Genomic DNA, 143,738 nt, shown 5'->3' on the forward strand with positions numbered 1-143,738 from the left:
ATTGGTCTGATGTCACCAGACAGGCCAAAACTCCATCCCACCAAAACAGACTGAAATTTCAGACAGTCTTTTCAAACAGCTGTTATACTAAAAGGGCATTATCATCATTTTCACAATATCATTCCAATCTCAGTGTGGAAATATATAATGTTGAAGTCGGAAGTTTACATACACCTTAGCCAAATACATTTAAACTCAGTTTTTCACAATTCCTGACATTTAATCCTAGTAAAAAATTCCCTGTCTTAGGTCAGTAAGGATCACCACTTTAGTTTAAGAATGTGAAATGTCAGGATAATAATAGAGGGAATAATTTATTTCAGCTTTTATTTCTTCCATCACATTCCCAGTGGGTCAGAAGTTAACATACACTCAATTAGTATTTGGTAGCACTGCCTTTAAATTGTTTAACTTGGGTCAAACGTTTTGGCTAGCCTTCCACAATCTTCCCACAATAAGTTGGGTGAATTTTGGCCCATTCCTCCTGACAGAGCTGGTGTAATGGAGTCAGGTTTGTAGGCCTCCTTGCTCCCACACGCTTTTTCAGTTCTGCCCACAAATTTGCTATGGGATTGAGGTCAGGGCTTTGTGATGGCCACTCCAATACCTGGACTTTGTTGTCCTTAAGCCATTTTGCCACAACTTTGGAAGTATGTTTAGGGTCATTGGTCATTTGGAAGACCCATTTGCGACCAAGCTTTAACTTCCTGACTGATGTCTTGAGATGTTGCTTGCAAGCCTCCCCCTTTTTCCTCCAAACATAACGATGGTCATTATGGCCAAACAGTTCTATTTTTGTTTCATCAGACCAGAGGACATTTCTCAAAAAAGTACAATCTTTGTCCCCATGTGCAGTGGCAAACCGTAGTCTGGCTTTTTTTATGACGGTTTTGGAGCAGTGGCTTCTTCCTTGCTGAGCGGCCTTTCAGGTTATGTTGATGATGGACTCGTTTTACTGTGGATATAGATACTTTTGTACCTGTTTCCTCCAGCATCTTCACAAGGTTCTTTGCTGTTGTTCTGGTATTGATTAGCACTTTTTGCACCAAAGTTCGTTCATCTCTAGGAGACAGAATGAGTCTCCTCCCTGAGCGGTATGACGGCTGCGTGGTCCCATGGTGTTTATACTTGCGTACTATTGTTTGTATAGATGAACGTGGTACCTTCAGGCATCTGGAAATTGCTCCCAAGGATGAACCAGACTTGTGGAGGTGTAAAAAAAAAGTCTGAGGTCTTGGCTGATTTCTTTAGATTTTCCCATGATGTCAAGCAAAGAGGCACTGAGTTTGAAGGTAGGCCTTCAAATACATCCACAGGTACACCTCCAATTGACTGAAATGATGTCAATTAGCCTACCAGAAGCTTCTAAAGCCATAACATCATTTTCTGGAATTTTCCAAGCTGTTTAAAGGCACAGTTAACTTAGTGTATGTGAACTTCTGACCCACTGGAATTGTGCTACATTGAATTATAAGTGAAATAATCTGTCTGTTAACAATTGTTGGAAAAATTACTTGTGTCATGCACAAAGTAGATGTCCTAACCGACTTGCCAAAACTATAGTTTGTTAACAAGAAATTTGTGGAGTGGTTGAAAAACGAGTTTTAATGACTCCAACCCAAGTGTATGTAAACTTCCAACTTCAACGGTATAAAACACAGGAATATCACGTTTTGACTGCACTGGGCCTTTAACATTCCAAGTGGCAAAAACTGCAGGACTCGAGACCATAGAGCTAAATAGACAGCAGGATGAATGTATAGATAGAGCACCCTCTAGTGGTGAGATACAAGAGTCGGCTCTACAACCAGCCTGTACTGGTAAGTGTACTCGGACAAGAGTGTTACATCTCCAGTTCCTTTTGCGTATCCCAATCTCCTTTACTAGAGTGAAGTTAGACACAGAGTTGATGGAAAGGCCAGTGATTATGGCTGATGCTCAGCAGCAAGCCACAAACCATAGGACTGTAGAATAGCCCACCGCTAGTAAGACACAGACTAGAGCAGCCGCCATAGTAAGCAGACTCTTTATATATAATCACTTTACAATATGTGTCCAAGTCTTAGCAAATGACTGACCCCTGTTCTCTAAAAACCAGTGATTTCATGTTTCTGCTACCATCATCTTGGTCTCTCTTTCACTGGCTACATTTCTAAGAAACAGCCCTGTTGTCTGTATTCCATGGACAGACACACCACTAACTGGTTCCACCAACAATCTCTCTCATAATGTTGCACACTAGTCTGTACCCTGGGACAACTGACACAAATAAGGCAATGTCTGTGATTGTGACACATTGGCAATGTCCCCATCACTAGGGGTGAGGAAATCATAATGTAACGCATGTAACATGAGGTTCGACTTATACGCTCTGCATATAAATACCCAGTTTCTCTGAGCGCACTGATATTACATTGTTAGGATATAGTATTTTAGTCGTCATGGAATATAACTGTGCCTCCATGTGCGAGCACAGATCTCTGAAAGAGAGCGAGAGGCAGCAGCAGAAGCGAGAACTGTGCCTCCGTGTTCCGCAGCTCTATGATGCCAATCCAGATAGCAGCGCCCTGATTAGTTTGAAGTTCCGGCCGTCTGACCGCCTCAGCCAAAACCACCCCACCTCCCTGGATGAGGGTGGGTCAAGGGTTGGGACTGGGGCTGGAAGGGGCAGAATTAGGAGGGTCAGGACTAGGAGGGTCACACTTGAGCCGCGGCTCGTTCTCCGAGCCCGTGCCCACGTCTGAGTCGAACAGCGAGTGGTCCGTATCGGGGGAGTGAGTGTGTGAGTGTGTGTGTTTGTCAGAGGCTTCACTCTCCTCCATGGTGTCTGTCCGGGAGAACAGGCCAAAGTCCATCAGGCATGTAGGAGAGCCCTCGCTGCTGTCAGTGTCTGCGCCGTCATAGTACAGGTCCTCTATGTCCACAAACCACTCAGGCCAGAACTTTCTCCGCATGCGCTCACAGAACATGGCCAAGTTGACGAGCTCGCCTAAAACACAGTGGACAGGGAATAGAGGAGGTACAGGTTCCAACATCAGTACTCAAAGAAAATGTACAACAGTGTCAGAGTATCCTTTGATTTCCTACTCAAACTTTGATTGTCAGATTTTGTACAGTTCGAAAATGAAAAGAGACTGGTCTTTGATCTCTGATCAAACATTCTCTAAAGACTGAAACCATGACCAGCAAATGTGCAACAACACTGCACATTACAGTCTTTCACTGTCATCTAGTGGAAGAAGTAGGCAAGTACACTTGGATAAAAAAGGAGGACATTGCATCCTATTCTACACCTGCCTTTAAATCTATAGAATAATACATTAGGTACAGAATTTGTAATACAATCCCGATAACAACATAACAGTAACACAATCACAATGCACACTTTCAAAATCAATCAATTATGATGCTTTGGTATTGTGAGTACGAGTAAAACATTTCACAGAGGCTGAGAGATTGAACTGACCTTTGATGAGCTGTTCAGGACGTGTGCCGGGTAGTGTCCACATGGCCTGGGCCAGGTGACCAAACACAGCAGCGTCTACTGTCGACATTTTAGGTCCCATGAAGTACTTCTTATCTCCTGCAGGACAGATGAACAGCTGGGGTCAGTAACATATATCAAACCAACCATCAGCAAACTATAAGAGAACACAATAAGAAAAGCCTGCTGAGTGCCTCAGACTCTACACGGAGCAGCCTGTAAATTACAAACAAAACAGCGAAAGCAACTTTGTATGGAAGTGGGATTGCGCATTTTGCAACTCATGGTTACATCTTCTGTCGTCGTGGGAAAGACGCAACGTTTAAAACATTTGTAAACAACTGGTTGCAGATCAGAGCCAACCTGGATACTAAGGAGATCCGGAGGGAAATCGACTAGTGTCAACAGCTTTTTGCTATGGAGGAACAACCTACTCCAGCGTGGAAAGATCCGGCTAACTCACAAAATATTCTAACCCGACAAAAAAAAGAAAGACAGATTCATCTATAGACACGGACGATTTACTTACCGTTTATGTAGAGGACAATGCTCTTGCAGGTAACCATGCAACACTTGAAAAGTTGTGTGAGGCGATAGCAGGGCTGCGTGGGAGTTCGGAGTTTAGCCAGAGTGAAATTCTCCCGCTTCAGGGAGAGAACAAGGCAATCTCAGCCAAAGTAACTATCGATTCCAACATGGATTGTCTACTCAGGGAAAACAGGGTGGTGAGGGAGTCGCTACTAGACATACAAAGCCGCAGCATGAGTGAAAATCTACTATTTTCTGGGATTCCTGAGGACGCATCCAATAATCCAGAGGGGGTGATCAGAGAGTTCATGCAATCCGCCTTGAAACTTCCTCTCTAGAGACTGTAAACAAGGTGGCTTTCCATCGAGTGCACAGACTTGGAGCGACAAGACCAAGAGTCCCCTGACCTATCATCGCAAAAGTTGAACACCACAAACAAAAGGAGCTGATCAAAAGCAGGGAAAGGGAGCTTAAATGGACCAAATTCGGTCTCAATGACCAATTTCCCCGGGAGATAAACGAACGTCCGAAGAGGCTGTATCCTGTACAGAGCAGAGGCGGGAGAAGGGTAAGCGTGCCTTTCTCATTGGGGACACACACTTTATAGATGGACAGCTCTTCCGAGACAGCTCCATGACACAGTGGCTGTACTAAATTGTACGAGGACGTCAGGTTACGAAAAGAAAAGTATGGGAACTGTAAAAATATCTGAAAACTATGAAGTTGATATGAATACACACACACTTGATCTCTCTCTCTACCTCTCACTATTGTCGAGAACTTTTCTATAATTGAATATGTTTTTTTGTTTATCTATCTTTTCTATGTCTTTGTCTACATGTTTATCTATGTTTACAACAAGCAAGGGGAAGGTATCAGAACAGCGACATTGGGGAATAATAACAACATATTGTATGGGATACATTTGTACTGTAGTGAAGCCGTCTCTATAGCAATGCAAGGTCTCTTTCGTGATCATGTGAAATGTCAAGTGCTATGGAAATGCTGGGATGTTTTCTATGAAAATTCTGTTAAAGGTAATTATGATGCAACTAGGATGGTGATGCGATATGGATTACAGTTATCATCTTGAATACTAAGGCTATACTCACTTCATGTTACACACAAACACTCAACCATGCAAATTGGCTGGGTTATTATTTATTTAGACATCACACTTGATAGTTGTACTCTTATCCAGACATCGTACACACTCTCACTAAATCACATCCAATATCATACACATCAACCTACTCAGATTTACTACACACAATATTTTTACAAAATGTTCTAACATCTGTGGCATTGGATCACAGGCAAACAGGCAAGGGAATAAAACGCATATTGCTAGAACCTGTTTCTTGAATTCTAAATATCAGACATTTGAAATCTCAAATTTTGACCGTCATAATACCTCTTACGGCAGTAACCTTACAAGCACTAATTATGGTAAATTTAGACTGAGAATAGTATCTAGGTATGGTAAGGGGTAAAATAAGTATAGCCAGTTAAAATTCTAATGGTTTAGCAAATTATTTAAAAAAGATCAGTCTTTACGTGGCTAAAAGAAAATAAATATAACATATACGGTTTACAGGAAACTCACTCGACATCCAAGTTTTATATTAACCTCTAAAGGATTGGTTTTGCCCCCACGGGACGGTTGAGCTAACGTAGGCTAATGTGATTAGCATGAGGTTGTAAGTAACAAGAACATTTCCCAGGACATAAACATATCTGATATGGGCAGAAAGCTTAAATTCTTGTTAATCTAACTGCACTGTCCAATTTACAGTAGCTATTAGAGTGAAATAATACCATGCTATTGTTTGAGGAGAGTGCACAGTTATGAACTTAAATGTATTAATAAACCAATTAGGCACTTTTGGGCAGTCTTGATACAACATTTTGAACAGAAATGCAATGGTTCATTGTGTCAGTCTAACTTTGCACATACACTGGTGCCATCTAGTGGCCATAATCTAAATTGCGCCTAGATTCCTAAGTCATATATTGGCCTTTCTCTTGCATTTCAAAGGTGATAAAACAAAAAACTAAAATACGTTTTTTTTCTCTTTGTATTATCTTTTACCAGATCTAATGTGTCATATTCTCCTATATGAATTTCACATTTCCACAAACTTAACTGTTCCTTTCAAATGGTATCAAGAATATGCATATCCTTGCTTCAGGTCCTGAGCTACAGGCAGTTCGATTTGGGTATGTCATTTTAGGCAAAATTGAAAAAAAGAGTCCGATCTTTGCAATATCTCATTGAAGCTCTAGATAACTGTTCTGGACTCAAACCTAATTATGAGTGTACTATATTACATATTGGATCTTTAAAAAAAATTAAATGTTTACATTACCCTGCAGTTTACCTATAAAATGGGCTGACGGTGAAGTAGACATACTTGGTATTCATTTCACAAAATATATAAAATGAGCTCTCTATAATGAATTTCAATAGAAAACTTGTAAAAATTGACAAGATCCTGCAACTATTTATGTGAAAATTGCCCCGATTAACTCCTTAGTCAAATCTCAGTTTACTCACTTACTTATGGCGCTGCCTACTCCTGATGATTCGTTTTTCAAATCATATGAGCAAAAAACATTTCACTTCATCTGAGACGTTAAACCAGACAAGATAAAGTGTGCCTCTCTCTATAATTAATATGAACTGGGTGGGTTGAGATTATGAAATATAAAAGCACTAAACCTCTCTCTAAAAGCTTCACTTATTCAAAAGTTCTACTTGAACCCTAAATGGTTCTCCAGTAGATTACGAAGAAAAGCTCATCAATTGTTTAAAAATGTTTTTTGCATTGTTTTCCTTTGTCTGTCTTTTGTTCATTTTGTTGGTTGTTGGTGCATGGGGGGGGCTTATATTCAAAGCATTATAAAGTAAATTCAGATTGCACATATTACACTATAGTTTACCACCTTGCAAAGAGATTCTGCTAAAATCAATAGACATCTGCTCTTTCCCCGACTAAAATACATTTCAAACACATATTGTAGTTGGAAGCACAGTGCATATACAGTGTCTCACCACTAGAGTGGAAGAGGGTAAAATGGAGCTCTGCATAAAGGACATACCCCACAACAAAGTCAATCTTACAGTGAACTTCAACTGACCCCATGTTATAATTGATACCGGATGATTAGGAAGCCTTCCTTTCCCATTGTTCCTCATATCTCCACCAGTAGCCAATTCCTCAACACTGACAATACTGTGAGAGCGTTGAGAAATTGGCTACATCATCAGTTGTTCTTCAATTGCCCCTAGTCTCTCCCTGAATCCCAAATCAACCCCTAGTCCCTACCACCTGGGTTTTTGTGTAGATCTGAGTGGATTGGACCGCTGTAAGCAATATGGTTGTTGCTCCATTTTGCACTCTGATGGGCCAGGTAGACTTTTCGCTAGATTGCTTACACCTGTCCGATCCTCTCATATCTACACAAGTGCCTAGGCCTAAGGGTAGTGCCTATAGGTTGATTTGGGATCCCATCCACCTGTACCGCTCCATACATACCGAGCAGTTCGGCCAGTGTGCGCATGTCCTTCTCCATCAGCTTGTAAACCTCCTCCTTGGAGAAGCGTCCGATGCCATGGCCGTACATCTCCCTGTGCACCATGCTGCTGTTCAGGTGGCCGAGGATCCACTTTAGCATGTCACTGAGAGGACCAGTGACTGACAGCATCTTCTGGGTCTCCTCCAGGTTGTCTACCCACTGGCAATAGGCTATTGTCCTGTTTAGAAACACAAATATACAGGTTATGGTACAGTCTTATATAGAAAACACACAGACAGGTTGTCGACTGGCAGTAAGCTATCGTCTTGTATAGTTACACAAGCATAACACAGGTTATTAACCCAGTGGTAGTATAGTCATATGGAAACACATACACTGTGTGCACTGTGTCACCTGCTCTTTCCATGACAGACTGACCAGGTGAATCCAGGCTGCCTAAAATACACTGTGTTGTAGGCCTCTAGCAGCCCAGTAGGCAGTAAAACAGGGTGGCAGGGAGACAGGCAGCTGAGAGAAAGGACAGAATAACGGTCTCAATAACTGCTTTAATATGCAGATAGATTGTAGCTTCCATCAACGTAATTGTCTGCATTTCCAATCCATATATATATACATATACACACACACACACACACACACACACACACACAGTCGTGGCCAAAAGTTTTGAGAATGACACAAATATTAATTTTCAGTCTGCTGCCTCAGTGTCTTTAGATATTTTTGTCAGATGTTACTATGGAATCCTGAGGTATAATTACAAGCATTTCATAAGTATCAAAGGCTTTTATTGACAATTACATGGTTGATGCAAAGAGTCAATATTTGCAGTGTTGACCATTCTTTTTCAAGACCTCTGCAATCCGCCCTGGCATGCTGTCAATTAACTTCTCGGCCACATCCTGACTGATGGCATAATCAATGCTTGGAGTTTGTCAGAATTTGTGGGTTTTTGTTTGTCCACCCGCCTCTTGAGGATTGACCACAAGTTCTCAACGGGATTAAGGTCTGGGGAATTTCCTGGCCATGGACCCAAAATATCGATGTTTTGTTCCCAGAGCCACTTAGTTACCACTTTTGCCTTATGGCAAGGTGCTCCATCATGCTGAAAAAGGCATTGTTAGACACAAAACTGTTCCTAGATGGTTGGGAGAAGATGCTCTCGGAGGATGTGTTGGTACCATTCTTCATTCATGACTGTGTTCTTAGGCAAAATTGTGAGTGAGCCCACTCCCTTGGCTGAGAAGCAACACCACACATGAATGGTCTCAGGATTCTTTACTGTTGGCATGACACAGGACTGATGGTAGTGCTCACCTTGTCTTCTTCGGACAAGCTTTTTTCCGGATGCCCCAAACAATCGGAAAGGGGATTCATCAGAGAAAATGACTTTACCCCAGTCCGCAGCAGTCCAATCCCTGTACCTTTTGCAGAATATAAGTCTGTCCCTGATGTTTTTCCTGGAGAGAAGTGGCTTCTTTGCTGCCCTTCTTGACACCAGGCCATCCTCCAAAAGTCTTCGCCTCACTGTGCGTGCAGATGCACTCACACCTGCCTGCTGCCATTCCTGAGCAAGCTCTGTACTGGTGGTGCCCCGAACCCACAGCTGAATCAACTTTAGGAGACGGTCATGGCGCTTGCTGGACTTTCTTGGCCCCCTGAAGCCTTCTTCACAACAATTGAACCGCTCTCCTTGAAGTTCTTGATGATCCGATAAATGGTTGATTTAGGTGCAATCTTACTGGCAGCAATATCCTTGCCTGTGAAGCCCTTTTTGTGCAAAGCAATGATGACGGCACGTGTTTCCTTGCAGGTAACCATGGATGACAGAGGAAGAACAATGATTCCAAGCACCACCCTCCTTTTGAAGCTTCCAGTCTGTTATTCGAACTCAAAAAGCATGACAGAGTGATCTCCAGCCTTGTCCTCGTCAACACTCACACCTGTGTTAACGAGAGAATCACTGACATGATGTCAGCTGGTCCTTTTGTGGCAGGGCTGAAATGCAGTGGAAATGTTTTTGAGGGATTCAGTTCATTTGCATGGCAAAGAGGGACTTTCCAATTAATTGCAATTAATCTGATCACTCTTCATAACATTCTGGAGTATATGCAAATTGCCATTATACAAACTGAGGCAGCAAACTTTGTGAAAATTAATATTTATGTCATTCTCAAAACTTTTGGCCATGACTGTATATATACACATACTGTCATGTTTTGTCTTTGATCTTCATGTCTTGTCCCTGTGCTTCCCTCTGCTGGTCTTATTAGGTTCTTTCCCTCTTTCTCTCTCTATCGTTCCGTTCCTGCTCCCAGCTGTTTCTCATTCTCCTAACGACCTCATTTACTCTTTCACACCTGTCCCCTATTTTGCCCTCTGATTAGAGTCCCTATTTCTCCCTCTGTTTTCCGCTTCTGCCTGGTCGGATTCTTGTTTGATGTTTGCTGTTCCTGTGTCCTTGTTCCGCCCTGTCGTGTTCTTTGCCTTCTTCAGATGCTGCGTGTGAGCAGGTGTCTATGTCAGCTACGGCCAGTGCCTTCCTGAAGCGACCTGCAGTCTGTGGTCGCGTCTCCAGTCGTTCCTCTCTATTGACGAGAGGATTTGACCATTGATAATATCCAGGAGAATCATTATTTGTTTATTACTGGAATAAAGACTCTGTTACTATTACGTCGCTTTTGGGTCCTCATTCATCAGCATAACACATACATACATACACACACACTACCGTTCAAAAGTTTGCGGTCACTTAGAAATGTCCTTGTTTTTGAAAGAAAAGCACATCTTTTGTCCATTAAAATAACATCAAATTGATCAGAAATAGAGTGTAGACATTGTTAATGTTGTAAATGACTATTGTAGCTGGAAACGGCTGACTTTTTTAAATGGAATATCTAAATAGGCGTACAGAGGCCCATTATCAGCAACCATCACTCCAATGTTCCAATGGCACGTTGTGTTAGCTAATCCAAGTTTATCATTTTAAAAGGCTAATTGATCATTAGAAAACCCTTTGGCAATTATGTTAGCACAGCAGAAAACTTTTATTCTGATTAAAGAAGCAATAAAACTGACCTTCACAGCTTACAGACCGTAGGGAATTGAGGTCACAGTTATGAAAACTTAGAGGACACTAAAGAGGCCTTTCTACTGACTCTGAAAAACACCAAAAGAAAGATGCCCAGGGTCTCTGCTCATCTGCATGAACGTGCCTTAGGCATGCTGCAAGGAGGCATGAGGACTGCAGATGTGGCCAGGGAAATAAATTGCAATGTCCGTACTGTGAGACGTCCAAGACAGCGCTACAGGGAGACAGGACGGACAGCTGATCGTCCTCGCAGTGGCAGACCACGTGTAACAACACCTGCACAGGATCGGTACATCTGAACATCACACCTGCGGGACAGGTACAGGATGGCAACAACAACTGCCTGAGTTACACCAGGAACGCACAATCCCTCCATCAGTGCTCAGACTGTCCGCAATAGGCTGAGAGAGGCTGGACTGGGGGCTTGTAGGCCTGTTGTAAGGCAGGTCCTCACCAGACATCACTGGCAACAACGTCGCCTATGGGCACAAACCCACCGTCACTGGACCAGACAGGACTGGCAAAAAGTGCTCTTTACTTACGAGTCGCGGTTTTGTCTCACCAGGGGTGATGGTCGGATTCGCGTTTATTGTTGAACGAATGAGCGTTACACAGAGGCCTGTACTCTGGAGCGGGATCGATTTGGAGGTGGAGGGTCCGTTATGGTCATTTGCTGTTGTTCTGAGATTGATTTGCACTTTTCGCACCAAAGTAAGTTCATCTCTAGGAGACAGAACGCGTCTCCTTCCTGAGGGGTATGACGGCTGCGTTTTTTTTACTTGCTTACTATTGTTTGTACAGATGAACGTGGTACCTTCAGGCGTTTGGAAATTGCTCCCAAGGATGAACCAAACTTGTGGAAGTCTACAAAAAAGTTTCTGAGGTCTTGGCTGATTTCTTTAGATTTTTCCCATGATGTCAAGCAAAGAGGCAATGAGTTTGAAGTTAGGCCTTGAAATAGATCCACAGGTACAATTAACTAAAGCCATGACATCATTTTCTGGAATTTTCCAAGCTGTTTAAAGGCACAGTCAACTTAGTGTATGTAAACTTCTGACCCACTGGAATTGTGATACAGTGAATTATAAGTGAAATAATCTGTCTGTAAACAATTGTTGGAAAAATGTCCTAACCGACTTGCCAAAACTATAGTTTGTTAACAAGAAATTTGTGGAGTGGTTGAAATTGAGTTAAGGACTCCAACCTAAGTGTATGTAAACTTCCGACTTCAACTGCGTTCAACACCATAGTGCCCTCAAAGCTCATCACCAAGCTAAGGATCCTGGGACTAAACACCTCCCTCTGCAACTGGATCCTGGACTTCCTGACGGGCCGCCCCCAGGTGTTGAGGGTAGGTAGCAAGACATCTGCCACCCTGATCCTCAACACTGGAGCTCCCCAGGGATGCGTGCTCAGTCCCCTCCTGTACTCCCTGTTCACCCGTCACGACTGCATGGCCAGGCACGACTCCAACACCATCATTAAGTTTTCTGACGACACAACAGTGGTAGGCCTGATCACCGACAACGACGAGACAGCCTATAGGAAGGAGGTCAAAGACCTGGCCGGGTGGTGCCAGAATAACAACCTATCCCTCAACGTAACCAAGACTAAGGAGATGATTGTGGACTACAGGAAAAGGAGCACCGAGCACGTACCCATTCTCATCGCCGCAGCTGTAGTGGAGCAGGTTAAGAGCTTCAAATTCCTTGGTGTCCACATCAACAACAAACTAGATTGGTCCAAACACACCAAGACAGTCGTGAAGAGGGCAGGACAAAGCCTATTCCCCCTCAGGAAACTACAAAGATTTGGCATGGGTCCTGAGATCCTCAAAAGGTTCTACAGCTGCAACATCGAGAGCATCCTGACCGGTTGCATCACTGCCTGGTACGGCAATTGCTCGGCCTCCGACCGCAAGGCACTTCAGAGGGTAGTGTGTACGGCCCAGTACATCACTGGGGCAAAGCTGCCTGAATACACCTGTTGTATTCGGCGCACGTGACAAATAAACTTTGATTTCATTTGAATGAATGTATTGTGATAATTAACAGTCAGCTCTCTAGACAAAAAAGATTGAGCTGTCTTGAAAAGAATCCGAGGGAAAATTTGCTTCAGGGGCTAAACCAGACAAACCCGAGATCAGCCTGAGATCAAATCATAACTATTTAAATGATTTCAATATCATTAAACAGTGCTCTTACTTATAACAACTCAAGCTCGACACAATAGGAATGGAAGACAAAATGACAATCTTTACTAAACCAGGCACTGAACTTAATATACAGTACACGTACATTGTGAACAAACAGCACAATCTCACAGACCAGGGCCCAGATTCACAAAACACTTCTTACGCAAAAGCTTCCTAAGAAAAAAAATAAAGAAGTTCATAAGATAATTCGTAAGTGAAATTCCTAAACAATATCTTTAGATTTCAAGATTTTCTTACAAACTTCTCCAATATCTTCTGAGGAATCTTCGTAAGATGTTTGTTGCTAGGCAACCGATTTAGCTAGCTATTAATGCCAATCGTGTTAACATATTTCCTACAGAGATTAGACTGTTCTAAGATGTTCTTGGGTTTAAAATAAGTGAGTGAATTAAACATGTTCAATTGCTTTCGTGAGCTTAGTCTCTCACTGCCCTGCATTTAAGGGTTTAGCTTTCTTGGAATTAAGAACAAAACCCCAAATTGTATTTGCAATAATCTAATTTCTTCTTAACTTTTTGCTTAAGGAGAAACATAAGAAATATAGCAATACATTTCCAATAAACTTTGAGGAATATCAACTTTGCTTAACTTTCTTCATAAGTCTATAGTTAGAATGTAGGGGCGGCAGGTAGCCTAGTGGTTAGAGTGTAGGGCCGGCAGGTAGCCTAGTGGTTAGAGTGTAGGGGCGGCAGGTAGCCTAGTGGTTAGAGTGTAGGGACGGCAGGTAGCCTAGTGGTTAGAGTGTAGGGGCGGCAGGTAGCCTAGTGGTTAGAGTGTAGGGCCGGCAGGTAGCCTAGTGGTTAGAGTGTAGGGGCGGCAGGTAGCCTAGTGGTTAGAGTGTAGGGACGGCAGGTAGCCTAGTGGTTAGAGTGTAGGGGCGGCAGGTAGCCTAGTGGTTAGAGTGTAGGGACGGCAGGTAGCCTAGTGGTTAAGAAGGTTTTGTGAATCTGGGCCCTGAGGCATATCTCTGTCACAGAGCAGCCTTCCTCTTCGCGTTGTCATAGCAACATCAATCATGCTAATTTACGGGCCTGAAGAGCTGTATATGATCTCAGCACGCTGTGACCCATGCTGCTAACCTCAGCTGGCCAAACAGAGCAACAAGCAGCCCCATAGTCCTGCACATCCATTAATAATGTAATCGATAGTAAACGCAGCCTGCGAGAGGGAGGGGGAAAGAGGAGAGGGAGTAGAGAAGGAGGTGATCAGGGAAAAAGAAGACAGGAGAAAAACAGAGAAAAGAGAGAGCAAGAGAAAGGGAGTGGACATGAGAGTGATATGAATAACCCTTACTCTACAGCTGCAGAGCAATATTATGGAACCCCCGCCCCCCTCCAATTCATGGCTCTGGTTCTGAATGAGATTCACAAGTTCTGATGCACAGAAACATGTTACTGACTGATTTCTCACCCTGTAAATATTGTAGAAAAGACCTTGATGAGCATGTATGCATCTCCCTCTTTTCTTTGACATTCATGCTCAGAAACAAATGCTTTTAGATCCCTGGGCCCCAACCAGGAAAGGCTCAGCCTGCATCCAAAAAAGCACCCTATTCCTTACAAAGTAGTGCACTATATCAGGAATAGGGTGCCATTTGGAATGCAGGATCGATGACTTCCCAGCAGAAGCCTCACCAGTACAGATGCCCAGCAGTGACTCAACGATAATGTAGAGTCCCACCCTTCTATTTACTGTAAGTAAATCGGTAATGTAGCTGTGTGGATGACCACTTGGGAACACTATAGTCAGTGAGCTTAGCCAGTCCCAATTCATTCCCAACCCTCCCCTTGGCCCTAACCCTTCAATCTCTGCAGATCTGTAAGGTGGAAGCAATATGGTGGAAACTTTACCACTACACTGCTTATACACTACATGACCAAAAGTATGTGGACACCTGCTCGTCAAACATCTCATTCCAAAATCATTGGCATTAATGTGGAGTTGTTCCCCCATTTGCTGCTATAAAAGCCTTCACTCTTCTAGAAAGGTTTTCCACTAATGTTGGAACATTGCTGTGGGGAATTGCTTCCATTCAGTCACAAGAGCATTAGTGAGGTCGGGCACTGATGTTGAGCAATTATGCCTGGGTCGCAGTCGGCGTTCCAATTCATCCCAAAGGTGTTCGATGGGGTTGAGGTCAGGGCTTTGTGCAGGCTAGTCAAGCTCTTTCACACCGATCTCAGCAAACCATTTTTGTATGGACCTCGCTTTGTGCACAGGGGCATTGTCATGCTAAAACAGAAAAGGCCCTTCCCCAAACTGTTGACACAAAGTTGGAAGCATAGAATCGTAGAATGTCATCGTCTGCTGTAGCGTTAAGATTTCGCTTCACTGGAACTAAGGGGCCTAGCCCGACCTATGAAAAACATCCCCAGACCATTATTCCTCCTCCACCAAACTTTATAGTTAGCACTATGCATTGGAGCAGGTAGCGTTCTCCTGGCATCTGCCAAACCCAGATTCGTCTGTCGGACTGTCAGAGGATGAATGGTGATTCATCACTCCAGAGAACACTTTTCCACTGCTCCAGAGTCCAATGGCGGGGAGCTTTACACCACTCCAACCGACGCTTGGCATTGCGCATGGTGTTCTTAGGCTTGTGTGCGGCTGCTCGGCCATGGGATACCTTTTCATGAAGCGTCTGACGAACAGTTCTTGTGCTGAAGTTGCTTTCAGAGGCAGTTTGGAACTCGGTAAGTGAGTGTTGCAACCGAGGAAAGACGATTTTTACGAGCTACGCGCTTCAGGACTTGGCGGCCCTGTTCTGTGAGCTTGTGTGGCCTACCGCATCATGGCTGAGCTGTTGTTGTTTCTAGTCGTTTCCACTTCACAATAAGAGCCCTTACAGTTGACCGGGGCAGTTCTAGCAGGGCAGAAATTTGACGAACTGACTTGTTGGAAAGGTGGCATCCTATGACGGTGCCATGTTGAAATTCACTGAGCTCTTCAGTGAGGCCATTCTGTTGCCAATATTTGTCTATGGAGATTGCATGGCAGTGTGCTCGATTTTATACACCTGTCAGCAACGGGTGTGGCTGAAATAGCTGAATCCACTAATTTGAAGGGGTGTCCACATACATTTGTATATTTAGTGTACATATCTAAACTCTTCAGACATGCTAACATCAAGGGTTACGGGCCAAGGGGGAGGGTAGGGAGCAATTTGGGAATGGCTGTGACATACGGAGTTACACCAATGTAGCTTTGGAGGACCCGTGGGTATATTAATTGACTGAGTCACCAGTAGAGGTGCTCCTCCACCATCTTGGTGACAGCCCGGGACACGGCTCTTTCCTGGGGACTGAGGTTCTTGTTGAGGTTGACGCCCAGCTTCTCTTCCAGGAAGTCAATGATGAACTCTGACCCCGACACCTGCTGCCGGTTATACTCAATCCATGGCATCTTGCCCTGCGGAGAGAGCTTCCCATCAAAGTAGTTCTGCAAGGGGGAGAACAGAATGGGGTTCAGCACTGGGAAATTGACACACTCTAGTTGTATCCGAATATGTAGGACTGGTTTACCAGACTCAGATGAATCCCTGAACATAAAAAAAATGCCTAAGGAGAATTTCAATTTAAAGTGCTTTTAAGTCCAGGAATGTAGGCATAATCTGTGTGCAGGAAACCAGTACTTTTCAAGTTCTACTTTATCATACACAGACTATTGTACCTGGTAGGGCAGGTCAACCATGCGTAGGTAGGTCTCCATCTTGAGGCAGAATGGTGAGAGGCTGGGGACCCCCGTGTGTGGCCTGGAGAACTGGTGGAGGATGATGGCATCTTTAGAGTCCAACTCCTGCTCCTTCCTGGAAAACACCCGGGGAGAAAAAAAGGCCAGCTGAAAAGGTGTGCTGTACTGAGGCAACAGCAAACTACACGGGTGGGAGGCCCCCATGAGATAAAATACTTGAAAACAAGTGTTATCTCTGTGGCAGCCACTTTAAAAGTGATCAACGTTTCTGTGACAACAGTACAGCTATTCCCAGGTCAGCTTGTGCTTGTGAGAACAATATCATAACATCAACCCTAATTGGAGATCAGAGAGGAGAGAGTAAGATTGGTTGCGGCGCTGTTTCTGGCTCTTAGTAATCTGACTGGGAGGATGGGATCTCACCTGGTGCATATTATAGCATGGTGACATAGCAGCGAGAGGAACTATTCTTCAATTCCCTGAGCTCTGTGTTACAGAGGGCATTTCCATACAAGGGCCGATGAGCACCAACATGTGAAGTTCATTGAAGCATGTCAAATTGTGTGTCAAATGAAAGCGAAGAGTCTATATAAAAAATAAAAAATTAAGGCATCTATACATTTCGTTACCAAAAACCCACATATCTTTAAGATGTTTCCTAATTTCTCTTCATCACGAGGGAGGATAATGACATTTCACAGAAGTAACAAGTAAAGGTAGACCTACCAAGTAGTTAGTGTTTTTCAAGTTGGTCTATGAATTAAGTAATTAAAACTCGGAATTCTGTTACCAAATCAGTAACGGAATTACTGCAAAATCAGCAACAGAATTACTGCAATTGAATTGGCTAAAATGGGAAATCATACTAGTCACATCACACTTGGGTCACCTGCTACTGTCCTCCCTTCCACTGGCATACTGTTATGTTCAGCTCATAACAGTGTTTTTCCCTTTCCGTCCCCTGTTGGTCAAATCAGAGAGGAAGAGGCAAAGCGAGAGGGTTTACTCCTGTCAAAATCTGTCCACGACAAGCAGACTGCCTGCCTTCCCGCCTTTGGGACAACAACTCCCATTGTTAGGTCGGAGACAAGACCATCTTGTCATTATTCACAGTATCTCAGGTCAAAGCAAGACTGTGAAAACAGTCTGGACAACCCCTCCCTTTCTCTCTGCTGCTCTCTCTCTCTCCAGTTAATGTCACGTCTCTTACTGAAACCTACCCTCTTTCCATTTACTGTAACAAGCATCCTCACCCACTGGGCACCGACCGACACCGGACATCCATGGACATTGAAAAGTAGTTGGAATTTGGTCAGTCCGTCCTGGCCAGACCAAATCTGAACCAATCAAAGATGTTTATGTTTCACAAGTTTGGACAGCACAGTACAGTAGAGCACAGTACAGGTGGTGTACTGTACCGTACTGAACTCTACTGTAATGTGCTCTACTGTGATGTCCAAACTTGTGAAACATTGACGTCTATGATCGTTTCAGATTCGGTCTGGTCCGGACCAACCAAATGTGGTCTTGTTTGGGGGGGGTGGAGCTCAATACAATAATATCCACTGTGTAGAATAATACCCAAATATGCAAAATAAGGATATTGCATATTTCTACATTTGTTTACCTATTCAGGATACACCACCATGAAAAGAATGATATTCATATCCATAATGATACATGTTTGTGTAGTACAGATCATGGACCCATTATGTAACTTAGTTACTGTAATTATATTACCAGTTGTAAATCCACTTCACCTACTGTAGCTCAATAACAAACAAAACTATTCTAACTCAAGGAGCCATGTCATAGCTGACACCCCATTCTTTCTGCAGATCTGCTCAGAATTAAGATAAATTAACCGTTTTTTGGAAAACATGGTCGCATTAAAAAACCGAAGGAGATTTTTCTGTTACAAAACTTTGCATCTGCACAGTTCTTCCAGTAAATGTGAGTTTGTGAAATCTTCAAAGTAGTCATTGTGCATAGAGTTGTATGGTTTGTTAAACTTTCAAATCAAATGTTTTTGGTTGGCATAGATTTTTGAAAATGTTTCACAATTTAAGTCAAAGTGTAATTCTGATGCTGTCGAATTGCCCTAGAACAACCTGTCCCCTCACTATATTTAAGTCACCCGTCTAAACACTCATGCACACAAGAATACACAGATACAATACACAATTTGAAGATAATGAGATAGATATTGAGAGGGTAAACTCGTCACCATATTACTGACTCCATGGTATTCAATGGGCCTACCGCAGAAGAAACTCTAGGATTTGTCTGAACTTCTATTTCAATCCTCTACTACCCTTGAAATCAAGACCTGGGAGGTTAATCATGCTTGTGAAAATCTGATAAGAGTCCTCACATTTCTACCCCACAGTTTTTAAACGGTGGGTGTGGGTGACTGACATAGACAGCTCTTTTGGCTTTAATAATTAAACAGCCTCCAGTGCAGGGGTGTGCTGCCTTGCAATTACTCTAGTTCTTACCTAAATTCATTTGATGAATTATAGCCACACATGTCCAAGAAAGCAGGAATGGACTCCATCCAAAGTCAATTACATCATCAGGCATTTTGTAACGCCTTGAAATGTCAAATTAATTTCTGGAAATAAATATGACATGTATATAAATGATAGCCTACTTTGGCTAATAAAATGTATATGCTAGGTTTTCGGTACAATAGTCTTGCGCAGGACAGCGCAGGACAAGAATAAACAACTCACATTCCCACAAAATGTCCCTGTCCATACAACCGTGGTGCGAAACCCTCGAAACGACGTAGGCTACGTCTCAGTCCATTTTTCCAATGGTGCGGAAATTCTGGACCGTGTAAAAGAAACACTATTGTACTTAGGCCTAGAATCAGGGAGTTCCTTTGAGAAGAGGCACTCAAAGGGGTGGCATAGAGTAACACACATGCTGCAGATTTACTGTCAAAATGTAGTTTTCTATGGTAGAAGCATGACAGTGGTAGGCGTATGCGACGTGATTCAACAATGTTTCCAAATTAGGAAATGCAAAAACTAGTCCTCTTAGAGTGTGTGACAGATTATATGGAGCCACCGTTACAGAATGTACCATAGGCCTAAATGCTTGACTGAGGACTGCGTGGGGACAGTAGCGCCATTCATTACGTTAACAATAGGCCTGGATTAATCTTCCCTCTCAAAGATTAAACCAGACGCATTTCATTCAACAGTAGGCTACAAAACGTCCGCTTTCACTAAACATTCTGACACCACTGCTGCAGCGCTAGAGAAATTCATATTGACGCTCAATACATGGCACAAGACCTGACGCGTGATTTTCCACTTTCCAATATTTTTTTCCCCATCACCTGTCCTTGCCTCCTTGGGAACGATATCATCAAACAGCTGTACAATCGAGCCCACAGTGCAAGAACAGATGATTCCGCGAATATATGAACAAATGTAAACAAACGACAGCAATATCCTGTTATTCAGAGATCTGTCAAGAGCAGCTGTTCAGAGGTGACAGCAAGTGTGCACGCCCAGCCCATTCCCCGAGGGTATGAATGGCTATATCATTTTAGATCATTATTGCGAATATTGTATATTAGGCCTACGCAAAACACAGCCTAAACATCACACAAATGCACACATTTGATCATGTGAACCAATACCGTTGCAGAGTATGTCATTTGTAGCATATTTTTTGCCATTGTATTGCCTACCTGATGGCGAGCAGCTCGTGCAATAGGTAGGCAGCAGCGGCGAGGAGGGCACCACCGGTGATATAGATGGTCTTCTTCCACCAGGAATCCGACCCCAATCCTGACATGATCCCACCGTAGTCCCGTAAAGGGATTGCGATGATATAACCATAAAGAGAGTGAGGCTCATCGGAACCACATATCCCCAAGGACACGCTTTGATTCCGCCCGAGTTCAACCACACACGGTCGGGACGAGGCGAAACCAGAACCCCACATACTCTTATCAATCGCCGCGTGGCGCCTGCGTCCTCCCGCAAACCGCTATCGGCTTCATCAATATGTCACAACAGTCCTATGCTGCATGGCGATATGCTATTTAATCTTCCAAACATTAGAAATAGACATCTTCCTGCCTGAGCTCGGCATCCTCCGCCAGTCCTCGGAGCCTTTGTCTGTTCCAATGGAAACGAGTGGCAGACGGTGAGCGCTCCCCTCACATCTGAGCCTCAGCGACAACAAAACCACCACACAATATATGGCAATAGGCCAGGCCTTATATCATGACGATAAAACATTTGCAAATTACACATTTTATTTTGGTATATTGATTTCTAAATGCCAATGAAATGGATTAAGCAATTGTGTTTGTTTTCTTGGAGCAATGTTATATGGGGAATTTCACTATTCATTTCCACTAAGTCCTGCATTATCTCCATAGCAACATTTACTTGGCCAACTGTATTTGCATGGACCAACCTATATACAGTAGGCTTAGTATTTAGCCACTATTGACTGCACAACACACTCTTCGAGTGCTATAACGACTGGTGCATGTTCAACAACAATATGCTTGCATAGCAGGTGCATGCTTTCGACTACTTTAGCTATAGTCGGTTAAACTCACTCTGCAGTAACTTCGGGAAGTGTAAAAAGGCATTCATCTTGGAGAATACATCCGATCAATGTGATTTCTGTTGTGATTGTTTGGGCCATACCTAATATTGCGAAACAATTTAGCTTGAAAAACGGTTCGCGCTTTCGTAAGGATTATATCATGTAAAGTCAGTTACATTACTGGTATCCCTCAGTCTTGAGCTCGTGCCGACCAACGATGTACATAAACCCTGGATTGTTGAATGCTATGTATTGGCCATTGATAGGCTTTGAAGCCAACGGTCGGCCATATTGGCACTCCCCAGCAGGAGCAGTCCTCCATAGGAATGAATGGAATTCTACAGTATTTCAATTAAATGTTAAGAACAAAATGACATGTATTTAAGTATTTTGTTGTTGTAGTGGGGACAGTAACATTAGTCATCTCAAAAAATGATACTTGGAAGATATATATATATATTTTAATATATTTTTTAATGTTCAGCCCACATAATACAATTTAAATGTATGCATTAAGGTGTCTGTAATAGAATACATGTGGCAAAAACGAATGTAGACATTAATAAATGCATTTCTATGGATTCCTAAATATTTTTTACAATGATAAGGGCCTATCAGTCAGCATATATATAAATAATTGGTGCCAACCCAGTGCCGCCTGCATCCGTGCGCTCTGCTTTTCCCAAAAGGTTCGGTTTGAAATAAACATCGCACCTCATAAACGCTTTCCAACTGATTCATAGTAGTTCTGAAATCGTATTCAATGATCCGTTTATTATAGCTTCCTGCAGATTAACCTTTTCTTGAAATATTGAAATATAGATATTCAATAAGAAGGCTTATACATCCAAAATCCTTACTGCGCAAGAAGTGTTGCGCACTCCAGCGGCTTCGTGGGCGAGCGCTTGTGTCACTGGAGGTAGACTAGAGTGCACTGGACACATTGTAGACATGTACTTCCTGTTCAAACCGGGTGTGCCTCATTATGCTTGAACTCACAGAACAATCATGGCCTGGCTGAAAGAAAACACCATGCACTTGTATCAAGCACTGAACTATAACCTTCAATAGCTTTGTTTTTTAGGTCCGTTGCCTTTCCTTTCAGAGATCAGAAGATCTGTGCTGCAGCTGACCGCGTATGACCACTCGCTCTTCCACGGTCAGTTGTACCAGCGTCTGGCCTTAGCTTGGGCAACTACCACGGTGGGGTCTTCGGGGTCGTCCTCGTCGGAGTTCGGTTCCTTCTCGAGTTTGACCGCGTGCAGGGCGTAGTTGATGCTGGTGCTCTCTGTCCAGCTCCAGGCCCGTGACAAAGGGTTATACAGCATCCCTCGGATAGACTCCACATGGAAACCATCTGGGACAGAGTGGAGATAGAGAGGAATAGGTCAGACAGAAAAAGAGAGGGATCGGGAAAGAATGGGTGAGAAAGAGAGGATGAGAAATAAGAGAACGGGACAATTGAAAAGACAGAAAGCGAGAGAATGGATTAGAGAAAGAGAGCGAGAGACAGAGGGTCACACACAACCTCCTATTGGAAAGTGAGAACGAAAGAATGAGCCAAACAAAGACACCAGTATGCCTTCAAAAAAAGAGGCACCAGCACAATAGTAAAAGACCAAAGGAACAGTAGAAAGAGCTAAGAGGAGAGTGAGGAAGAGGAGTAGCAGCATGTGAAGGAAGAGCAGGCAGACTCACTGGACTCCAGCAGGCGCTCCAGCTCCACGGGGCTGACAAACTTATCCCAGTCATGGGTTCCGCTGGGCACGATGCGTAGCACCTCCTCTGCTGCCACGATGGCCAGGGCGTACGACAGCTGGGTCTTGTTGATGGTGGTGATGAAGAGGGAGCCTCCTGGCTGCACACAGGAGGGAGACCGTTACAACCCATGGTTGTGTTCATTAGGCACCAAACCAGAAGAGACTACCTGGACCAGTACCTGGTCCAATAAGAAATGCTCGTTTTCCTTTTCCCGTTGCAAAAATGTTTTTTTGTTGTTGTTGTTGTTGTGTACACTAATGAATGTGACCCAACAGATGTGAGTCGCTTCGGGTGGCGCTATTGTTGTCAATTGAGTGGCAGTGACACAAGTTTGACAGATAAGAATTCAATAGAAAAAAAACTACTGAAAGATCAGGTAAAGGGGACAGGCTTTGAATGCTTCATCTAACACATCAGAGACTGTACACACAACTGTTACAAGGAGAGATAAGAGCTGGTTTACATCTCAACCAACGAAGCTATTTTAAACATGACATTGTACAGAGCAAATTATATTTTTGATGGTCGGTATTAAAAGAGTGGGTGAAAGATTTGGGCCGGACAGAGTGAGAATCTGGATGCAATGGTATTAGAGGAGAATAGGAAGATTTGGGCTCGCTCAACTCATTTGTCCTGCAACACACTGACCCATGAGATTGGAGGCATCTGGCCCTCGGACCGATACAGAGGTCAACCTAAAAGATACAGTCGATAGTACAAATCACTCACACACACACCACGGATACCTCAATGAAGTGACTGTTCTCTCAGAGAGTAGTCACACGGCCACATCACACATCAAATGTGGAACGAGTCACATGACCCACCTTGAGCACCTGGTTGCAGCAGAGTGTGAAGGTTTCCAGGTCAGCCAGATGTTCCACCACCTCAGAGGCCACCACCGCATCAAACTGCCCCGCTCCCTGCCCCCCCTTTTCAGAGAGCTCCTCCAGAGTGTTGGCACGGTAACGCACATTGCCACGCAGGTCTGGATCATGCCACGCATGTACCTCCTCTGTCCCAATACTGTCTGCCACCGGGTCAATGCCTAGCACATCTGCCCCCAGTCTACCCAAGGGCTGGGAGGTTGGGAGAGAGGGAGGGAGGGTAGAGGAAGTGAGTTTATACATACAGTGCCTTCAGAAAGTTCACACACCTTGACTTTTTACACATTTTGTTATGTTACAAAGTGGGATTAAAATGTATTTAATTGTCAAATTGTGTCAATGATCCCTACACACAATACCCTGTTATGTCAAAGTGGAATAAAAATGATACAATTTTTAAAGATGTTTATGAAAAGTAACACACTAATATATCTTGATTAAATAAGTATTAAACCCCCTGAGTCAATACATGTTAGAAAATAACTTTGGCAGCAATTACAGCTGTGAGTGTTTTTGTGCATACCGGGATTGGGAAAATATTTGCCCATTCTTTTAAAATGATTCAAGCTCTGTCAAGCTGGTTGTTGATTATTGCTAGACAGCGATTTTCATGTCTTGCCTTTGATTTTCAAGCTGATTTAAGTCAAAACTGTAACTATGCCACTCAGGAAAATTCAATGTCATCTTGGTAAGCAACTCCAGTGTATATTTTGCCTTGTGTTTTAGGTTATTGTCCTGCTGAAAAGGTACATGTGTCTCCCAGTGTCTGGTGGAAAGCAGACTGAACCAGGATTTTCCTCTACAATTTTGCCTGTGCTTAGCTCTATTCCATTTCTTTTCATCCTAAATAACTCCCTAGTCTTTGCCGATGACAAGCATACCCATAACATGATGCAGCCACCACCATGCTTGAACATATGAAGAGTGGTACTCAGTGATGTGTTTGCCCCAAACATAACACTTTGTATTCTGGACAAAAAGTACATTTCTTTGCCACTTCTGCTACTCTTCTTCCTCACCCTCTTTTTTTGCAGTATTTTAGTGCCTTATTGCAAACAGGATGCAATATTTTTATTCCGTACAGGCTTCCTTCTTTTCACTCCGTCATTGAGGTTAGTAGTGTGGAGTAACTACAATGTTGTTGATCCATCCTCAGTTTTCACCTATCACAGCCATTAAAATCATTGGCCTCATGGTGAAATCCCTGAGCAGTTTTATTCCTCTTCGGCAACTGAGTCAGGAAGGACACCTGTATCTTTGTAGTGACTGGGTGTATTGATACACCATCCAAAGTGTAATTAATCACTTCACCATGCTCAAAGGGATATTCAGTGTCTGCTTTTTAAATTTATTTACACCCTATCTACCAATGGGTGCCCTTCTTTGCGAGTCATTGGTTATCCTCCCTGGTCTCTGTGGTTGAATCTGTGCTTGAAATTCACGTCTCGACTGAGGGACCTTACAGATAATTGTGTGTGTGTGTGTGTGGGGTACAGAGGACGGGGTAGTCATTCAAAAATCATGTTAAACACTATTATTGCACACAGAGTCTGAGAATTATCATGTGACTTGTTATGCACATTTTTACTCCTGTACTTATTTAGTTGCCATAAAAGACATTACATCTTTGAATTTAATACATTTGTAAAAAATGAAAACTAAATTCATGATGGGGTATTGTGTGTATATCAGTGACACAGTCTCAATTGAATCCATTTTTATACACAACATTTTTGAAAAAGTCAAGGGGTGTGAATACTTTCTGAAGGCACTAATTGGATTCTAATGGTTCCAGAATAAAATGATGAATACTTGGCCCTTAAAAGAACACTGTCCGTCTATAGAGCGACGTGATAGAATGACGCCACGGCAGAGAGAGAGCGAAAGTGAGTTTATACATATGGATTCTACAATAGAATTATGAATGCCTGACCCTTGAAAGAACACTAACAGTCTGTTTGGTGAGTGAAGTGCTGGAAGGAAGGTAGAGGGGGAGGGAGAGGTGGCCGGTGGGAATTGGGAGCAATTTCGATATAGAGAATTTGAGGAGTTGATGAAAGTCCCTGAGACGCAGCGCCCCCTTCTGGCTAAATGTGTGTATGGCGTTGGCACGTGTGTTTACAGCGTAGCGCTGCCTGCTCACCCGCAGCCAATCTTCATCCTTCCACAGCTGATCTCTTCTGAAGGGAATTTCCCTAACGACACGATTCTCTGAGACAGACTCGTACAGTCTAAAGTCTAACAGACTGTGTGTGTGTCTCTGTCTGTATGTGTGTGTGATAGAGAGCTATATCAGACCTGAAGTTGTCTCCTCAAATCAAACCAAACTGCTGGTATGTGTTCACTTCAAATAAGAGCAAGGAAACAAAGTTATCAAAAAACTAACAAGCACAAACAACCAACTGTCCTTTCCACCAAACCCTGACCAGTCAAATTGAAAGGAAATATGAATGTAGTTGACATTTAAACATATTATTAGCAACTGGTAGAGCAAGTAGAGCAAGGAAAAGGCTTGCATCACAAGCAGAATTGTACTGCACAGGCTACATTCAAAGTGAAGCTACATCTGATTTGATAGCCTGCAATTCAAACAATTGGAATTTCCAAGCAGGCGTATAGGGATAGGAGTCTGTCCACAGCAGCATCAGACTGCATATCTATCTCATTCATACACACACAAAAAAAGACACACATTTTACCTCAGTGAGCAGCCCCCCGCCACAGCCTACGTCCAGTATTCTGAGCCCAGCCAGGGGTTTCCCCGGCTGCCGCCCGCCATGTGCGTTCAACAGATTATCCCTGAAATAGAGGTCAGAGGTCACACTATGAAAACACACAACCACTCTTTCCACCCCATCCCCAGAGCCACACAGTGCATTCAGAAAGTATTCAGACCCCTTGACTTTTGCACATTTTGTTACGTTACAGCTTTATTCTGAACTTGATTAAATTGTTACTCATCAATCTACACAAAATACCCCATAATGGCAAAGCAAAAACAGGTTTTCAGAAATTAAAAACAGATCACATTTACATAAGTATTCAGACCATTTACTCAGTTTGTTGAAGCACCTTTGGCAGCGATTACAGCATCAAGTCTTGTTGGGTATGACGCTACAAGCTTGGCACACCTGTATTTGGGGAGTTTCTCCCATTCTTCTCTGCAGATCCTCTCAAGCTCTGTCAGGTTAGATGGGGAGCGTCGCTGCACAGTTATTTTCAGGTCTCTCCAGAGATGTTAGATCGGGTTCAAGTCCAAGCTCTTGTGGGCCACTCAAAGACATTCAGAGTCTTGTCCCGAAGCCACTCCTGCGTCGTCTTGGCTGTGTGCTTAGGGTCGTTGTCCTGTTGGAAGGTGAACCTTCGCCCCAGTCTGAGGTCCTGAGCCCTCTGGAGCAGGTTTTCATCAAGGATCTCTCTGTACTTTGCTCTGTTCATATTTCCCTGGATCCTGACTAGTCTCCTAGTCCCTGTCGCTGAAAAACTTCCCCACAGCATGATGCTGCCACCACCACGCTTCACCGTAGGGACAGTGCCAGGTTTCCTCCAGACCTGACCCTTGGCATTCAGACCAAAGAGCTCAAATCTTGGTTTTACTGAGGAGTGGCTTACGTCTGGCCACTCTACCATAAAAGGCCTGATTGGTGGAGTGCTGCAGAGATGGTTGTCCTTCTGGAAGGTTGTCCTTCTGGAAGGTTCTCCCATCTCCATAGAGGAACTCTGGAGCTCTGTCAGAGTGACCAGTGGTCACAGAAGGCCAGCATCCCGGAGTCGCCTCTTCGCTGTTGACGTTGAGACTCGTGTTTTGCGGGTACTATTTAATGAAGCTGCCAGCTGAGGACTTGTGAGGCGTCTGTTTCTCAAACTAGACATTAATGTACTTGTCCTCTGGCTCAGTTGTGCACCGGGGCCTCCCACTCCTCTTTCTATTCTGGTTAGAGCCAGTTTGCGCTGTTCTGTGAAGGGAGCAGTACACAGCGTTGTACGAGATCTTAAATAAAATAAAAAGTTACGAGGCTAACTGTGGCTGCAGTGCATGCACAGTGCATGGGCTTTCTAATCCTACAGTTACAAATAACATCTTCCATTGATTAGATATCTCCTAACTTTTGCCACACACAGATCGAGGCTCTATGACTGTAGCTAATTGCAGCTTTGAATGATTTAGAATTGGCCAACAACAAGCTACACGCGCCACTCTCCACTCTCGTGAAAAGCTAGAGCATTAGCATAATTTAACAAATTGCGCTCTCTCTCTCTCGCTCTCTACTACAGCAGTTGTGTTTGGATCTGTATGGGCTCTTCCGGACAAGTCAGTTCAAATTACACATACCATAGACCCGTGACAATAATATCAGAGCCGACCCATGACATTATTTCGAATTATGAATCCAGACCCCGAGTATTCGGGTACAGGTGGATCCGTGAAGATTTGTAACTGGCTCCGACATAGATTCTACGTCTAAAGTAGCCCCAAGACACTGGATGATTGTGGCATCTTTAATATGCAATGGCGTGAATAATGGGGGTGAATAAACCACTAGGCATACACACGCGCACCGTATGAAAGGCACCCTGAGGTCGTTCATTGAGTGGAGGGCTGCAAAGTCTCCCTGCTCGTTCCACCACTTGTTGGCGAGAAGCTGGAACCTCTTCACCTCATTTGGGTCCACAGTGGTCTTGGAGGCGGCGCGAAACCTGCAGATGCAAAACAGTTGTCATCAGCTACTCAAATACTGACATGTATTAGACATCGGGGACGTCCCAGGTCGTCTCTGTTGCAGCCACACAGCGTAGAGCTCACATTGGCTGAGTCATATATTCATTAGTGCACACACCGGGCGCAACGGCAGGATAAATTGACTAAGGGAGCAGTGAGGGCGAACTATTTTGGGGGGGGGGGGCTCATGCATTGAAATTATATTGAATTCTGCTTATATTACGCTATACTAAATTAAACATGAAGTTAAAATGCTGAGACAGAGACCTTTGAGTGCTTTTGAAGTGACAGGTTGGTGCGAAATCTGTAGCCCATCTCCTCTGCAATGTAGCAGCACAATAGACAGTGCCCTACACACTTAAACAAGGCTATTTTGGTCATGAATATAGGCTACAAGATAGAGTAATTCATCCATTACAAACAGCCCATGTGAATGTCTTACCAAAATAATGCAAATTAAATGCTGAAAGAAGTGACAGGTAGGCGAGAAATCTCCGCCGCGCTCTATCAGCACCATGGACAGCGCCCTACACACTACAGAAAGACAGCCGAAAACCTATTTTCTGAAATGATGCCACTGGCTATACAACCAAGATTTTGATTGAAACCAACCAGCCAGATCGTTTGTTACCTTTTCAGAAGTTGCAGCCTCTGTGACGCTCTGTGGAACTCCTTGAGTAATCGATCATTCCATTCTCCCCGAAATCTTCCCCCTCTAATGCCAGTTGGATTAGCTGAGCTTTCCTAGTGAGTAGCATGCTTCTTCTGTGCTGACTGAACACATTTGTCAAAGTGGAACCAGCTGTGGACACTCCACTCATGAGCCCTATGATTTAAATGTTGAATATTGTGTGACATGTATGTAGCGTTGTGGGTTATGGTGCTAAACTCCTTGTCTTTTCGTAGAATATATTCCATCATAGACAGAAAAAGTCCACTGCCACCACCCCTCCCCCCTCTCGACTCGATCATGTCCAATGTCCCCCTCAGTGGTTACTGGTTTAAATTAAGTCAATGATGTCCACAATGCCAAAATTGGGTGATTTCTTGCCAGCTGCCTGTCATTAACAAGTGTGGACGCTAATGTTCCCATAGCACTTCAAACTTGTTTCTTTTCACAGTGCATTTCAAATGCTCTTTGATTGATGCGTGCCTAGCAAATCAAATCAAATCTTATTTTGTCACATGTTTAGCCGATGTTATTGCGGGTGTAGCGAAATTCTTGTGTTTCTAGCTCCGACAGTGCATGAATATCTAACAAGTAATATCTAACAATTTCACAACAATATACACATCTAAGGTAAAGGAACGGAATTAAGAATATATAAATATTTGGGCGAGCAGTGTCTGATCATTTGGTACTATCAATAGCATGCTACCGGTCAGAATACCCAGCTTGGGTGAAGGCTTTGTCTGCGTTAGCATTGGACACAACATAGAACTTTCGACATAGGAAACAAAATGCCGCATGTGCAGTAACCGAGTATACCAGACACTCTCTTCCTATGAACCAGTTGCTATTAAATGAATGTTTTTGGATATAAACCCTGGAGCAAGGGTGGGATTCTAAGTTAACCTGGGCTGGCTACTCTGTTCCAAGATCGTCAGGAACAGTCGGCGGTGGCGGGGCTGTGGAGCCGTTATCCTGGTGGAGCTTGTGGAAGGTTGTTTAAGCTCTGCATGCGCAGCTAGCTGGAGCTCGACAGCATCATCGCCGCTAGGCTTGGCGGCGTCCTCGGTGGTTGACGCTGCTGCTCATCGCTCTCCTTCTCCTTTTGGCTTTGTTTGGGTACTTTGGCAAACGCCAATTTCTGATACCCATCGTGGCAGATCAGTTGGTTTGAGCTGGCCAAATAGGCTAAGGCTAATAACACAACCTTTTAACAGCTAGCTAAGAAGCTAACTAAACTCTGTAGTGGTGGAGCGTGAGGCAGAGTTGAGTGAAGCAGCTTCAATGGTAAACTTGACAAAAACCCTTACAAATCAAAAATTACAGGCGGAGGCGTATCACGTTATTCACTTAGCCTACCACAGATGAGAAGCGCTTTTTATGGAAACCTATGGGGGGTGATAAGAGACATATATAAGCCTAGGCTACCGTGTGGCCTAGCATTGAACGTCTGACTGACATGACACCAACGCCTTACTAAAGTCTGCGTGACGCCTGAGTTGCGTGTTAATGAAAGTCATAATGTGCATAGTTTATATTTATATTAATTAAATCTCAACCATAAATGTTAGAAACTTACACTTTTTCTGTACAAGCAGACATTCCGACGTAGCCACCTTGAACTATAGTGTAGCCTACGGCTTGTGTATTTCCTATTATTGCTAATGGCCTAGAAATTATTATGTCCAATCTATAGGTAATTTGTCTTTCCTTCAACACCTCATGGCATGGTATGTTATCTTATCTCGCTGTATACAGATCTAAATGTTGTTAGCCAATCAGACTGTTGTTAACAGTTCCCAGTAGCCTACATCAGACAACCAATAAGAGTTGTGTCCATGGCTTTCAGTCAAATAGAGGAGTTCATAGCTGCTATTCGGGATCCTTGGGATGTCCCTACCTCGATAAAGTATAAATGTATAAAATAGTTAAATTTAGTGTTAGTTTAGGGTTCAGGGTAAGGACGTCCCAAGGAATCCGGATAGCAGTGACCGTTCATAGAGTGAGAACCTGGCACGGTATTTGAGAGCTAGGTGGCAACACAGACTAGTGGCAGAAGAGATTTGAGTGTGTTTCCTTAGAGACGATGAGTCCTTAATCCAACTGAGGAGTAAGTAGGCTATATTTAAATAGTGATATCGTTAGGAAATATTTAGGTCTACTGTGTTAAGGCAAATTTGGTTTATTTGAAAATTATTTTACTTCCCAGGTATTTAAATTTAATGTATGTATATAATTACTGCCGCTAAGGGAGCTGTGACGTCAATGAAGTGCGTTAGTGAGAACTTAGACATTTCTTCTTCATTCTTGGAGAATGACTAGTTCTGAAAACTAACGTTTCTCCGTCTCATCATTTTACCCTATTAATTCAGGTATGTAATGTGCAAAAGTGCAACATGGTTAATTACATAGTCCATGAGTTTGAAGGCAATTGAAGGCAGTTTTAACTGAGTGAAAAACTGGTTGGTATTTTCCCCATTGTAAGTAAGTTAATGGAGTTAGGCTAGGTTGTTAATGGTTTACATGAACGAGAAGGGATTAACATGGCGTCCAAACTTTCTGTACATTTCCCCCCCAAAGTTTTAGATCAAATTGGTTTTATTTTCTATGAACAAAGGCTCAGTTTACTTTAGGTAATATATGTAAATATAGGATGTCACGAAAAAAAATTGATCGTTTTAATATTTGTACGAAAGTAGCGTTTAACAGTTCGCTAGCTTGATGCAAACCAAATTTAGCTTGGCTAAGTGCTAGTTAGCTCTAGCCTAGTTAGTTTTAGTCAATGTCAGCTTACATGTTACTGGTTAATAATGTAATGGTTGTTTGCATTGTTTCCCATAGGCATCCAGTAATTTAGAGTTTTTCAAAATTGACACTGATAGTAGAGCGAGTTATATATAATGTTAATGTGTAGTTGTATGGTGACTCCACGTTTGGATGGACGGACCAACGGGACTGCCATGGGCAAGTCCCTTGACGGGTACCAGGAATGGTGGAAGGACAATCTGAAGGTAATTATCTTTGCACACAACACAGCAGTGTCCAGGCCTCCAGAGTATTCACCCTATCGCCTGCTGTATGGAGGGGAGCCGCAGCAGTTTACTGACGTAAACAATGCAATTGTAATATAACATTATTGCATATACTGTAGTATAAAAATGTGTGATTGACTTAGTGTTTTTCTATTGCCGTTTTTGTATAACGTACTTTGAGGTCACTGATACTCCACCTGATGTGGTGGAAGTTGTTGAACCAGATCAGAACGTCTTCGAAGACCACCTTCAGCACGGTCTGGAAGTTTTGATGTCAGGTTTTTGGCCAGGAAAAAATGATTGTCCGCTGTTCATTTATTTTCTGGCCTTCCAAAAGATATAAGAGATGTATTTGTAATAATATGAAATATAAATTGGATTTATTTCTATTATCAATCAAGGAGAGACTGAACATGGACAGGGCGCATGAGAAAAAGGAGAGCCACCGGAGAAAAATCATGGGGACCAAGGGCCTCGACTTCCGGGCGAATGACTTGGCTTGGAAGAAGGCCAAAAGGAAGGCGAGACCTGGGAAAGCTTGGTGCTCCTAGCTGGGGTCACCGTCCGTTAAGGTGAATTTAAAAATCTCTGATGATAACCATTTGCGTTTGCCGCCTCGTGGTGGGCAGCATCGCCATGCTGTCAGCCGTACCAACACTGGCCCAGGGTTTCTCCAAATAGTCCATCGCAAGGCTAACCACTGGGTCACATTAAGTAACACCCACTTCCAGTGTACGAAAGACTATCGAGAGTAAATATTAGTTCAACATAGGAGAGTTGTAGCGCCGCCCAATGGTGATGTGGAGCAGAGCATGCTGGGCGATCTCTGAGGAGAAGGAAAGAAGTCACTAGAGAAAGTGTGCGTCCTTCAGAAATGCGAGTTCATATTTCTTATCATCCATGTGTGGTGGACGCACTCCTTTGTTATGTTAATTAGCGGGTCTACCGCGAGCTAGCAACTGTAAGCTCGCTAACCTCGTTGTTTCTGCCATCTCATTTCAGACGTTTAACGTTAGCATTTCAGTGTCTAGTCTTACATGCCCTGTGGTTATATGGATGTATACTGTATACTTATTGTGGGTATTTTGTTAGCAATGAGCCTTGTGGATGGATTATACATTCAAGTTCATGCAGATGTCGAAGGATGATGGTGCTGCTCTGTACTGCTGTGTAATTGCACTCCTCTGATCATTCATTAGTAAAGTCTCAGCCATGTTGTTCGGTTGTATTGCCCTGTGCAGCAGAAAAGCTATAAATAATATGGCTACAATTGGTTGTGTAATTGGAGGTTGTATTAAGCCTATACCTGCCACTTGCTATTGCATTTAATTTCCCCCCTTTTCAGAACCACACAAACTCTTAGTTAACTTAATTGTCAAGCCGCACACTGTGCCATTACTGCTCTGTGAATCAGCGTCATTAAACAACCTGAACTGTAATCCTACCGGTCTGTCATCTGTGCCCTTCCAAGCACCTGGGAGAGAACGCAGTGCTAAGTAAAACCTAACCCTAAAGAATATACAATCCACCAAGTCCTCAACTACATCCAGGTAGGTACTGTTAAAGTGTATGGCTCCAGTGGTCATGACACCACCCTGGAGTTTCTCTCACAACTCACCTCTCTTATCTTTTCCAGGGACCATCCCATACCTCCCTCATCAACCCCACTGACATAAACAATTAGACAGGTATCCTTTCTTTTCGGTCTGCCATTCACATCATTGCACGTCTAATCAAACATTTAAATGAAATCATTCAATACCTGTATTTTTACATACCTGATCATCCTTTCAACCTGTGTGTTTGCTTGTTTACGTCTGTCTCCTACCCTGTTCCCTTTACTCTGCTCCTGTTCTCCTGGACCTAGGGGGTTCTGCCTGACACCCAGACGTGGATCCACCTGATTTCCTCCATTACCAACCACCGTCCAACTTTTCATTACATCAGCTACTGTTATTGTCATGTTGTCATCTGCTAAGAAAGAGCAAGAAAACTATCATACTGGGCACATAATGTGATTAGCAGATTGGCTAAAAACACGAGCACCGCAAACACAACGGAGGGCAGCAGCGCCTGGACAATATTGTAAATTGTAACGTATCCCTTGCTGGCATTTGTTAGTTCAACATTGTTGTATTATAAGACATACAATATATATATATATACATATTCAACCAATAGGGTGTACTAATGAGCTATGAGTTTTTAAAAAATCATAATAGAGGACAAATATTATTTCAGTGTAGATAAGGGGATGCCTGTTTAAAATGAAAACATGCCAGCCAGACAAGCCAGTGTACGAATCAAATGTATTTGCATATGAATGGAACGGACATTTTCTGACTTTGTGATCTGTAAGGTAAGTAACATTGATGTGTGGGGAGGGGGCATTGAAATTATATATTTTTTTACCCTGATGCCTGTTAATTCATAAAAAGCACAAGATGGTAAATAACATTAATCGCAATGGTTAAGCCTTTGCAAATTAATAGGAATACATTTAGCCTAATTGGTAGCAAATATGACGTGGAGGAAAGTAAGGATCCTAATCAGGCTTTTGTTTGTCAAATCCAGATTAAATAAAGGTCTTCATGTGTATCAAATCTGTAGGCGATTGTGGGCTAAATCAATGACAAACAGCTGAAATGTTCAGGCTTCATCATGATCTGTGATCAGAACAGGCTGGGGTGTTTTCCCTTCCGTTTAGTTTAAGGATATGTGCAGCAACGCAACTGCACTGAAATGAATAGCCTGATTCAATGGGATTCTCCTGATTAAGTCTTGAACACACTGAAGTCGGAAGTCAGAGATTGCCGACTTCCGAGTTGTTTTGACTGCGCCACTAGAGACCTAGGCTACCTTTTGTTTCTGAATAGGACTACCTCCAACAAAGAAGCCCTTGTGTCTGTATTGAGGTGAGAAATAGGCATATCTAGACAGTAATGGTGGCTGGCTGCGATATCAACTAGCCTAATAAGTTTTGTATTGAGGTGATAGCCCTATTTTTGCTAAATGACAAATGAAATGGTACATGTCACGTGATGTGAACACGTCGGCAGTTTGAAGCCTTAGAAACAAACTTGTCTCCATTGACAGTCCATGTTAATTCATGGCAGTATTTTATGGCACTAGGAAGACGTTTGGGGACTTGGTGAGAGGTATTAGTAGCTTCACGAGGCTTAATTCTGGCATGAATCACCCCCTATAGAAACCCTACACACACACACACACACACACACACGCTGTGGGTGTCCATTATGAGATACAGATTTGGCGCAAACTTGTCACTCAATCATTTGAAATGTTTTACTATTTTTGTTTATGTAGGGCCATAAAACTAGAATGAGGGGGCACATGCATGGCACACACAGAAGCTCAACTAAACAGTCCATACAACACTGGAGAACATTTGGAATAATCAGATTTGCTAATGCGTACAATTCTGAATACAACCCCGGGGTGTAATAATTAGTGCACACAATAGTAAAACGTTTCGCAACGAAAACGAGTTTATATTCACGTAGGCCCCTCCCCGTTTGCTTTCTAGTCTAGTGATGAAAAACCATGCAGCGCCCTTCTGAGATGCTCAGCACGGCTGCAAAAAAGACTACCTGGAACGAAACCATTTTCCGTCAGCATGGAGTTAGTTACAGAAACTGAGTACATGTGCAATCGCTAAGACCCTCATACCACATCTGCAAACTAAAATGTAAGTGTACCATACCTCACAACCGCGAAACCAATTTGAGAGCGACGCTCCAGAAACTGCGTGTGATGTTTACATACTGAAGTCCGAGCTGAAGTTGTAGTGTCATTCACCACACTTGTTAAACAACGGGTACAAAACCCTAAGATGAACCGTCCAAACTTCTTTGAATACATGTTGTCTGTTTTTTACATGTATATTTCTGTTCGGTATCGACAGGTCAATGTGACCGTGGTGTACTCCTTCTCTTACTGTTCGAGTGGAACCACTGCTGTGCGCAGACAGTTCCTACTAGCTACTGTTTCCGGACACAATCTACTCCAGTTACATATTATTATATTGTATAAAAGCTCAATTAAGCCAACACTATGCGTTCAGTAATATATAAATGATTAAATACAACTGTAACGTAGCCTGTTCTAAAGTAAGGTGGGGCGGTGATACATTTTGATGATTGGTGTTGTGTTGAACATATGCACAATATATACAAAAGTATGTGGACACCCCTTCAAATGAGTGGATTCGGCTATTTCAGGCACACCCGTTGCTGACAGGTGTATAAAATCGAGCACACAGCCATGCAATCTCATTTCCAACAATTAAATTCATCAAATGTCTGCTCTGCTAGAGCTGCTCTGGTCAACTGTAAGTGCTGTTATTATCAACTAGTGATGCGTCGGTCGCGAAGGTGAACGTTGGGAGCCGGCTCGAATATCAAAAGAGCCGAATCTATTTATAAACATTTAAAAAAAATTAAGGTATGAATAATCAAAAGATTTAAATTAATAGAATTAACTAATTCAAAGAACGAAAAAATAAATAAAATAATATAGGCCTAAATGTTCAAGCGCACACATTCGTTCTGACTGTCTGCTCAGACTAACAGCCTCACTTGTTGTTCCTGTCAATCAGACACGCAATGTCAACCAATGAACCAAAGATGCGTGAGGGAGGGCCGAGCCAACTCACTCACAGTCACACACTTAGCAGCTGAGGAGAGAGAGGAAGGCCCTGTGTCGGAAGCACAGTAGCATTTTAATCATGTAGACAATGTTAGAGCACAGTGTAGAATTTGCCAAAACAAAATCTCATATAAAGCCGGTTCTACGCACAACCTACACCGGCATATGCGAACTGTGCACCCAACTGTGAAGCTAGTTGTAGTGGAGCTTCGAGAAACTAGCGGGCCTGCTAGTGATAGTGGTGGAGCCAGCACCTCCACACGTGGAGATGTATCCACTCAGTCAAGTAGGCCTACTCCGCGACCCACAGCAACGCAGTCTTCTATGGACCAGTTTATGCCAAAGTCTATGTCTGAGGCAAAACAAGGCCAAAATGATTGTCACCGATTTCCAGCCATTTTCGTGGGTGGAGGACAGAGGTTTTAGAAATTATAGCAATAGTCTAAATTCAATGTACACAATTCCAAGCAGGAAAACCCTTTCAAAATCACGTATTCAACAACTGTACAAGAGCACACAGGCTTAAGTGCGGGAAAGAGTCCAAAAAGCTACTGCAGTTTGCCTTACCACTGACTGCTGGACATCAAGGGTAACCACTTCTTACATGTCACTTCATTGAAGATTTTTCGATGTCTAGCTGTCTTCTGGACTGCTTTGAGTTCAGCGACAGACACACCTCAGAGAACTTGGCAGAGGAACTGTTGAGAATGGCAAGAGAATGGCAAGTAGATGGAAAAGTGGTCTGTTGTGTTAGCGACAATGCAGCTAACATAACCAAAGCCATGAAAGCAGCTGTGGAATACTTCCACAGGAGCACAGTAGGTGCTGAAAAACTAGTCTACACAACGCCAGATGGGAATGCCTGAGCTGAGGCCTTAACAAGACTGCACTAGAAGGTGGAATTCAACATTTTATATGTTGAAGCCGTTTCTTGAGTCAAAGGATGCCATCATCTCTACCCTGGCCATTGTCAATGCACCTGTTGATGCTCTGACCCAAGAGGAATGAGAGGTGGTGGAGGAGGTGTGCAGAGTCCTGGAATCCTTTGAGCAGGTCACTGTGGAGATCAGTGGAGAGAGGTACAGTAAGCAGTTATTACTACATCATTATTTAATCCAGTATTATATATGTATATGAGCAGTAGATGAGAATGTAGTATCAGTAGACAAAACATGAACCTGAACTAATAAGTTACTGTTCTCTCTTTTCAGCTATGTGACAGCCTCAAAAATGATACTCCTGTGTCAGGGTCTGCAGCGAATCACAGCCAGCCGCCAGAGAGAAGCAAATATAACCACAGGACATCTGACAGAGTTGATGGACACCCTATGGAGGAGCCCCTCCTCCAAAGATCTGCAGATCCTCTGAGCTGGTGGAAGAACAAGGCCTCTGTCTACCCACGGCTTACTAAAGTCATGACAGGGAGACTCTGCATAGTGGCCACATCCGTTCCCTCTGAGAGGGTCTTCTCAAAAACGGGACAAATAATTACTGAGAGAAGAAACCGCATCAGCCCCTCGAAAGTGAGGCAGCTTGAAAGTGAGGCAGCTTTCTGAATGTAAATCTCTCATAAAAGAAAAATATGGTCAGCATTGCTGTGTGCTGCTGGTTATAACATGGCAATAAAGAAGAGAGAGAAAAGAGGGACCAGTTTAATGTTTTAAGTGGGATGCTGCAGTTTTGCACATTGCTATTTATTTTTCTTTGATATGATGTAATATTCTATTATTATGTTGTTCAAATTGTATTCGTTTTGAATTGTTACATTTATATGCACTTTGTTTATATACATTAAAAAAGTTATACTTTAATGCACATGTGTAATAGCATCCTGCTTTTTTACATTTATTTCAATTTGTGCGATGCTGCAGTTTTGCAAATTGTTATTTATTTTTCTTTGATATGGTGCAATATTCTATTATGCTGTTCAGATTGTATTCGTTTTGAGCGGTTAGATTTATATGCACTTTGTTTATATACATTAAAAACGTATACTTTAAATGCAAATGTTTAATAGCATTATTTTTCATAACAAACCAATGCATTTTTAAATACATTGTGGTCAAGGTAGAGTATGATTACTGTTCGACTTGAAAAAATAGAAAACATAAAAACATAAAAGAGCTGTTTGGGAGCCAAGAGCTGGCTCTTTTTGATGAGCTGAGCTGAATGAGCCGGCTCACTGAAAATAGCCGGAATGCCCATCACTACAACAACGGCTCCCCAGCAAAGCGGGTTCGCCTAGTGAAGAAAGCCACCGCTTGTCCCCTTGCACCATGGCGCGCATAACGAACTCTGAACCAACTATATTAATTTGGGGAGAGGTCGAAAAGCATTAAACATTTATAGCAATTTAGCTAGCTTGCTGTTGCTAGCTAATTTGTCCTAGGATCTCAACATTGGGTTGTTATTTTACTTGAAATGCACAAGGTCCTCTACTTCGACAATTAATCCACAGATAAAAGGGTAAAGGGAGTTCGTTACTAGTCATCTTTCCTCCTTCTTCTTTGGACTTAAAATGGCGGTTGGCAACCATCTTTAAGGTACATTACCACCACCAACTTGACTGGAATATGGCCCTCAGTTCATCTTTCAATCACCCACAACGGTATATGCTACTAAGAACCAATGAGGAGATGAGAGAGGCGGGACTTGCAATGAGTCAAGTATCACAAATAGAACCAAGCTCTATTTTTTGCCTGGCTACGCAGACACGTGTGAGTGCAATGATTGAATAATTTGTGTACATTTATTTTGCAACCCTCACGCAGTGTTTTCAGCAGATCACCATGCGCAATGCCAAGCTTCGGCTGGATGTTCCAACGACTAGTGGAAAGCCTTTGCATAAGAGTGGAGGCTGTTATAGCAGCAAAGGGGGGACCAACTCCATATTAATGCCCATGATTTTGGAATGAGATGTTCAACAAGCAGGTGTCCACATAGTGTATAACACTAAATCGAACACCTGCAGATGGCGATAGTTGTTTCATCTTGTTTCAGCTGAATAGAGAAAGATTTATGTATGAACTCGGTCCACGGGGGACACATGTATAGCCGACTGCATATGTTCCCTTTGGACGGTAAGATTAAATGACTCAATATCCCCATCTGTCGGCCTTCGTGCTAATATAACAGTCTTGTGTACTGCATTATTCTATATTTCATACATAACATAAAACTGAAATTGTGCCAGTAATATGTACTGAACAAAAATATAAACGCAACATGCAATAATTTCAACTATTTTATTGAATTACAGTTCATATAAGGAAATCAGTCAATTGAAATAAATTAGGGCAGCCGCCAGAGAGAAGCAAATGTAACCACAAGACATGTGACAGAGTTGATGGACACCCTATGTTCATCAATGGACAGAAAGTTCCACAGAATGGAATATAATCACGTGCTATCAGAAACCGCTGCACTTGACCCCAGGTTTAAGAAGTTAGCCTTCAGTGATGCCAGAGCGATTGAGGAGGCTCTTCAAAGAATAACCTCAGCAGCAGGGAGGGACAGCCCCAGCAGTCAGCTGGCTCAGGCACCAGGGCAACAGGAAGAGGGATCAGATGGAGCAGAAGCACCAGCAGTAGTGCCACAAACGTCTGCTGTTTGACGAGAGAGCAACTGGGGATGCAGCACGAAGGAATCCCTCAGCAGATGCCATAATGGAGGTCCAATTCTATTTGGAGGAGCCTCTCCAAAGATCTGCAGATCCTCTGAGCTGGTGGAAGAACAAGGCCTCTGTCTACCCACGGCTTACTAAAGTCATGACAGGGGGACTCTGCATAGTGGCCACATCTGTTCCCTCAGAGGGTCTTCTCGAAAACGGGACAAATAATTACTGAGAGAAGAAACCGCATCAGCCCCTCGAAAGTGAGGCAGCTTGCATTTCTGAATGCAAATCTCTCATCAAAGCAACATATGGTCAGCATTGCTGTGTGCTGCTGGTTATATGGCAATAAAGAAGAGAGAAAAGAGGGACCATCTGTGACAGAACTGCACATTTAAGAGTGGCCTTTTACAGTACCCAGCACAAGGTGCACCTGTGTAATTATCATGCTGTTTAATCAGCTTCTACATATGCCACACCTGTCAGGTGGATGAATTATCTTGGCCAAGGAGAAACGCTCACGAACAAGGATATAAACAAATTTGTGGACAAGATGAGAGAAATAAACTTTTTTTTCAACTCATGAAACCAACACTTCATATGTTGCATTTTTATTTTGTTCAGTATATATAAAATAAAGTAAATTTGTAGTGTTCATATAGCTAAACTAACCAAATATTCCTCTTTGCCTTTAGAATGTCTAAAAGACCATTCAAAATTATCAATATGAATTAAATACAATGAATAATGGCATGTTATCAATTGCACTCAATCCAAATTACTGCAGGTTTAATGATAAACCCCCCCCCCCCCAAATAAAGAAAATACTCAGAACAAGGGATCATTTCAGTTTTAATCAACAATTTACATTAATACGTTTATCCTGTTAAGCTTTTTAAAATGACACATCTTTCCAAGATTCTACTGACTACAAAGCCTCCGAGCTTTGCATGATAGAAGGCAAAAACCTAGCATTCAAAATGTCCTGTTTGCCGACTTGCCCTTAAAAATAACATATTTACAAAGATAGAAGGTTGGGGGGAGTGGAGAGTTCACCTACACCATTGCCTCTATAATGAGACAAGCCTGTTAAACTCATGGAATTTAAACGTAAGTGCACAGATCAGGGAGCCCTGCGCTCCTCAACGCCTACGCCTGGCGGGAGACGTGGACCTGAAACAGACGCAAAGGGGAACATTAATTGTGCTGCACCACACACACACACACACACACACTCATGCAAAATGACACACAGGCAAAAGAAACAGTCACACCCTCACTGGGGCCCTGTTAACATCAGCTCATCATGAGGACAATATATTGCATTGATTTCTGAATGAACTTTCCTTTGGGAAGAACAGTTACTACATTCACACAAGGCACTAAAATAGATTGATATGCTGCACATGCCCAACAGGGGGCACTATTATAGAGACAGCGGAACAGAAACTTGGCCACAAATGGTTCCTTTTTTTGAACACATCATGAAAATATTAATTATTTATCTTTGTAAGGTAGCCTTGAGCCCTGACAGAGAACAAGGAAAGTTGTGCAAAAAAAATATTACTGGGCAGTCCGCCTCCAATATGACACGCACACAACAGAAACATGATACAACAGAAAAATAAATGGTAAAAAATGGAATACTACCTTGATCGTGACTTAGACTTGTTTTTGCGGCTTGCCTTCTTACCAGACTTGTGACATTTTTCCGTTGATCTTGAGCGACTACGTTTGGATTTCTTGAACTTCTTTTCCTTGCTAAGCTCGGGGGTGGGGGACCTACTCGACTCCGAGTCGGAGTACCTCTTGCTAGATTTGGCAGAGCCCTTCTTGCTAGCCTTGCTATCCTGACGGGAGTGCTTGTCACCCTGAGGGTCTGTGTGATCGCTGCTCTCTTTCCTTTTCTTGGATTTTCCGTTGCTCTCCTCCGCCACCACAGAGCTCACCTCCCTATCCCTCTCTTTCTCCTTCCCCCTCTCCTTTTCCTTCCCCTTCTCCTTTTCCCGCTCTTTCTCTTTGGCTTTCTGCCTCTCCTTCTTCCTATCTGACTCTTTCTCCTTCTCCTTCTTCTTCTCTTTCTCCTTCTTGTCGTGGCTGCCGCTACGGTCTTTCTTCCTGTCCCTATCCTTGCTGGAGGCTTTCTGCTTGTGCTTGCTGCTGTGACTGTCCCTGCGCTCCCTGCTCCTCTTCCGGTCTCTGTCCCTCTCCTTGTCCCTGCTCTTGCTGCGGCTGTCCCTGCGCTCCCTGCTCCTCTTCCTGTCTCTGTCCCTCTCCTTGTCCCTGCTCTTGCTGCGGCTGGCCCTGTCCTTGGACCTGCTCTTGCCTCCCCTGCTGACCCTTCGCTCTCTCGAGTGGCTGCGGTTCCGGTGGCGGGCAGAGCGCTCTGCGCTGTGGTTCCGACTGCCCTTCCTCCTCTCCCGGGCCTTGTCGCCGCTGCGCTCCCCGTGACGTCTGTGGGAGCCGCGACTGTGGCTGCGCCGGCCGCCACCGCGGGCCCTGTGCGAGGAGGAGCGGCTGCGCCTCCTCTTCCTCCGGGGCGAGGAGGAGCGCGAAGAGGAGCGTGAGGAGGCTGAGGATGATGAGGAGAAGGAAGACGATTGGCTGCTGGCACTGCTGGAGCTGGAGCTGCTGCTGCGTCCGTTGCTGGGGGAACCGCTGGTGCCTCGCACTATGCCACGCTCCTTACCCCGACCCACCTGCCTGACCTCGTTGCTAACCTCAGGCTCACTGCGGGACCTGCGTCTCTCTGCTGTGGGTTCCACCTCCCTCTCTCTCACTTCCTGTTTGTGGAGGCTCTCTAACTGGCCCTCGTCATAATCCCCCCTCTCTCTGCTCACTCTGTCCAGTGACATCTCTTCTGGAAGACAGACAGAAAACAAAACATATATGTTAAACTCAAAGACAACGTCACCACTGCTTATTGATACTGCCTTTAGTTCCCTCACCACGTGCGTGCTGCGCCTCCTGCGCTTGTCTCTCCTGCAGCTCCCTCTCCTTACGTCGGAAGGCGTCTATCTTCTCCCGGATACGGTGGTGCAGCTCCTCCTCGTCCGTGTCGGAGGACTCGGACGCCTGGGCGCTGTGCTCCTCCTCGTCCTCACTCAAGTCCGAGCCATAGTCGCCAAGTCCACCTGCCACAACAGAGCCCCCAGCTTTTTGAGCAAGACTGCAGCAACTAGCCATACACCCAACCAAGCTTCCCATCAAAGACGAGCCTACTGTCTGTCTGTTTTCAACTGAACCCCACACTAGACACCCACTGACACCCCACTTACTGTGAGATGGCATGCTCTTTAGTGTTCTGATAAGAAAATACTTTGTAATTCTAAGGCAAAGACACTCAAACTGTAATGTGAAGGATTGCAACATTTCAGAAACATTCCCCCAAATTCCCAGTTTTATCAGAAATCCCGGGAGAAGAATTGCAGGTTGGAGGAATCCCTCACAGCTAATACCCTTCCAACCGGAATAAAAAATAAATGTTTTTGGTAATGTTTGGGGAATTTTGCAACCCTAGCTGTGAGGTGGACCCTTCCCTTCGGCTGCCTCAGTCACTCTTCTGAGCTACTAAAGCAGTGAGGGGACAGGGGTTTGAGCTCTGATTCTTACCCAGCAACACCCCCCACCTCCCAAACCCCCCCCCCGCCTGGAAGAAAAGAAGGGCGACTCACCAATGCCGATCAGAGAAGTCAGTGCACTTGACTGTGCCAGCTGTTTGGCAGGCGCTTTGATTCACATCAACAACAGGAACAACATGTTAAAACACATAGAGCCACCATAGAGACAGCCACCATAGAGAAGTCTCTAGAGAAGGGGGCACAGATAATGCACTTTTCACAAGAGCGGTCTTTGGAAACCAAAAAATAAAATAAAAAATAATGACAAAAACGGAGAGAAGAGAAGGGGTTAACAAACAACGTCTGTCACACACATTCAAAGTCAAGACAGTTGGAATAGGGGAGAAGAACCACTCTGTACTAATGCACTAGTGTCAGATAAACGGGGACAAGTCACTTGAATCTGATCTATAGGTGAGTGTATGTTATAAAGTCATTGGGTTCAGAAACACAGTCATTCAGGAGGACCTTCAGGAGCAGCAACCAGGGAAAACAGCTTAGGTTACTGTTGTTTTGTTTTAAATACACCAGCTGCTCGGCTGTCTTTACCAGGGCCATATTCTTTTTCTTCCGTTGCATTAGCAGAGAATGGTTGAAGATGCACATGATCACATTTTGAAAATACTTCCAAGTTTGCCACTCAATTACCCTGACTTACGGAGATGAATTGAGTGACGTTTTCAGACTATATAAAACAGGCTTAAACATGATGTCTTTGTGACAGGCACAGATGATGCGTGGGCTCGAGGAGACGGGGGTAAGCAGACCTTTGGTGGCTTTGCGGTGCGTCTCTTTGGCCACAGTTTGGATCTCTTCGTTGGTGACCTCCAGTAGGATTTCCGTCAGCAGAGTTTTAGTCACAATCATCTTTGGAGAGAAACGTGAGAAAAGGCTCTGACATGAGTTAATGATAATCATTTGTTTGTTAAGAGGGCAATTTTTTTGCAATCTTGGATAGGATGTTTTTTTAAATATATATTGAAATTCGTGAACAAGGACCACTAATTTCAGAGCCGCCATTTGAGCACCAGGGCTCTATAACATAACACAAAATAACGTATAACAAAAGACATCCCAATAGGGCTGGACGATATGGCCGAAAAATTACATATAGATTTTTATTCAAACTTAAAGGCGATTTACGATATATACATTGTAGTTTTTTGTTCATGTTTTCTCCAAATAAGCTTTGTTGTACAATTAAAAGGTCCAATATATTGATCTAATGAATTCAGGGCTTGTGAAATTATACCTAGGCTAAACGTAAGCCTTCCACAACCCACTAATAATTGTAACATTTGATCAAGAGTTTAACCTGCTTTTTTGCAATAATAACTGATCTGGAGTTCAAGTCTATCAAAATGTCATTTTTGTTACAAATTTAACCAGAACCATGCATAATGCACTTCTTGTAGCAGGCATTATAGAAAACTAACACAGGTCACAAACAATCTCTCAAGCACAAGCCCACGTGCTAGTGAATAGCCAGCTAATCTTTATATTTCAAATTAACTTGGATCTATTTGCTAGCTAACAAGACAGAACAGTTGAATTGCTAGGAACACACTTCTGTCCGTCTCCAACTGTTTGAACAGCGTGCTAGCCTGTCCATTTTGTTCAGAATGGCATACCTTATTTCTCAGAATGAGAACAAATTGTCAACTCCTTATATAACTAGTGCTCTATGCTTATTGCAAACGTATAAAACACAGACTAGACAGCTAGTATAACGGTCTTTGGCTGAAATGCTGCTAGTGGTACCGCAATGCCACGCCTACAAACGGAGCATTCATTTTCCGTTTTTTATTACAGTAAAATGTATAAATGTGTTTCGGTGTCCATATGACCGATTCTGTTAGACCAAACCTCAAATCCAAATAGTAAGTTGAAACTGCTTGTCAGAGACGAAGTGATCTCTCATCTTTGTTGTTGTGAGTGGCTAGGGAGGGGCTTGGTGTGTGTGTGTAAACACAGAGGAAGATGCGAAGCGAGAGGCTTCGCGCTCACCAAAATCGATTCAAATTCAGCCCAATGCTTTTCTATTGACATAAGCTTGCCTTCTCGCCTTTGGGACGATTCCCGTTGTTAGGGAGGAGACATGAGCATCTAGTCATTATATACAGATCCCTGGTATAAATGGGAAGGTGCACACAGAACAGAAGGAGCAAAAGAGACAAAACAAAGAGACGAAAAAAAGACGAGTAGCCTACAAGCCAACAAACGCTCATAAAAAAAGAAAAAGTTGATTCTTGCGATACAGGCATTTAGAATATCGCGCAACAATTCGATATCGCCCAGCCCTACACCCACCACAACGTGTCAGAATGGTAGCTGTAAGCAAAAACTGACCAGCTGGACCTCTCTCTCCTCCTCAGTCATCTCTGGTTCGCTCTGGTCCTCCGGGAGAGGTGACGGGCTCCTGCTGGCCAGCTCCTGCTTCCTGGTCAGGACCCGGTCCTCATCTTCCCTCTCCTCCTCATCACCCTCTTCATCATCACTGTCCTGTTACAGGGGAGGGAAAGGGGTGGTAGGTCAGTTATACAAAGATACGACAACAGGACCCCCTGAAACCTCACTAGTGTCACAGTTTTACCGGAATAATGAAATTATTCTGGGGATTTTTCAACCCATTGTTCATAAGGTTAATGGGATTCATGACGCCATGGAAACAAAAAGTGATTGATGCTTACAAATTTACTCTTGCGGGGTAAACGAGGCCCATCGCCGCCCTCGTCCACCGCGTCGCTCTCTTTGTCTTCATCTTTAGCCATTTCGGCACGCTGTTTCTCCATGCGCTCCTTCTCCAGCTTCTTCTGTTTCTCCCTGTCCATCTTCTCCAGGCCCTCTCGGATCCAGGCCGGCAAGGTGCGCCTCTTCACAGCATCTGACAGGAGAGCCAGGTCATTGGATGCTGTGTGTGTGTGCCTGTTTTCCTGCGTGCCTGGGAAAGCTAATTGAGAAAAGTAGAGATCAACACAGACACAAAACATGGTGATACCCACAACATCCAAAATGTATTTCAAGGCAAGAGAGTTGAAGCAAGCCTCTGCCTCTCTGACAGCAGTAAGTGTCCAGGGATGAAATCCTGATCAGTGCCCATTTAATGAGGACGTTTTTGTACCAAGGTGTCGGTGAAGATGCTCACCGAGGGCGGCAGCAGGAGCATCTTGTTTGGGGATCTGGACGGGGGATCTCTGGCGGTCCCTAAAGCCAGGGGGCCTGTCCCGTCTGTTCTGTGGAGGGCCCTGCTGCCAGTATGGAGGGTGGAACCCTGTGGCAACCGCCCCATGCTAGAGAGAGAAAATGAGAAATGAGGACCATCCAAACTAGTTGAATGACAGAGAGACCCTATACAACAGCAGCCATGGAACTCTAATGTAAGTGTGTACCTGATAATCAAACTGGTTTATGGCCATTGGGTTCATGGCGTAGTTGTCGGGCTGACCCCCGAAGCCGTGGCTGTTCTGGGGGTAGACCCTGTGGTGGCCTTCAGAGAACTCCAGACTGTCCTGGCTGGTGCTGTCCTCAGAGGGAGCCACCACATCCATAGGTCCAGTCCCCATAGGTCCTGTCCCTGGGGGGATCCACACCTGGTCTATGGGGGGAGGAGGAGGGGGCTGACCGTGCATCCCCCATTCTGTAAACAACACATGTACATTGTTATTGTTTATTTGGATCCTCTTTAAGCCCACCAAAAGGCTTGTCTTACAAGAGACCATTCAAAAATAAAAAACGTACACTTGCAGTCATGCTATTCTGACATTAAACTACTGGACTGCAGGGGAACTAAGTTCATTGGGGCACAGCTATGTTAATGTGGTGGACGTGAAATTCTCCCATAACATGTTCGTTGGAGTACATCGGTGACATCACACCATCCCTGAGATATAAAGACAAATTATGTACAGACTGAGTATAGCAAGCATGACGGTCTTGCAACGTGAGAAAACAGATCACCGACATAAGCCTCCCCAGAAAATGATGTGAAGAGTTTACCAGGTTGCCACATTCTGCCAAAATTGGCGTCGCCCTGGAAGGAGCCATGGTTATTGGGCATCACAGGATCCATGCCAGGGATGTCCTGTCCATTAGGATGAATGTTCTGCTGGTCTACTGTAGGGCCTGTAGACTCTTTCTGAGCAATCCAGGCCTGGGCCAGTGCTGCCCAGTCCACTTGACCTGCACAACAGAGAGAGACAAGAGAAGCGTTGCTTGGGGTGTCATTTTGTAAAATTGTAAATAATGCAACGATTGAGCTGTCATTCTGCGTGGTCAAAGCAATGTTACACCAATCCAATCTTGGATAATTTCCACTTGTACAGTGCTCCATGCATACAGGTCACCCACTTGGATCTTGCTGGTGCTGGAAGGACTGCATCCACTGCTGCTGGTTCATAGGCCATTGCGGCCAGGGCTGTCCACCCTGGTCCCACATCTCTCACCCTGTAGTTCCTACGCCTGTAGCCTGCCTATGTGAGACAGAAGCATGATATAACATTACTGTAATTGAATAGTGATATTCTCAATGTGAACCGTCCATGCGAACTGTACTTATGATGAATGGCCGAGGTAGGACGTCATTGTAAAATAAGAATTTGTTCTTAACTGACCTGCCTAGTTAAATAAAAAGGTTCAATAAATACAAATAAATGTGTTAGCAAGCTAGTTATGTAGCCTCGGTTATGTAAAGTTAGTTACATTAGGCGTTTCACCCAAATGGCTTGGATCAAACAAGTAGCGTTAGCATCGATGCAGATGCTTTTTATTGACAGTGCAGAAGCCAACGAATTAAAAAAAAGGCCAAGCTAAATTGCTAACCTTGATAGCTAATTGAGATCTGCGTAATTGTGGCTAGCTAGTTAGCGGGAGTTAGCTAGCTAACATTCATGCCCCTAAGTTAACTCAGCTGGCTATGGATGTTTGCTGGGTGGCGCTAGCTAGCGAACGTTTGCACTTCACGCTACAAGTGAATTTCATTTACACTGCATGCACTTAATTTGTGATATCTAGGTAGGTAAACACTCGTGTTATATAAGTTTATATAAACTATTGTCCATTACTTGTCTGCTTCTTCAGTCAATGTTTTCCAAATTCCCCGGGCTCGGTGCGAAATGCAACTGGCTAACAGTTAGCCAGCTAACAATTAGCTTTCGTCAGCTTGCTTGTTTTCAAGATTCGGGTTGGAAAGTTAGAAAATAGCTAGCCATAGTTTGGAATAATGCTACAAAGATCAATAGCTAACATCATCCACTGTAACATCTGCATCAGGTGAATGCACACAAACTAACACGCTTGAGCGTTTCCCACCTCACCGACTTCGTTCTTCACCGTCGAGCACTCAAAATGGCTACGACCTGGAAGTAGTCTAGCTGGCAACCTCGCCACAAACCTTTGGGGTCTATGGGGCCAAAAGTAGGCCTACTGATTGTAAATGATGGCCAAAGATCATGAAAAAGTGACAAAACAATCAATTTAACAATTCTGCAGAAATTATGTAATGTCATTCTTCTGGTACATATTACAGACTGGGGTCCACATAAAACGTACAAGTACATGCCAAAGTACAGAACAGTAATAGACATAATATACATTAAATAAAAAATAAAACAAGAGTTATATATAGGAAAGACACCAAGAGAAAACAAAAATACTATTTACACACTATTGATATAGTCATATCCTTATATATAGTACAAGGGAATAGTGAACTACATGTAGTTCAACTTGTAATTTAATCACATTTTCCTGTAGCTTGGTGGTAGCTGAACTAAATTCAAATATTGGTATTGTTTTCAGTAGTTCACTTATTTGCCATGTAGTGGTGTAGCTTACTACTGGAACTACACATTCCTTTTTTTGCAAAAATAAAATATGGGTAAAGTAGGCAAGAATGTCCATTCTTTTTTTGCATCAGACCTGCCTAATTCTCAATTGAAACGTTGTTTTTGTGTTTAATAGGTAAAATATCACATTCTGTTAACATCTGACTCCAGAGTGATCGGTTCTTGCAATTTGTATTCTATGACATTTCAGATATAGGCATGCCAAATCGAACTACTTTATATATGTTTTTTTAAAGGGTAGCGTTAGTGTAGCTTAACTTCTTTCAATGTGAAGTAATTGGTAGCTTGGTAAACTATATTTTCAGAGTAGCTTCCCCAACACCGGAAGACATATTCCCTTGAAATTAACATTGAGAGCTATGGATTGGAATAGGTCAATAAAGAGGAGATGGTGGTGGAACCGTATCGTGAGTTTCACACACACCCCTATGGCCTGATTAAGACATATTCACTTGAAAAGAACACGGGAGAAAATAAGTCATGGTGTAGATAAAAGAGGAACGGAGAATAGGTACAAGGAGACAGAGCTGTGGGAAAGAGTGAGCATCTTAGAAGAGGAGAGAAAGCGTTTACACGCACCTCTTTTCCACCTCTTTCACCTCTGCATTCTTATTTGTCTCTGTATTCTCTGCATTCCTCTTTGTCTCAGAGTGGCTTCATGCGTGTTCTCTCCCCAACACCCGAAGAGTAGTGAGCCTTCCATGATGATGCTCCTCGGAGCATCTGCCAGGGTGCTCAACAACCTAAACTCCACTGGTACAGTATAGCCTACCCTTGTCATCTCAAGACCACAGTGGCTGTTCTATATTCTCTAGTCCTGGACTAAAAAGCGTGCGTAACTAAGAATCTCTGGGTGCGTCCAAAGTGACACCCTATTCCCTAAAAAGTGGGAATATGTCTACACACCTCACAAGCTACAGACAATACTCACTCACTCACACACAGATGCACTGACACACTGACAAGTGCGATTCTCATCTGAGTTCACTCCAGCCAGGAGAACATGGGCGTGTATTTTTTTTTGCTCAGATGTTCAGCGGTATCTGACCCCAAACAGGTGACGATTTGAGACTGAATTTCTATGTGACATATATGTTCAAGGCCCTGCTATAGTGTCCTGCACAGGGATTGAACTTGTATATCGAGCTGCCGTACGCTACAGAAGATAGGCTCTGACAAGGCTAATGCATGAATCCTGTGATGGCCCTGTATCTACAAATCTAGCTGTGAGTGTAAAATGTGTTGCATATATCACCAAAGTTACAATCCATAAACAGCTGCCCTACTACATGGAATTCTATGGCTAAGCTTCTAACATTCTAATGTCAATGGCACAATATGGGCAATTCTTAAACGATGGTTGTAGCTGGGGCTTTCAAGGTTGGTTAAATTATATATCATTTGAAAGGTAATTTCATGACCTTTCAGAACCACTTGAAACTCATTTTGAAATGAACCAGGAATTATTTTTTAAAGCAATTTATAGAGGTAATTCTGAGAAGTACCCTAGACTCAAGGTCAAAGTTCTGTTGACCTGAACATTCTGAAAACGTGTCTGATAGATAGCTGGGAATCTAAGCTTTCCAATGATATTTGATGAAAGGGTATACGTGAGCAAAATATATACCACCATTGTTTGTCATAGGGTAAAATCTTACATGTTTTTCTACTAATATTTGGCTATCAGATTTGCCACCAATGCTCCTTATAGGACACATCACTGCACTCTATACTCCTCTGTAAACTCGTCATCTCTGTATACCCATCGCAAGACCCACTGGTTGATGCTTATTTATAAAACCCTCTTAGGCCTCACTCCCCCCTATCTGAGATACCTAGTGCAGCCCTCATCCTCCACCTGTTCTGCCAGTCACATTCTATTAAAGATCCCCAAAGCTCACACATCCCTGGGTCACTCCTCTTTTCAGTTCGCTGCAGCTAGCGACTGGAACGAGCTGCAAAAAACACTCAAACTGGACAGTTTTATCTCAATCTCTTCATTCAAAGACTCAGTCATGGACACTCTTGCTGACAGTTGAGGCTGCTTCACGTGATATATTGTTGTCTCTACCTTCTTGTCCTTTGTGCTGTTGTCTGTGCCCAATAATGTTTGTACCATGTTTTGTGCTGCTACCATGTTTTTCTGCTGTAATGTTGTGTTGCTACCATGTTGTTGTCATGTGGTGTCGCTACCGTGCTGTGTTGTCATGTGTTGCTGCCATGCTATGTTGTTGTTTTAGGTCTCTCTTTATGTAGTGTTGTGGTGTCTCTCTTGTCGTGCTGTGTGTTATGTCCTATTATTTTTAATCCCCGTCCCCGCAGGAGGCCTTTTTTTAAGCCATCATTGTAAATAAGAATTTGTTCTTAACTGACTTGCCTAGTTAAATAAAATAAAATGAATTGTCTCATCGTTTTAAAGAATGACATGAAAATATTATTTTTCACATTTCTTTCATTAGACTTGTAAACAGTGAATTGTCTTAAAGTGGAGAGATGAAAGAAAAGATGGAGAGAGGAGAGTGATAACACACAGAAAGCTCCCATTGCTGCACTGCTATCACACATTTCCAGCTCTAGGGACATAGACCTTCAAGAAAATCACTATAAATTTGGGGTCTGGCTCATGGACTAAAACAACAGATTTTACTTGAAACGTCTAAACATTACATTAGAACATTTTATATATTGTTAAACGATGTAATGTAATCTATTTTCATGGGGAATGGTTTTGATAAAATATTGCATCAGTTGTTTGTAAGATAAACATGCATTGCATGGCAAGAACATTAAAGGAATAAAAAATAACTTAATGTATCAATTATTGCGTTAATATTTTTGGGGACCTGAACTTATTTAGCAATATTTAGCAAGCAGCTGGGGACAAGTGGGTCTAGAATACGAATACAAATAAATCCGTATCGTGATTATAGATGGACATACATTTAGAATTGAACCTCCCCATTCACTTCCCTGTTTCGGTAGTGCACGCAAATAGAGACCATGACCAGAGCGGAAAGAGAGAGTGGGAAAGAGCCCAGTGAGCACGGACAGACGCATGATGTCATTTGAGGCGATTGGCATGATCTTTATCAATGAGAGAGTCAATGCCATTGGAAAGTCATTTTTTTGTTTTTTCCTCCAGGTTAGATGGAAGTCATATTATACAATCTGTGTCTACCCTCTTTCCGTCGGCCTAAGCTCTTGGTTGCATTCGAGACAAGGTCATTTTTATTGATCTCAGTCAAGATCTGTAGCCTGTCATTTCTGTGATTTTTGTGGTTGGCTATTAAAAAGATGGATGTTTTCCTACTGCACGCGGCCCTGTTCAGTTCCAATGGCAAACAGCTGTCTGTATCCAGTTCATGCAGCCATCTGGTGGACTGTCTGAGACAGAGCACATCGGCTCTATCCGAAAATACCCTATCTTCAATTGATTGAATTCCGTCCAGTATTGTGATTCTGTCTAAAACCTCTGAAATAAACATTTGAAACACAAGACGGCAACAAGTCAAGACAATAATGCTATAGACTAAAATAAACACCCATGTACTGTAGGCTGCCTAACACAGATGCTGACAGAGAACATGGTACTCAGAAACAAACTCTTGGTACCATGTGACCAGTGCCCTGAAGGCAATACGCTTCCAAGCTTGAAGGGGACACACTTCTATTTCCACCTTCCATGGAAGTGACTAAATGTTAAGCTGAGCCTGAGCACTGTCCCTTTGTATTGTACTGTTGTAAGAGATGAACACTGCAGCAGTCCCTTGTCACTGGTTTCCATGACCACCGTGACAGAGGAAAGGGGACCAGTCCCTTTCATTAACTGAGATTAAAATCATATCTAATCCTTCAAGAGAATATCCCCAAGCAAGGGCCCCTGCTTTTAAAAATAGACCAAATACATACATTTTTTATAAAGTGCTGTGTTGTTGGTGGGTGGCTTGACACTCTGCTTTAATGTTTTAACAGCGTGATTGGGATGTCACAGTGTGCGGGACCAGGAGGTTGGACGATGGGATGCTTTTAGACGTTGCCCTTTTCCTGATTCCACACCCACCTCCTCTTCACCAGCTCGCGACATGTTTCTCAAACAGCACTGCTTTGCACCCGTCACGGCACATCGCCACCACCGACAGAGTGAATATGGCACCATGGGATTCACTGTGACAGCCCCTGACTAATGGCCAGCACCGTCTTCACACAGTAAAGAGGGATGACACAAATTCCAGTGCAAAAACAACAGCCGTACTCATCCACTATCAAGTACTTTCCGTTGGGGGGGGACGAAGAGAGGATTCAAACATCCAACCAAAATAAGAACATGCAAGCTGAGCCTTGTTGGTTTCCCATTTCATAAATTCGATTTATTCTCTTCGATATATACGATTTCACATAAGCCAACGGTGTTCCGAGTTCCTTATTGAAATCGGTTGACATTTTCAGAAGGAAAAGAAAGCCTGAAGGAAAAACCCTGTAGCACCATATCCATATATGGTTTAGTATTGTGGTAATACACCAAATTCTCATGCTTTTGCATTTATCATTTCACACAAGCTGTCTGTATGCAAATATGCGTTCACCGTAATTATTTGTTCTTAACATGCAGAAGCATAATAATCCTAGAGTGTAGGCACTGAGTATTTATTTGTTTTGGGGGGGGGGGGGGGGAATTATCAAACCATATCTTTACTTACAGTAATCCTTCACTTGACCAGAATAATTTGGCAATTTCACAACAATCAACAGATAAAATATCTCCATTTCATCCCCCCCCAAAAAAAATATTTGCAGAACGATTAACATAAATGGTGAGACACAATCGAATCCCAAGATTGATCAACACATTCACTGCCTTTAGTTTAACTACAGCAGAAAATATGGGATGAAAAGACTAAATGAAATGAAAACAATTGTTTATTCCAATCATATATGTAGCAATGTCCCTTTGTTAAACATCACAATGCGTTTGTATCTGTGTGGTTAGAGATTGTTTGTGCACCAGTGTGCACATTTAATAGAACTAGGATTTGAAAAAAACTGTGCCGACCAACACAGTTGGTCTGAAACACACTCGGATGGCCTGTCACATTATTGACCTCTCCTTTCAGGAATAGTTTGAGATCACATTCTTTTGGTACTTAAGTCTTTTGTATATGTTTCCCATAATTTTTCTTACCAAAAACTCTTTGGCAATCACCATTTAATGATAGTCACACATTCGCGTGTTCTACAAAAAATACAATTCGTATTCACCACAGCAGGCTGTAAAATATAAATAACATAGCATTTTTTTGTACATTTAATTAAACATACTATTCTGCCACTTTCTCACTCACTCTCACATACAGAAGTATGAGCAACTGTATGGGGACGTTCAGTAAGTCGACCAGTGTGGTGACCCTTCAATGCTGAGCAGTCCAGTATACATCAAGGTAACTTTATGTCCCTGATGGCCGACCAATCCCATCATGCCATGTTTCATGATCTTGGGAGTCAAAGTTTAGAGAGAGGTATAACCAACGCAGGTCTCTCTCTCTTTTTCCCCTCTTCCTCTGTCTCCTGAGAGACCAATGATTGTTGGGCAGCTCCGTGCTCTGGCAGTCACAGCATCTCCTCGTAGAACAGCAGGTAGGCTTGAGAGTTGAGGACCCTGGATTCTGGTACCGCGTGGACATTGGTGTCACTTACATAAACCCACTGACCCTGTGTGGCACTGCTTGCTTCCCTTGGACCTGAAACACAGTAAAGACATGTTCATAGCAACACTGGTATGTATGCAAGACAATTCAATTAGACCAAGCATGTTTCAGAATTATAACAAATCAAATGTTATTAGTCACATGCGCCGAATACATCTGGTGTAGACCTTACAGGGAAATGCTTACTTACGAGCCCCTAAACACTTAGTGTTTGCACTAAGTCTATTTTAAACTTAAACTGGGCGGACATTACAGGTTTTTAACCCGATATACAGGATCCTGGCGCATTTTTCAAAATCGTAGGGTAACGCCACAGCCCGTAAAGTGTAAGCGCACTGAAGGCTCTCAAGGGCACTTACGGTGTCCCGATAATTTGAAAATATATAGGAATATATTCGGCCGCAAATCAGCCATTATCGCCAAGTGTGAGTTCTCTCATTGTACCACCGTGGAGGCCGCCAGGTGTACACTACGATTTGGGTTGACTGAATTGTTAAATGTGAGAGGTTCTCGGATGGTTAGAGCCCGTAGACCGGGCAAAAGTCGTGTAGTGTATTTCAGTCTTTACCTGACGTAAGGTTACAGCAGGGTGAGGAAAACATGTATTGAAGCGAAAGAGAAAAGCAGTGAGAAGGAAATAAGAGGGGGAAAAAGATTGAGATGGATGGGTGGACGACAGCGGCGTTGCCATTTGATGGAGACAGACTCTAACAGTGGTTACCGAGGTCCCTTTGACCTCTCTACGGTGGCTCACCAATGCTGCCAAGACAATGACACCTCAAGTTCTATACTAGTTAATTACCAGCGAGGACAACCGCTCGCACAGACCTCTGTCACAAAGAAAGTTTGATTACAGTTGAGCGTTGAATGGCAGGCACTTTCCTTGAGTATGGAAAGGAGAAAATACATCTATATACACAACAGCGCTTTTTCTCTCAGAAATGTCGCCTTCAAGGTTACGCGGAGTGAGGCCTTCACACAAAGACAGTGCGTTTGTATGTATAAGCGACACATGCTTTTTACAATCATACAATTCCATGCTTTGGTCGATATATATATACATATATTTATTTTTTTGTATGTAAACGTATTGACAGACTCTTAAGACAAAATTGGTAAAGGAATAGAGTGTATTTTATGGAGAGACAGAAAGAGACCGTTTTTACCTGCCATGTTTCTGCGGTGTGGCTGCTCGGTTCTCCTCTGGGGCCAGCGGACCTTTACGTATGCTGTGTAGTGGCCCCCGCGCATCGACCCGCTGTGTTCCACGATGCCGTACAGGCTGTAGAGCACACGCTCCCCCGCCACCAGGTTCTGCCCAAATAGAAACACACACACGAATGCACTCAGGATGAGACATTGAGCAGTACCAAGAGCTCAGACAGAAACAGAAGCATGTCGGCTATTGGTAGCTTTTCAACCATTCATAACGAGCACAAATACTTATCATTTGAGCTACAGTCTCCAAGGACCCATATTAATTTCAGTGTAAGGTTTTTAGCACAGATAATGTCCCTGCTTTGACGTGAAGAAGAGTGAGTACCTTGCAGGATGCCGAGCAGAACGGAGCCAGGTCCAGGAGGAGAGGGAAGTTGACGTGACGGTTGACTTTTCGTAGGTTCATCCCTGCCTTCACACACAATCAAAATCACAATCAACCACAAAGACATCAACACACAATAAGACACAGTAATAGCCTACACCACAATCGCAACAATTTAGATAAACAGGAGGAACACAACGTAATTCACATGAACATGATATATCGTGTACTATAACGTAAAGATGTGTACAATAATGCATGAAGTAATATGCTAACCTGATGGAAGCGTTTGAGGTGTAGAGTGACCACCGGGGGCAGCGAAGAGATCAGAATCTGTTTGCGAGCGCTGGTGTACACCTTGTCAGACTTCTTCTCTGTAAGCAGTGGTGAAAAAAGTACACAATTGTCATACTTGGCTAAAACTACCGTAATAAGAAATGACTCAAGTAAAAGTCATACAGTAAAATACTACTTGAGTAAAAGTTTAAAAAATATTTGGTTTTAAATATACTTAAAAGCATCAAAAGTAAATGTAATTGCTAAAATAAAAAAGTATAAATCGTTTCCCATTCTTTAAAGTAACCATTTTCCAGTCCTGCTAAGCATTTGAAATGTAAAGAGTACTTTTTGGGTGTCAGAGAAAATGAATGGAGTAAAAAGTACATTATTTTCCTTAGGCATTTAGTGGAGTAAAAGTTGTGTTAAATCTAAATAGTTAAGTAAAGTTCAGATTCCCTAAAAAAACGACTTAAATAGTGCTTTAAAGTACTTGTACTTAAGTACTTTACACCACTATCTGTAAGCACATACAGACACCACAATGTCACTTTGTGAATGGGAACTTTTCAAATACATGATTGCTCTGCCTGATACAAGTCAGCGTAGCCTAAATGTCTGTATTTGAATATCTGTGTAAACATTTCCATAACAGCCACACATTTCCATAACACCTACTGCTGTCACTATCAGGTCAGAATCTCAACAAATTGTCTTTAACAACAAGGGCTCCCGAGTGGCACAGCGGTCTAAGGCACTGCATCTCAATGCACATTTCCATAACAGCCACCCTGGTTCGAATCCAGGCTATACCACATCCGGCCGTGATTGGGAGTCCCATATGCACAATTGGCCCAGAGTCGTCCGGGTTTAGCCGTTGTAGGCCGTCATTGTAAATAAGAATTTGTTCTTAACTGACTTGCCTTGTTAAATAAAAAAATACATTATATCTTTCAAACCAGCACAAGTTCTCTATCAAACGGTGTATGTGTTCTAACTAACCTACTGAGGTGCTCTTCTGCAGTTGTTTCTGCCGGCGGTCCGTGCAGCTCTCGCACAACAGCTTGTTGTTGCCCATCAGAAGCTCCACCGAGGTGAACTGGTGAAGGCAGGACTGAACAGAGCACTCCTTGGAGCAGGGCGTGTAGCTGTGGGACAGTGCCTTGAATGCCCCCTGGTGGTGGGAGTGAGGAGACTGTTGAGGATGTTGAGGCTGGGGCTCCCCCTGGTCCTCAGGACAGTGTGTGGAGGGTGAGTCCCCTGAATCAGGGCCCAGGTTCATCTTTTGCACTGCACTGACCAGCTGCTCCACAGCACCACCCTGCTGGGTCCTGGGGGAGAGGGCAGGCGGGGTGGGAGACTGGGTAGGGGTGGACCCTCTGCCACCATGGCTGTGGCCCGATGGGTGCCGGGGGGTCCACTCGCTCTCCGAGGCCTCGCTGTCGGCGTCGTTGCTGCTGTCCTGAGGGCCCGAGTCTTTATCGCTGCCGTCTGATAGGCTGCTGGTGGCGGCCATTTTGGAACCTGCAGCACGGGCCATTACGGAGTGGGACTCCTCCTCGGGGTGGTCCGAGGGGCTGTCTGCCCCCTTCTCCTCCACAGAGCCAGGGGACTTCTGGCCCTGCTGCTGCTTCTGAGGGAGGCAGACACACACAGTCAGCAAAACACACCCACCCACTGACTCAAACTACACTTTTACACACAGACACAAAGAACACACACACCTGTGCGCTAAGTTTCCTGCTGTTCTTATTGAGCACTGCGGAAAGCATCTCGCCACCATGGGAGACGTGAGCTTCTTGCTCCCGACTGCTCTTCCCAGTCCTGCCCGGGTTGGACGGCTTGGACATCTGAACAGCACCAGGAAATGACACAAAGATAAGAGATGAAACCAACCACTTATCACATATGACCAACATGGCAGAAGCAGTATTCTGGACTGGACACTATTGCAAAACTATTGCAAAGATATGCTCACCCGCTCCTCAATGATGGGCAGGGAGATGTCAATGAAGGCTTCCTTCACTGTGGAGATCTGTGGGGGGGGAGACGGAGGACAGGCACCCATATCACGCACAATCAAAGGACGTCCCGGCTTTCAGTTGGGAACAACTACAGTCTTACTGAAATATGAACACTGCTCATTGAGAAGTGGTTTAAAATGGTTTAACTGTGTATGACACACACAAAACATATGGCTCAGATGCTAGAGCATGGCACATGCAACACCAGGATTGTGGGTTCGATTCCCAGGGTCAGCCGTACATAAAATGTATTTAGCGTGATTGTAAGTCGCTTTGGATAAAAGCATCTGCTAAAATGGCATTTATTATTATAACTATAGTTCTATGATTAATCACCATTAAGTATTAAGGAATACAGCCAAACTATTCAGTGGTTGACCACACACACCTAGATTCCAGTAACCATAAACAGAAGGGACAGGCAATGAATCACTTACATGCTCACACTCCTCACACATGATGGTGTTGGTCAACTCCCCCACAAAGATGCGATCCACAAAGTTCAGCTTCACACCCTCCTTCCCGTATGCTGAGATATGAGGAAATAAAGGTTGAGCAAATAAAAACAGCAAAGTTCAGCTACAATCATGCAGAATAAATGGACTTTAATCAGTGCCTATGTTTAATCATGAAACATGCTCAGTGTTTCCTGTGGTTTGAGGAATTAATCCATAGTAAGCCATTGAACAGTACATAAAGCTGCCACGAGATGGCGCTATTGATTTAGGTCAAAACTACTGAGGGTCAGAATGGAACAGGAACCTTTGACTTGGCGTTTGGTCTCATCATCTGCAGTCTTCTCTGTGGGGTTGTTGAAGGATTTCAGAATGCCCGCTTTGATCCGCTGGGAATGTCAAACACTACATTGATCTCATATAAATGCCAACTTAAGTAGATAGAAAAATGGAGGACTACAAAATGGAGGTTTTATACAACAAAGGGAGATTTATATAAGTGCTACCATGGGAAGCCAAGGAATTGAAACCACTACAAAAATGATAGTGCGTTTGTAAATACACACGAGTAAATACACATTAGTAAACAAATACGCACTTCTTCCAGAGCTCTCTGAATGTGTGTGTGTGCGCCATGTACTGCGTGTGGGGGGGTGTGTGTGTGTACACAGCGGCCGTGTGTGTACTTCGTATGTGTGTGTGTGTGTACTTCTCCTGTGTGTGTTTGTGTGTGTACACTGCGCATGTGTTTGTGTGGAGTGTGTCAGGCAGCCGTCTCTGACAGTCTCGGTGGCGTGGCCGTGGGCAGTGATTGAAGGTGACATGGTCAGCGAGTGTGTCGGCTAGTGGAAGTAGAGGCACCAAACACAGTAAAGCACCAATCAATAGATAATTGGCCGTGGTCTGTGTCTGTGGACACGACTAGTCGCCCCTATTGTCCCCGGACCCACGCACTGGACTGGCTATTTAGGTCAAAAACCTGGTTAATCCCAGCTCTGCAGCCCCCCTGCACCCCTCCTGTACTCCTCTCCCTAGTCAGTCAGACCCTGCTGAGCCCCACAATAATTAATCACCAGCAGGACCCCCCCCCCCCCCCCCCCCCGAACCCCCCTACCCAAAGTAACAGTGTGTAGTGTGTAGGCTCAGGGTAAGGGAGGGGTGTAAACTAAATTAAGATGGGCCAAGGACAGGCCATGCCCTGAGAGGGAGCATTACCTAACGTCTCAGCTAATTGGTGATAATTGACTGTGTGCAATTAGCATATTTAGACTAAATGGCCAATCAACACAAATACTTGGGCCTCCTATGTTGGTGTTGACAGGCTATGGGAGAAATGGCCAGTCACTCAGAGTGTGTGTGTTTTATTGCACGTTTGTTTGGGCTGATTCCGTGCAGTTGAGGACATTTGAGTTGGCGCAAGCTAAACACGATGACTGTACCTACAATTCCGTTTTGAGTAAATAAAACGTGTAAGTGTCAAGATGATGTGTATACAATATTTGATGGGTTGCGTATGCTGTGCAGGTCAATTTATGGCAGATGAGTGGCAAACCTGATTAGAAGCAACTGCTGCACATTGGCTGTTCTTTACAAATGCTGTTTTGAATTGAAAGAAAATGATACCTACACACTGAAGGCTGTAAAGCCGAAACGTCTGTGTACGCTATCCCTGATGCAGTGAAACGTCTGTGTACGCTATCCCTGATGCAGTGAAACGTCTGTGTACGCTATCCCTGATGCAGTGAAAATAATGTAAGAAATCGAATGAAGCATGCTTCACGCGACATCTTTTTGAGTGCGAACACATAAAACCTTTTTGCAGGTAAATGTATTGTAAATTCATCAGACAGTAGATGTAAAATGCATATAAGCGTATGTTTGAAATGTTTTTTTTTATTATTTCACCTTTATTTAACCAGGTAGGCCAGTTGAGAACAAGTTATCATTTACAACTGCGACCTGGCCAAGATAAAGCAAAGCAGTGCGACAAAAACAACAACACAGAGTTACACATGGGATAAACAAACGTATAATGAGCAAACCTATAATGTATAATGAATGTATGAATAGGGCCAGCTCCACCCCCCCTTCACCCCTCCGTCCCGGACTCCCTGATTTGAGCTGGGGAGGGGGGATGACCCTCCAGCACAATGGGGCGACCCACAGCTGCGTGTTTCCCAGATCACACAATGACGCCCGTCGTGCCACTTGCAAGTCCAGTAAGTGGCACAACTGTCAGTGTTCACAAGTTTAAAAAGAACCAGGGGGGAGTCCCAGCCTGTACCCTTGTCCCCTTGTCCCAGGCCCCGGGCTGACCACTCCACACCCGCTACTCTCCTCTCTTTTTGGGGCTGGCTGAGCCGCTGGTGGGGCCGAGGGGCCAACTGACTCAGCCCTGGGCCGGGCCCACAGTGATGGTGGGCTCCCCCTAATTGCTGAACGAGGGGGGGAGACAGTCTACACTTGCCAGAAAATATGGTACCATAAGGTTAAAAGACAATGGCTGGCCAAGGAGCAAAGGCAAAGACCAGACCCTGCACACTGTCATCCACAAGCACACAGGTGAATGTCTCCCATGGCTTTCAGCCTGCTCTACATTGGCGATTGAAGTGTGCTTCTCAATTGCAATCAAAACATTGCCTGTTCTTTTGAATACTCCTACTAGCTTGGACACCACCCTACATGTAGCTTGGCTGCTGGTATCATAGACACCGTTCACATAGAGAGTTAATGGCTTTATGTCACCATGCTCATACTTCACAAGACACAGGGTGTGTTCGAGAGCATACATTCTGCTCAGTCACTACAACAAAGAAAAGAAAAAAAGGCATCCTAAATAACTACTCATTACCATTTGTAGATCGGTCAGCCTGCTCAGTCAGTGTGGATCTCAAACACGGCCACTGGCACAGAGAGGGAGCCATGGTACTAGGCTGAGTGGAAGAAGGATGTGGTGTTTGTAATGTGGGTCTATAGTCTCACCTTAGTCTCCTCTACTCTCATGGAGTCCAGTAGGTAATGGAGCAGCTCCTGGCTGTCCTGCTGCTGGTAGCCCTTAAAGCGTGGAGCCCTGGTGAGACAGAAAACACAGCTTAGTCAGAACACACACACTCATACAGAAACCATGTCAAATGCGTACACATACGCACACACTTGTGTAAAACTAAATTCTGTATTTTATAGATTTTTTTTTTTTTTTTACAGAGATTGACAGATCTTGAGAGAGGGAGACAGTTGAGAGGGATGAAAGTTAGAGGCGGACCGAACCCTGTCTCCAGGGCCAGTACATGTGGTCTGAAGCGGGCAGCTCCACTGCTAAGCTAGACCCGTCACATGTATGTTGTTGATAATGGATAATAGTTTATAAAATGAGTATATCTAGGACAGGCAAACACAAATCAATTGGTACACCAACACCCACCCACACACACACTCAGACAAGCATGCACAAAGCAATCAACCACATGTATAAAGCAATCGGCTGTATCAATAGTGCATACAGAGACATCAATGAGAGTGGAGAATGGCCATTACTTTCCCTCAAGGACTTTTCGTTGGGTTCATCCATTCAATGTCATCTCCTCTCTGCAGCTTTCTGGTGTTTAAAAAGGCAGTCATTGTTTCATTCCCACATCTTTCATTAAACCAGTTAGGGTCACACACACATATATACATGCATACCCAGACAATGACTTCCTTCTGCCTTTGTGTGTTAAGCAAGATTCCTAGTAAAGAAGATAACAATGACATACATTCATTATTTGATGGTTTACATGATAATTTCTTTCTTTTCGTGGCTAATTGTAAGACCTGTGCAAGTATTTGCAAATTAAATTTGATATTGCAGGTGAAAATGGCTGTTGGGCTTACCAGCAGCAACAGCAAGCCAATTCAGAATTTCTTCAATAGAAAGCACTTTACTGTCTAGAGTACACATATCTCCCATCATCATCATTCCCCAGCAGTACATGTAGTTAAGGGTGAAAACGTATGGCGATGGTGCCAGTGGACATCCTGCGTGTTCATGCCCCAGCGCTCGTAGAGGGGGGCTCTCCTCGAGCCTGTCCTTGGCCACAGCAGGACAGATGTAGGGACAGATGCTAGGGCCAGATGGGCATCCAGGGCCAGAGCCACCACCACAACCTGTTGGGCAGCGCCAGCCACAGAACAGGTTGGCCTGACAGGCTGACAGGACAACATGCAGCTGACCCGAGAGAACCACTGACCACTCCTGACCCAACGCTATCGGAGTGCACAGGGTGATAGAGGGCGGCAAGTACATTCGTTGCCTCTTTGATACCAGTCTAGCATCTGACCATCTACAGTGGCTTGCGAAAGTATTCACCCCCCCCCCCGGCATTTTTTATATTTTTTTGCCTTACAACCTGGGAATTAAACATATTTTGGGGGGGGGTTGTATCATTTGATTTATACAACATGTCTACCACTTTGAAGATGCAAAATGTTTTACAAGGCACTGTATAACAATGATCACCGTCTTGATCACTGGAATACTGGTACTTGTTCGAAGGGCGTTAGCCTACAAGTTTGTACGTCCTATTTTAACGCCCCTGAGCAGCTCTCCACAGAGAAATGTGTCCCCCTAAAAGGCATTGTAGGGGCTTCCTTGTCCCGGGCATAGCATCCTGATCCGATGTCATATCCTCTCTACATACAGGCCAATGACCCGTCCAGATTGGCGTGCAATGCAAATGAAACCAAACGATTTACCCCTTTGAACTGGTGAACCATTCTTCCGGGCGTGCTCCCAAACCCAATCAGAACAGAGGTATTCATCCTCTAACTGGCAGCAGAGTAGATGCACCTACAGTCTGGATCATCTCTGCCATGTACTGATGGATGTTGACGTCTAGCCCCAGAATAGGTGACTGGAGCTGGGGGAGAGATGAATGGCCACCTGCCACCAACACAGGTCACGGGTAGGAGGTCTAGAGGACCAACTCAGCCCCCCTTCTCTACCTCTGTCCCTTTGCCCTCTCTCTGCCACATGCAAGTGGGGCGGATCACATATGTCCCTCATTTCATTCCCTTTAAAGATGCCAAAACATATAATGGAATATCTTCCTTCAAATGTGTACAAAATGAGTGTTGGGTTTTAAAGCATGTTTTCTTATCATTTGACCAACTTGTCTTAATACTTGAGCTGTTAGCTTGCCACCACTTTTGTATCCTGTGTAAAGGAAGTGTAAGAAAGAAATTGAACTCAAATGGAAATTACAATGAGGAATTACAATGAGGAATTGCAATGAGGCATTACAATGAGGAATTACAATGGGGAATTTGCCTTTCTATCAAGCAAATCGTGTCTTGCCTGCATGCCAAACACTCTCACCCAACTCTGCTTATCTAACAGCTCAAAGACAAAGCGGGTCGGACTGGTGCAGTATCTGGTCGACACACAGTGATAATCGGGATTAAAAGACAGGCAGAGGCACGCAGCAGTCTTGGGGTATTTTTTCCGGGAAAGGAGCATGGCGCAGCGACGGGTGAGAGGCAGACGAGCAGCTCCAATGGGATCAGTGGGAACGGGGCAGTCTCGAAGCTCATCCCAGTGGAAGAGAGGCAGAAGGGCCCTGTAGCGCTGCTCCCAATCTGGCCCTGACCAATGCAGACAGCTGCGGTGCTAATACAATTAACAGCGGATGAGTTAGTACCAGACGCAAGGCAACCACGGCACGTCGCACCACCTCGACATCCAAATAATAAACTTGACAGACCTTCATTGTAAAGGGTTTAAACACTGTTTCCCATGCTTGTTCAATGACCCATAAACAATTAATGAACATGCACCTGTGAAACGGTCGTTAAGACACTATCAGCTTACAGATGGTAGGCAATTAAGGTCACAGTTAATTGAAAACTTAGGACACCTAAGAGGCCTTTCTACAGACTCTGAAAAACACCAAAAGAAAGATGCCCAGGGTCCCTGCTCATCTGCGTGAACGTGCCTTAGGCATGCTGAAACGAGGCATGAGAACTGCAAATGTGGACAGGGCAATAAATTGCAATGTCCGTACTGTGAGACGCTTAAGACAGCGCTACAGGGAGACAGGACGGACAGCTGATCAGCTGACTTATAGAACACCCTGGCTCATATGTAATCACATTTCACAGAGTCACAGCGCCACAAGCAATCATTTCTAAAAAGACATTCCTTTTAATAAGTGTAGGTCTATTTCTTAGCGACGTCTCGCTCTTACTCACATCATTGAATGCAGCTTTTTATCCACCTCCCTACATGTATGAGTGCATTGAATCTTTTCATTCATTCACATATAGACTATTCCTCACAAGGACAGACAAAAGTGTGATATGTAACATCAGAAATCGAATGAATGCCCTGTATAGGCAGCTGCAGCTCTGTGGACATTATTTATCAGGCATTGTGAGACCAGCTGAATGTGACCTTCCCTGCGAGAATGCCTGTTCTTCAATGCTTCAGCGGCAGGAGATCGTCCGTGCATGTACAGACCTGTGTGGCCATGTGCCTTTGTGTGGCTGCCTGCTAGAGATGTGGCCCATTGTTGTACCCTGCTATTTTCCTAATGCGTTGGCCTTACACACAGGTCGGTAGAAATAGCTTACAAGTCATGAAAGAAGGTCAGTCAGTGTGTATGTGTGTGTGTGTGTTTGCAGAGTGCATTTGTGCAAGTGTGTTTGTGTTCGTATTGTGTATGTATAATTCTTGAACTGAATGCTAGTGTAAGGAAAATGGGGGGTAAAAGTGTTCCTGTGTAAGCATACGCAAGATTCTCTCGATTAAGCTTTAATGACAGGCCCAAAGTCATGACAATTTACATCAGAATAAATTGTAGCGCTTTTTCCTATCGTGCACCATACACACATCCCCCACCGCAGCAGCATAGGCCCAGTTGGCGGGTCTGGGTACAAGCTGAGTCTCTCACTGGCACCAGAAACAGTGTGTGGTGTTGACCCTCCAAACCACTGGGCCTGGCGCTGGTCCGAGCCTGACACGTCCAGCTGGCACAGGAGGCCTGGCTTTGGGTATAGCGGGGCAGCCAGAAGGGCAGGCCAGGCAGGGAGTGACTCAGCTGGTCAAGGGTGAACACAACACACTAGGCTCAATCTGCCTTAAATACCAAGGAAAAACACTCACCGTGGGGTCCTATCCACGTAGCCAGTTTAACAAAACTGTGTGTTGTTAAGCACTAGGGTGCACATTCCTAGGTCAGGGCCGTCAACGCGGCGCTGAGCTACGAGACCTCGGGTAATAAAGACGAGGATTGGACATGCACACAGCCTAGTGTGTATATGGCTTTTGCCATCCCGAAGGTCAACACGCTGCAGGAGAAATATCATAAACAGCATCAGGAGAATGTCCCTGTATAGAGGAGCGACTCTTGACCCTGCCCCACTGACATGCAGTTACAGACAGAATGAGGAGAGAGATGTAGAGTTTGTTTGTGAAGTACGGGAGAGCGAGGGCAGGTCATAGGTGTGCGTAGAAACATGGAATGAGGTGTGTAAGCATGTGCATTTGTATGTGTCGAGTCAATGTGTGCATGGAAGAAGGGTTTGAATAAAAGGCATGTGCATGTGAGCGTGAGGAAGGGCATGAAATGAGGTCTACTGGGTGAATGTGTGTTGGTGCACGTGCATGCGTGTTGTGCCTATGTGTACGCCCGGCTGAGTGCATGTGCGCTGCACTGAGGTGAGGTGGTGAGGGGTGGCATTGAGGTGAGGTGGTACCAGGTGAAGGGTGGCATTGCTCACACACTCACACACACCTGGGCAGATGAAAGGCCGGCTATTTGGACACGCCAGAGGCACCCTGCCGGCCGACAGTCTCCGCGCTCCAGCCACCCGAACGTTCCCCATCCCACCCAGACACAGCCAACTGTACAGAGCCCGGTCCTACCTAACCCAACAGGCTCCACACACCACAGCCAGCCTGGGCCAAACCAGCCGTTCAGCATGTTCCAACAACAAGAGCCAACCAACCATTCACCACACGTTTAAAGAGAGACCTAACCAACCGTTCAGCATGTACAAAGGGGACCGTGTTCATAAGCTTTCACCATGAAACTGGGAGGGCTGCCTGGGCCAGCCACTCAGCCCGGTTTACCATGCTCAGGTTCAAACCCCATCACAGGTGGTGCGGCGTGTTAAAGAGAACAAGGACATGCCATGCTGTTTTGATTGCAGCTGGAAGTAGAGTGCATCAGAGCCATTTTGTGCAGTGAGGTCTATTGTCCGTTCCGTGTGGAGTGCATTGGTGTTAATGGGTTTAGTGTTGAGCAGCGCTGGGAAGCAGGGTGGACTGACGACTGGATGGACCAGGTGCTGGTAGGGTCCAGAGGTTGAGACAACCTCTTCTCTGAAGTGGTCGCCATGGCAGCTTGACAACAGTGCAGGTAAAAGCTGTGGCCCCTGCCTGTATTGTGTGGTTGACTGTTGCCACGGCAATGGAGAAGTGCCAGACCAGTTGGGGAACGCTGACCTCGATCCTTGGGAGCAGGGCAGCTTGTCTGCATATGAGGCTGTGTCCAACATTGATGCATCGCCAACGCTGCAACCACAGGGCAATGTATCTGCGCAGCGGCGATTCCATCACTCAAGTAAGGAAGAATTGATGGCAACGAAATCTATTGATATCTCTTGGTGATCACGTTTGTCATTAGTACACAATGAAAGAGAATATAATCAGGAAAGCTTTAGCCAACCTTTCAGTGCCTCCTCTGGCACCCTACAGGGCAGCCCTCATATGTTCTTTTCATAAAATATATTTTAGCATGGACCAGCACAGAAAGCAGGTTAAGTCCACACCCATGGCTATACAATAGCCTATACTGGGTTCCGGCACCATCAACACCAATGCTGCGAGATGGCCAAAAAATAAAACAAAAGACAAATGCAGAACAATGTAGACTCTTACTTCTGGCAGAGCTGGTTGAAAAGGATCTTGGGGTTGACAGAGCCCTTGCCAGACTCCTTCACGCTGTGTAGGAAGAGGAACATGGCCGAGGTCAGGGGCTCTGGGCTGGGCAGAGTCACCGTCAACGCCCCCTGAAGGACAACCCCAGGAAATGAGAGAGCGAGCGAGAAAACATACGAGTGTTAGACAAGGCATGTATTTCATAAATTGTTGCACTACCATGGAAAGGCTGAAGGGGCTGGACTGCATTCTACAGATAGGATAAAGGATAAAGGATAGGATAAAGTCATCCTTCTAACCCCCCCCCTTAAAAGATTTAGATGCACTATTGTAAAGTGGCTGTTCCACTGGATATCATAAGGTGAATGCACCAATTTGTAAGTCGCTCTGGATAAGAGCGTCTGCTAAATGACTTAAATGTAAATGTAAATGTAATGTAAATGTACAGATGACTGGAGACGTGGGGGGGGGGGGGGGCTACAACATGACTCAAGGGTTATTTACGATAGCCTGTATGCTAATAATAAAAATAACCACCCATATTGACAGTAATAAGTGACTTCCTGTGCCATGTAGAGTAAAAGACTATAGTGGTGGACTGGACCACACCAAGCGGATGAGGGTGGAACGTACCACGTTTGACTCGGCAGGGGGGCAGATCTTCAGCTTGTGTCCCTTCGCCTTCACATCCTGTATCAGGTCGTTCAGCATGTGAGTCTGGGACAGATTCTGATGGACAGAAATCAGCTATTATTAACGATTTACCATTCATTTAGTCATCATCGTTTTCCCCCCGTATGGACAGGACAGAATCATTTCTTATCAGTTAGAATCATGATTTAACATCTTCCTGCACTTCTTCCTTTTTATTTCATCATCCCTTCACAAAAAATTATTAAAACTGAAAAATATTGCAAATGCAAAAAAAATCTGGAAAGTCTACAATTCAAAAAAAATCTCTTAATTCTAAGACACTGGCAGGTGTTAGCCTAAAATACCATTATGCTAAAAAAGCCCTTTCCAAAGAAACGATGAGCTGTGACTGAAACACAGAAAGGATTGCCCAGAGCCACCATTGTCCCATCATATTACTGCAGCATCTCTTTCATCCCTTTCAAGCGACAGTTGTTTTGTCACATCCTGGCAATGAAGACAGTTGCTATGGAAAAGACACAATGACTTCAGCAGTGTGAGCTTTCTCTCTGACAATTATGTTGTTTCACCAGCAAAATTGCAATTTTGAAGGAGACAATGAGAATAGAAAGAGACAGGGGGAAAAAACGTGTAAAGAAAGAATGTTCGGTCTGGTTTCAATCACGAGAGAGCTTCAGAAGGTGATTAACAAAATGGCAGAAAACGGGAAGGGAATGTAAGTTTCAAATCCCCAAGAACAGACAGCCAATACGCACTGCAACATAGAGAATGTGTTCCATACCAGTCCTATTCCCCTGTGGATAGATGAGTCACACATATGCATTTAAAATACCCTTGTACTACATATGCATAACTTGTCCTTGCCTATACAGCTGTATTGTAAAGACATAAAAAAATATGACCGATGGAATTATGGCAGAACCTGTTTATGTGTGTTGCTGATGCCTGGTATGTTATGGTATTTTACTGTAGGGAGGAGCCGCACTTGACATGGCAGTTTGACCAGCCGCCATGTTTACAGTACACCGTTCCCTAGACCAGGGCTTCCCACGCCACATCTATTTCTATGGGCACAAGCCCCGTTTATGACACCTCTCTTGTTGGGGGAGAGAAAATGTTGCAGGTTTAAAGCTTATTTCCAGCAATTCTACACATTTTGTTATGGGTTGCAGAGAACATTTTGCCGTTTTAAAGCTAATTTTCTTGCAATTCTATACATTTCGCCACGTTTAATGTTTATTCGTGTGAAATTTGAGTGACTCAAACATTAGAAAAAAAAATCTACGGGCTAACAAACCTAGCAAGAAAATGTTAGCTGACATGGGCTAGTTGATCTGGATATTTCTGACAAGTTATGAATAGTTCTGTAAGGTATGCAATGACTTTCATTACACCGGTGGTAAAGACTCTCTTCGACATGACCTTATCCCTATGGTTGCATTTCATAAGCAGCCTCACCAGTGACACAATGTTTACGGTATACAAACCAATCGCATAATGACCGCACCTGCATAACTGCGTTAAAGAAGCAGGTGTTTCCTAGGTTGTTGATGCCTTTGACCGGGACCAGTGTGCTGTTGTTGACCGGACTCTTCCCTTTGGACTGGTCTGCATAGTCGCTGGGCTCCTCCCTAAGCTTGATCATTTTCAATGTTGTTCCTGCAAGGCACAAAAAGGAAGAGTTGTTTATCTCCAATATACAAGATTTTTGTCGTCTTAAACTCGAGACTGGAATCGAGTACTCGCGCCTAACTCAAGGTTTGTATTCGATTACTCATGAGTACTTGACATTTTCAAATGCAACTATTAAACAGGTGAAATGTACAGTGCATTCGGAAAGTATTCAGACCCCTTGACTTTTTCCACATTGTTACAATACAGTCTTATTCTAAAATTGATTAACAGCCCCCCCCCATCAATCTACACACAAACCCCATAATGACAAAGCAAAAAGGCTTTAATTTGTTTTTGCAAATATCACATTTACATAAGTATTCAGACCCTTTACTCAGTACATTGTCGAAGCAGCTTTGGCAGCGATTACAGCCTCGAGTCCTCTAGGGTGTGACGCTACAAGCTTGGGACACATGTATTTGGGGAGTTTCTCCCATTCTCCTCTGCAGATATTCTCAAGCTCTGTCAGGCTATTTTCAGGTCTCTCCAGAGATGTTCAAATCGGGTTAAAGTCCTGGCTCTAGCTGGGCCGCTCAAGGACATTCAGAGACTTGGCCCGAAGCCACTCCTGCGTTGTCTTGGCTGTGTGTTTAGTGTCGTCGTCCTATTGGAAAGTGAACATTTGCCCCAGTCTGAGGTCCTGAGCGCTCTGGAGCAGATTTTCATCAAGGATCTCTATGTACTTTGCTCTGTTCATCTTTCCCTCGATCCTGACTAGTCTCCCAGTCCCTGCCGCTGAAAAACATCCCGACAGCATGATGCTGCCACCACCATTCTTCACCGTAGGCATGGTGCCAGGTTTCCTCCAGACGTGACATTTGGCATGCAGGCCAACGAGTTCAAGCTTGGTTTCATCATGGTCCTTTAGGTGCCTTTTGGCAAACCCCAAACGTGCTATATTTGTATTTATTATGGATCCCCATTAGCTTCTGCCAAGGCCATATCTACAACGCAAAATCCATGCGTATGTGTGTGTATAGTGCGTATGTTATCATGTGTTTGTATGCATGTGTCTGTGCCTGTGCTTGTGTTACTTCATAGTCCCTGCTGTTCCTTAAGTTGTATTCTTACCTGCTTTTTAAATATGATTCTACTGCTTGCATCAGTTACCTGATGTGGAATAGAGTTCCATGCAGTCATGGCTCTATGTAGTACTGTGCGCCTCCCATAGTCTGTTCTGGACTTGGGGACTGTGAAGAGACCTCTGGTGGCATGTCTTGTGGGGTATGTATGAGTGTCCGAGCTGTGTGCTAGTATTTTAAAACAGACAGCTCGGTACCTTCAGCTTGTCAACACCTCTTACAAAAACAAGTCATGAGGAAGTCAATCTCTCTTCCACTTTGAGCCATGAGAGATTGAAATGCATATCATTAATGTTAGATCTCCGTGTACTTTTAAGGGCCAGTCATGCTGCCCTGTTCTGAGCCAACTGCAATTTTCCCAAGTCCCTCTTTGTGGCACCTGACCATACGACTGAACAGTAGTCCAGATGTGACAAAACCAGGGCCTGTAGGACCTGCCTTGTTGATAGTGTTGTTAAGAAGGCAGAGCAATGCTTTATTATGGACAGACTTCTCCCCATCCTAGTTACTGTTGTATCAATATGTTCTGACCATGACAGTTTACAATCAAGGGTAACTCCCAGCAGTTTAGTCACCTCAACTTGCTCAATTTCCACATTATTCATTACGGGATGTAGTTGAGGTTTAGGGTTTATTGAATGATTTGTCCAAAATACAATGCTTTTAGTTTTGGATATATTTAGGACTAACTTATTTCTTGCTACCCATTCCGAAACTAACTTCAGCGCTTTGTTAAGTGTTTCAGTCATTTCAGTTGCTGTAGTAGCTATCATGTATAGTGTTGAGTCATCCGCATACATAGACACACTGGCCTTACTCAAAGATTGCTTTTTAAAATGGGCCTAAAGAGCTACCCTGGGGAATTCCTGCTTCTACCTGGATTGTGTTTGAGAGGCTTCCATTAAAAAACACCCTCTGTGTTCTGTTAGACAAGTAACTCTTCATCCACATTATAGCATGGGGAGTAAAGCCATAACATACGTTTTTCCAGCAGCAGACTATGATCGATAATGTCAAAAGCTGCACTGGAGTCTAAAAAGACAGCCCCCACAATCATTTTATCATCAATTTCTCTCAGCCAATCATCAGTCATTTGCGTAAGTGCCGTGCTTGTTGTGTGTACTTCCCTGCATGCGTGCTGAAAGTTTACTAAAGGGTTGGTAACATACTGATAGGTTGGCTATTTGAGCCAGTAAAGGGGGCTTTACTATTCTTGGGTAGCGGAATGACTTTTGCTTCCCTCCAGGCCTGAGGGCACACACTTTCTAGTAGGCTTAAATTGAAGATGTGGCAAATAGGAGTGGCAATATCATTCGCTATTATCCTCAGTAATTTTCCATCCAGATTGTCAGACCCCAGTGGCTTGTTATTGTTGATAGACAACAATACTTTTTCCCACCTCTTCCACACTGACTTTACGGAATTCAAAAGTTCAATTCTTGTCTTTCATAATTTTGTCAGATATACTTGGATGTGTAGTGTCAGCGTTTGTTGCTGGCATGTCATCCCGAAGTTTGTTTATCTTGCCAATGAAAAAGTAATGAAAAGTAGTTGGCAATATCAGTGGGTTTTGTGATAAATTAGCCATCTGATTCAATGAATGAAGGAGCCGAGTTGGCTTTTTTCCCCAAAATGTAATTTAAGGTGCTCCAAAGCTTTTTACTATCATTCATCTTTGTTTCATAGTATAGTTTATTTATTTATTTTTATTTAGCTTAGTCACATGATTTCTTAATTTGCAGTATGTTTGCCAATCAATTGGGCTGCCACACTTATTTGCCATACCTTTTGCCGCATCCCTCTCAACCATACAATTTTCAATTCCTCATTAATCCAAGGGGTTTTAACAGTTTTTACAGTCATTTTCTTAATGGGCGCGTGCTTAATAGTATCTGGAATAAGCAATTTCATAAATGTGTCAAGTGCAGCGTCTGGTCGCTCCTCATTACACACCACAGAGCAGAAAATATTCTTTACATCATCAACATATGAATCACTACACAACTTATTGTATGACCTCTTATACACTATATTAGGCCCAGCCTTTGGAACTTTGGTATTCCTAGATATGGCTATTATATTGTGATCACTATATCCTATGGATTTAGATACTGCTTTAAAGCAAATTTCTGCAGCATTAGTAAAGATGATCAATACATGTTGATTTAATTCCTGCACTGTTTGTAACTACCCTGGTAGGTTGACTGACAACCTGATCCAGGTTGCAGGCACTGGTTACAGTTTGACGTTTTTTTCTTGAGTGGGCAGCTTGATGAGAGCCAGTCAATTTTTTAAAATCACCCAGAAAATATACTTCTCGGTTGATATCACATACATTATCAAGCATTTCACACATATTATCCAGATACTGACTGTTAGCACTTGGTGGTCTATAGCAGCTTCCCACTAGAATGGGCTTTAGGTGAGGCAGATGAACCTGTAGCCATATTACTTCAACAGTATCGAACATTAGATCGTCTCTAAGCTTTACAGGAATGTGGTTATTTATATAGACCGCAAACACCGCCCCCGTTGGCATTTCTGTATTTTCGGTAAATGTTATAACCATGTATTGCTACCAATGTGTCATTTCAAACGAGATGTATTTTTTTTTATTGAATGTTTATTTAACTAGGCAAGTCAGTTAAGAACAAATTCTTATTTACAATGACGGCCTACCAAAAGGCAAAAGGCCTCCTGTGGGGACGGGGGCCTGGGATTAAAATAAATAAATACAATATAAATATAGGACAAAACACACATCACAACAAGAGAGACAACACAAAGATAGTCAGAGTATGAATGTCATCTGTTACAAGCAAGTTATTGACTTCATGGACCGGCATCTGTGGTAGAACAGTCGGAAGCAGCCTTGTGATGTCCTGTACTCGTACTCCTGGGTAGCACAGGGTTTTTGCCTTGGGAACCGAGATGTTTCTCACCATAGAGCTGCCGATGATGACAGCTGGTGATGTTGAATGGGCCGGTCTCTCAGGCAGCCTCACGGTCTGGTGAGGCTGGGAGCTCCGAGGATCTGAACCCGAGGTAGAAGCCACAGGAGAGGGAGACAGAACACAGGACGAAGACGCAGGTACCTCTGGATCCGATCTTGAATGGGAAGCCCACAAGGAAGAAGGCACTGGAACCTCTGGATCCAGGGCAGCAAAGCTGTTTCTGGTCTGTGTCAGTTCCATCTCCAAGGAGACCCCCGTTGCCAGAGGACACCGTCTTCGACTTCCACGGCGAGTTGGGCCGAGAACAGCTCCGTTCTCCAGGAAAGGGGGAGACGCCTTCGGGGATGGAACCCTGCTGAGCACCGGCCAGTCGACTGTGGAGAGCCGACACGGCGGTGAAACTTCCACCAGACCAGAGCGGCGTCCAGCTACTGGGGTGGAAGAAAAGGAAAATGTAGGCGGGCGTGGATTCCCCAGTAGCTTGTGTAAGGTTTGCTACTTGCTTGCTAAGAGTAGCCGCTTCGCCCCTGTAGTCCTCCGCAAGCAAACAGTTGCTACATTGAAAGTCGGCGCTGTCAACATTGTCCCGGAACAAAGCAAAGTAAACACAGCTCCTGCAGCGCTGGCCATGTTCAATAGCAACCTCCATTTGAGCCCGCCGAGCCAGCTAGGCTAGCTGGGCTTCAGTGTATCTCCCCCTCTGTGGAATTTGGAGGGATCCCCGGACAGGCAGCAGCGCTCACAGCAACTAAGCCCAACAGAGCCACAGGATCCAAAATAAAATAAAAGTATATAGAAACACTGTCAGCTTGACAAAAACAATAAACCGAAGTCTAACGTTCAGCTTCCGGCATTTAACAACAAGCATACGTCGCGCACAGATGACATCAGGGATAATCCACCCCCAGAAATATTAACACATCTAACAGGGACAAGGTATTAAGGTAGAATACTGTAAAAGGCTGTCATGTGCCTTTTACTGAGGAGTGGCTTCCGACTGCCCACTCTGTCAGAGTGACCATCGACTTCTTGGTCAACTCCCTGATCGAGGCTCCCCCCCCCCCCCCCATTTGCTCAGTTTGGGGGGTGGGGCCAGCTCTAGGAAGAGTCTTGGTGGTTCCAAACTTCTTCCATTTAAGAATGATGGAGGCCACTGTGTTCTTGGTACCCTTCCCCAGATCTGTGCCTTGACACAATCCTGTCTTGGAGCTCTACGGACAATTCCTTCTACCTCATGACTGTGTTTTTTTATGAGGGATTTTATTTATTTTAATTTTAGAATAAGGCTGTAACGTAACAAAATGTGGAAAAAGTCAATGGGTCTGAATACTTTCGAATACACTGTATATGCACTGACAAAGGTTTCCGCTAAGATGCGCTTACTCTTCATTTAGTATGTCGAGTGCAGTGAAAATGTGTTACTTTTTTTTGCATGTTGTCACCTTGCAAGAGTTAGTCCGTATCAATGTAGCTTGGTGCAGCAAAGGCATTTTGAAACTTTAAACTGCATGAGCTACGTACGAGTCACGTACGAGCCAAGTTCTCCGAGGTCGCCAGAGAAAAATCAACACCTAAAGTGTATCTCAATCTCCTGTGGGACCAGAGCCTAATAGCTTGTTCAGGGTGCCAGGGGTGGCATTCAACCCATTATGTGCTGGGGTGGCCTTCTTCGTGGGGGGCCAGTCCCGGTCCCAGCAGCACACAGACACACACACCAGAGCAAACTGCGAGCATGGTCTCCTGCGGTGGAAGTGGGTTAACGTGCGGCAGGCCAGGGCGGCAGCTGGAAAAAGAGCCGGGTCATATGGGAGAGAGCAGATGACAGCTGGAGAAGTTTCCGCTGTTTTAGGGAGAGATGGCTCTCTGGGCCAGCTGTTACTCCTCCATGACCGTCCCAACTCAGCAAGAGGGAGGCAGTCGTCAGTGCAGAGCAGGCCAGCAGGGACAAGCACAGAGGGATTATAGTTGGGGAGTACTCAGGAGACTGACAGCTCGGTGCACTAGTCTAACACTCAAACCATGGGGTGTGGCTGGCTGAGACAAACTAAGTACATCTCTCTACTCAGTTCTTATCTACAAAATGAAGGGGATGTAATGCTTAGAAATAGTTGAAACACAGGGCAAATCGGGGCCTAAGAGGCGAACGAGTGATAAGATACTTCTTCTTGACACATCTGACATCATTAAATACACATGGTTGTCTTGCTGAAATCAAACACAAAACACACACACAGAAGATACACTACATGACCAAAAGTATGTGGATACCTGCTCGTAGAGCATCTCATTCCAAAATCATGGGGATCAATATGGAGTTGGTCCACCCTTTGCTGATAAAACAGCCTCCACACTTCTGAGAAGGCTTTTCACCAGATGTTGGAACATTGCTGCGGGGACTTGATTCCATTCAGCCAAAAGAGCATTAGTGAGTTTGGAAACTGATGTTGGGGGCTTAGACCTGGCTTGAAGTCGGCATTCCAATTCAAAGGTGTTCGATGGAGTTGAGGTCAGGGCTCTGTGCAAGCCAGTCAAGTTCTTCCACACCGATCTCGACAAACCATTTCTGTATAGACCTTGCTTTGTGCACGGGGCTATTGTCATGCTGAAACAGGAAAGGGCCTTCCCCAAACTGTTGCCTCAAAGTTGTATGCACAGAATCATCTATAATGTTATTTTATGCTGTAGCGTTTAGATTTCCCTTCAATGGAACTAAGGGGCCTAGCCCGAATCATGAAAATCAGCCACAGACTATTATCCCCTCCACCAAACTTTACAGTTGGCACTATGCATTCGGGCAGGTAGCGTTGTCCTGGCATCCAATGGTGGCAAACTTTACACCACTCCAGGCAACGCTTCGCATTGCGCATGGTGATTTTAGGATTGTGTGCGGCTGCTCGGCCATGGAAACTCATTTCATGAAGCTCCCAATGAACAGTTCTTGTACTGACATTGCTTTCAGAGGCAGTTAGGAACTCGGTAGTGAGTGTTGTAACCGAGGACAGACGATTTTTACGAACTGTGCTCTTCTGCACTCGGCGATCCCGTTCTGTCAGCTTGTGTGGCTTACCACTTCGCGGCTGAGCTGTTGTTTCTTCTAGAAGTTTCCACTTCACAATAACAGCACTCACAGTTGACCAGGGCAGAAATTTGACAAACTGACTTGTTGGAAAGGTGGCATCCTATGACGGTGCCACATTGACAGTCACTGAGCTCTTCAGTAAGGCCTCCCAAGTGGCGCAGCAGTCTAAGGCACTGCATCTCAGTACAAGAGGCGTCACTGTAGTCCCTGGTTCGAATCCAGGCTGCATCACATCTGGCCGTGATTGGGAGTCCCATAGGGTGGTGCACAATTTGCCCATCGTCGTCCAGGTTTGGCCGTCATTGTAAATAAGAATTTGTTCTTAATTCTTAGGGATAGCCCCCTTTTGTTTTCAATTTTCACCTAAATGACATACCCAAATCTAACTGCCTAGTTAAATAAAGGTTAAATAAAAAAATATATAAAATAAATAAATAAATTGACAATTCTACTGCCAATGTGTGTCTATGGAGATTGCATGGCTGTGTGCTTGATTTTATACACCTGACAGCAACGGGTGTGGCTGAAATAGCCGAATCCACTAATTTGAAGTGGTGTTCATATTTTTATTTTCTTTACTCAGCAAAAAAAGAAACGTCCTCTCACTGTCAACTGCGTTTATTTTCTGCAAACTTAACGTGTAAATATTTGTATGAACATAACAAGATTCAACAACAGACATAACTGAACAAGTTCCACAGACATGCGACTAACAGAAATGGAATAATGTGTCCCTGAACAAAGCGGGAATCAAAATCAAAAGTAACAGTCAGTATCTGGTGTGGCCACCAGCTGCATTAAGTACTGCAGTGCATCTCCTCCTCATAGACTGCACCAGATTTGCCAATTCTTGCTGTGAGATGTTACCCCACCCATCCACCAAGGCACCTGCAAGTTCCCGGACATTTCTGGGGGGAATGGCCCTAGCCCTCACCCTCCGATCCAACAGGTCCCAGACGTGTTCAATGGGATTGAGATCCGGGCTCTTCACTGGCCATGGCAGAACACTGACATTCCTGTCTTGCAGGAAATCACGCACAGAACGAGCAGTATGGCTGGTGGCATTGTCATGCTGGAGGGTCATGTCAGGATGAGCCTGCAGGAAGGGTACCACATGAGGGAGGAGGATGTCTTCCCTGTAACGCACAGAGCTGAGATTGCCTACAATGACAACAAGCTCAGTCCAATGATGCTGTGACACACCGCCCCAGACCATGATGGACCCTCCACCTCCAAATCGATCCAGCTCCAGAGCACAGTCACCGTGTAACATTCATTCCTTTGACGATAAACGCAAATCTGACCATCACCTCTGGTGAGACAAAACCGCGACTCGTCAGTGAAGAGCACTTTTTGCTAGTCCTGTCTGGTCCAGCAACGGTGGGTTTTGCTCATAGGTGACGCTGTTGCCGGAGATGTCTGGTGAGGACCTGCCTTACAATAGGCCTATAAGCCCTCAGTCCAGCCTCTCTCAGCCTATTGCGGACAGTCTGAGCACTGATGGAGAGATTGTGCGTTCCTGGTGTAACTCAGTTGCTGTTGCCATCCTATACCTGTCCCGCAGGTGTGATGTTCGGATGTACCGATCCTGTGCAGGTGTTGTTACACGTGGTCTGACACTGCAAGGACGATCAGCTGTCCGTCCTGTCTCCCTGTAGCGCTGTCTTAGGCGTCTCACAGTACGGACATTGCAATTTATTGCTCTGGCCACATCTGCAGTCCTCATGCCTCCTTGCAGCATGCCTAAGGCACGTTCACGCAGATGAGCAGGGACCCTGGGCATCTTTCTTTTGGTGTTTTTCAGAGTCCGTAGAAAGGCCCCTTTAGTGTCCTAAGTTTTCATAACTGACCAACCTTAATTGCCTACCGTCTGTAAGCTGTTAGTGTCTTAACGACCGTTCCACAGGTGCATGTTCATTAATTGCTTATGTTTTTTAACCTTTATTTAACTAGGCAAGTCAGTTAAGAACAAAATTCTTATTTTCAATGACGGCCTAGGAACAGTGGGTTAACTGCCTTGTTCAGGTGCAGAACGAAATATATTTTTTACCTTGTCAGCTCGGGGTTTCGATCTTGCAACCTTTCGGTTACTAGTCCAACGCTCTAACCACTAGGCTACCTGCCGCCCCGGTTCATTGAACAAGCATGGGAAACCGTGTTTAAACCCTTTACAATGAAGATCTGTGAAGTTATTTGGATTTTTACAAATTATCTTTGAAAGACAGGGTCCCGAAAAAGGGAAGTTTCTTTTTTTGCTGATTTTACATGCTAGGACCTAGTGCAAACATTACAAGCAATAAACAATTAACAATTCTTCCAGCAGCCCATCATTTCCTATTCCGTTGTCATCAGTGTCATTTGTGAAGGGAGAGACAAGTGGTGTTCCGTCACATTAGGCATTAATGAACAAAACAAGTGAGAGGACCCAAGGCTGACGAGATGAAAGAAAGCACCCTCTGTGCCTGTTTTCCTTCCTGCCCCTGCCCCTCCCCTAAACCATAACTCACACCATTTACACAATTTATCCATTTTTTTCATGCTCCGGGAGACAGCAAGCTGCTTAACCGTGATTTAACACAAACTTCTCATGAGTACCTTAATCAGTGTTACAAGACTATCAGAGATGGGAAAAGATGGGTGCCGTGCTATCTACCTGATTGCCATTTTGCTTCACTGCCTGTCTCTCTCTGTTCATTTGTGATTTTCTAATGGGAAGACATGAGAAATGTGATCATCTTAGGTGTTCAATGTCAGTTTGTGACATCTTTATGACTATAACTATGTGACATTGTTAATATTTGGGTGACAGGATATGGGGCTACCTGCAGTACCTACAGTACCGATTTCATCATATAAATGGTATCAAACAGAGATTGCCATAGCTGCATGTACCATAAGTAAACCAAACCAGCATGTGCATGGTTAGAGGAGGTTAAGCTACCTTGAGGACTTCACCCCGACCAGACAGACAGACGGCTCAGTTAGCAGTGGACCACTTGCTGCTGCCCTACTCCCCAAGCCAATGAGGCCAGTCCGCTTCTGGCTCTGACCCAGCATTACAAGGGCAAGGTGAGCGAGACATGGACGACATGACCCTTAACCCAAGGTTATCGTTGTGAAAACAATCGACCCTCCTGCCCACCCTTTCCCTGCTAAAAACAAACACATAGGACTTGCACATGCTCCCTGAAGAAATCAGTCCTTTGTAAAAAGGTATTTTAGGCTCAGTACAAGATAAAAAGCTGTATTCAATGAGCAGTCAGTCCACCACTGGGTTCTGCCAAACTGAGGGAAGAAGGACCTTGACACGCGTGACCTGGCCGTCTGACGTTCAGACACATAGCAGAGTGGAACCTGAACACTTTTAACGCACACTCAGCGTAAGTACTGAAAACATGTTGGGTCACTTGAAAAAGATGGAGAACAAGCTATAGGATGAAATCTTTTGGCGCAGGTACAGCCGACTAGCGCTAGCTACCGCTACCAAGTATAAATGTATTTTACAAATGAATACTGTATTTTACAAATGAGTCAAATATCAATACTCACTACCATTGAGTATGACCCAGTTTGTAAACCCACAACAGAGATCAGGACAAGTGTGTAACTATGGCAGGCTGAGGATGTGGACGGTCTCCCCCCAATCCTCCCTGCTAGATATACTCTACCGCCACAGAATCAGTTAGTGACCCTGCTAAAACATCGACTGAGAATGTCAAACATCAAATATTGATGATAATTACTCGGATTTATGGCCGACGGATGTTCTTTGCCTGGCACTGTGATGGTCTCTGTGACCGAGCGGGGCGGGGTTCCGCCTAGGGACCATTGAATGGAGTGATGGTCCCCCCCAGTCTAGCCAAAAGCATCTGTCCCTCCAGCCGCCACACTGGAAACATCTGGAGGCCTGTCTGTCTAGAACTAAACAGCCATCAGGGAGGGGCCCATATGTCCACACTTCACAACACATTGCAAACAAGTGTGGACAGGGTAGTTCCTGGTAGAATGAGAGAACGAGTCAGAGAAATACGATACGGTTTTTCTGGAATCTGTATGCGATGGGGAAAATGTGACGAGATGGGTATGTAGCTTTGTGAGAATGTACCTGTTTATACAAGTGTGCGAGTGTGTGTGTGTGAGCATTCCGACCGGCTCCTTGGCTAAGGAGAGGGGGGGAAAACTGGGCGGAAAGGGAATGCTTATGGACACACTTCATCTACGACCGCCACTCAAGGTAAACAATGTTCAGGGAGCCATCTGCCCGGGACCCGGGAAGAGTGTGCGAGGGGGGGGGGGGGGGGGGGGGGCAACGAGCAGAAGCATATGGAAAAGCAGATTTTTCCTCCCCCTGCAGCAGTCGGGAAGGCAAATGTCAGCATGCGCTGCGTCCACGCTTGACTGTGCCGCGCTCTGCACCACCACCTGGCCCTCCTTGCTCAGCCACCGAATATGGGCAGCAGTGACACTGTGGAGCTTGTCCCCTGGGCAGACTAAACGATCACGATGCCTGCCTGCCCCCCTCCTGCTGACTCCCTCCTTGACTCAAAGCTCTTTTTCACACAAGTGAGAAAGAAAAACGGCTATTGTTCGTTTTCTTTATGAAAAAACTAACAATTTATCTCCAAAAACTTGAAAGGAATTGGACCAGAAAGCAGGCAAGCCTGAATGTTGCATTCATATTGAGACTGAGGTTTCATTTATATCTGAATTTGTGGACACTTGCTACAATCGCAATAATTCAAAAGTGCATAATTGAATGCACGGAATACATGAAACACAACAGTTGGACACACAGTGCTGTCACTAGATGCCGAAAAGGCTTCTGACAGGCTCAAATGGCAGTATTGTGGGCGGTCTTAAGGAAATTTGGTTTGGGAAAGCATTTTATCAATACGGGTCATGGATCGTATGCTAAACTTTTTGCCATGGTGTCTACAAATGACATACGATCAAGTCCATTTCCTATTTTTCGTGGATGTAGACAAGGGGATGGCTTATCCCCGACATTCATTCTCTCTCTAGAGCCGCATTTGTGGCAGAAGGTAATTGCGTCTCCTATAGCGATTAAATTATCCTCTCATATCTCTAAACACGTATGATATCCTCTTAGATATGATAGATATTGAGAATTCAGTCTCATCTTTATTATCCACATTTGAAGATTGCTGTCAGGATATAAGTCAACATTAAATGTTGCTCAATGAAGCAGCCAATAAAGTTTCACTTCACTCAATAAATCCTGTTAAAACCCAGTCCACTTATTTGGGCATTAAAGCTGCAATATGTAACTTTTTGGGCGACCTGACCAAATTCACATAGAAATGTGTGTTATAGATATATGTTCTATGTGCGCTATTTCTATGCTTGCCGTTCTTACGTTTCGTTTTTGCGTCTTTTACTTTCGGTTTTGTACACCACCTTCAAACAGCTGAAAAAAAAATGTTTGTTTATGGAAAATATATTTCACAGTGAAATACACACCTCTACACAATACTTGCTTGTTTTTGTCACAAACTGAAATTAGGTGAACTATTAGAATTTTAGCAACCAAGAAATGCCGATTTCCGCATAGTGCATCTTTAATATACAAAACATCTCTGGCATGGTTTGGCGAAGTTGAATTATGAGAACATTTACAAAGAGGTTGAACGAGATCTAAACATTTGGGAGAAGTTGCCTGCTTCCTTACAAACAACGGTTGCTTCCATAAAGATGAGTGTTGCCACGTATTAACTTCCTAAGCAATGACGATTCCACTCTTTCCACCACTAGGTTATTGGTTAAGGTTGATAGGATTGATAAACTTGTACGTAAATACCTTTGGAATGGAAAACATCCAAAGATCCGGTACCTCAAACCGGATCTTTGGACACTTGCATTAGAAAATGTTAATATTTACCACCAGTTTTTCCAGTTACGCTGGAACTCGTTTTTTCCTATTAGATTACAATACGGGTTATTTTCTGGCATAACTATTAAGAAATGCATGTTATACTATGGTCACATTATCTCTAATACTAAATATAATTTGGGGTGGGTTGAGAAGTGAATAGGTGTAACTGGAAGAGGCATCTCCATACCCCTCTGTGGCATAACCAGGCTGTTACTTCAGGTACTAAAGCATTTGAGTCAAAAGTCTGGTCTGCAAAATGGGTCAATAATCGAGAGGAAATACATGCATTTAACTCAGAGGGTCTCCTTAGTTTTCAGTTTGCCGGGGTCATCGCTCTTTCTTCATCTTAGACTAGGGTGAGCACCTATGGGACCCCATGGGGTACGCGTTTGGGAAGGCACCCTGTGATTGGATGGGAATGTAAAACAATTCACCGAGGTTGTGTCAGTCATTTACTCTCATCTTCAATTACTCAAGCGGAAAGATCTTTCAATTGTTAAAAGCGTGGACAAAAGGATATGACTATTGATGATGAGGCTATTGATTGGGAGAATGTCTGGGAGAATATATTTCACTCAAAAAGAACCCACACCATCAGTTAATTCATTTGAAGCTCATAGGTCATACTTGACACCACTTGTAAGATTTCATGCGAAACAGTCTCCAAGCCCAAACTGTGACCTATGTTCCCTCAATAAACTTGACACATATAAACATATGATATGGGATTGTTCTGACGAGTTCCGGAGGACAGTATTCTCTCTGACACGATTGATAAAACTGTACCCCTTGAATCAATCTCTCTGTTAATGACAGATCAGGTATGCAGCTGAATGACAAACAGCGCACGGCTTAGCTGACTGGTGCCAAAAAACGTGTCCAGCACCGGTTGCCACCACATGACCTTCATATAAGGAAATGGTTGGCTTATTTTCAGGACATTTTTATGTTGGGAGTTACATTTTTTTATAGTATGCATTGTTAGGGATTGGGAGGGCTGGGTTAAAAAGGAGGCAAATATTTTTTTATTATTTTTATTGTATTGCCTTTGTGATCTAATAAAAACAATTGTTCACAAAAAACATTTGCAAATCTGACAAGACGATAGAGGTTATTCATATGATCAAATGTACCACCACAAACAATTTTTTTAATTATAAATTGAATTCACAAGACTCACTAGATTGATGCTGTGAATGAAACATATTTGGGATGTTGACATATAAATATAAAATAAATCACTACAGTCGCTATTGTTCTAGAGCAGAGTATTGTAACTATGGTTGAAAACTTGAATACACCAGCCACAGCATAGGGCTAGGCTAAAGCTAAAATGGATATCCAAAACGTATCAAAAGACAAGCTAAATGCTACTTGACCTCTCGTTTGACATACTTCCTTAAAAGCCTATGAAGCGGTGTCATCACATTAAAACATTGAAGCAGATACTTGTAAGAGAGCATTTATCAAGAGGCTTGTTTGATTAATTTCACCATTTAGAATGGGACCGTAGTGGAGAGCCAAGGACAGCTCTCGTCATGCAGCAGAGAACAGGCAGTCAAGGGGAAGGCTGGGCAACACCAAATGTCTTATTAATTTGTTGCGACTGCAGGGCATGAAAAGCCTGCTTTCTTGCCATCTGAGGCCAAAAGAGCCCACTGCCATGAGCTCGCAAACACACACGCAAATACACACACTTTCCAAGCAGTTGCTGGCCACATTGCTTGCCTACATTCGTGTGCAGTGGTGGGGAAAACTACAGAAGCACCCTTGATTAGCTTAATAAAGGGACCACCAGGGTAAAAGCTTTTTTCTTATGGATATTACCCACAGACTGACTGTAGACCAACACTATATCACATGTAGAACAGGAACCATGGATTTAAACAAGGGTCTTATGGGCTGACCAGGGCCCCCAAAAACAGAAAATCTAGCCAACTGTAACACGACAGGGTTAGAGGTTTATCCAACATGTCACATGGTAAGAGTTGAGTTGTATCCTTTGAGAGATGCCATTTAAAATGGACACAATAAATATATTGTTTTCTCATGGTAGCAAGGTCCTAGATGAAAAAGGCTGAACACATAAAACCAAAATGTCAAAAAGAGTGTCTAGCGCCATTGTATAAATGGAATGCATTGCACAAGATGGTATTTATCGTCTCTTTTAGGAGGGAAATATTTCTATAGCACAAACGTGTTTATTTGTCGAGAGAGAGAGAGAAAAGAAAAAAACGTTGGCTTTCACCAGGTACAGCATTCTCTTCCACTGTGGCTAGCATCTTTCCAAATACAAAAAATACATAACACCAGCAACTAGAAAGGTAAAGTTCTCGCTGAAACAATAGTAGAATAACCAATGCATTTTGTATGAATGGCAAGATTGAGGTGGGAGCAGCCATATTAAAGCCCCTATGCAGTCATTTTAATTTTATTTTGAAATCATCAGTGGGTGTTTACTTCATTAAAATAACTCAAAATATATATTTTTAATTTATTTCCTTGAGCCTCCTTTTGCCATCGAAATGCTCAATCTGGTCATGTGGTTGTGTTGATACAAATGTCAATATTTCTACATACACAGCCCTGATTGGCAGATAGGACCTACCCCGCTTACCCCTTCAAAGTAGGAGGATACACTATGCAAATAAACAGTGACTGGATATTGGTCAGAATAATACAATCAGATTGTGATGTCATGCGGTGAGCCAAAAACTCCATCCCACCTAAACATGCTTAAATGCAAATACAAAAAGCTCTTACACTAGTAAAATATCATAATTTGTACAATTTCAGAGTTATTTAAACCTCATAGTGGGGAAATATCAAGAAAACATGAAAATCATGTTGACTGCACTGCCCCTTTAACAAAGTTGACATGGGTTCTCTCATTTAGTTTTGAAGAATCCACATTTCTGTGTCATCAACTTTAGAAATCGAGCTATGGTTCTTATACTTCTAAAAATTCTATTGACCATTAAATACTGAAATATTGTGGTCAGAGACGTTATGAGATTGTGTGCTGGTCTTAAAAAATGTAATTAAAAAGTATCAGCTCAAAAAGCACATCTATTAAACGTATAGCCATTGGTTTTGCTATATGAGTAGGAGAGGTGGAAGAAAAATATAAAATTAATAAGTAAAGATTCCATACAATTCTGTGCGTGTCCTTGCTACTGCAAGTACACTAATATCAAAGAGGGGGGAAAATTACTCACTTGGATGGATGAAAATCAATACCAGAAAAGAATGGGCAAAACGCAGCGAGCGCCAAGCTCCGATGCCTATTCAAAGGAAACATTTTAATTTCCTCCACAAAGACACCCCAGCTGTGTTACAAGCCGAAGACTAGCTCCCTGAGGTCAAGTCTCCTTTTAGTGGGACTCTGGTACTTGAGCTGAAGGCCTTGTTGGTGAGAGAGTACGGTTAATAGATTTTCTTTCTTCCCTGAGCTGTTGTTGTACAAAACTATTATGGATTCAGAAAAATTCTTGCTGGGGCTCTTTTGTGCCTGGGGTCTATGGTAAAAAGAGAACGCAACAACAGACTTTGCCTAAAAACCTGGCCTTCAAGCAGAAATGCAATTCACCAGCTCCCCATCTGACAGCAGCAGTCCATTTTCGCTGCAACAATGGCTGCCCGTTTTCTGTCCCTGTTTAGCCAGCCGGTGTGAAACAATCAGGTGGGAAGCAAGGTGACAGGTAATGTAGAGTTAAAGGGGAAGGGATGTTGGCTGTTGGTGCCCAGCAGTGTTCACACTCTGTGACCCCTCAACACTGGACCCCTGCCACCCCCAGACTCAAAGGGACTGATCAGAAAACAAAGGATCAGGGACATCGATATATAACTGTGCCTCGTGCAAGCGTTGTCTATTCCACTGAGTGAGTGGATGGGTGACAGGAAGTTATCTAGAGAGCAGACCATGTTTCATGAAAAGGAATGGCAAACTCTGCCATCACAACCACAGTGAAAGTCATTTATGAGGGAACAAGATGGAATTTCAGTTCTGTGTAGTCCTGTACGCTTTGTCAAGGCTGGAGTGAGAGGAGGAATGGAGAATCTAATTGGATAGTGGTATGTTCAAACCGCAGTGCCCTTGAAGCTGGGGGAATAATACTGGAGGCTACAGCACCATTCTGTGATTTCTAAGACACAGGAAGAGAAAAAGCCCAACACAAACTCATATACCAACAACAACAAAAACATGATGTACCTATTCACACAATCTATACAATTCAAATCAAATCAAAATGGATTTGTCACATACACGTGTTTAGCAGATGTTATTGCGGGTATAGTGAAATGCTTGTCAATTGAAGGAATGTGTGTGTGTGTGTGTGTCCAGTCATTGAGAGTGTTAGTCCCTGGGAATGCGCTGCAGCTGTTGATCTCCAGCGCTTCGGACTCGTTGTTGGACCCTGGCTCCCACAAGCATGCCCCACAGGCCCTTCCCAGAGGTGCTGAGACATGCAGCGTGGGACAGGGGGCACAGTGAGCTGAGGGGACTGTGTGGGGGGGGGGGCTCAGCTCAGTGGCCGGACCCCACACAGCTGCTCTCGTTCTTCAGGGAACCCAGCCGGGGAGCGTCACTCAAGCGCCTAATGCCACTAATGAGTGCGGCCATGCGGCAGAGGCGGGGAACTGGAGCGTCACTCCCGCAACACTACAGCCTGCCTGACTGACTGTGGTGGACCAGCCTAAGCTTGGGCATGAACACGGGGCAGGCGGGAGGAAGAGCAGCAGAGCTGGAGGTGGAGGCGGGGGTCGAGGAGAATGTGGTGGCCTGGTTGAGGGTGGCTCAGCTGGCTGGGGTAAGGTGGAATTGGCTTGGTCTGTACAGTTTTGGAAACGCATGGCTAGGCTACAAAACCACTTTTGTGAAGGGGCAGAATCATGAAACTGTCATGGCGAGTGCAGGAAAGACAGAATACAGAAATGTTTACTTGAAAATTCCAAGGAAATTAATCCTGTACAAGCCCGTTCACAAAAGCATTTACCAAATTGCTTATTACATCTCACTTCAATAGGAGAAAAAGCTGTACAACGAACCATCTTATCTTTACGAGTTTTCAGTTGGTCACCTGTGTGGCCTCCAAACGGCAGCTTTTCATTTCAGTGATGTCAGCAGTTAAGCCATACTGTGGCCCTGATCAACATGAATGGGGAGGTCATCACAGCTTTCGTCAACTTAAACACACACCTCAGTGCGTCTTTTAATGCAGAAATATGCTGTAACAAAGCTTCGAACATTCTTGAACCTGAAGCAAACTACGGCAAATGATTAGTTTACATATTTGCACAGTAATACCTGTTATTACATGCAACATTCTCAGAGGATTATTGACTGATACGGAAAATGATGGTTAACAATAGGGATGTAACAACTCACCAATAAACATTTGAACCCGGGCACTGATGCGTAAGATATGAGTGCATCTGTTGCAGCACAAACCGATCCAAATGAAGCATGCATCGGTCAGAAAACCGATTCAAATGTTAAGAATCGCCTTCGCTAATGGATGTTTTTTTACTCATATTGTTAATTCCAAAAAGTATTTATTTGTTGCGACTGAACTGTTGCGTCCCCTCCTTCAGTTCTGTAGCCTATCAAACTATTACGCATGTAAGTGCATGTGACTGTCAGATAACAACTGTGCACACTGTGCTGTATTAGTTGAGTAACAACCAATGTAAATTGTTGGGTCACTGTTACCAAATGCACTGCAGACAATTGTGTACTACCCGGAGTTGTGTAGCCTATAGGAGTGGAAGCAGCAACTCAGATCCAACTGCTGCTTGGGGTTTTCAATTATTCAGATTTTATTTTTGTTCAGTTTCATCATAAGAAATTGTTTTGCTTTAAAGTGTCAGTGTATTTGGTCATTTTTAACATGAACAGGGTCATTTTATAAAGGACAGCAATCATTTCGTATTCATTGGTCCGAGCTTAAATTCCAAACGGTCAAAACCAGGGTTCCCCAACCGACCCCCCAAATTAATTCAGAATATTTTCTTCCATAAAAAATGATATACATTATTTTAAAATCTCAGACCTGAGATGCAAAAACTCCCAAATGCAATGTCCCAAGAAGGAAGTTACCCTATCTAAATAATGCAAAAGTTACATTTTAACCTAATTCATGAGGAGAGAGAATGCAGGAGACAGTCAACTAATAAAGCAGGCTGCGGGAACATTATGTTGTGCTGCTGAAACGTAAAGCAGAAACAACCGCTGTGCAACCAATAGGAGGTGAACAGCACCTGGTGCTGATAATATAGCTAACTTGTTATGCAAGTGTTGCACAGCAACATATGGAGAAAAACTACACCAGTCGAGTAATTCAAATCAACAATAATCTTCATTTTAATTTGAATTTACAAACAACAAGAGGGCTTAATTGGAGTCTATTTCTTCCGAGCCCATGCCTATGTAAAATAACTTTACTGGCTGAGGTCGGCTTAAACTGTGAGACTTAACAGCATCTTTCACAATCATTTTTTGTTGTTGCTTAAATAAAACAATTTTTTGAAAAAAAAAGGCAATGTGTGTCTGAATGTCTGTATCGGGATAGCCTGTTCCAGTAACGACAGAATAAACAGAAAATACTGTCAGCTAGAGACCTAAATATCCCTGGATAAGCACTCACGATAATGTTAGAATTTTCTAAATACAGTCATATAGGTCACTAAGTTACTTACTCAAATCGGGAAAAGTTGCATTTCCCTCAGATACGATCTTGTGGCTGTCGGGTGAGATGGATGTGATTTTGACCTCAATTGACTTATGTGAAAGCCGGTTCCTGTCGTGAGTCTATATTGCGTGAGATTATACTGCGTACATAGAAGAAAATGAGGACTATCACAGGTGTAAGCCGATCCAAACATTGTTAGCACATAAAATGCAAGTATCTTTATTGTGCTGTATTCCTCTGAGCATGCCACCCAAAACGCACACAAGGACTCGGCGTTCCTGAGCGCATCCCTGATTTGGCTCGATGTCTGGAATTCATTCAGCTCAGTTTGAATTGCAGCCTCATCCAGCGAGGGTATCGTTTTCTTAGTAAGGGAGGAGAATTCACCACCTGGGCGGACTGTGAGAGGATCACGTACAAATGGAATATCTTCGGGCACGCTGTAGTCTTCAAATCTGGTGGAGAAGTTGTCCCTCAGCTGCTTGATGAAATCTTCCACCACCTCTGTGACAATGCTGCGGCCTGGTCCCACTGCCTGTCGTTTCTTCAGTGTGCTGAAGTGCAGTAGCCTTCCAGATGACAAGTCCAAATCGAACAACTCAAATTTCTGAGTAAAGGCCTCAAGTTTTTCCACCATGTACACGACAGTTTTCCCTCTTCCTTGTAACTACAGATTTAACCTGTTTAAGTGACAAAATATGTCCGCCAAAAAAGCCGTGTGTGTAGGCTTCAATGTTTCTGCGTCTGGCCTCTGTCTGGGGCAGGAAGGCCACTTTGAAAGGTCCATGCTTAGATTTAGAATGACGTCTGAGATTGAATTATTTCATTGCAAATAAGACACACTGGCTTGGCATTGGGAAAATACAGTAAGATGAACGCATCTCTCCTTACACTCTTCCCGGAAACTTGCATTTTCATTATCCACCTTTCTTTTGATACTTTTTGAGAGCGACATTTTCTCTTACGATCAAGCTAATTGTTCTGAACAAATGTTGACGTTAGAAAAAGTAGTGTAGCCTACGTAGACCTGTTTTACCCCACCAATCAACGCACAGAGAAAGACTAAAATAAATGAATAGGGAGGGACATGGTGATTTTATGAACGTAATCAGATCAAAATTATTATGTTTTTGTCACTGAATTTATCATGTACTAATCAGATGTGTTAAAAATGTTGTTCAATTCGTAGTGTAGGCCAATTAATTGTGCTAATATTATATACAAATAATGTTCTGGCCCGCAGACTATTAGCCCAGAGAAAAAATTGGCACAAGGCCTAACCTAGTTGACAACCCTGTCTAAACCATTCACTTTCAAGACAGGGTAAAATCCAAAGCGGCATAATATTAATTTGCTAAATACCATGCTAATTTCTAAATATAAATATTGACATAGTACTAGCTCAAAACATTTTGAATCTGTAAAAATGACAAGTTAAATCAGTGGGTGATGTGATTTCAGATAAAAAGTGGGGGGACAAAAAGCATACATTTCCACCACCCCTAATCTGATAGTGGGGTGGTAGATGCTCAGTCTGGGCTCAACTGCCTATACACACCTTTGACATGGTGTGTCTCTCTCTCTCTCTCTCACACACACACACACACACACACACACACACACACACACACACACACACACACACACACACACACACACACACACACACACACACACACACACACACACACAGCTTAGAGAAGTAACCAGATCAGAGAGGCCCAGTTCCTGAGCTCCCTTCAGCAGCAGATATTTAAATAGAAATGTGTTCATGCAATACATTTTAGTGCATCGAATCGCATCACATCAATTTATTCCCCTAATCAAACCGAATCGTTTCAAACTAAAACGTATCGTTCCTGAATCATATCGGAGCCCATGCAGCTAGATGCGTATCGAATCTTTCATGAAAGAAGAGATGCACATCCTTAGCTAACAATTTTATGGGCCACAGTTTCAAAGAAAAAGGTGTCTGGATTCTGGAATCCAAAAAGCCTTGGCCACCAGGGGGAGCTGGTGTGTTACACTCAACTCCACACCTTCAGGTGAACATCAATGGAGTTACAGGCACCAATGTAAGTTTATAGAGGAGAAGAGTCTCCACAGAGGGTTTCTGCATTCAGTAATAACCTATATCTCTATGTATTAGCACATATTGTAAAAACCAATAGCAATTGCACTCAAAATACATAGAAGTGAAAGGAAGCTGAAATTGCTTCTTGGAAATCTAGGCTCTAGCCTAGAAGATAGTTTTTTTGAATAGTGGTTCTCATTTATTAAATTCTTCAGCTTTTCATTCAGTCCCGCGCCTTTGTCAAAGCCAAGAAACGTCAATATTTCAATTTGAAAAAAAGTGGGAGTTGTAGCAGCACCTTGTGCGGTGTAGCACTGTTTACCCACCCTTTTTCATTTCAGGTGGTAGCCTTGCTGTTCTCTTAGTCTACACATAAATATACCTCAAATGTATCACCTTTCATTGAGTGGCTGGCCTTGTCAGGTGTTGAACGTGTTACCTGAGGCTGCCTTGACAGAGTGCTTTTGTAGGAAGTCCAGGGTCTGGGCCAAAGCCTTCTTATTGCAGTGAGTGGAGAGCTCTTCATTACATTCAAAACACCTGTGAACAAATTGAAGAGAGAGAGAGAGAGAGCAGCAAACACAGCCATCAACTTACTGATGTGAAATTGTCATTATTTTAGGTGGTGTGAATAACTACTGCTCACAACATTTACTGGAGATATTCTGAGGCAAAATGTAAATATTCAAATAACTTTTCAGTTTAAGACCCTCTGCCTACAGTGAAGACAAAGGGATAGTGCTACATCAGCCTATTTGGAACGGCAGAATGGCTGTAAAAAAAAATGTTGTCGTCCTGTTATAATCTGTATGTTCCATGTGTTGCTGTAGGGTCCTCACCAGGCCTTCCAGGTGCCGAGGCTGACGGTGATGCAGTGGGACTCAAGGTGGAGGGTTTGGTGATGCTTGGTGGAGTGCTGGCTCTCTGACTGGCTACAGCCCTGTGAAAGGGGTAAAGATCACTGGATCACCATTTCTTAGATAGGCTACCACCATCCATACTCTTTGCCGGTCAGATTGTTACAAATGAAACAAACAGTGTATAACTTCTGAATCGCATGTCAAGTGCAGCAATTCATACATCAAAATACTGACAGAACCTTCATCCTCCCGCCTTAGATAAAATATTTCAAAGTCCAAGCTCACCTGGAAGCCGCACTTGAGGCATACGAGGATGTCGTGGCCACTGGCTGGCTCTCCATCTATCATAGTCCTTTCCCTCAGGCAATCTGAACACATCGACCACATGCTCGAGGTCACCACCTTCTTGACTGAGCTCAGGTCCACTGCCTTGCTGACATGCTGGCAGGTCAGCCCTGAGGAGCAAGAAGTCACATTGATGTTGCTCGCTAACCCAGCATCTACAAATCCCTTAATGACCATGATTTACAATAGATGTCAAATAAAGGCATAATCTGAACTACACGAGTCCCCTGCCGTAGAATTAATCAGACATGATTGGACTATCCATTACTAGAGCAGAACATGCAGAAGGCTTATTGGGTCAATTAAACTTCTTTAGGCAGCCTATATAGAAACATATGTTTTTTTTCATCACAACAGGGAGCATGATCTTACCGCTTACTTCGTCCGACGACTCCTCATCTCGAGGCTTCCTTGGCTTGTTAGTCCGCTTAGTCATGCCGACGGCTTTCAAGGAGAAGGGATCCTTTAGCCGCATCTGTAGCTGTAGACTGGAGAGACATAGGAATATCAGTACCACTCTGGGGTTTAAGCAGTGCCCAAAACCGACTGGGCCAAGAGAAAACATTGAAGGCAAATCTAAGAGCTTTGCTGCATGATTTAGTATAGGGCTGGGCAACTCTAACCAACTCAGTGGCCTTGTGATTTGAGTGTCCACCTGAGATTGGAAGGTTGGGATTTCGATCCCTGACCGAGTCATACTAAAGACAGTAAAAATGGGACCCAGTGTGTCTCTGCTTGGCACCCAGCATTAAGGAGATAGATTGGCGGTAAGGACCTGCAATAGACTAGCATCCCGTCCAGGGGATATACTTGTCCATCAAGCTGCCTCACGCTACAGAAACAGGAGATCTGCTCTTACGAGCCGCTCCAACTCGTGGAAGGTTACTTACTTACTGGGCATCTCTGGCATTGACGGGCTGCTGTATGTGCAGGCTTTTGTTTCAGCCCAGCCCAACACAACAACAGATTCAAAGAATCACATAGTCATGGTCTTGAATGGCCACCACAATTAGAATAAGTTGAATCTAGTGTGGGTAAGAGCTGTAGAGTGGCAATAATGAAGATGCCTGGCCTCCAGACTGAACTAACGTTAGGAGGGCACAGTCACACACACAATAATCTAAACGACAATAGCTGAAATCTTTTGTTCTGTAGAGATATCGACAATGGTTCAACTAATTTATAAAGTCATCAACTTCAACATGATGCAAACGCAAAAGCATATGACACAGCTCTATTTTGTAGAAGGCCATAGCTACAAAAACAGACCATACTTTTAATTGTCTTTTACAAATCTATTTTAACTGGGTTACACTTAATATAACAATATAAAACCAAGTCAAGCCACCGTGACGTTTAGCTAACGCAGAGCATGACAAGTTAACTAACGTTACAGGTAGCTACTAGTACTGTCAAATGGGTCGCAATATAGACTGTTAGCTAGCTAGCTAAGTTAACTTGGGAGTTCGTGGTTTTAAACGCGTTTTGCTACTAGCTGGAATACCACATTGCCTCTGATGATTTTAAAAATATGTTGTTGCTAACACGAAACAACTCACCTATTTATTTTTGCCCTGAAACTGGCCAATGAGCTAGCAAGTTAGCTAGCTAGCTAATATGTCAACACACTGTAGCGTCGTAACTTATTTCAAAAGATTGAGAACTGTATTGTATGTCATACATGACAAGAAACTCGAAAGTCCACAGAATACTTGTAGCTAGTGTCCAAAACGCAAAATACCGTTTCAGTTATAATTTTGGCTTTCTAAAACTATCGGGAACATAGAGAACTACCATCTGAACCAACAAAAAGTCAAATTGGTGAACTCAACATGTGACGCAATATGGTGGCTCGTTCAGGTTAAACACAGCTAGCAGGAAAAGCGAAGTTATGATGGTTGTAAAGTAAATTATGGAGCTATATTCTTAAGAAAATATGTATGCTTGTGTAAACATACGACAGATTTGATTTGAGAAGTGCGTTTTACTGTCTTTGGTGTGATGCGTACACTTCGGTGCACGCGCAATGTTGCGCATGTCAGTCAGAAGGACGGCACTTGATTGTTTTGCAGTTGAACACTTTCTGGGATTGAACGATTTTGCATCTGAAGAGGTACATTTAGCTAAACCTAACCCTTTTCCTAACCTTATCCTCATTATCCTAACCTGCCACATTAATTCTCACAAGCTGCTACATTAGTTCTCTTAACCTGCTATGTAAACATTAATGTCAATTTATTTGGTTATTCCGAAATTCATTACAGTTTAAAATGTTCAACAAGTAAAAATTCAGTCGAACATTAATTCAAAATAATCAACAATTCAAACTATAAGTAATCAATTCAATTAAAGCAAACCAAATGATCATCCAATCAAACAAAAGTTAAGAAGAGAAAAAAAGAAAAGAAATCAATGAATGGAAAAAAGGAATCAGACAAATCTGCCAATCAATTCAGTCCGTCAGTCAGTCCACAATGTGTCTTTGGGGAGGGGAAGGGTTGAGCTACCAGTTGCTGGATGAAGGTGGCAATTCTGGTTGGTCAGTGCTGTGTCCAGGGTTGGTGCTGGTGTTGGGCCTAGGACCAGGAAAACCTGGGTTGGTGTTGGGGCCAGGTTAGAAATTGTGGTGGTAACAGTGCTGGAAAACCAGGGGTTGGTGCTGGGACTGTGGGCCTCTGAGAAAACAGGAACCCGGCACCGGGAACTGGGGCTGGGTCGGGATCTGTAGAGGGGAGGAAAGACAACCTGAAGACCAAGCAGACACAAGGGAGCCCTAGACCTGGAGGTCAATTGTGGCACTCCCCTGTGGTCCGCTTGCTCCGGGTGAAGGTCTGGTGTTTGTTCCCTCCGCACTTCATCGGGTGGTCTGGTGCTGGGACCGGCCAATGGTATCTGGATTGGTGCTGGGACTGGTCCTCGATCTACAGAGGGGAAGAAGAACAACCTGAGAAGCAAGCAGGCACACAAGGAGCCCTAGACCTAGGGGTCAGTGATGACATTCCCCTGTGGTACGCTCGCTCCGGGTGACATTAAGCCGTGGTGCACCTGGCTATGGCTGGTCTAACCAGTAATGGAGTGCTGATGTTACACCCATCACTGTTGATCCACCAACTGATGTTTTTTTGTAACGCCCACTTTCAGACACACTCCAAGTATGCAATTACCCATACGTTCTCTGCCTGAGTAGGGTATTTCCGTTTTTGAAGGACTGAAGGATTGGGAAAGTATATATTTTTGTTACTTTTTGTTGTTGTTGAAGTGCATGTGGATTGATGTACATTTTCGCTTCCCGTATGGAGTTGAATTTTCTCTTGTAAATGTTTTACCCCCGTCCAGTTGGTGGCGACAATACACCTTTTGAGTGTTGTTCCTCATAAAACCCAAAGAAGAAGAAGAAGAAAACGACAGTGCTGGAGCAGTGAATACACTTAACAATACAGTAGTGCCGTTTTGAGTTTTGAAACCTTTGATTTAGTTACGTGTAAATATTGACATGGCTCAGAAAGCTTGTTCGAGGCTTGCTCCAGCGATTCCATGGCTTTTAGCAAACCGAAATGCCATTTCAGCCTCACGAAGAGAACTGTCAAACACATTCGGTACTCACTCCCGATGTGCATCATGTAAGTCTGCTTGGCATGGGTTGAAATGAATAACCAGTCGTAAGGCTGTGTAATCAGCGAAGTTGAAAACGTGAGGCTTAATTGTAAACGTTTGTAGTGAGTCTTTTACACTATAAAACTCATTCAAAATGCTGGTAAACCCATTATTTATTTTTTTGCTCACTAGTAAACAACCGTTGTTTTATATCTTTCAGATATCCATGCCACCCACAAGGAGTACCTGTTACGTAGTTTCAGCTCATCCCCATTGCCAGAAACGGATGTCTCTTACGAACAATTAAAGAAACTACTCGCTACCCGAACAAGTGTGGTAATAGATGTCCGGGAGCCGTGGGAACTCCGAGAGTACGGAAACATCCCGGGGTCAATCAACGTACCTCGTGAGTTACCTTATTCATTATGACCTGTCTCATGACATAAACCTCTAAAGAACAAATCTGCATATTGTAAAATGTGCTGCAGCATGGTACAATATGACGTAGAGTTTGATCTCAAGCCATTCTTGTGATTTTGTTTTTGCTATCCATTGTAAATAATGTTTTGTAGGCCTATGTAGCCAAATTACATATCAAATCAAATGTTATTTGTCACATGCACCGAATACAACAGGTAGACCTTACAGCGAAATGCTTACTTACAAGCCCTTAACCAACAATGCAGTTTTAAGAAAATACCCCCCCCCAAAAAAAGTATGAGATAATAATAGCAAATAATTAAAGAGCAGCAGTAAATAACAATAGTGGGGCTATATACAGAGGGTACTGGTACAGAGTCAATGTGCGGGGGCACCGGTGTTGAGGTGATTGAGGTAATATGTACATGTAGGTAGAGTTATTAAAGTGGCTATGCATAGATAATAACAGAGAGTAGCAGCAGCAGCGTAGAAGGAGGGGGGGGGGGGCAATGCAAATAGTCTGGGGAACTATTTGATTAGCTGTTCAGGAGTCTTATGGCTTGGGGGTAGAAGCTGTTTAGAAGCCTCTTGGACCTAGACTTTGGCACTCCAGTACCGCTTGCCGTGCAGTAGCAGAGAGAACAGTCTTTGACAATTTTTAGGGCCTTCCTCTGACACCGCCTGGTATAGAGGTCCTGGATGGCAGGAAGCTTGGCCCCGGTGATGTACTGGGCAGTACTCACTACCCTCTGTAGTGCCTTGCGGTCGGAGGCCGAGCAGTTGCCATACCAGTCAGTGATGCAACCCGTCAGGATGCTCTCAATGGTGCAGCTGTAAAACATTTTGAGGATCTGAGGACCCATGCCAAATCTTTTCAGTCTCCTGTGGGGGAATAGGTTTTGTCGTGCCCTCTTCATGACTGTCTTGGTGTGCTTGGACCATGTTAGTTTTTTGGCGATGTGGACACCAAGGAACTTGAAGCGCTCAACCTGTTCCACTACAGCCCCGTCGATGAGAATGGGGGCGTGCTGGTCCTCCTTTACCTGTAGTCCACAATCATCTCCTTTGTCTTGGTCACGTTGAGGGAGAGATTGATGTCCTTGCACCACATGGTCAGGTCTCTGACCTCCTCCCTATAGGCCATCTCATCGTTGTCTGTGATCAGGCCTACCACTGTTGTCATCAGCAAACTTAATGATGGTGTTGGAGTCGTGCCTGGCCGTGCAGTCATGAGTGAACAGGGAGTACAGGAGGGGACTGAGCATGCACCCCTGAGGATGTGTTGTTACCTACCCTTACCACCTGGGGGTGGCCCATCAGGAAGTCCAGGATCGGGTTCCAGAGGGAGGTCTTTAGTCCCAGGGTCCTTAGCTTAGTGATGAGCTTTGAGGGCAGTATGGTGTTGAACGCTGAGCTGTAGTCAATGATTAATGTTCTCACATAGGTGTTCCTTTTGTCCAGGTGTGAAAGGGCAGTGTGGAGTGCAATAGAGATTGCATCATCTGTGGATCTGTTGGTGCTGTATGCAAATTGGAGTGGGTCTAGGGTTTCTGGGATAATGGTGTTGATGTGAGCCATGACCAGCCTTTCAAAGCATTTCATGGATACAGACGTGAGTGCTACGGGTCGGTAGTCATTTAGGCAGGTTACCTTAGTGTTCTTGGGGACAGGGACTATGGTGGTCTGCTTGAAACATGTTGGTATTAGACTCCGACAGGGAGAGGTTGAAAATGTCAGTGAAGACACTTGCCAGTTGGTAAGCGCATGCTCGGAGTACACGTTCTGGTAATCTGTCTGGCCCTGCGGCCTTGTGAATGTTGACCTGTTTAAATGTCTTACTCACATCGGCTGCAGAGAGCGTGGCGTGATCACACAGTCGTCCGGAACAGCTGATGCTCTCATGCATATTTCAGTGTTACTTGCCTCGAAGCGAGCATCGAAGTTATTTAGCTTGTCTGGTAAGCTCGTGTCACTGGGCAGCTCTCGGCTGTGCTTCCCTTTGTAGTCTAATCATTTGCAAGCCCTGCCACATCTCACGAGCATCGGAGCCAGTGTAGTATGATTCGATCTTAGTTCTGTATTGATGCTTTGCCCATTTGATGGTTCGTTGGAGGGCATAGTGGGATTTCTCATAAGCTTCCGAGTTAGAGTCCCGCTCCTTGAAAGCGGCAGCTCTACCCTTTAGCTCAGTGCGAATGTTTCCTGTAATCCATGGCTTCTAGTTGGGGAATATACGTACAGTCACTGTGGGGACGACATCCTCAATGCACTAATTGATAAAGCCAGTGACTGATGTGGTGTACTCCTCAATGCCATCGGAAGAATCCCGGAACATATTCCAGTCTGTGCTAGCAAAACAGTCCTGTAGTTTAGCATCTGCTTTATCTCACCACTTTTTTATTGATCTAGTCACTGGTGCTTCCTGCTTTAATTTTTCCTTGTAAGAAGGAATTAGGGGGATAGAATTATGGTCATATTTTCCAAATGGAGGGCGAGGGAGAGCTTTGTACGCATCTCTGTGTGTGGAGTAAAGGTGGAGCAATTTTTTTCCCTCTGGTTGCACATTTAACTTGGAGATGGAAATTAGGTCAAACTGATTTAAGTTTCCCTGCATTAAAGTCCCCGGCCACTGGGAGTGCCGCCTCTGGATGAACCTTTCCCTGTTTGATTATGGCGGTATGATCATATGTAATCATTCATGCTTTTTTATATGTTCTATTTTATCTGTAAATCCACCAATGAAGTCAAGCCTCAGCCGGCCATGATTACAGACAACTGTGTGTGTCCTTTCAAACTACAGTATACATGTGTACTTTGTGATAGGGGCAGTAAAAGGCCACGCTTAAATGTGCAGTTTTGTCACACAATGCTACAGATGTCTACATTTTAAGGGAGTGTGCAATTGGCATGCTGACTGCAGCAATGTCCACCAGACCTGTTGCCAGAGATTTTAAAGTTCATTTCTCTACCATAAGCCGCCTCCAACGTTGTTTTAGAGAATTTGACAGTACGTCCAACCGGCCTGACAACCGCAGACCACATTGTAACCACACCAGCCCAGGACCTCCACATCCGGCTTCTTCACCTGCGGGATCATCTGACCAGCCACCCAGACAGCTAATGACACTGAGTATTTTTGTCTGTAATAAAAACCCTTTGTGGGAAAAAGGCTGGGCCTGGCTCCCAGGTGGATGGGCCTATGTCCTCCCAGGCCCACCCATGGCTGCACCCCTGCCCAGTCATGTGAAATCCATAGATTAGGGCCTTATGAATGTATTTCAATTGATTGATTTCCTTATATGAATTGTAACGCAGTAAAATCATTGACATTGTTGCATGTTGTGTTTTTATATTTTTGTTCAGTGTATATACAAGCTAGTGACCCGCTGTGTTATCCTGATGGAGACAGCTTAGCTGTTAAAACATTGGTTATTCAATTATTGCATCTGCACTCCTAGTGTGTGCCGCTCCCCTTTTCTTTTACAATATGATTTTCTGGCACAAAAACAAATCCATTTCAATGCAAACAAATACATTATGTTATGACAACTTCTAGTAGCACTCGTGGGCTTCCACCAACCTCTTTGACATTCCTAGCACACTGTTAGGGACATAGGCTACTGATTTGCAGATAGACATGATAAAGACATGATATTCATAGGACACAATTGTGTAAAAAAGGTCTGCTCTTTATGCCTCAGTTCTGTTGTATACTGTTCTTTTCCATTCCATTGCAGTGGGACAGGTGAACATTGCCCTCCAGCTGAACCCTGAGGAGTTCAAGGAGAAGTATGGTGGAGACATGCCCCAGGCGACAGACCACATTGTCTTTTCCTGCCTGGCTGGGATCAGGAGCCAAAAAGCCCTAGACCAAGCCGTCTCTCTAGGATATAAAGAGTGAGAGACTGCATTATGCACACACTACTAGTAGTACCATACTATACATTGCAGGCCTATATCATATTGACATAAAATGCATAGGCTAGAAATAACTTCTCACTTTCGAGATTTCTTCATGTCATGCTTTTTCATGCTATAGAAAATACAAATCAGCTCTTGAGTTAATTCTGTTTAAGACCGATTTTATTTCACTTCCTTACACAACAGCGCTTTACCCAGCATGCTCAGCACCATGGGGAAGTGCCACATACAGTACCAAAACATCTGATTAAGTACATGGAAATATGTATTATTTATGCTGTAGTTGTGAAAAACAGGGACTATTTCATTATATCAGTTTTTATTTAACCTTTATTTAACTAGGCAAGTCAGTTAAAAACAAATTCTTATTTTCAATGACTGCCTACCGAGGAACAGTGGGTTAACTGCCTTGTTCAGGGGCAAAACGACAGATTTTTACCTTGTCAGCTCGGGGATTTGATCTAGCAACCTTTCGGTTACTGGCCCAATGCTCTAACCACTAGGCTACCTGCTGCCCAGTTCTTTAAGCATTAATCGCTCACTTATTCTCTTCCTTTTCTCTCTCTTTCCAGCGTACAACACTATGCAGGTGGATGGCAAGATTGGGCAAAATGTGAACAGGAAAGCTGATTGTCTGGGAGGCTCAAGAATTGTGCCATTCTTGGAAGTCATTTTGCTTAATCATACCAGAAGTTTATAAGGTTTTATTTAATCAATCAAGATTGAGCTATTATCTGACATTTCAGATTATTATGGAAGGTAATCCATAAATAGCCAATTTTGCTTTATATCATTAGAGGGAATGTACACAGCAAATTGACCACTGTTACCTGTTGATTCAAGAGTGAAATTGACCCTGTGGTTTAAAATAAACCCATTGTTGGTGTTAATAACCCGTTTCAAGTGTGATTGTGTCAGTTTCTCTGTGGAGAAATTCACACCCATCATTATCGTATTTCCCAGCATGCTCTACTGCAGCAAAAAAAAAAATAGGATTGTTTTAAGTGTTTTTGCATGTACATTGATTAAGTTCAAAATCCTATGCTACATAAAGATAAATGAACGAATTCAATCAGTTAGTTTGATTTATTGCACCTGTTACTGAAATGGTTGTTCCAGGTTAAATGGTAGTCTCCTTTTATTAATATTCCTAACCATAACAGTCATTCTGAATGCTGGTTGCAGGTGAATTAAAAATTCCAACTGTTGGATGTCCTAACACTGGCTAGATTCGAATAGGAATTACTCATCACTTTGTAAGCCAGCATAATGAGACTTGCAGTCTTGATATGGCCTGTAAATCAGGAGGTTCCTAACCCTTCTGTGTTTGGGTAAAACTTGGCCATCAAAGTAAGGTCTTATGATACTGTATATGTTGGGTATTTTCATAAACATTTCAATTTTAATGTTAATATTCACCTAACAGTAGGAATTCACTTGGTTAAGTCCACAGGACTGAAAATGAATAAATTCAACAACCATGTCTTGAAAATGAACAAATTCAACAACCACTAACAAATTCTGTCATGGGTGGTAACTCTACAATTCACTTCAAAATACAAGGCACACTGGAAATGATATATATTGCCATGGGTATTATTAGCAAACCATGCTAATATATCCTCGAAACACAGCTTTGAGGGCATTATAATTTGTATACAATGGGTTACCAATATTCAAATAATGATTGACATATTTTCATTAAAAACACGATTTTGATGAATTTATTCATACTATTTAATTATTCCACGAGATATAATCCGACACAAATCTAGGGTTACTACCCAAGTCGGCTGGTCATTCGTTCTATCGGTTCGGTTGCCAGAGTATCGACCCAGTCGTTAAGTCCTTTTGTCTATGGATGCGACCCAGTCGTTCATTCTATATGTTCCGTTGCCATGATCGCTGAAGAGCTTAGTGACTTTCAACGTGGCACCGTCATAGGACGCCACCTTTCCATCAAGTCAGTTCGTAAAAGTTCTGCTAGAGCTGCCCCAGTCAACTGTCGTGTTGTTATTGTGAAGTGGAAACGTCTAGGAGCAACAACGGTTCACCCACGAAGTGGTGGGCCACACAAGCTCAAAGAACGGGACCGCCTCGTGCTGAAGCATGTAGCGTGTAAAAATCGTCTGTCCTCGGTTGCAACACTCACTACTGAGTTCCAAACGGCCTCTGGAAGCAACGTCAGCACAATAACTGTTCGTTGGGAGCTTAATGAAAAGGGTTTCCATGGCCGAGCAGCCGAACACAAGCCTAAGATCACCATGTGCAATGCCAAGCGTCGTCTGGAGTGGTGTAAACACGTTCTATGGAGCGATGAATCACGCTTCACCATCTGGCAGTCCGACGGACGAATCTGGGTTTGGCAAATGTCAGGACAACGCTACCTGCTCGAATGCATAGTACCAACTGTAAAGTTTGGTGGAGGAATAATGGTCTGGGGCTGTTTTTCATGGTTTGGGCTAAGCCCCTTAGTTCAAGTGAAGGGAAATTTTAACGCTACAGCATACAATGACATTCTAGACGATTCTGTGCATACAACTTTGTGGCAACAGTTTGGGGAAGGGCCTTTCCTGTTTCAGCATGGCAATGCCCCCGTGCACAAAGTGAGGTCCATTCAGAAATGGTTTGTTTAGATCGGTGTGAAAGAACTTGACTGGCCTGCACAGAGCCCTAACCTCAACCCTATCAAACACCTTTGGGATGAATTGGAATGCCAGCTGCGAGCCAGGCCTAATCACACATCAGTGCCCGACCTCACTAATGCTCTTGTGGCTGAATGGAGGCAAGTCCCCGCAGCAATGTTCCAACATCTAGTGGAACGCCTTCCCAGAAGAGTGGAGGCTGTTAAAGCAGCAAAGGGGGGACCAACTCCATACTGATACCCATGATTTTGGAATGAGATGTTCGACGAGCATACTTTTGGTCATGTAGTGTATTTGCTCTCTCACCAGGCCACTGTTCAGAAGAGATACCTGTGAAACGTTAGCCAACTAACGTAATCACTTCAAACTGAAGCTGCAATGACAGCAAACCAGATCCATTTTTTTTTCTATTGACATTTCTTTGTATATATTCAGAAACGTTGTGCCGATTCAGGATTTTGAATGGCTGAGAAAAGAGGCCAGCCTGTATGTCTCGTCCTTACCCCCGACACGTTCAGTACTGTGGTACAGCTGGAGATCGAATTTCAATATTGAAACAATGTTGCAAATGCTGGAGATATAGACAGCAAGGTTAATACAAATATCTGCTGTTGAAAACCAAATGCTAGTCTAAAAGAAATGGGAGATAATGTCTAGATGCTTTTTACAGTGTAGATCTAGTGTATAAATTGTGTGGCTGGGCTGACGAGACAGTGGATTGCGCAGTCAGATGGAACAGAGTAAATAGGCATTTCAACGTCATAGTTTTAGCCGCTGGTAACTGGAATAGACACCGGCTAGAATGCAGTTTTAACCAATCAGAATCCAGGATTAGATCCACACGTTGTATAATAATCAACTCCAAATGATAATGTTTTTATTGGTGGAGTATGTCGCTGTGAACCTTGTACTTTGTGCAGGGTACCGTAGGTAGCTGATATGGTAATATGGGATATGTTTGGCTTCAGATTGTATCTGGGCTGCGTTCAGCAGTGCACAACATTGTGACACATTCAGATAGAAATATATTGTGTAGGACAGACATGATTCTCTGTCTGCTTATCCATCAGTCTAACAAACACTATGAACTGAAAAACAATCAGGCCTTAAATGCCTGTACTAAAAATCTCTACCTGGTACAGCCAGAAGAGGATGGGCCCAACCCTCTGAGCTGTGTTTTTCTCTAGGTTTCTTCCAAGGTTTTATCTGTCTAGAGAGTTTGTCCTGGCCACTGATTCGCTTCTGCTTTGCTTGCTCTTTGGGATTTTGGCAGGTAACTGGTAAAGCACTGTGACAACTGCTGTTGTAAAAAGGGCTTTATAAAATAAACTTGATTGACATGCAGAATAAAGAATGACATCTATTCGTGACATTTCTATCTGCAGCGTTCCACAATGTTTGCCTACTCAACGTGGCCCAGGTCTCTCCTGTGAAGTAAATATGAGCATTGGTGAATACAACATGCTGTGTTGAAGGCTAAGTTATTGGATATAATATAGATAGGTAGGTTGTTGCTGCATATACTGATCAAATACACAATACTTTATTTAGCTTCTGTATGAAATGAAATAAACACACATTGATTTACCATGTCTCTTTTAATTGTCAAAAAGGTTATCTGAGGATCGAGCAGTGGATACTAGGCAAAATCTATAACAAGGTACAAAGAACATTATTTACTAGGGAAATACATGTTCTCATGAAATAACAGACACGGCCATATGATATGCTATATAACTGAATTAACTTAGGATATTTGTCTGCTATGAAAAAGGTATTGGTAACTTAATCCCTGCCATGTAGAAAGCTGGTGCAATGGGGTGATATACTGTATGTAATAACCACTTGAAATAACCAATACCTCTCCATATGAATTTGCCATATAACCTCCAGAAGGCATTCACAAGTTCCTTTGTCATCAATGATAGATGTGTCAAGTTTGTTGCCAAATTCAACAGTCCTTGTACACAAGTACATAGCCACAGGCATCTATTCACCTAGTGGTTCTCTACTTCATCCAACTAAAAAACTACCAGAAACACAATCCAGGCACATTAATGAGAGGCAGATCTTTCAGAATTGCTTCAGAAGCAGCAATGTCTGTGTCTTCTTAATTTTCCTGGCTCAACATTCTCTGTTTAATTACATTGCCATCTTGAACCAGGGTTGGGACCAATGCCATTTCAGGAAGTAAATTGTCATTCCAATTGCACATTTTTCACATAGACATCCATTGATTCAAATTGGAATAGGAATTTCAGTTTACTTCCTGAATATAAATGGAATTCACCCGAACCCTGTTCATGAAAGGGTACATAGCCAAAAACAGAAAGTAAGAAATATTTTTGGACAAGTTGACGTCTTTTCTAGGACAATGCAGAGCCATAGTAATTTACAGTGCCTTCAGAAAGTATTCGTACCATTTAACTTATTCAACATTTTGTTGTGTTACAGCCTTAATTAAAAATTGATTAAATATGTGTTTCCCCCCCCCCCCCCCCATCTAGACACAATATGCCATAATGACAAAGTGAAAACATGTTTTTATTTTTTATTTTAGCATATTTATTGAAAATGAAATACAGAAATATCCAATTTACATAAGTATTCACACCCCTGAGTCAATACATCTTAGAATCACCTTTGGCAGCGATTACAGCTGTGAGTCTTTCTGGGTAAGTCTCCATGTAACGATCGTTGTTTGAAGGATGGTCGGACCAAGATGCAGCGTGGGGTAGGTTAATCATTTTTATTTATGATCACCGGCACAAAAAAACAAGAAAGAGTAACAAATGAAATGTTCAGCTTTGTAGGGCTAAAAAGCAACAATACAAAAACAAGATCCCACACAAAACAGGTGGGAAAAGGCTGCCTAAATATGATCCCCAATCAGAGACAACGATAGACAGTTGCCTCTGATTGGGAACCATACCAGGCCAACATAGAAATACAAAAAACTAGAGTACCCACCCTAGTCACACCCTGACCTAACCAAAATAGAGAATAAAAAGGCTCTCTAAGGTCAGGGCGTGACACTCCAAGAGCTTTGCACACCTGGATTGTATAATATTTGCACATTATTCTTTTAAAAATTCTTCAAGCTCTGTCAAGTTGGTTGTTGATCATTGCTAGACAGCCATTTTCAAGTCTTGCCATAGATCTTCTAGCAGATTTAAGTCAAAACTGTAACTAGGCCTCTCAGGAACATTCAATGTTATCTTGGTCAGCAACTCCAGTGTATATTTGGCCTTGTGTTTTAGTTTATTGTTCTGCTGAAAGGTGAATTTGTCTCCCAGTGTCTGTTGGAAAGCAGAATGAACCAGGGTTTCCTCTAGGATAAGGCCTGTGCTTAGCTCTATTCTGTTTATTTTTATCCCCCCAAAAAACTCACTAGTCCTTGCCTAGAACATGCATACCCATAACATTATGCAGCCACCACCATGCTTGACAATATGAAGAGTGGTACTCAGTGATGTGTTGTGTTGGAATTGTCCCAAACATAACACTTTGTATTCAGGACATAAAGTTTTTTCTTTGCCAATTTTTTTTGAGTTTCACTTTAGTGCCTTATTGCAAACAGGATGGATGTTTTATGTTTCGTATTCTGTACATGTTGCGTTACGCACTGAAGGTAGGTCAGGAGTCAAACGCAGGAGAGCAGAGAAGTCAGTGTAGCGTATGTTTTAATAAGGGCAAGTCCAAAAAAAACGGTATAGTACAATACCCCAAAACAACGCCCAAGATAATGGGAACTAACAGTACTCCCGTAAGGCGCACAAACACAAGGCACCTTACTATAATAAACACGCGCGAAATACACTGAGGAAAGCCTCCATAAGCAACAAGAAAAATAATCCTGCACAAACCTGAGTGGGGAAACGGGTAAATATACACACAGAAATTAAAGCAAATGAAAACCAGGTGTGAATGAACCAAAAACAAAACAAACGGAAAAGGAAAAATGGATCGGTGATGGCTAGTAGGCTGGCAACACCGACCGCCGAGCACCGCCCGAACAGGGAGAGGAACCACCCTTGGTGGAAGTCGCGACAATACAGGCTTCCTTCTTTTCACTCTGTAATTTAGGTTAGTATTGTGGAGTAACTACAATGTTGTTGATCCATCCTCAATTTTCTCCTATCACAGCCATTAAACTCTGTTTTATAGTCACCATTGGCCTCATGGTGAAATCCGTGAGCAGTTTCCTTCCTCTCCGGCAACTGAGTTAGGAAGGACGCCTGTATCTTTGTAGTGACTGGGTGTATTGATACCATCCAAAGTGTAATTAATAACGTCACCATGCTCAAAGGGGTATTCAATGGACGCTTTTTTTGACCCATCTACCAATAGGTTCCCTTTGTGAGGCATTGGAAAACCTCCCTGGTCTTTGCGATTGAGTCTGTGTTTGAAATTCACTGCTCCACTGAGGGACCTTACAGATAACTATATGTGTGGAGTACAGAGATGAGGTAGTCACTAAACAGTTATACTAAACACTATTATTGCCCACAGAGTGCGTCCATGATACGTATTATGTTACTTGTTAATCAAATGTATACTCCTGAACTTATTTAGGCTTGCCATAACAAAAGGGGTTGAATACTTATTGACTCAAGACATTTCAGCTTTTCATTTTTAATGAATTTGGAAAATGTTCTAAAAAGATAATTCCACTTTGACGTTATGGGGTATTGAGTTTGTAGGCCAGTGACACAAAATCTCAATTTAATCCATTTAAAATTCAGACAGTAATACAACAAAATGTGGAAAAAGTTAAGGGGTGTGAATACTTTTTGAAGGCACTGTATATCTCTCTATATATGGCTCCGGCACTGTGCACCCTTGTGCAATGGAGCGAGTATGTTATGGATGAGTGATGTCATAGTTTGATTAGATGTTGAACTGCGCTGGTGGGCATACTTAGCTTCTGTTCTCATCACTGAGATACGCAGAGCAGACTCCTCCACATCCCACACGCCTGCAAGCTCTGAGGTAAATGGAAAGAATCTTACCAATGGAAAATTCAGTGAATCTCTCGTAAAAGTGTTGACACCCTCACACAATGTTACAATGTTGCAGTTTTTCAGATCAGGAAAAAGGCCTATAGGAGGACAAGAGTCCAATATACTGTATTTGAGGTAACACTTTAATATGTGATTATTCTTGTCAATCAATACCCATTGTTTTGCTGTACTTAAAGGGGCAATCTGCAGTTCAAACAACAACAAAGCCTACACTACGCCACTGTTTTGGTAAACAGCTGAGAGATGGCCCCTTTATTGTGAATCGTTTTACTGCTGTATGTACAGTATAACAGTGAGTATTCATTACCTACACTGTATGTACAATAATTATCACAGTAATAACACTGTAAAATAAAGTGGCACCATTTTTGACAGTTTTATGATTTTGGCAGTGGCTCAAGCAAATAATGGGTGGGAACCATAATATCCTGACTATAGTACGTAGGCCAGCAGAAGGTTTTCTATCTTCTATGTACAGTGCTGGCCTAGTGTAGCTCATTCGAGAAGCCTGACTTCAGTGGTGCATAGGTAGTAATAGGGAACACACATATTGATGCTGTATGTACTTACTGCCTATGCTTGTGAGTATGTTTGGGGGGTTTTGTTGGTTAGTGGTCAGTTAGGGTTTAGGATCAAGGCAGTATCTTGTCAGGACCATGTCTATTTGCTGACGCCCTGACCGGCTGAGTGGCCTTATAGGTGTTGTTGTAGGAGCTACTCCCTGTCCAGACCAGACTATCGTTTACTCCCTTCACATCATTCTGCCACATCAAGCGTGAACTTCAGACCAACCCCCCTGCTTCTTCAGTTTCCCTGATTCTCTCTCAAGCAGTTAATTCCATTTTCTATTTGGTTTCTGCATATCCTTTATTTAATGTAAAAAACAGACCAGACTAATAAGTACCAATTTATGTCAAATCTCAGGCAGCCCCTTGTCCCTCTGAAGCCAGCCTGACCTCATCGGGTCACCCCCTGGCCCTGTGCTCTGCGTGCAATTAAAGCCCCCTGCCCCATCGGAGCAGATTACATCAGTGACTGCTGTTGGATGCACCTACTGCCTAATGGGCCCTGCTAGCGCTGCTTCTGTTCTATCTGCCTTTCTGTTCCATAGCCCCTATTCAGCTCCTCGCAGGGTGCTGGCAGATGTCTGAATGTCGTGGCAGGTCTGGCCCACTGTGGTGCTGAGGTTAGAGATTCCAGAGGTCTTGGCTCATGAGTTGGGTTGGGCCAGGCCATGCCTTTGGGCTGGGCTAAGCCAGGCCGTGTGGAATATAAAGAGCCTCAGGCGATGGAGCTAGTGCACAACAAAAGCAGCAGAGGTCCCATAGGTGAAGACTGACCACCTCCAGAGAACGCAGACAAAGGCAAACCCGAGCAGCCGCCAACATGAGTCGCAGCCCTGAGAGGATTTCGTCCTACCGACGCCACTTTGAGGACAGCAGCAGCTCATCCTCCTACCAGGTTAGGGTGTCCAGCCCATCCCCAACCCGGAGAGTTAACCGCCACCAGTCAGCCAGCTACTCACGCAGTGCCGGAGCCAGCGGTATGCAGGCCCAGACCATGGGCAGAAGGACCGTCTCCACCTCACGCAACGCCCGCATGGCTGGGTAAGATGCTCACTCCACCCTGTACACCTAGTACACTAATAGCCTTTTCACATAACTAAGCCAAACTGAGCTGTACTGAGCTGGCCTGGTTCCACATCCACCGTAGTTGCTAGGGCTATATCAAAGATCTTTATAACGAACCCAAGATAGACCAGAGCCTGCTGTTTCCAATGGGAGCAAATTAATCATCGTGGGCAGAACAAGCAAGGAAGTGGGCAGAGTCAAGCATGAGCTAGCGAGATCCTACTGGCGCATTTTAGCATTTATTTGCGCATTTCAGGGAACGCCTACTCTCTGAAGTGCCTATGTGCAATACTGTAATTCAATTGGCCCATGCACTCCTTCTAAACAATGCTATTTTTAGAAACTTGGCCAAAGGATAAAGTCTACAAAACGTGGTCCACTCTGTTTGTTACAGGTTCTAGTTTTGGAAACAGAAAACTGTATTAAGATCAAATGTTTCATTGAGGGAAAAATTTGTAGAATGTCAAAAAAGTGGTTAGAGCGTCGGGCCAGTAACCGAAAGGTTGCTGGATCGAATCCCCGAGGTGACAAGGTAAAAATCTGTCGTCCTACCCCTGAGCAAGGCAGTTAACCCACTGTTCCCCAGGCGCCAAAGACGTGGCTGTTGATTAAGGCAGCCCCCAGCACCTCTCTGATTCAGAGGGGTTGGGTTAAATGCGGAAGACACATTTCAGTTGAAGGCATTCAAGTGTACAACTGACTAGGTATCCCCCTTACCCTTTCATCACCATATTTGGTAGTGAGTGGAAACACCGACCGGATGCTACATATTCATATATCCAGTGAAATATCTGGTTCATTGTCCAATCTGTGGTTTTACTCAAATGTTCAAGCCCAGTAAGGCACAGTATGGTTCGGTTTGGCATAGTAGTGGGTAATAGAGGTTATATAGATACAGTTGATAAAATATAGGTAACATCTTAAAGAGAGTGCGAGATGACACACTGCTGATACACCACAAGTATTCTATTTGTGAATTTACAGAAAGCGACTTGTGTTACATTACCACCAAAATACAGGCAGTTATTACAGTACAAGATAGATGATAAGTTGCTGTCAATAGTGTATGTACCTCCCCTCCACTTACTGCTCTTCTGAGGCTATGGGCAAATTTGTCTCCTTACTGACAGATGACTCAAAGACTTGCCACAATTCTTCCTGACAGACATAACAAATCAAATTCTCCTTCACTCTGTGAAATACATGTTCCTGTCTAATTGCACTAGAGACAAGCCTGGCTTTCAGAGTTGATAGGCTACCTTTATTGTAATCAAGCATTAAAAACACCATCAAGCAAATGAACTCTTAGATAGTGGAACCACAGACAATTTATAATCCACCACAGTTGTAATTGTTTCTTATTGTGCAGCACTAGCCCATTTCTAAATGTATTTTTGATGCAATTCGAAGGCATCAATTGATTAAAACGAAAACAGTAAGGCCTATGTCAATTTTCCACATAACGATTAACCTACAGGACTAGCATCCAAAAAATGTACAACTCTTTATATTATTGTGAATTTTAGGTTTTAGGTGTAAATAAGTAGGTAGGCCTAAACATTGTAAGAGACTAAATTCAATACATTTCAAAAACAGCAAAATAGCTCATATCCATGAGAACAACATTCATTTGATTAAAATGAATTATTTTAATTTGTAACAGTTGTAGTCCATAGGTGTGGGATTTATGGGTGCTGTAGCACCCCCTGAAAAATCTGAATTAAAAAAATCTATAAATTACGCTTTGTAAAAATAAAAATAAAAAGTTGTATAATTAAGAACAGTATTTTGCAGGATTCAATAGTTGGAAGTGTAAGAGTTGTTGCCCTGTCCCTTTCTCTGCGATTGTCATTCTAATGGAATCAATAAAGAACAAAACCCTATCGTCAAACATTTACATCAAAAGATGCAAAGTTATGGGAAATACACAAACAAATAACAAATAACATGGAAAACAAACACTTTTTGAGACGTATTAAATTACCATCCTTACAAACCACTTAATGTCAATGTACATTACTGTATTGGCTGGTCATCTAGGTTAGGTACCTGTAGACTTCCCATCAACACGAAGGAAAACAATGCACAATACAGTAATTGAGTACATTGAGACATCAAGTGGTTTGTGAGGATGTGGCTCAGTTGGTACAGCATGGGCTTGCAACGCTAGGGTTGTGGGTTTGATTTCCACGGGGGACCAGTACAAAAGAGAATGAATAGGTATGCACTCACTACTGTAAATTGCTCTGGGTAAGCGCGACGATCAGACCATTTCTGTTTTCACATAGAAATAAGTTGTATTTGCAAAGTATTGAAAGAAACTGGAAACCATACTTTATATCAAGCAAGTATTAGGCTATCAGATTCATTGTTGTGTACAGATAATTATCAGACTCAAGTTACAAATGCTGTTAAACACTCAAATACAAATACATTTCGTTTTTTTTTTTATCACAAAAAGTAGTGCACTGGGCCTTTACTAGTCCTGTATTAGCGGACGGATATAGACGTCTTCAGCCCAGCCCCCCAAAAATGTGCCACTGACATCAGAGTAGGAACAAATGTGGCACCTGGAAATTAATAAAATATTGTGACAGGCCATCGATGGCTGTGATATGACACGCAAGTGGCAATAACCTTTAAAACATTTCATGTTGACGTTATGTCTTGATGTTCACAGAATAACAAAGTGATGTCAGTTATCTCCAGGTCAAGCGGTGAGTGTTGAACTGTCTGTCATTTTAGCGGCAATGTGGGAACCATGGCATGTGTGGGCTATGGCAACGGGGCCCCGGTGGACCTGGACGCATCTGCCGCGGAGAACAAAGTATTCCTCAGCACGCGCAGTGGTGAGCGGCAGGAGATGGTCGTACTGAATGACAGACTTGCTGTTTACATTGAGAAGGTAAGCACTCACCACGCTTGCTCACACACAAGGTGCACAGACTAATTGACGCAACGTATGGGGATGAACTTGTTGTTTTGTACCTTTCATATTAGAGATAGCCAACTTTCGAGTAAGCTATAGTCTATACATAGCTGTTCTTCACATGCATGTGCTATTGTGTGTGAGTTCTGGCCGGATACATTGCCTCAGTGCCACAGCCAATATTCTTTAACATCTGTGCGATATTCTGCCGCCCTTAAGTAGAGGAACAATGTTTATTTGATGGAATTTGTCTGATTAGACGACGCTTGCTTGAGTGTGCCATACAGGCATGCAGTGGAGAAACGCGCCTTCTGGCTGTGGGGACGGAGTCGCTCATTATTCCCACGTATTTGGGCAGCGAGCATATTCAAGTGAGGGGCCCTGGTGAACTTGATGATAATTCATACCCTGCCATTGTCATTCTCTTAAAAGGTTCGATCCCTGGAGCAGCAGAACAAGCTGTTGGAGATGGAGATTGACGGCATCCAGAACCGGTTCGTGAAGCCGTCGGGCCTGCGCAAACTCTATGAGGATCAGCTGAGAGATCTGAAGAGGATTGCAGATCAGATGAGAATGCAGCGGGTGAGACAGAATGGCTTAATCCACACGTCATCACTGTCCCCATTTTTCTTGTTTACCTCGGAGAAAACAGAAACACACACACACGCACACACACAGAGAGGAGGAGAGGGATAAAGAATGAAATAGAGAGCGAGAATTGGAATGTGTCCAATATGGTGACTCGCGTGTTACCTTTAAACCCCAATAAAGATTAATCTGTGTTTTGGTTTACAGGACCAAGCCTTAGCTGGCAAAGAGGCCATGGCAGGTCAACTGGAGATAACCAAAGTCAAATACGAGGAGGCGGTTGAGCTGAGGAGGCGGGCCGAGATGGAGATAGAAGCATTCCGTCCGGTGAGAGGCTGTTTAATCACTGTATAGTCTTAGCCAAAATTGCCTAATAAACATCAACATTGACGCCATTGTGTGCCGCTATGTGGTTTTCAGGATGTGGACAGAGCCACCTCTCAGCGCATCGCCCTGGAGAAACAGCTGGAGCAGTTGGAGGTGGAGATTGAATTCCTTCAGAGGGTGCATAAAGCGGTAGGTCGCGTTATAGTGCGCACTGATTGATTTGGACCGACCTGTACCAACGCTCGCTAACGGACGAAATGATAAACAGTAAATCAAGGATAGTTGAAATCGCAGTGTTACATTTTCGGGTGGGTTAAATTCACTCTTATGAGTTATCTTAACCCTCAAGAGAGTGATATGCTTCCTGTGTTGAAAACTGGAGTTCATTGGGGTGGAGTACTTTTAACTCTGTTGAGAGTAACCAGGGAAAGGGAGTTAAATCTATGGAGTTTTCCACAGATGTGGGAGGGGCCTCATTGTCATATTTCCCAGCATGCTCTGTTGCAGGCAGATTTTTTAAATATTTTTTCTTTCTCAGGAAATTGAAGAGCTACTGAAAATGATATATGCTGCCCATTCCTCAGCCCAGAGCGCTTATGACCTCCCCGACATCTCAGGCGCTCTCAAACAAATCCAAGCTCAGTATGACGAAATTGCGGCAAAGAATTTACAGGTAGGCCTATTTATAATTAACTGGAGTGTATTCATACAGCAGTCATTCATTTCAAGGTGTGAATGGGTTTCATGACCCCAGAATATGTGTTTCATGGCCCCTATATGTCATAGGAAATGGATTCCTGGTATAAAAGTAAATTTGAAGACCTGAACAGCAAGACGACAAAACATGTGGATATAGTTCGAAGTGTCAGGGAAGAAGTTGCTGGCGCCAAGAAGGATGTAAGTTAGGCTATTTGATAAAGATATTCCTACATGGTTGTAAAATGTGACACATGAACTATTATTATCGAGGCTATAACTAAATAAGAGTTGTCGCCTATGGCAATGGATATTTTCCTCAATCAAAATATGAATGAAAAATACATTTGTATTGTATTTTTCCTAACCTTTGAAGATCCTAAACAAAGAGCGTGGCCTGGAAGCTCTGATGACCAAGAATGAGGCTCTGGAGGCACAAATTCGTGAAGCACAGGAAAAGTACAAGAAAGAGCTGGAGGACCTTCAGGTGAGCACGTTAGATCAGAAGGTGGAATGGTCCAGTTATTCATGAACCTTACCTCAGTCCGGTTTACTACAGAACTCAACCATTAAATCTATCTGAATTGATTGTACACAGTTCAAATCGAAGTAGGGTACATATGAAAGGTTGGTGTTGAACCTTTCATCTGTAGCCTACTAAGGTGCAAACTCAGGCTGGCTCTTTTGACGTCACAGGCAAGAATTGAGGCCCTGAAGGAGGAGCTGAAATCCACCAAGTCAAAGATCGCTCTGCACCTGCGTGAATACCAGGACCTTCTGAACATGAAGATGGCTCTGGAGATTGAGATCACAACTTACAGGTGAGGTACCACTCGGGTGATGCCAGGTTTAGTGCAATGGATTTAGATAGGATCATACAGAGCATGTAAATAACCTTTAGAAGATCGCATTTGTGGTAATGTCATATATTCTTGATTCTTGTCCATTGATATGGCTTTTCTCTGTTTCCATAGGAAGCTGATTGAGGGCGAGGACTTGCGACTCACAACCATGGTTGGGACCATGTCCATAATGAGTAGCAGCTCAAGCTCCATGAGCGCTGGGATGAGTGTGGGCATGGCTGGAGGCATTGGACCTGGAGGCAGTGGTGGAGGAATGGGTGGAGGAATGGGTGGAGCTGGAAGCTTAGGTGGAGGCATGGGTGCTGGAGGGATGGGAGCTGGAGGCATGGGTGCAGGAGGCAGGGGTGGAGCTGGAAGCCTTGGTGGAGGAATGGGTGCTGGAGGAATGGGTGCTGGAGGGATGGGAGCTGGAGGATTGGGTGCAGGAGCCAGGGGTGGAGCTGGAAGCATTGGTGGTGGAGGAATGGGAGCTGGAGGAATTGGAGCCAAAGGCGTGGGTGCTGGAGGCGTGGGTGCTGGAGGCCTAGGAGCTGGAAGCACAGGTGCTGGAGGAATGGGTGGAGGCATGGATGGTGGAGGAATTGGTGCTGTAGCCAGTGGTGCTAAAGGCATGGGTGCTGGAGCCATGGGTGCTGGAGGCAATGCTGAAGGCATGGGCGAAGGCATGGGAAAAGGTGCAGGTGATTATGGGTACGGCGCCTCCATGGAGTACTCCCACGAGGAGCAGGCAGTGGAGATGACAGAGAGGAGGACGGTGCTCATCAGGTAAAAGTAACCTGGACTTAAACAATAATGAGAGTATTGTAGGTTTATCATTGACCATTGTTAGGATAGAACATTGTTAGGTCAGAATGTTTAACACAGTGAAAATTCTTCACATCGTGTCTTTTGTAAAGAAACTTATTCAACCAGGTAATTTTTTTATTTCCCTTAGAACAGTTAAATCAGAGGATGAGACACTGGAAAGCGACACAACGGAGCAAACCTACATAATCTCTGGCGCTGCCGACGACTCGGATGAGGAATAGGCGTAAATGACCATGTGACCTCCTCTCACCCCTTAACCCCTCACGCCCCTGGAGCTTTGCACTGACGGCTCATGTCTGGTCTCTGACCTTTGACCAAGACATGAGACCATGAATGACCCTGCAACCTAGTCAAGCAGTACCCTTCAGCTCTTGTGATGTGCCTTTGAACCACATATTCAGAAACTCTGTGTGCCTTACACAGCTACTCAACAAGCAGCAAATAAAGCTCTCAGCATTCAATTCCTGGTGTTTCATTCATTACATTGTCTAGTTTGGTTTAGTTATTAGGCTACATAATGTTTTTGTGCACAATGAATCATAGAACATGTTATCCTGAAATGCATTTCCATATCAGCTTTTGTGACATCCCCCTAAGGCATAACGAAAACCACAATCGATATGGTACCATGGAGAGGTTAAATTACACACATTCCATGTTCCACAAATTCTCACTCGCTCTCCCACTCACATTGAATATATGAGGTGGTCCTTGCTCTGCACACTAGGCCTATAGGTTGTACGGGCGTGTGGAGAGGCAGGGTGCGATAGAGCAAAAAGAGAGTGAAGGAGAGGTAAAGTGAAGGATGAGTGAAGAGAGTCACCTGAGGGGTCCTTCACCCTGACATCCTCTCGAGGGGCCATCATACAGCTTCGGTCTTGCAGCGAAGCGATGGCTCACAGGCGTTCCATGTCCCCATTCCATCCATATCCACACCTTTTCTATTTACCACTGATCGGGAGCGATTGGGTCTCGTCCGCACATGCCAAACACAGTCCGCGTCCCATGACGGAGAGGACCAACAGCACAGAGGACATGAGGCGGATCGGAGCATCTAAAGGTCATGCAACACCAATTCACTCAAATACAACACAACTAAGATTAGAATACCGGTAGTACGATATCAGAATAGCGTCATGATTCTAGTCATATATGCGAATGCACCTGCGGTCTTATGTGTTATTGAATTGTCGCATCAGTGGATCTGGAAGACCTCACTCACCTACTATTGGTTGTGCTCAAGATAAACGGAGAGACCCATTGCTGGTTTTGATACAAGCTCACATTGACAGGGAGTGTTTTGACATTGCCATTCCTTGAAGCCTATATCATATCAATGTGGGAGTGAAGGAAAATTAACCGTTGCTGCTGTTTGTGGAGAATGAAGAGTATTTTGCCATGAATTTAGGTCTAATACAAAATATAAATATCAGTCAAATGTTAAGAGGAAGATTTTTTGAGAAAGTGAAAAGGTATGGAGCAGATTTCCGGGCCTATGGGTATAGAAGAACATCTCTTTTAATATATAGTATTTACCTCTCAATGCACCTCTCTGATTCTGTTTCTCTAAAGAAAAATATACATTAGATAAATATACCAATTATCTGAAGAACAAGGCCTGTGGTAGCTGAGGTCAATTGATACTCAGCTTTGTTCTCTCAATGTGATGTATTTTATGACACCATTTGTGAATGTAGTGACTTGTAAATCAGGAACGAAAAGATGTAGCATTTTTGGATCACTTAGGGGAGGGTCTAATTGTATTTATATTTTTAGAAATACAATTTCACAGTCGGGGGTATGTTACTTAATATGTAGTCAAGCACAAAGAAAAACCTTCTGGACCTACATTAAAACCCAAATGCATTTGTAAAATACGAACGTAGGCTATGTGTAGGCTATAGGCTCCAATCCAGCTCAAATCATTTTAATGCAGCAATTATCCGGATGATTCAGGAGCATCCAAGAGATAGATGTAGGCATATATCGAATTAATCAATAGCCGCCTATGTCCCTGGGTCATCATTTCCACAAGCTCATCCCACCCGAAACACAGGCGCAATTAATAGCCAGTATACAGGACTCTCTCTCGCTCTCTCGTTGTTTCTCGGTAGAAGCGCACAGGAGATTATAGTTGAACCTAGAACTGTCAATCCCGCGCTCTAATGAGGAAGAGAGCCAGACAGACGTTCTCTCGACTCTGATTGGCCTTGATTCATGTCATTAGATTACATTTTGTTCGCTCCTTAATGTGCATCCAACCTAAAGGAGACTCGGGTCTTGTAGGACTACTTGTGAAATAGAAAAACGGCGAAAAATAGCCTTTATCAATATGATGGGATGCAGTGTATTATCAATATAATTAAGACATAAGAAAGAGCCATACGCCTGCGAGTGACCTCTGCGTCGAGATGCGTTGATGTGGCGCAGGCACAATCGGGAGCTAGCCATGGTTCTGTCAAGCACATTCCATCTTCTGCTGAAAATTGAACATATTAAACAGGCAGCATACATACTGAACAAAAATATAAACGCAACGTGTAAAGTGTTGGTCCCATGATTTATGACCTGAAATAAATTATCCCAGACATTTTCCATACGCACAAAAAGCTTATTTCTCAAAAATGTTGTGCACAAATATGTTAACATACCTGTTAGTGAGCATTTCTCATTTGCCAAGATAATCCATCCACCTGATAGGTGTGGCATATCAAGAAGCTGATTATATCACAGGTGCACCTTGTGCTGGGGACAATAAAAGGCCACTCAAAAATGTGCAGTTTTGTCACACAACACAATTCCACAGATGCCTCAAGTTTTGAGGGAGCGTGCTTGGCATGCTGACTGCAGGAATGTCCACCAGAGCTGTTGCCAGAGATTTGAATGTTATTTTTTCTACCATAAGCCAACGTCGTTTTAGAGAATTTGGCAGTACATCCAACCTGCCTCACAACCGCAGACCACGTGAATGGCGTCGTGTGAGAGAGCAGTTTGATGATGTCATTGGTGGTGGGGATATGGTTTGGGCAGGAATAAGCTACAGACAACGAACACAATTGCATTTTATCGATGGCAATTTGAATGCACAGAGATACCATGACGAGATCCTGAGGCGCAATGGCGTGCCATTCATCCATCTCCATCACCTCATATGTTTCACCATGATAATGCACTGCCACATGCTGCAAGGATCTGAACAGAACTCCTTGAAGCTGAAAATGTCCCAGTTCTTCCATGGCCTGCATACTCACCAGGCATGTCATCCATTGAGCATATTTGAGATGCTCTGGATTGACGTTTAAGATGATGATAGCGTATGATAGCGTGTTCCAGTTCCCGCCAATATCCAGCAACTTCGCACAGCTACTGATGGGGAATGGGACACCATTCCACAAGCCACAATCAACAACCTGATCAACTCCATGCGAAGGAGCTGTGTAGCACTGCACGAGGCAAATGGTGATCACACCAGACACTGACTGGTTTTCTGATCCACGCCCCTACCTTTTTTTATAGGTCTCTGTTACCAATAGATGCATATCTGTATTCCCATTCATGTGAAATCCATAGATTAGGAACGAATGAATTTATTTAAATGTACTGATTTCCTTATATGAACGGAAACTCAGTAAAATCTTTGAAATTGTTGCCTTTATAGTTTTGTTGAGTATAAATAGCATAAAATAAATATTAGTCCACTAACAACCAGTTATTGTGTAGAATGGCAATGAAAAAGTAGACTAAATCTAGTCAATTGAAGTAGCCTGTACGTATGCAAATTCCCTGCACTAACTTTGTTATAGGCCTATAAATCATGCTCTTGGAATAAAGTCCCCTGAATTTGACCGACTTTGAGAAATGTCTGAAAAATATAAAAATATAAGCAAAAGCACTTTGATATTCATCGAATGTCTCTGAAGTAGAATAAATACTTGAAGTATCCTAAAATTAGGCCTTGTTACATCCTTTATATTGACACATGCATGTTCTACTGAAATAGATAATATTCCATGTAGACCTAATCCATTTAACAGAGCAAAGGTAGGCTATATTGACGTTTATCAAAATGTAGCCTAGTTGTTACTCGAGCAAGGAAGAGCGTTCTCATTGTGAATGGAAAAATAAAGATCCCACTTATATTTTTGTAAATACTCATATTTCTCCCCAAATGATGCCTTAACAATAGACTCGATGGGTTTTCTATTAATTCATTAATTTAGGCTATACGCTTGACAGGACACAACATAAAACGTTATGTTTTTATGATAAATTAAGAAATTCATCTCAGTCAAATCAGTGAAACGTAGGCCTATGCAAACTAAACTAACAATTAGGCCTATGAGAATACAATAATAACATAATATCTGTAGGCTACTGAAACGCACGTTCCTTGTTGATTTACAATTCCAAGAATATATCTTATTTTGACTTCCTCTATACCTTCATTGAGAGCCTTTATTATTTCCTCAATAAGAAAATCCTGAAAATATATACACGGAAACATACTATTTTCCTAATATAATTAGTGGTGTTATTTTTAAATTAGCAGACAGCAGCAAGTGAGCGCAACTTTTTTTTTTATTCATGCGCTTTAGTCCTACCTTTGATAAGCAGCCAATGTTAAGACACACGTTACACATCACGCATCCAGCGAAAAACGTGCATGCGCAACATAGGCTATAGGCTATTCCACACAAAACATTCGAAAATTCCATCACATTTCATAACTATACCCTAAACATAAAGCTATGAGTGTGCCGGAAGGACAAACGTTTGACTTGTTTGAAACCTGTGAATTTCGGTCACTTTTTGAATATGTTTTAAGTGCCTTAATCCCAATTAGGGGCGGCTGACACGCCGAACTATTCATCTCGAGCCCTCCCTGAATACGTTTGCCTAGGAATGAACTTCACAAACAGAGCTCGTACTAAATGCGCTCGACGGCAGAGAAAATCGAATAGAGTGACAGTTTCATTCTGAGGCGGTCGAGTGAGAAAGGGTATGAATTTATAAGGTACACCGAAACAAATTCTCAATTCAAACAACTTTACACCCCATTATCCGGGTCTCCTCAACCGAGACAAGTGAGTTAAAGTCAGGGAAATTTGGTTCAAAACCCGGCGCTAACTTTGTTGAGGACTGAATACTGAAATGGAGCGGCCCTCCAAAAAGGGCGTTTAAAAATGAGAGCACGCATGATCAGCGTCGAATCAGTTGCCACTTATTTCGTCACTCTTTAATGCGATTTTGAATATTAGTCTGGGTTAAAATCCCAATCATGTCATCTGGTGAGACTCCCATACAAGCATAATTAGGCCTACTATTCAAACGAGTCAGTATGTCCCACCCGCATCCCCTATCTGCAAAGCAGCTGGTCCACCATTTGTGCAGCATACATTTTCCAAGTTTTAGATGGCAAAGCAAATTTAAATAAAGCCTGTGGAATTTCCTAAAAGTGAAAAACATAATTATGGTAATATTATCATTAAAAGGCATAGGCTGTGTCTGAGGTGTGAAATTACGAAGGGAAATACGTTGCTCATTCTTTAAAGCATGCTCTTTATGAAAATGCACTTGTTCCCCAAGTGGACCTGGCTATAGTCCATGCCAGAGGTGTCCTGCCCATAGGGGCCACAGAAGCATGTGCCCCCTCAGATTTGTCCTGTTTAAACATTACAAATAAATAAATAAATAAATATATGTCCATTGCATGTGTTTCTTGGCCAAAGCAAGTCTCTTCTTATTATTGGTGTCCTTTAGTAGTTGTTTCTTTGCAGCAATCCGGCCTGATTCACATAGTCTCCTCTGAACAGTTGATGTTGAGATGTGTCTGTTACTTGAACTCGGTGATGCATTTATTTGGGCTGCAATTTCTGAGGCTGGTAACTCTGATGAAATTATCCTCTGCAGCAGAGGGAACTCTGGGTGTTCCTTTCCTGTGGCAGTGCTCACTAGAGCCAGTTTCATCGGAGTGCTTAATGGTTTTTGTGACTGCACTTGAAGAAACTTTCAAAGTTCTTGAAATTTTCCCCATTGACTGACCTTCATGTCTTAAAGTAATGATGGACTGTTGTTTCTCTTTGCTTATTTGAGCTGTTCTTGCCATAATATGGACTTGGTCTTTTACCAAATAGGGCTATCTTCTGTATACCAACCCTACCTTGTCACAACACAACTGATTGGCTCAAACACATTAAGAAGGAAAGAAATTCCACTATTTAACTTATAACAAGGCACACATGTTAATTGAAATGCATTCCAGGTGACTTCCTCAAGAAGCTGGTTGAGAGAATGCCAAGAGTGTGCAAAGCTGTCATCAAGGCAAGATGTGGCTACTTTGAAGAATCTGAAATATAAAATATATTTTGATTTGTTTAGCACTTTTTTGGTTGTACATGATTCCATATGTGTTATTTAAAATGTTTGATGTCTTCAGTATTATTCTACAATGTAAAAAATAGTAAAATTAAAGAAAAACCCTGGAATGAGTAGGTGTGTCCAAACTTTTGACTGGTACTGTTTATATATATGTAATACTACTAGCCACCTTTTATGAAGTTGGCCGTAGCGAGCCCTGATAGGTTCCCAAGGTTGGTAGACTTTGGAAAAGTAACCAATTACTAAATGTTCTGAATAAAAAAGTTATTAATTGAAAGTTAATTGCAAGCTGTTAAATGAAAGCTGTTTTACCCAAATATTTTACCCAAATTTGAGCAGAGATGCAGATACCCATATTTCGTTTCTCAAGAGGTATGCTTAGATATGAAAAAGAATTAAGCATAATAATTATGGCTCTAGATTGCAGGAAAAATGTGTTTCAGGTGTTTGAAAAATGCAAAATTCGCCACTTCTTGGATGTGGCCTGAACCCCCTTCCGACCACCTCCCAGCTATCCTCACATACTTGAATTGTGCCCCCTCAGATTTGTGTTGTGCGTGACACCCCTGGTCCATGCTACACAAAAAATGAAGGGGGAAAAGTATCAGAATGCCACTATATTTCACAAAATGTCATTATGTCAGTTAGCCGAACATGGGGCCAATAATGTGACACTGATGATGGTATGACGTGTGAAACTGTGTCTTGTCTTTGCACTTTTGCCCACTTTCCAACTGTATCACATTGACAATGCTATAGTAAACGCAATAAGCATCAAAGAGACAATCTAAATAAAGGTTAAATAACAAAATAGAACAATCATTGTGCGTAAAATGCAACGCTACCACCTCTACCCAACACATACATGGGAAAAAAAATGACCTACCAGGCTAAGTTTAAATGGAACAATGATTTGGTCATTTGAAAAGGCCCGAGCATAGTTTATGGTCTACTTATTTTTCCTGGGAGCCCGGTGGCACTGAAATGGTATTGTAACCGGTCCAGAAGAATGTGTGTTGAACCCTTGGCACCCTCGGGTAGTTAAGGAGCATGAATTGAGTTCCCTGGTGGGGCATTGGTCCCCGTAACCGCGCTGTTTTACACACTGGTTGTCCCTCTACATTCATGGCTCATTAAGGACCAACATGTTAAATCAAAACCCCACATTACAACGGGATTGTAAAATTGAAGTGCTGGCACTCTAATCTGGAAGACCCGGGCAAAGCGAAACAGGCCAACTCCTATAAAAACGTCTCCCTCCGCTCAAGTTCCAATTCTTCAATGGCCGTTATTTAAAATCATTAAAGAGATGCGAAGTTCGTTAAGAGAGTAAGTAAGGTTGTGTGGAATATTGTGATTGACTCCGCAATACTGTTCTCGAGTAAAGCTGAGACCATGTAATTAATGTGTCTTTTAAAAAGAGGAGGACAATACCGACGGTCAAGCTATTTAATTTCATTTAATTTTCCATCCCATTTGTTTCGAACACTGCTTTCACTTCTGACACCGAGCCTTTGACTGTTCACCGTGCTTCAGTGCGCGCATTGGAATGGGATTCACCCTTACTTTTCGAGGGTTTGCAAACAGAAAGGAAATGTCTCCCGTTCCCCCTCTGAGAATAATTAATTTCACTTTGAGAACTTCGACGTCGAGCCACAGGATGAGAATGAGAACCGGCCCGACTGGTGTGAGAGATTTGGAGGACGGATCCGTTATTCCCGGGTGGATGGGAACCAGTCACAAATGGCAACATTAATAAATAACCCTCCGCACAGCCGGACTTTGCATACGCCTATTGATGAAATTGTTCGCGTGTCGTTCACGCTCGTTGACTCGTGAAGCTGGGAGAAGAGAAGCCTTACAGAGTGGAGCAGTGGGATACCTTTACGTGGGCTAGAGAGAGACCCCATCGCTGCCCCCCCTCAATTATGGCGCAGTGTCATCCCAGAGTCGCCAGGGCAGAGGTTGGCAGGTCATGTTCATGGCCTGAATTTATCGCCCACAGGTTGCTGTTCTCACTATCTCGCCCTCTGTTGAGACTTCCACGACAGATGATCAAGGGATCAATCGCAGTTTTAAAACCTGCGGTGAAAAAAGCGACTGAAGGTTTCTTTCGCTTTTTTCGAGATCACATAACTTGACTTCGTGAAATGAAGTAGGCCTAATAATGATAGCCTATACACTTTTCCATCGTCTATGGAATTTAGGCTGTACAAAATACTGAGTAGGCCTTTACTCAGCCTAGTGTACTAGTATTTCTAATACAGGCAGGCCTATTGTAGCTTATAAGTAGAACTAGTGAAGTTTTCCCACGTAAAACACTGAAAGTTCATTCAGAGGATTTGAGCATCCAATAGTCAGTAATCTAATACAAATAGTAGCCTAACAAAAACACAGCATAAATGAAACGGTTTATTGCCTAATGTATTGATTCGTATTTGAATGTATCAATAAAAAGAAAACAAAATGGAATTTTATAACATATACATTATGATATAATAATGTATAATATAAAATATGCTCTTAAAATATCAGGGCTCACTTGAAAAAGAGATGCCAGTCTCAACGTCACTTCCCTGCTTAAATAAAGGATGAATAAAAAAAACTTAAATCATCTTAATTAAAATAAGATTTATTTGAAATAAATAATTGGATGAAATTTAAATGATCAAACTCAAACCGTGGCAACTTAAACTCAACGTTATGAAGGTCTGTGTTGTGCCATGTCACAGCTGAAGGAAAACGTCTAGATTGAATTCGTGACAAGAAAAACCACAAGTGTGAAATGATAAGATGGCGGTTATTTTGAAAGCTGTTGCTATTTTCCTGGTGGTTCTGGTACCTGCCCGATCTCAACCCGACACACGCCGGGAGTCAATAGAAGTTAACAAGTCTTCCAAGCATTCCTGCTCCTTTTGTTAAACTGGGGACACACAATGCAGCCAAACGGAGATAATAAAGAGCTTTGAAGTATATAAACCCAAAATAACGCAACCAAGTAGATTTAAAGTAGTGACTGATTTCCAAAAACTGGTTTGTAAAAGAACAATAAAAAGGGGAGAATTTATGGAGAAATTATACAGTGGATTTGTCAGTTAAAATATCGGAGCTGTCTGGGGTACAAAGCCACATGCTGAGGATTAATGGTAGCTCCAGACCTTTGATTCTGCACTCTTTTTTCTCTGCCCTTGACAAATTGGATTTTGGGGATGGGAAGGTCGCCTGGCCCATTGTCTCCTGACCGTTTTTGGAGCAATTCATTATGTGCAAGGGTGAGGGAAAGTCTCCATGTGACCATCTCAGCCCGTTTTCTCCCCACAGCTGCCGAAAGAGCCAAACTCTCTCACACCGCGCGCATACTGCTCGCCCTTGCGCGTTAATGTGTCGAGGGGGTACCTTGCTGCTCCATTAGAAAAGCCGGATCACATACGCCACCGCATCACTTTGCGGGCGGAGATTGGCCTGTCCTCATCTCTGTGACTCCTTCTTGTCTCAATCAGTCACTGCGTGGTCTTCATGGTTCTCAAACCACTGCACGGAGAGCCAGCCATGCAAGCAACTCGGGCATCCACTATCAGTGTGTTTGCAGACTGCAGCTTCCCGGCCGGCCTGCGGATAGGACCGGTGCCGGGCATCTTCAAACTAGGGAAATACGTTACTGATCGCAAAGAGGTCGTAACCAAGAGAAAGGTAAGCACAGTTTTTCTTATGGCATTAAATATGATTTATTCCTAATTTTTTCTATCTTCAAAAATTCGTTTTTTACAATTCTGCTTTTGCAGGATGATTTTTGCAGGCTTCCGAATTGAATTACAAACTAACGGAAGAAAAAATTGTCTACAGTGGCATTCTAATAAAGATGATCCTATTTGAATGACAAATCATTCCATTATACTCATTATCACTTTAAGGCCTATATTAATACTCATATTATTATTTATGTATAAGACTGATATGAATAATGGATGAATTTCGAAAACATTATTTTCTTTCTTAATGGCCTACATTTAATTATCAGGGCAGGTAAAGGAGACACAGTGATCTTTTTTTAAACATTTTGAACCAGACCTGTCAAAGTTCGTTGGGCTTTCGGTTATTAATTGGTTCGTGCTGTCAGGTTGGAAATAATTGAGTTATATTAGTGGGACGACTTGTCACTCTGTGCCTTTACTTAACCGCCCTAATAGGGCGACCTGGGTTGCTATGTGAGATTTCATTTCCTCGTCCACTTTAAATTTCACAGGCTAGTAGGCAAGTTATTCAAATTAACCATTTAATTTTAATGCACTCCGGCCATGGAAAGATGCTAAGGCATAGACCGCAGCCTCGAGGTATAGAATAAGAATATGGATAAGAAATGATAAAATATAGCCTATAGAAATGTATAGAACATCTAAAATAACATTCCTGCAACATATCGTTATTAATACAATATGGAACAAACCAGAAATTAAGGTTATTTCTATGTTCATTTAATGTTTATTCATTAATTTAACATATATTTTTTTTAATACAGGCTAATTGTTTATTGGTGAGTTTATGGTCCTTAACAAACCAATAGATAAGTACCCTACATTATAACTGCATTATAAATATAGGAAAAGGCCTACACCCTGCTGTCGTCGTTCGTGATTGATGCGGCTAAATGCATCGCCCTAGGCTTCATGTGATGCATCAGGTGCAATCTCCGTGTCAAATGTCACGCTTCAATCTTTAATTTGCTTGAACAGTTTAGAAACCCTTTGACACTTCTCAAATTCGTTTCCCATATCAACTCAATTATGTGTCATTCTCCCTGGTAAATTATCACCGCTGGTTAACATAGCGGATAAAGACGCATTAAACGCATTGGCACACCTATAGGTAGGCTATAGCCTATCATTTAGCCATTGGGCATAATAACAACAAACAATTCATTCACTATTTAATAAACCAATATTTCTAAAACTAAAGCCTTGACTGTGCTAAGCCTTATACGAAAAGAAACAAAGCTTTTTTTTCTCTCCAATTGCTGTCAAGCGTGACGTCACAATATCAAATATGAAACTCTGTTTATGATTTATTCATAAACTATTATAAACTGCGGCTGCCGGCCTTTTAGCGAGCTGTGATTTTATCGAATGTTAGGCCTTAGTAGCATCATTTCTAACGTTGAACCATCCATGTTGGTGTATCTAGATTCGGCTGCTGAGGGGGGAAATCGTGGATGAATCAGGTTGCCCTGTGCCAGACTGGATTGGGTGTATCCGGGCGGCCAGAAACAGTCAAGAACAGAACTTGGAGGCTGTCTCAGATCTACCTGGTGGGCAGGTCAGTACTGTGCTTTATTTGAAAATGCACAAAGCTCAAATCGTTTGATAAAAAATATTTAAAAAACTCAAGCTGAAACAGTTAGTTAGTTGCATGTATCTAACGTTGCTCTTTTACGTTAGATTTTCTATCGTGTGCTGACGGAGATCCCAGCAGGCGAGGAGCTGAGTGTGTGGTACTCCAACACTCTGGCTCAGTGGTACGACATCCCTACCACTGCCACTCCAACACACGACGAGAAAGGTAGGTAAGAACACTGTAGAATGACCCTGTAATGTAACCATACAGAACGATGAAAGAAGTAGCCAAAAATACATCATGGATATTTGTTTGCCGGCTAGTTCAACACGCTTATGCGTGATCGAAATCCACATGTATCATTATTTATTTTTTATTTAACGAGGCAAGTCAGTTAGGAACAAATTCTTATTTACAATGACGGCCTAGGAACAATGGGCTAACTGCCTTGTTCAGGGGCAGAACGACAGATTTGTACCTTGTCAGCTCGGGGGATTCCATCTAGCAACCTTTCGGTTACTGGCCCAACGCTCTAACAACTGTGCTATTGTCCAAACAAACGTTTTAATAGAAATGGATTAGACTACAGTATAGACCTGATGATGCTGCTTACTGGCATTGACATTTTGTGAGTTCCATCATTGCACAGTTAAGTGACTGTCCAAACCTTGGCGTCCAGCTATTATAATCAATTTCTGTGGAAAGGTTGTAGGCCTATATTTTCACGGTTGACAAATGTGCATCCCCAGAGCATACATTTCGATTCCGGGTTAATTTGATGGTTTTATTTACATGAAAAAGTTAAATGGTCTTGTTAACTAAATAGGCTTGATAGAATTTCATTGTAAACAATTCAATAATAACATTTAAATGTGTAAAACAGCCAGCAACAGGCCTAACCACCACCTACTAAGCTTAGTTGTGCTCGTGTAATAAACAGAAAATAACAATAATAATAATAATAACTTTCCCCCCCCCAAAATATTATCTGGATATTCAAACAGTGGCGTCGATGCCATGGGCTTGTAGGCTTGTCGAATTATAGCCTAATCACATGGTCACCAGCAAAATATTCCGGTTTTAATCAGATTACACCTAACGGATACCGCCTACTCAGGAAAATCCGATAACTGTGTTTAGATTAAATTATAATGCCTAGTCTAAATTCTTTCACAGATTTGCGATTTCATTCTGTATTATGTGTCATGTTTTGTGTGAACCCCAGGAAGAGTAGCTGCTGCTTTTGCAACAGATAATGGGGATCCTAATAAAATACCAAATACCAATACCGATCTACATTAAAAGGTTAAAATGTACTCTTAGAAAAAAAAGGTTTTGGATAGAACGAAAAAGAGTTCCATGGTTGCTGCATATATGGCACCCTTAAAGGATTCTATATAGAACCTTTAGGGGTGCCATATATGAAGCAAGCAATAGAACCCTATTTGGATCTATCAATAATATTTTTTTCTAAGAGTAATTACTCTGTCTGAGATGAATTGGTCATGATAAATGGAGGGCCTGACAATCATTTTCAAGATATAGCCTACCAAAATTATATTCGACTGTTACACTAATTACAGTGACAGGCACATGGAATAAACCCGGAATTTAAAAAGCAGGGATAGGCGTGTTTTAACAATCATCAAAGCAGACGATAGTAATTCATAGGGGGACAGAGGTTAACAAATGTCATCGCCTCATTAATATTCATGTACTCAAAAGCAAATGAATTAAAAAAAAGGTGCTTTACGGTAAATTAGCTTGCTACATACGGTATTGTTGCCTAATGAATGCTAACTTTTATGCGGGATGTTTATTGCCCTGATTTGTGGCGAAGCACTTTCTGCTGCTCTCCGTCCAATACACCGGGCGCTCCTTGACATACGCGTCCTATTATTTGGCGTTAACAGATGGGCCAGCCTTATTGTCTATGGCGATTTGCGATTTCAAGCAACAGCTGCTGTCACTTCTACGGGAAAGAGGACAGAGAAAGTCCCCCTATTCAACGTATTGGTTTCGGAGCGACAGATTGGACGGGGCGTTTGCTCTTTTGATGGCGATGATAAACAACAGCCCTATAAGGATTACAAAATCATTACATCTATATAATTGACCTCCCATTGTTCAACTTGTGTCATTGCTCACGTTTGATGAGGTGGATAGGGTTAATATACTCTGTCGCCTATTCAAAACATGAATCCCATCGGAAACGAGTAGATTCATCTCAAAGGATTTACCCAAAACATTTAAATAAGAAACGGTAAAGATGTGCGTGCATGTGGCACAAAATAACAGTACCGTTTGAGGTTACTCTAATAGGCCACTGGGAGCATCTGCAGATGGCACATCAGTCATAAAGCACCCGATAATAGGCTTCTACACTCACAAAGCAATAGATAGAAATGTGTAGTAACACAAATGTTCAAGATTGAAAGTGCTTTATTGACAGAAGAGGAAAGATTCAGGAGTATGGAGACCCATCGATATTAACCTCATGTCTCTCTGCTTCTCTACAGGTGAGGAACGCTACATTTGCTGGTACTGCTGGAGAATATTTAAATATCCCAACACACTCAAGGCCCACGTCCATTTCCACTGCGCTCTGAGCAACGGGCGGAGCTTTGTGAACAGCGAGCAGGCCAGGAGCACAGACAGCTTCAGCAGGTCACCCAAATCCGGGGACATTCCCTACACCTCCGCCTCGCCCAGGAACGGCCACAACACCTCCATCTCAGACTCTGTCAGACGGACCGTGTCGTCCTCACCTTTCCTCAACAAAGTTGGCGTATCAAAGAAACCCAGCTCTGAGGAGCAGGACAGAGCACTTGACATGAGCGTTACCTCGGCCAGAAACCACGGACATCTCATGGGCCTTGGCGCAACGTCTTCAATGTTGAGCAACATGGGGTTCCACCCAGGCGTGCGCTCTGCATTCAAGCCCATGGGCCAATCCAAGGTCCCCACGGCTGACGTCTACAGAGAGGAAACTAATGGGAAGCATAATGGACTAGGCTTCAGCAAACTCCTGGGGAACATGAAATCAACGCGAGCCTTGAATGAACCTTTGACCGGAAGCCATCCCTCCAAGTGCGTCCATCCATTAGATTCTACATCTCCCGTGGTCCCGTGCGCAAACCCCATTAGGGGTTTTCCGTTAATACCTAATTTTGAGGAGACATCGGCTTTCAAGCACGTGGAGAGCCGAATGCACTCTGGACTGTCCCCCTCGCGCTACTCTCAGATGTCCTCTGGATTCCATTTTGAGAGGTTTTCTCTGCCTCAGTTTGATGGCGTCAAGCCATATAATGGAGATTGCAATATCCCCCTCATGCCATTCACCGTGTACAATGGCGAGCTGCTTTATAGTTCACCATACTACCCACTGAAATTCCATTTTAGCAATCTCCTAAAATACCCGGAGACAATGTCCTACTTTGGCGCACCTGCACTCAACCAAGACCTGGGTTCAATAACCAACATTGACAGGGAGATAGCCATGCACACTCAACAGTTGTCTGAAATAGCCGTTGAAAAGAACCGAACCAGGCTCGACTCTATGCCCACTGCTAACACAGGCTCAGGGAAGCCCAAAAAGGGACACTTATGTCTTTACTGTGGTAAACTGTACTCTCGGAAATACGGACTCAAGATTCACATGAGAACTCACACAGGGTACAAACCATTGAAGTGCAAAGTTTGTTTTCGGCCCTTCGGTGACCCCAGCAACCTGAATAAGCACATCCGTCTCCACGCGGAGGGGAACACCCCGTACAGGTGCGAGTTCTGTGGCAAGGTGCTGGTGCGCCGGAGGGATTTGGAGCGTCATGTCAAATCAAGGCACCCTGGACAAACAATAAAAAAAGCTGAGGACAAAACCGAGGGCATATTCGAGGATCAAGAGCAAAAGAGCGACAATGACAGCGACGTTGACGTATGCTTCACCGATGACCAGAGCGACCAAGAATCCAGTAAAATAGATGATTAATTGAGATTTTGACACGTATAGGGCTATGGCAAAGACGGATCAATGTTTTGTGAAATGGTTACAGGTTACCTGTACATATTTCTGTGTAATTTATGATTTCCCCAAGGAGCGAAAGTTATTTATGTATGTTTTAAAGCTATTGAAAATGTAATTGTTTAAAAAATAATAATAATCAGATTAGGACTAGACAATTTTCAAATGACAGCTTTTTCTTTTACAACAATGTCCTATTCGTTTCAGATGGAACAAAGTATAGGCAGTATGATTTCAGAATTGTATAATATCACAGCTGATGATAATGAATTTATTTTTGTATATGCTAATTGGTAGCCAATATGTTCCCCAAATAGAGGTCTGCTGCACTGTAAAACACTTACTGCTATTTCTTTTCATTCATTTCAATTACAATTACTTAAATGTTGCACTTTCTTGCGAGGGCATTTAATTGTTTTTAGGGCAAAGTTGAAAAGGCTCAGCAAATATTTATAGCAGTTAGTAACAATCCATTATTTAAGGATCTTGTTTATAGTAAAAAAAATAACATCTGATTTAAACAGCATCATGTACAAATGTAAAAATATGATATTTCACTGTTCAGTGAAAAAGTGTTGTACGGTTGTTCATAAGTGATATTGTATATTGACAATATTTTCCTCTTGTTCATTGAGTTGTTCCTTTTTAATAAATGTAATTTAAAACTTTGAAATTGTTTGTCACTTGCTTGATTCAAATATATAGTCAATGCACAGAAAAAAATTCCCCTCACTTTTAACTGCCATGGTTAGTGCACCAATGAATAATTCGATATTCCACTTTTAGCCTACATTGTAGACAGGGTTATCAGGATGTAGTCTCTATATTTCCCGTGCAGTTAAAGATAAGATTATTTCAGTTTGAAGACGTTTTTCAAATGGAGTGTCCTCTGAATTCCTCTGAGGACGCTATCGCACCCGGACAAAACGCTTGACTGTGCGCATTACAGTAAACACGCAATATATCTCACCACTGTCGAGCTTGGTGTAGCCATTAAGGAGAATGATTGACTAGTCGACGAGGGTTGGGGCGTTTAAAAAGTATGCCTACCGGGTTCTAAATACAATAATAATTGTAAATACAATATTACATTTGATTAAAGAGGTTATATATATTATATCATCATCATCATCATCATCATCATCATCATCAAAATGGTCTACAACCAATTGTCTGATCCAACAAGTAAGAGATTCAACAAAATCCAGGTAAATTGAAAACAAACAAAAACGTGGGGTCTGCAACAAGTAGGCTTCGAAATACATACTAGATACATTTTATTTAAAAAAAAATAAAAAAATCGGAATTTCATTTAGAAAATAAATAAACATGGTCCGTTTCCAACACATTCATGAATTTCATACGAATTTGTGCTGCTGGAAATGAAATGAAATCAATCTCAATCTTGATAGAGAGCTAAACCTCCGACAACATGCACTAGTCACGAAATAAAGTCACATTCTCCTGATAGAGATAACGAACAGTTTTAACCGTGCAGTCAAAATGCTTCCTTCCTACATTGTGCGTAAAAGTGCAGTTTCAGGAAGGTGTCTTGTTCCGTGGAAAGAGCAGATATAATCTTAAAATAACAGCAGGTCAGATTTATGGCCTGTCGTAAAAAGAACATTTAAAAGGGCAAAATACGTTTATTTGGGTGAGAGAAAGGTGAGATCCAGAAAAAGGGTAGAACAAAAATATTGATGCATTTGAGACTCAGATAGTTCTAAAACAGTATAAAGTGAATAACACCCATTTAAAAAATCAATTAAAAAAACACCGGTTTTCCCAGTTTGAAACAAAAGCCTATCAGACTTTTTAAACGACTCCCGTTGTCTACTTTTTCCTTTGCGAAAGGGCTTTGGGTCTCGTTTCCCAGTTGCGATGTAACTTAAGCATTATGATGATCGTACCAGATACATAACTATTTCCAGACAACTTTTAAGCGCGTTTCCCAAACAACCATGCAGAGAGAACGTTTGCCAAGTGCGTCGCTAGACAATATGTTGATACTGATAGAATCGAAAGAAAAGCAACGCTGTTCTCAGATCAGCTTTCTCCATTAAAACCTTAACATTATAATTATTCCACAATACTGACGACGGATCAGTTCCTAGAGAGATATTACCACCTATGGCTGGCCTACTGGTGCTCTTCCATGCCGTCCCTAGGAGGGGTGCGTCACTTGAGTGGGTTGAGTCACTGACGTGGTCCCCCTGTCTGGGTTGGCGTCCCCCTCCTTGGGTTGTGCAGTGGCGGAGATCTTTGTGGGCTATACTCGGCCTTGTCTCAGGATGGTAAGTTGGTGGTTGAAAATATCTGTGCTTTGGCAAAGTGGGTGGGGTTATATCCTGCCTGTTTGGCCCTGTCCGGGGGTATCATCGGATTGGGCCACAGTGTCTCCTGACCCCTCCGGTCTCAGCCTCCAGTATTTATGCTGCAGTAGTTTATGTGTCGGGGGCTAGGGTTAGTCTGTTATATCTGGAGTACTTCTCCTGTCTTATCCGGTGTCCTATGTGAATTTAAGTATGCTCTCTCTAATTCTCTCTTTCTCTTTTTCTCTCTTTCGGAGGACCTGAGCCCTAGGACCGTGCCTCAGCACTACCTGGCATGATGACTCCTTGCTGTCCCCAGTCCACCTGGTCGTGCTGACCTGTTGCACCCTCGACAACCACTGTGATTACTATTATTTGACCATGCTGGTCATTTATGAACATTTGAACATCTTGGCCATGTTTTGTTATAATCTCCACCCGGCACAGCCAGACGAGGACTGCCCCCCCCCCCCATAGCCTGGTTCCTCTCTAGGTTTCTTCCTAGGTTTTGGCCTTTCTAGGGAGTTTTTCCTAGCCACCGAGCTTCTACACCTGCATTGCTTGCTGTTTGGGGTTTTAGGCTGGGTTTCTGTACAGCACTTTGAGATATCAGCTGATGTAAGAAGGGTTATATAAATACATTTGATTTGATATGGCTGCAAATAGGCTATTGAGGCGGCTTATCATTATGTCATATCTGGTGTAGGCCTAATTCTCCTGTCTTATCTGGTGTCCTGTGTTATCTTATGCATGCTCCCTCTAAATCTCCCTCTCTCTCTCCCCTCCCAGAGGTCCATGCTTTAGGACTACCTGGCCTGATGACTGCTGGCAGTGCTAGAAGGGTGCAATTGCTGCCAGCTATTCAGGGCGTTCCTGCATGTGAACATTCCTGCATCTACAGGAATGTATGCTTCTATTGGCAATTTTTTAAGCCAGGACAGGTGGAGGCACTCCAGTACAGTAGGTGGTGTTAATGCACAATCATGTTGGATGCCAGCCGATGATAAACCTCACAGAAGATGGGGCGGTGGCAATAATGGTAGCTAGCTAGCTGTATACCGGTAGACAGTGTCCTTCGTCCCTGCCTGTTGGCACTTTTTTCCCGCAGTTCTGTTAACGACGGCAAGGGCAGGTGTTCGGCAGGAGAGAGCGAAGGACACTATGCTAGCTTATTCAGCTAGTCCGGTACACAGTAGGCGACACTGTGTGCTAACTAACTAGCATGTTAGCTAGACAGGGTGTCCCTAACCACTGTTTTCCCGCAGTTCTTTTAACATGGTGTGGGCAGGTGTTCGGCAGGCGGGAGAGAAGGACACTGTCTACATGTGTCGCTCCCGCTAGCTAGCATTCATGCAGGAACCAATGGGGTGATCGAGGTGGGGCATTCATGCAGGAACCAATGGGACGCTCGGGGGGGGGGGGGGGGGGGTGTTCCTGCAGATGCGGGAATGCCTACATGCAGGAACGCCTTGAATTGCGGGCTGCAGTTGCACACTATTGGGTCGTGCTGCTGCTCCAGTTTCTGTGGTTCTGCCTGCGGTTATGAAACCCTGACCTGTTCACCGGTCGTGCTACCCTGTCCCGGACTTGCTGTCCCCCCCCCCCCCCCCCCACTCTCTCTCGTTCAACTGCTGTCTCGATCCTCTAAAGACTCGGCTATGAAAAGCCAACTGACATTTACTCCTGAGGAGCTGACCTGTTGCACCCACTATAACCATTGCGATTATTTTTTGACCCTGCTGGTCATCTATGAACATTTGAACATCTTGAAGAACAATCTCGCTTTAAAGGCCATGTACTCTTATAATCTCCACCAGGCACAGCCAGAAGAGGACTGGCCACCCCTCAGAGCCTGGTTCCTCTCTAGGTTTCTTCCAAGGTTCCAGCCTTTCTAGGGAGTTTTTTCGATCCGCGGTGCTTCTACACCTGCGTTGTTTGCCCTCTGAGGTTTTAGGCCCGGTTTCTGTGTGAGCACTTTGTGTCAACTGCTGATTTAAAAAGGGCTCTATAAATACATTTGATTGACTGATTGATTGGTTATGCCTACCCAATAATGATGTACTGAATCACAGATCGGGCACATCATTGCACACGTTGTCACACATCATGAAACACATTGAGGCCAAAAATTTGACAGTAACCTAGTCACAAAATAGAACTCAATTGATTGAACATGAAATTGATTTCAATATGATTGAAATAGCCTATATAGGCCCATGTAGCCTATGTATATTTGAATGCAGTCATCTTGGTTTTTATTTGAAGCATCATTTTATCCTTCATTTGTTAATACAATTGCAAATACTTTGGCAACTTTGTATTTGTAGGCCTCGTGAACTTCGTTCTGAAGTTATTGGCAGTCACAGTCAGACAGATAGAATCAAGATGTTTAGGCTATGTTTAGCAGAGATCTTCTGTGAATAAAGTGAAGCAGAAGGGCCAAAAAGCATCTAATGATTTACTTTTGCTGCTCTACGCAGGTAGGCTATCTGTCTGACTGACTGCCGATAACTTCAGAACGAAGTTGACAACAAACGTAAATTTGCCAAAGTACTTGCAATGATGGACCCAATTTGTGATTTAGTGCATTATCATTGGGTATGCATAGTAAGCCACCTCAATATTTGCAGCCATAGGTGGTAATATCTCTTTAGGAGCTGATCCGTTGTGACTATTGCTGAATATTTATAATGCTAAGGTACGATACGAGTGAAGGCTGATCCGAGAGTGGCATTGCTTTTCTTTTGATCCCATCAGTATCGACACATGGTCTAACGACGTACTTTGCAAACGTTATCTCTACATGCTTGTTTGGGAAACACTATTAAAAAGCTGGCTCGTAAATAACGACGCTACTGGCACGATTATCGCAATGCTTATGCTACATCACAACTGGGAAATGAGGCCCTGAGCTATACCGAAGCCGATTATGCCGAGGCTCTCTGGGGATTCCGTTTGCCCGTGATGGATGACGTTTGACCGCCGATTGAGTGCGAGCCTGTGGGAAGAAGCGACTGGATACGAAGTACATTACGACTGCTCAGATGTCAGGGGCCCTCTCCTGAAGATAGGCACCACAATAATTGAATAGGGCCGCGATAATTGTACAGGGCTTCGTTTCCCAGAGCCTTCGTAGCTGGTGAGGCATTCTGAAGCCTTTGGGGCTTTCAGTTCCGAAAAACGGTTCATTACTCTGAGCTTTTAACACAATGCAAATTAGTGATATCGTCTGGTTAGCAATGAAAAGCAAGGTTTGATGTTCATATAGAAGTTTATTGCACATATATCCGAGCATATCCCCGAGGCGCAGTGGTTCGTCGCCTATTATCAGTTAGCTACTGTTACAGGTTCGCACTTTCCATCATGCTTCCCTTTTTTGAAGTGAATACCGTTTTTTTTGCTGTCAGAAATTATGAATCCATGACATTATTTAGGATAGAAGCTTATACTTCACTAAATAAAACAAATTGTTTGACAACAATGGGCAGAAAGTGTGGTGTCACTATTTTCGAAACAAAATGCCCTCGCCAGGATTCGTCCCCATTCCCTGTGGTCTGAGAGTGTTCTTGTCCCTGTCCCCAACTCTACCTGCTAAGCTACCAATCAGGTGACACTATTGTACATGAACAAATTCTAAGTACATTGTAAATACGGTGTCAAGTAGAGGTCAGCATTTGAAAGCAGCTTAGAATTGAAGAAGGACCAGAATCATGGCGAAATCAGTGGGCTCTCACATTTTACAACACGCGGTTTGAAAAAACCATGCGATCGAACAAAGCTTCAGATGTCATTGATCACGTGATAATGTTACTTTGAAACGCCCTGGCTTTCACTGTTGGAGAGTTTGTCCCACCTCAATTAAGGTCTTTTAAATAACAAACAATGGGACATGTAAGGGCTCTGTGCAAAGGAAAGAAAAGATGTGCCAAGCGTGGATGGGAACATGTTTATGGTGAATGTGGGAACAATGTCAAGGTTAAATGTTGTAATTGTGGGGGGAACACAGTGCAGCATTTGGTGGATGCCAGGTGCAGAAAGAGGCCCAAAGATATAAAATCATTCATATCGTCTCTTATGCAGAGGCTACAAGGCAGATTGGTGGAGATAATACGGTTACTCCTGGAATAAGTTGACCTACTGTAGGAAATGTTGCTTATGTTGGTCCAGACACGGATACGAGACCTGCTCAGAAATCTTGCTCTCACAAATGTGTCGTTTCAAAGGACATCTTAATAGTTAATCAGATTTACTTTATAGCCTTCATTGGAAAGGTTTCCAATCTGACTGCGTTTGTGGAAGGAAGAACTGCCAAGTTGAAGATTATTGTGGAAGCAACAACATCGTTTTTAGGAATAACAGATGTTACTGTTGCCATGGTTGTTGATATGTCAACTCCTAAGTACGATGATAATTAGAGTTATGGTTTTTGTTATCCTTCAGTGGAACGCCAGAATCCTTATTGCTAACGGTCAGGAGTTGAAGAAATACGTAATAGATTTAGAGATCAAGCCTGATGTGATATGTGTTCAAGAAACATGGCTTAGACCACATCTTGATTGTATTGTTCCTGGTTATTTTTCAATCAGATCTGATAGGTCAACTGGACAAGGTGGTGGTTGTGCTGCGTTCATAAGGGAATGTCTTGCATATCGTAATACACCTGTCCCATCTGAATATCAATGTGTGACGGTGAAAATCTACAGTGCAGGTAGGAAAATTAAGTTACAACATTTTTACAAGCCTTGCCGTCAACTATCTGCAGCGATATTTGATGAAATATCAGAGGAATTGGGCTCTTGAGAGATATTATTATGGGAGACATTAATGCACGTAGTAGTTTATGGGGAAGCACACATACAGATGGCAATGGTACAATTTTGGAAGATATGATGGAAACAAGAGCGTTAGTATTTCTTAACAATGGATGTTTTACAAGAGGTGATGTTGTTAGAGGGGTTACATTCGGCCTGGACCTCACACGGGCTTCTAACTCTATTGCATCTATGTGTGAATGGAATGAATGATTCTACTGTTGGAAGTGATCATTTCTAGATTTTGTGTGCCCTGAACTTTGATGTTACTATTCAAGATAGAGGACCATTCAGAATATGGTGATTTCATGAAGCAGACTGGGAAAGTTTGGTGATCATTGCTTAATTAAAGGCTGTTGTACAGTTGTCTTTAGAGAGGCCGGTTGATGCATGTGCCACCTCTTTGATTTTGAGTGCTGCAAATATGTACCAGTGAGTGAAGTGGGTGAGAAAAGGAAAGTGGTTCCTTGGTGGACTGAAGAGTGCACTGCGTCTATTCGAGAAAGAAATAGGGATTACAGAGTGTTGCGTCGGAATATGACTTCTGGAAATCTACTTGATTTCCAAAGAAAGAGAGCTTTAGTACATCTTAATAGTTAATCAGATTTACTTTATAGCCTTCATTGGAAAGGTTTCCAATCTGACTGCGTTTGTGGAAGGAAGAACTGCCAAGTTGAAGATTATTGTGGAAGCAACAACATCGTTTTTAGGAATAACAGATGTTACTGTTGCCATGGTTGTTGATATGTCAACTCCTAATAATACTAATGATGGAATGCCTTAGTACGATGATAATTAGAGTTATGGTTTTTGTTATCCTTCAGTGGAACGCCAGAATCCTTATTGCTAACGGTCAGGAGTCTGTAAAAAAAAATGCATGGAGACAGTTCTGCTCTACAATAGGCAGGGGTACTGAGCTGGGGAATGTACACTACCGTTCAAAAGTTTGGGGGTCACTTAGAAATGTCCTTGTTTCTGAAAGAAAAGCAAATTTTTTGTCCATTAAAATAACATCAAATTGATCAGAAATACAGTGTAGACACACATTGTTAATGTTGTAAATTACTATTGTAGCTGGAAACGTCAGATGTTTTTATGGAATATCTACATAGGCGTACAGAGGCCCATTATCAGCAACCATCACTCCGGTGTCCCAATGGCACGTTGTGTTAGGTAATCCAAGGTTATCATTTTAAAAGGCTAATTGATCATTAGAAAACCTTTTTGCAATTATGTTAGCACAGCTGAAAACTGTTGTTCTGATTAAAGAAGCAATAAAACTGGCCTTCTTTAGACTAGTTGAGTATCTGGAGCATCAGCATTTGTGGCTTCGATTACAGGCTCAAAATGCCCAGAAACAAAGACTTTCTTCTGAAACTCGTCAGTCTACTCTTGTTCTGAGAAATGCATGCTATTCCATGCGAGAAATTGCCAAGAAACTGAAGATCTTGTACAACACTGTGTACTACTCCCTTCACAGAACAGCGCAAACTGGCTCTAACAAGAATGGAAAGAGGAGTGGGAGGCCCCGGTGCACAACTGAGCAAGAGGACAAGTACATTAGAATGTCTAGTTTGAGAAACAGACGCCTCACAAGTCCTCAACTGGCAGCTTCATTAAATAGTACCCCCAAAACACTAGTCTCAACGTCAACAGTGAAGAGGCGACTCTGGGATGCTGGCCTTCTAGGCAGAATTCCTCTGTCCAGTGTCTGTGTTCTTTTGCCCATCTTAATCTTTTATTTTTATTGGCCAGTAGAAGGCCAGCATCCCGGAGTCGCCTCTTCACTGTTGACGTTGAGACTGGTGTCCAACATGTTTCATGAGCTGAAATGAAAGATCCCAGAACTTTTCCATACGCACAAAAGGCAAATTTCTCTAAAATGTCGTGCACAAATTTGTTTACATCCCTGTTATTTAGCATTTATCCTTTGAAAATATAATCCCTCCACCTGACAGGTGTGGCATATCAAGAAGCTGATTAAACAGCATGATCATTACACAGGTGGACCTTGTGCTGGGGACAATAAACGGCCACTGTAAAATGTGTAGTTTTGTCACACAACACAATGCCACAGATGTCTCAAGTTTTGAGGGAGTGTGCAATTGGTATTCTGGCTACAGGAATGTCCACCAGAGCTGTTGCCAGATAATTGAATGTTAATTTCTCTACCATAAGCCGCATCTGACGTAATTTTAAAGAATTTGGCACTAAGTCCAATGGCCCTCATAACCACAGACCACATGTAACCATGCCAGCCCAGGACCTCCAAATTCGGCTTCTTCACCTGCGGGATCGTTTGAGACCAGCCACCCGGACCGCTGGTGAAGCTGGGTTTGCACAACTGAATCATTTCTGCACAAGCTGTCAGAAACCGTCTCAGGGAAGCTCGTCTGCGTCCTCACCAGGATCTTGACCTGACTGTGTTTTGGCATCGTAACCAACTTCAGTGGACAAATGCTCACCTTCGATGGCCACCGGCACACCGAAGAAGTGTGCTCTTCACGGATGAATCCGGTTTAATCTGTACCGGTCAGATGGCAGACTGCGTGTATGGTGTTGTGTGGCGAGCGGTTTGCTGATGTCGTGATACCGTGATGACATCCTGAGGCCCCGTTCATCCGCTGCCATCACCTCATGTTTCAGCATGATAATGCACAGCCCCATGTCGCAAGTATCTGTACACAACTCCTGGAAGCTGAAAATGTCCCAGTTCTTCCATGGCCTGCATTCTCACCAGACATGTCACCAATTGAGCATGTTTGGATTGCTCTGGATCGACGTGTATGATAGCGTGTTCCAGTTCCCGCCAATATCCAGCAACTTCGCACAGCCATTGAAGAGGAGTGGGACAACATTCCACAGGCCACAATCAACAGCCTGATCAACTCGACACGAAGGAGATGTGTCGTACTGCATGAGACAAACGGTGGTCACAACAGATACTGACTGGTTTTCTGATCCACGCCCCTACCTGTTTTTTTTAAAGCTATCTGTGACCAACAGATGCATATCTGTATTCCCAGTCATGTGAAATCCATAGATTAGGGCCTATTTAATTGATTTAAATTGGCTGATTTCCTTATATGAACTGTAACTCAGTAAAATCTTTGAAATTGTTGCATGTTGCGTATCTATTTTTGTTCAGTGTATATGAGTCAGAGTGTGTAAAGTGTAAAGTGTAAATAGGATAAAGTCAGTTTTGTCTAAAAACAGAGTTTGTAATGTCACAATTGTTTAACGAAGGTTGGGTTTTGATTTGACACATCCACATCCACA

At 43.3% G+C, this 143,738-nt stretch overlaps 7 protein-coding genes across 14 annotated transcripts; 3 read left to right on the top strand and 4 right to left on the bottom strand.

Moving 5' to 3' along the window:
* Positions 1-2,639: 2,639 nt before the first annotated feature.
* LOC120031573 (failed axon connections homolog) lies at positions 2,640-20,511 on the bottom strand. Its single transcript, XM_038977381.1, has 6 exons — positions 20,255-20,511; positions 16,528-16,663; positions 16,100-16,296; positions 7,552-7,769; positions 3,467-3,583; positions 2,640-2,989 (listed from the first exon to the last, which is right to left on the bottom strand). Exons 1-6 carry the CDS (start codon positions 20,509-20,511, stop codon positions 2,640-2,642), a joined length of 1,275 nt encoding a protein of 424 aa, XP_038833309.1.
* Positions 20,512-21,582: 1,071 nt separating this feature from the next.
* On the bottom strand, positions 21,583-36,156 carry coq3 (coenzyme Q3 methyltransferase). Of its 2 annotated transcripts, none has more exons than XM_038977283.1 (6): positions 35,924-36,156; positions 28,338-28,475; positions 26,477-26,576; positions 23,718-23,969; positions 22,828-22,987; positions 21,583-22,486 (listed from the first exon to the last, which is right to left on the bottom strand). In XM_038977283.1, exons 1-6 carry the CDS (start codon positions 36,079-36,081, stop codon positions 22,290-22,292), a joined length of 1,005 nt encoding a protein of 334 aa, XP_038833211.1. In that variant the 5' UTR covers positions 36,082-36,156; the 3' UTR covers positions 21,583-22,289. The 2 variants fall into 2 exon arrangements, with proteins under 2 accessions (XP_038833211.1, XP_038833210.1); XM_038977282.1 differs by lacking the exon at positions 35,924-36,156 and adding an exon at positions 33,978-34,124.
* Positions 36,157-41,311: 5,155 nt separating this feature from the next.
* Positions 41,312-49,468, bottom strand: pnisr (PNN-interacting serine/arginine-rich protein). Of its 6 annotated transcripts, XM_038976235.1 has the most exons (13): positions 49,158-49,439; positions 48,445-48,566; positions 48,094-48,276; positions 47,487-47,734; positions 47,243-47,387; positions 46,788-47,047; positions 46,447-46,599; positions 44,865-44,964; positions 44,152-44,205; positions 43,426-43,611; positions 42,754-43,337; positions 42,128-42,687; positions 41,312-41,650 (listed from the first exon to the last, which is right to left on the bottom strand). In XM_038976235.1, exons 2-13 carry the CDS (start codon positions 48,530-48,532, stop codon positions 41,620-41,622), a joined length of 2,592 nt encoding a protein of 863 aa, XP_038832163.1. In that variant the 5' UTR covers positions 48,533-48,566; positions 49,158-49,439; the 3' UTR covers positions 41,312-41,619. The 6 variants fall into 6 exon arrangements, 5 of the variants coding, with proteins under 5 accessions (XP_038832163.1, XP_038832160.1, XP_038832161.1 ...); XM_038976232.1 differs by having other exon boundaries at positions 42,128-43,337; positions 49,405-49,468; XM_038976233.1 differs by having other exon boundaries at positions 42,128-43,337; positions 49,410-49,445.
* A 5,371-nt stretch (positions 49,469-54,839) lies between these two features.
* Positions 54,840-95,982, bottom strand: LOC120031117 (ubiquitin carboxyl-terminal hydrolase 45-like). Of its 2 annotated transcripts, XM_038976699.1 has the most exons (18): positions 95,724-95,982; positions 94,537-94,652; positions 94,105-94,274; positions 93,799-93,899; positions 93,399-93,499; positions 71,019-71,170; positions 69,491-69,586; positions 68,858-68,988; positions 62,923-63,010; positions 60,248-60,329; positions 59,923-60,014; positions 59,440-59,496; positions 59,186-59,311; positions 58,464-59,094; positions 57,462-57,559; positions 57,186-57,272; positions 56,809-56,956; positions 54,840-55,675 (listed from the first exon to the last, which is right to left on the bottom strand). In XM_038976699.1, the coding sequence occupies exons 2-18, from the start codon at positions 94,637-94,639 to the stop codon at positions 55,545-55,547; spliced, it is 2,394 nt and encodes a 797-aa protein (XP_038832627.1). In that variant the 5' UTR covers positions 94,640-94,652; positions 95,724-95,982; the 3' UTR covers positions 54,840-55,544. The 2 variants fall into 2 exon arrangements, 1 of the variants encoding a protein (XP_038832627.1); XR_005473706.1 differs by lacking the exons at positions 54,840-55,675; positions 56,809-56,956; positions 57,186-57,272; ... (2 more) ...; positions 59,186-59,311; positions 60,248-60,329.
* A 1,573-nt stretch (positions 95,983-97,555) lies between these two features.
* Positions 97,556-103,168, top strand: tstd3 (thiosulfate sulfurtransferase like domain containing 3). Its single transcript, XM_038976826.1, has 4 exons — positions 97,556-97,784; positions 97,979-98,164; positions 101,916-102,075; positions 102,672-103,168. Exons 1-4 carry the CDS (start codon positions 97,658-97,660, stop codon positions 102,727-102,729), a joined length of 531 nt encoding a protein of 176 aa, XP_038832754.1. The 5' UTR covers positions 97,556-97,657; the 3' UTR covers positions 102,730-103,168.
* Positions 103,169-111,154: 7,986 nt separating this feature from the next.
* On the top strand, positions 111,155-117,571 carry LOC120031574 (glial fibrillary acidic protein-like). The gene is made up of 10 exons (XM_038977382.1): positions 111,155-111,375; positions 114,145-114,304; positions 114,761-114,910; positions 115,124-115,243; positions 115,337-115,432; positions 115,782-115,916; positions 116,030-116,140; positions 116,316-116,426; positions 116,636-116,760; positions 116,914-117,571. Exons 1-10 carry the CDS (start codon positions 111,155-111,157, stop codon positions 117,569-117,571), a joined length of 1,887 nt encoding a protein of 628 aa, XP_038833310.1.
* Positions 117,572-127,536: 9,965 nt separating this feature from the next.
* On the top strand, positions 127,537-133,303 carry prdm13 (PR domain containing 13). Its single transcript, XM_038976501.1, has 4 exons — positions 127,537-127,677; positions 129,166-129,297; positions 129,420-129,540; positions 131,835-133,303. Exons 1-4 carry the CDS (start codon positions 127,537-127,539, stop codon positions 133,301-133,303), a joined length of 1,863 nt encoding a protein of 620 aa, XP_038832429.1.
* Positions 133,304-143,738: the final 10,435 nt, after the last annotated feature.

Source organism: Salvelinus namaycush, chromosome 37, assembly GCF_016432855.1.
Source record: "Salvelinus namaycush isolate Seneca chromosome 37, SaNama_1.0, whole genome shotgun sequence".
Taxonomy (NCBI): Eukaryota; Metazoa; Chordata; class Actinopteri; order Salmoniformes; family Salmonidae; genus Salvelinus; species Salvelinus namaycush.

What these genes read in the sequence shown, in the direction of transcription:
- tstd3 (XM_038976826.1), top strand. Translation starts at nt 97,658, where the DNA reads ATGGCTCAGAAAGCTTGTTCGAGGCTTGCTCCAGCGATTCCATGGCTT. An exon ending in TCACTCCCGATGTGCATCAT is followed by an intron (nt 97,785 to 97,978) that starts GTAAGTCTGCTT and finishes TATATCTTTCAG; the next exon opens with ATATCCATGCCACCCACAAG. An exon ending in GTCTCTCTAGGATATAAAGA is followed by an intron (nt 102,076 to 102,671) that starts GTGAGAGACTGC and finishes CTCTCTTTCCAG; the next exon opens with CGTACAACACTATGCAGGTG.
- LOC120031117 (XM_038976699.1), bottom strand. Translation starts at nt 94,639, where the DNA reads ATGCGGCTAAAGGATCCCTTCTCCTTGAAAGCCGTCGGCATGACTAAG. An exon ending in GCCTCAAGTGCGGCTTCCAG is followed by an intron (nt 93,900 to 94,104) that starts GTGAGCTTGGAC and finishes CCCCTTTCACAG; the next exon opens with GGCTGTAGCCAGTCAGAGAG. An exon ending in ACCTCAAACGCTTCCATCAG is followed by an intron (nt 57,273 to 57,461) that starts GTTAGCATATTA and finishes TTGTGTGTGAAG; the next exon opens with GCAGGGATGAACCTACGAAA.
- prdm13 (XM_038976501.1), top strand. Translation starts at nt 127,537, where the DNA reads ATGCAAGCAACTCGGGCATCCACTATCAGTGTGTTTGCAGACTGCAGC. An exon ending in AGGTCGTAACCAAGAGAAAG is followed by an intron (nt 127,678 to 129,165) that starts GTAAGCACAGTT and finishes TGGTGTATCTAG; the next exon opens with ATTCGGCTGCTGAGGGGGGA. An exon ending in CAGATCTACCTGGTGGGCAG is followed by an intron (nt 129,298 to 129,419) that starts GTCAGTACTGTG and finishes CTTTTACGTTAG; the next exon opens with ATTTTCTATCGTGTGCTGAC.
- LOC120031574 (XM_038977382.1), top strand. Translation starts at nt 111,155, where the DNA reads ATGAGTCGCAGCCCTGAGAGGATTTCGTCCTACCGACGCCACTTTGAG. An exon ending in TTGCGGCAAAGAATTTACAG is followed by an intron (nt 115,917 to 116,029) that starts GTAGGCCTATTT and finishes TATATGTCATAG; the next exon opens with GAAATGGATTCCTGGTATAA. An exon ending in TTGCTGGCGCCAAGAAGGAT is followed by an intron (nt 116,141 to 116,315) that starts GTAAGTTAGGCT and finishes TAACCTTTGAAG; the next exon opens with ATCCTAAACAAAGAGCGTGG.
- pnisr (XM_038976232.1), bottom strand. Translation starts at nt 48,532, where the DNA reads ATGTGGGACCAGGGTGGACAGCCCTGGCCGCAATGGCCTATGAACCAG. An exon ending in GCACCGCAAAGCCACCAAAG is followed by an intron (nt 44,206 to 44,864) that starts GTCTGCTTACCC and finishes TGTGAATCAAAG; the next exon opens with CGCCTGCCAAACAGCTGGCA. An exon ending in AAGTCTAAGTCACGATCAAG is followed by an intron (nt 41,651 to 42,127) that starts GTAGTATTCCAT and finishes CGTCTGTTTCAG; the next exon opens with GTCCACGTCTCCCGCCAGGC.
- LOC120031573 (XM_038977381.1), bottom strand. Translation starts at nt 20,511, where the DNA reads ATGTGGGGTTCTGGTTTCGCCTCGTCCCGACCGTGTGTGGTTGAACTC. An exon ending in GTGGAGGAGCACCTCTACTG is followed by an intron (nt 7,770 to 16,099) that starts GTGACTCAGTCA and finishes GTTTCTAAACAG; the next exon opens with GACAATAGCCTATTGCCAGT. An exon ending in TCCTGAACAGCTCATCAAAG is followed by an intron (nt 2,990 to 3,466) that starts GTCAGTTCAATC and finishes ACTGTGTTTTAG; the next exon opens with GCGAGCTCGTCAACTTGGCC.
- coq3 (XM_038977283.1), bottom strand. Translation starts at nt 36,081, where the DNA reads ATGTATTCAAAGAAGTTTGGACGGTTCATCTTAGGGTTTTGTACCCGT. An exon ending in GCTGCAACCAGGTGCTCAAG is followed by an intron (nt 22,988 to 23,717) that starts GTGGGTCATGTG and finishes TCCTGTGTGCAG; the next exon opens with CCAGGAGGCTCCCTCTTCAT. An exon ending in GGAGCGCCTGCTGGAGTCCA is followed by an intron (nt 22,487 to 22,827) that starts GTGAGTCTGCCT and finishes ACTCTGTCCCAG; the next exon opens with ATGGTTTCCATGTGGAGTCT.